The sequence below is a fragment of the Macrotis lagotis genome, chromosome 4, assembly GCF_037893015.1.
Source record: "Macrotis lagotis isolate mMagLag1 chromosome 4, bilby.v1.9.chrom.fasta, whole genome shotgun sequence".
NCBI lineage: Eukaryota > Metazoa > Chordata > Mammalia > Peramelemorphia > Peramelidae > Macrotis > Macrotis lagotis.
The window spans coordinates 20,683,102-20,827,280 of record NC_133661.1 but is presented as its reverse complement, the minus strand read 5'-3'; the positions used below and the strand labels follow the sequence as shown (position 1 = coordinate 20,827,280).

The 144,179-nt window shown below is 40.7% G+C and overlaps 1 protein-coding gene and 1 long non-coding RNA gene across 7 annotated transcripts; one reads left to right on the top strand and one right to left on the bottom strand.

Moving 5' to 3' along the window:
* Positions 1-36,248: 36,248 nt before the first annotated feature.
* On the bottom strand, positions 36,249-112,978 carry LOC141520630 (uncharacterized). 4 transcript variants are annotated; one of them, XR_012477690.1, is made up of 7 exons: positions 112,861-112,978; positions 110,813-110,980; positions 74,493-74,782; positions 73,746-73,936; positions 44,734-44,822; positions 39,255-39,394; positions 36,249-36,774 (listed from the first exon to the last, which is right to left on the bottom strand). It is a non-coding gene; the product is annotated as an uncharacterized LOC141520630 (long non-coding RNA). The 4 variants fall into 4 exon arrangements; XR_012477688.1 differs by lacking the exons at positions 36,249-36,774; positions 39,255-39,394; positions 44,734-44,822; positions 73,746-73,936; positions 74,493-74,782 and adding exons at positions 55,132-58,296; positions 59,019-59,779; positions 109,489-109,610; XR_012477689.1 differs by lacking the exons at positions 36,249-36,774; positions 39,255-39,394; positions 44,734-44,822 and adding an exon at positions 55,132-59,779.
* SLC16A9 (solute carrier family 16 member 9) lies at positions 72,414-137,523 on the top strand. 3 transcript variants are annotated; one of them, XR_012477686.1, is made up of 8 exons: positions 73,634-93,408; positions 102,441-102,584; positions 108,881-108,976; positions 114,116-115,030; positions 117,389-118,234; positions 127,621-127,692; positions 132,708-132,768; positions 133,378-137,523. XR_012477686.1 is itself a non-coding variant. In XM_074232291.1 (6 exons), the coding sequence occupies exons 2-6, from the start codon at positions 93,210-93,212 to the stop codon at positions 117,565-117,567; spliced, it is 1,533 nt and encodes a 510-aa protein (XP_074088392.1). In that variant the 5' UTR covers positions 72,414-72,496; positions 93,176-93,209; the 3' UTR covers positions 117,568-119,393. The 3 variants fall into 3 exon arrangements, 2 of the variants coding, with proteins under 2 accessions (XP_074088392.1, XP_074088393.1); XM_074232291.1 differs by lacking the exons at positions 127,621-127,692; positions 132,708-132,768; positions 133,378-137,523 and adding an exon at positions 72,414-72,496 and having other exon boundaries at positions 93,176-93,408; positions 117,389-119,393; XM_074232292.1 differs by lacking the exons at positions 127,621-127,692; positions 132,708-132,768; positions 133,378-137,523 and having other exon boundaries at positions 73,634-92,296; positions 93,176-93,408; positions 117,389-119,393.
* Positions 137,524-144,179: the final 6,656 nt, after the last annotated feature.

Genomic DNA, 144,179 nt, shown 5'->3' with positions numbered 1-144,179 from the left:
CAACAAAGAGTTGACAGTGGGTTTCTACCAAACTGAAATAGGAAAAAGAGGCTCGATTGTCCTGATCTCGCTCAGAGGTTATAGTAACTGATTAAATAAACTTTACTGACTTCATCATCACCTAAGTTTGGACTTGTTTCCTCCTAAGTAATATGAGGTGAGGCTGAGCATGAGGATTTTGTGAATTTGTCCTGGGGCAGCTAGGAGGAAGGACAGTGTGCCAAGCTTTAGGTCAGGAAGACCTGGGTTTGACTCCTGCCTCTGACATTTCCTGAGTCAGTGATCATGGACAGATAAGTCACAACCCTCTCTGAGTCTGCTTCCCCATGGGGCAGCTTCTACTTGAAGTTCCAATGTAATAAGGCTGTTGGAAATACCAATTAGGTCATGGACATAAAGTGTCTTACTTCGACATAGGGAATGGATCTGTGAATTTCTAAATATAGGGAACTGCCCCCCCCCATGTAGGTAAATAGCCTGGAATTTTGAAAAACTTAACTGAGATGAAGTGATTGACCCAGGGTCCCCAAGTCTGTTTAGGCAGGATTTGAACCCAAGACCATCTCTGTATCCCTTCTTTCCTGCTTCCTTTATGGTAATAAGACACCCAAAGAATTGTTGTCCATGATTGTCTGAAATAATATGAATCCATAGAAAATTATTTTTTGGTTAATCTTTAACAGAGCCATAACAAATACCCACAATCCAATAGGAAACCCTCTATTAGACTTTAAAACCCCTTTGTCCCATGACCCCTTCCCATCTTTCCTGTCTTTTCCCTTCAATACCTTCCACCTACCCTGCAGTTTCCTTGCTGTTTCTGCTATTAAAAAGCACCCCCTTCCTAACTTCATGCATTTTTCCATGACTGTCCCCCAACCCCGAATGCACTGCCTCTTCATTTCTACCTTTTGCCTTCCCTCAATTCCTTCTCTCTGTCAAAAATCCCACCTCCTGGGGGCAGCGAGGTGACCCAGTGGATAGAGCACCAGCCCTGGAGTAAGGAGGGCCTGAGACACTTAATAATTACCTAGCTGTGTGACCTTGGGCAAGCCACTTAACCCCACTGCCTTAAATAAATAAAATTAGAAAAAAATCCCACCTCCTAGTTAGATAGGAATTGTGAGTCCTGGAGTCAGAGTTCAAATCTGAGATATTTTCTAAGCTATGTAACTATAGACAAATCACACTACTGGCCTCAGTTTGCCCAACTGTAAAATAGGGATAATAATAGCTCCTACTTCCCAAGACTGTTGTGGGTCTCAAATGAGATATTTGAAAAAGTCTTCATGTGCTTGATATATTGTTGTTTGCTTTCTGATCCCCTTTAATTCTAGTGCCTTCCTTCTGTTAATTATTTCCAACTTCTGATATACATATATATACATATATGTATGTGCACACACATATCTTATTTGTATGTTGTCTCCCCTCTTAGAAAGTGAGTTCCTTGAAGCCAGGGTTAGTTTTTTTTGCCTTTCCATTTTGATGTACAGCAAGTGTTTAAGGGGTGACTGGCAGTGTTTAGCATGCAGTAGGTGCTTAATACATGTTTATTGATTGACTGCCTCCCTCACACTTGATCTTGTACTTTATTCACCTACAGGTTCATCTTCCCTATTTGCCCTCCCTTAAGTTTCTTTTTTTTCTTTTTTCTTTTATATTTTTTTTACAAGGCAATGGGGTTAAGTGGCTTGCCCAAGGCCACACAGCTAGGTAATTATTAAGTGTCTGAGGCCGGATTTGAACCCAGGTACTCCTGACTCCAGGGCCAGTGCTCTATCCATTGCACCACCTAGCCAACCCCTCCCCTAAGTTTCTTGAGTATAGAGACTATATCATTCTTTTTCTTTGTCTACACATAGTTGGTGCTTAATAAGTGTTTTTTGTGTTGAATTGAATTGAATTGTTGCATCCAGAGTCAACAGAGCATTTCTTCAGTGGTATTTGGTGATTGACCATTTTCTTTTGCTCAATCTTGACTCCCTTTACCCAAGGGAAGCTCCCAGATGTCCCTGGCAGGGTCTTTGGACAGGACCGAGGGAGGAGGTGATGCCATTTGCTCCCTTTAATTGTGCTTCTGGGGTCACATGACCAAGTGTGACCTGAGAGTCACTTTTCTCTTCATGCTTCATCTAGCTGCTGATGTCCTTTAGATGACTGTGGCAGGTGTGGGATGAGTTGATAACAGCTTCTCCCCAAGTCAATTTTCGTCCCTTGGACCTGAGGGAATCCAGGAGCCAGATTTGGATATGGAACCGGAATTAAATCCACCTGTACCTTCCTCCCATTCTTGTGGGACTTGGCTCTGGCTAAGAGTCCAGGTCCATTAAAGTCCATGACCAACCATTTCCTGATCTACCCAGGGGATTATTATCATTTTCCTAACAAAAAAGTGGGTGGAGTGGGGTCGAGGTGAAGTTGACTCTTTCGTGCTTATGACCTTGACTATGACTTCATGAAAATCTAGAAAGTTGAGTTTTGCTGCTTTGTTTGGTTATAAATTTAAAAGTTTAAAACTAGGGTAAGATTTGCCACCCTGGGGAAGTTCCTTAACTTTGCCTTGTTTCATCATCTATAAAATGAACTGGAGAAGGAAATGGCCAAGAAAACCCCAAAAGGGGTCATGGAGAGTCAGACATGACTGAAATGGCCTGTGTTTCAGTTAGTTAAGCCCCTTCTCTACCCCATAAAAAAAGTAAGTTCTGGGTCTGTTTTAGTGGAACTAGTGTATTGTGTGTGGAAAGAGCAATGAATCTGTACTCAGAGGAGCTGAGTTAAAATCCTGACTCTTAGCTTACTATGAGAAGCAGTGTTATACAGTAGAAATTGGGAGAGATTTCACCTCGGACACCCTATTTTCAAATCCTAGCTCCACCACTCACTAAGGGTGGGTAGTGAAGGAGTGGGACAGAACTCTATGATCCCTTTAACTCTAAATCCACTTAGTTATGGCCCTACTGATGGGATCTTGGTATAGCTGCTATAATAGATGAATGCAGTTGATGCAGATCAAGTTCTCTTCATCATGAGTGGGTGTGCATGTGTGTGTCGTGTGTGTGTGTGTGTGTGTGTGTGAGAGAGAGGGGGGGGGAATCCTTTGGCAGTCTAGTGAAACACCTGAACTCCCTCTCAGAATAATATTTTTGTAGAATTAAAGAAATGCTAAATTTCAGTTTGAGGTTAATGAAATTAAGGATATAATTTTGTTCCAATTCCAGTTCATGGTTCCCCTGGTCTGGGGATCCAAAGTTCTGCACCCCTTGGTCTAGATATTCTCTAAGGTGCCTTCTACCTATCAGTACTCTGATCCTATGAAGCGGTGGTCCATGAGGTGTGAATGATATGACCAATTTTGGGATTTCTGGGAATATCAGGTCCAAGGGCATCTGAAATTCATCAAAAGCCCCCCCAAACCTCATCCAACCTCTTAGTTTCAGCATCTCTCCTTTTTGCCACTAAGTCCAATAGGCAAATTAGAGTCTTAAGTCCTTTTATTTATCTCTTGATTTAGGAAGGAGAAATTGCACTGAATTTGTTATTTCATTGTTAGAGAGAACAACCCAAGATCACACAGCTAGTAAGTATCAAGCATCTGAGGCCAGATTTGAGCCCAATTCTGAATCCAGAACTGGTGCTGTACCAATACACCATCTATTCTTTTTTTTATTTCTTAAAGATTTTATTTATTTTGAGTTTTATAATTTTTCCCCTAATCTTACTTCCCTCCCCCACCCCCACAGAAGGCAATTTCCAGTTTTTACATTGGTTCCATGGTACACATTGATCCAAATTAAGTGTGATGAGAGAGAAATCATATCCTTAAGGAAGAAACACAAAGTATAAGAGATAGAGAGATCAGACATAAGATAGCAGTTTTTTTCTAAATTAAAGGTAATAGTCCTTGGTCTTTGTTCAAACTCCACAGTTCTTTCTCTGGATACAGATGGTATTCTCCATCACAGACAGTCCCAAATTGTCCCTGATTGTTTCACGGATGGAATGAGCAAGTCCATTAAAGTTGATCATCACCTCCATGTGGCTGTTAGGGTGTACAATGTTCTTCTGGTTCTGCTCATTTCACTCAGCATCAGTTCATGCAAATCCCTCCAGGCTTCCCTAAATTCCCATTCCTCCTGGTTTCTAATAGAACAATAGTGTTCCATGACATACATATACCACAGTGTGCTAAGCCATTCCCCAATTGAAGGACATTTACTTGATTTCCAATTCTTTGCCACCACAAACAGAGCTGCTGTGAATATTGTTGTACAAATGATGTTTTTACCCTTTTTTGTCATCTCTTCAGGGTATAGACCCAGTAGTGGTATTGCTGGGTCAAAGGGTATGCACATTTTTATTGCCCTTTGGGAGTAGCTCCAAATTGCTCTCCAGAAAGGTTGGATGAATTCACAGATCCACCAACAATGTAATAGTGTCCCACATTTCCCACAACCCTTCCAACAATGATCATTATCCTTTCTGCTCATATTGGCCAGTCTGAGAGGTGTGAGATTACACCATGTATTCTTATAGCTTACTATCTTAGGGAACTGATTAAGAAGAGAGGGGACTTTACCCAGGATCATATCACCAATTAATCAACAAACAATTATTAGGTACATATCGTATACCTGATACCTCTTCTCTCCTAGACTTTCTTTTAAAATTTTTTTTTATTTATTTAAGGCAATGAGGTTAAGTGACTTGCCCAAGGTCACACAGCTAGGCAATTATTAAGTGTCTGAGTGTGGAACTCCCACACTTTCTTTTGGAGCCTCCCAATACTGAGCTAATTCTGGCAATGAGTGTGCCAGCTTCACTGTCAATGTGTACCTCCCTAGAGAGGACACCGCCAAGGTGAGTGAACTTACCCACACAAAACTTCTCCATTTGTTGTCATCAATGATTCCCCATGTGGATGGTATGGTACTGGCCGATGGAGCACCTGTGATTTCTTGGTGTTCATTTTTAGACCAAAATGAGCACAAGCAGCAGAGAATCAATCCCTACTTTGTTGCATCTCAGCTTCAGAGGCTGCATTGAGGGTGTCATCATCTGCTAACAGAAGATCCCGTACCAACCCTCCCTTCACTTTGGTCTTGGCTTGTAACCTTTTCAAGCTGAAGAATTCACCATCAGTGCAGCATCTGATCTTGATGCCGGGTTCGTTCTTGGTGAAAGTGTCTGATAACATGGCTGAAAGCATCATGCTCAAAAGTATGAGAGCAAGGACACATCCTAGTTTTTCTGCTTTGGTGAGTGGGAAATCTCAAGAGCATTCTCCACTATCCAGGGCAAGCACACTGTCATGAGATTAATGTACAATGCTGATGAACTTCTCCAGGTAGCCAAATTTTGACATAATTTTCTATAAAGCTTCACGACTAATGGTATCAAAGGCCTTGGTCAGATCTACAAATGTTGTACACCATCCTGTGTTCTGTTCCTGGCATTTTTTTCTGGAGTTGTTGGGCAGCAGACATCATATCAACTGTTCCTCTACCCTTTCTGATGCCACACTGGTTCTCAGGGAGGTGACCATCTTCCAGGTGAAGGAACAATCTACTGAGAAGGACTGGCAAGAATCTTACCAACAATGACTAAAAGAGAAAAACCCTGGTGGTTGTCACAGGACAATTCAATCCCTTTACCTTTATAGAGATAAATGATGGAGGCAACCTTGAATTCCTGGGAGATAATCTCTTTATGTCATGTAAACTGGAAAATTTCAATCAACTTTTCCAAAAGAAACTGTGAGAGAGAAGAGGTATTAGACTGGCCACCAAACTGAAAGTCTACAGAGCCATTGTGCTGACCTCATGGCCAGTCTACCAGTACCGTATTAGGAAACTGAATTGCTTCCATTTAAATTGTCTTTGGAAGAGTCTGAAGATCACCTGGCAAGAGACAATATCAGACACTGAGGTCCTTTCTATTTTTAACTGATATTTTATTTTTCCAATTGCATATTACAAAAGTTTTTCAACATTCAACCCCATACATATGCATATTTTTAAGTTACAAAATTTCCTTCCACCCTCCTTTCCCACCCCTCTCTCCTCAGAGGCAAACAGTCAAGTAAATATACATACACATTTGTGTTGAACATGTTTACAGATTAGTCATTTTCTGTAGGAAGAATTAGGATAAGGGAAAAGAAAGAAAGAAAACCATGAGATAGGACAAAAAAATAAGAGAAATTTAAAAAAAGTGAATATAGTGCTTATTCAGATTCTGTGGGGTTTTGTTTTGTTTGTTTTTCTTCCTCTGGATGGGGATAATATAGTCCATAGCCAGTCTAATACAGTTGAACTACTAAGAGGAGTTGCAACCATCAAGATTGATCAACTCACAATATTGTTGTTAATGTGGACAATGCTCTCTTGGTTTGGCTCCCTTCCCTCAGCATCAGTTCCTATAATTCATTGCTGAGGTCCTTTCTTGAACTAAACTAGCCCAGCATTCAAATCTTACTCCAGAGAATGCAACTACAATGGCTGGCCATGTTGTTTGAATGTCCAACATACACTTACGAAAAGACTATTTTATGGAGAACTCATACAGGGCAAGGGCTCACAGTTGGGTCAGAAGAAGTGATCCAGGGACAAGGTCTCTTTGGAATTGATTGTGCATCAAGTGAGACATTAGCGTGTCTGTACCAGAGAGGCAAATTCAAAAAACAGTTCAAAGAAACGTGAGATATGTAGGTTTAGAGTAAGCATCCAGGGTGATACATGGACTATTTGTGCCTGACCGACGGTAGGGCATTCTGGGCTAGTATTGGTCTCATCAATCATGTTTGGACATGCTGTAACTCATCTCTAGCCTAGCGGTGCCATTTTGGTCTTCTTCAATAATGAAGGACAAGAACCCACCAACCAATTATACACCTAATAAATATTCCTAGCACCTAGGCAATATGCTATGTGCAAGGAATACAAAGAAAGACAAAAGACAACCAACAATTCTTACCCTCAAAGATCTCAGAGTCTGATGAGGGGATACTACATGTAAATACATAGATATAAAGGAAGGCACAGATGGAAAAAAATGGAGATAATCTCTTAGGGAAGGTACTGAGGCTAAGAAGAAGTGGGAAGAGGGGCAGCTAGGTGGCATAGTGGATAAAGCACCGACCCTGGAGTCAGGAGGGCCTGAGTTCAAATCTGGTCTCAGACACTTAATAATTACCTAGTTGTGTGGCCTTGGGCAAGCCACTTAACCCCTTTGCCTTGCAAAAAAAAACCCTAAAAAAAAGAAGGAGAATTGGGAAGGACTTCTAGGGGAAGGCAGAATTTCAGCTGGGTCTTGGAGGAAGCCAGAGAAGCCAGAAGGTGGAGATTAGGAGAAAGTTTTAGGCATATGATGCAGCCATTGAAAAATCATGGAGTTGGGAGATGGAGAGTCTTGTATAAGTCCATGTTTCTGAATTGCAGAGTATTTGGAGGGAAGATATAAGAAGATTGGAAAGGGGGGGCAGATGATGGAGAGATTTTAAATTCAAATAGAATTTTATATTTGGTCCTGGAAGTAACAGAGAGCTATATCTGTGGGGAAAGGGGGAGTTGTACTTTAAGGCAGCTGAGCTGACTCTCCAGCAGACTATTGCGATAGTCCAGCTATGCAGTGATGACAACATATTTGCAAGATGCTGTGCAGGTCGAAATGATAGTACTAGGCCTTGGCAACCAGTTAGATAAGTAAGGTGAGAGTCCTGGGAGAGAGGGTGATCAAGAAGCAAAGAAACTGACTGACTGAGGAGACCCTCGGACGCGCCTTTGTAAACAGAGCAAACAGAGGCCAAAGAAAAAGTAGCTGAACCTAAGCTAAGCGGGATCCTTGCTCTGGATCTGGATCAGGAAGACTTCCTGAGTTCAAGTTTTTTCAGACACTGACCAACTGGGTGACCCTGGGCAAGTCACTTCACCCAGTTTGCCCCAGGTTCCTCGTCTGTAAAAATGAGCTGGAGAAGGAAATAGCAAACTACTCTAATGTTTCTGCCAAGAAAATTCCAAATAATCCCAAGGAGTCAGATAACTGAACAACAAACACAGAAGTTTGAATGGCATTTGAGGGACTGAGAAAAGCTTCATATAGAAGATAGTACTTGACTTGAGGCTTGAAGGAAGGCCATCATGGGCCAAAGGAGGAATGAGCCCAGGTCACCTCCCTATGCTCTATCCTCTCTCTTTATCTTCTGTCCTCTACCCACACTGCTTCTCTTCTTTCTGCATTAATGGAGAGAGGAAAAAAGGATATCACACACACACACACACACACACACACACACACACATGTATAGACCACCCATACCATGGGGACAGGGGCTAGACATGTGAGTTATTTAGCATAGGGAACTCTCTTGTTAGGAAATTCCCTCTGCCATGGTAGGTCCACATGTTCTCTGCTACATTTTGCTTAGAAACTTGCTGGAGCATCACTCAGAGACTAGAAAATATCCTTCCTATTCCTCTATGACCATAGCGCTGTCTGGGCCCTTTCCTAACACATTAAAGCCCAGCATTTCCCCTTGGTTTCCTAATCTGTAAAATGAGGATTTCGGACCAGAGATGACCTCCAAAGACTCTTCCAGGTCTATTTTTGTAATTCAAGGCCCCCTCTGAGGATTCCTTGTGAAACCCTTCCAAAAATGGACCTGCAGCAATGACTGGGGTTGTTTATCTGTCCTTGAGTGTGTGCCCTAGCTCTGATGAATGGAGAGAGCTGGGAAAATCTGCTGGCAAGGGCTTGATAACAGTCCTTTGGTTCCAGGATGTGTCCTCTCTCCTCAATGCCAAATGCTCCTCACTGAGCAATGGGCGTCCTTGAAGGGCATAACAAGGCTTCCTGTTTGCAGTTGGATCTCCCAAACTTTACCTAATTTCAACTTTGAAAACAATGGGAAATTGCCTTGTGTCTAGCCAAGGCTACAGTTGGTGTATGTAAATATTTTTTCCCCTTGTTTTTTTCTTTAATTCTTGAGAACAGAATGGTAATTTTTTCAATCTAGCATATTCATATACTACTATTGGAAGTGATGGAGAGGGTCAGCAGGGGAATAGAGCACCAGCCCCAGAGTCAGGAGGCCCTGAGTTCAAATCTGACCTCGGACACTTAATAATTACCTAGCTGTGTGACCTTGGGCAAGCCACTTAACTCCATTGCCATACGTGGCCCAGTCCTGTCCACAATTCTCTACTATAAATTTCCAAAACGGAGACCTGCATTGGTAGAGGGAATGTCCCAAGCAGGAACTCCATACATCAAGGAAGTCATCAGTTCAGTCTCATTCCATACATTTCAGTAGAAAGTAAACTCCCTGGAAGGGAAAGATCGCCAGCTCTGGCGTCAGGAGGACTTGAGTTCAAATTCAACCTCAGACATTCCTAGCTGTGTGACCCTGGACAAGTAACTTAATCTGATTGCCTTCCATCCTCCAAATATTAAAAAATAATAATAATTAAAAAGAAAGAAAGAAAGAAAAGTAAACTCCCAAAGGGCAGAGCCTTTTTCATGTAATGGTTGTATCTTCATTCATAGCACAATTTGATCCAGAGATGCCAAAAGTGAGTTGAAATAAATATAAGGAAAGGGTAAGTAATTGTTAAAGGTTTTTGAGTGCCAGATCCTAGATGAGGGACTCACAAAGTTACTTCTTTTTTTTTAATATTTATTTATTCTCTATGAAGTCACTTCTTTCTGAGCCTCGGGTTCTTCATCTGTAGAATGGGGATAATACTTTCTTTATTGGATTATTGGGAGGGTCCAATGAAAGAGTACTATGTAAATATGATTCCTTATTACAGTAGTGATCATGGTGGGGGTTTGAGTGACTTGTTCAAGGTCAGAAAGAGAGTAGGAAGGAGAGAGGAGACTCAAGCCAGGGACCTCTGAGTCCTGAAGCGGTGACCTCTCCTCTGGACAAGGAGTTCAGGTGCCAGGATGCCAGGGAGTCTGGAAATTGACAAGTTGGCAGGGACCTCCTGACAATCCAGTGCCAGAGCATTGATCTTATGCCAGAGCTTCCTCCTGATCTCCTCATGGCCATCTGCCCTGGGGGATGCTTATTTACAGATCTGTGCTGGGCTTTGGCCATGCCCTGACTGGTCCCATCCAGTATTTGTGTTCCCCATCTGTCTCCAGTGAGGGATGCTTGGTCATATCCACATTGAATTCAGCATTTAGGGACCCACTTTTTGCCCATCTTGTGTGTGGTTTCCTTGCACCCATACCATGTGAAAGCCCGAGTCCCAGGTTTGGGCCAATATCTATTTTCAATCTGGATGGACTTTGCCCAGGGGAATTGACTCATGATTTCCTCTTATGAATTGACTCTGTTCCAGACCTTATTGTGGACACTGCCCTGCCACTTAGTACCAAGCATCTGAGAAGTGGAGGAGGGGAGGCCTGAGAGCCAGAAGGGATTGTAGACATCACTTAGCTTCACCCCATCATTGTACCTCAGGGGCAGCTAGGTGGCACTGTGGACAGAGAGCCTGAGCCTAAAGGCAGGGAGATTTAGTCCGAATGCAGCTTTACATACTAGATGTGGGACCCTGAGCAAGTCACTCAGTTGCTGTCTCAGTTTTTCCATCTGTAAAATAATGATAGCTTCCATCTTCCAGGGTGGTTGTAAAGACCAAATGAGATTTGAAAAGAGTTGTGCCAACCTTAAAGTGCTATATGTGTTCTAGTTCAGTATTATTATTAATTATTATTTACAGTTGAAAAAATTGAGATCCCAGTAGCAAAAGCTCATTACAATAATAGAATGAACTGGAAGGTTTCTCTGAGACCATCCAATGCAACCCCCCCTCATTTTACAGATTAGGAGATTGAAGCCCAGGGAGAAGGCACTTGTTCCAGTGTCACACAGTATCAGAGGCACAATTCAAACCCAGGTCTCTGACTTTGGATCCAGCACTCTCTCTCTCTCTCTCTCTCTCTCTCTCTCTCTCTCTCTCTCTCTCTCTCTCTCTCTCTCTCTCTCTTCTACAAGTCACTAAATATGATAAATATGAAGAATTTAGTGACTAAATCCAGTGATGTTAGTATAAAAATGGGCCTTTTAAAATGGTTGAACTAATTCTAGAAGGAGCTGGGATAGTGAAAAGAGTGTTGGGCCAGTCTTGGAGTCTAAAGCCATAGGGGAGTCCCAGCTCTGCCAGGGAGGGGGACTCGACCAACCTTAGAGACATCACTTAACGTCCCGGAGCCTCAACTGCATCTATTAAATAAGGAGCTCAAGCACGGTGGTTTCTAAAGCATATCCCAGGACTGAGAATCTCTGACTGCCAGCTCTCCAACACTGGGATTCTTCTATCTTTACAAATGTTGCATACGTTGGGAAGGATAAGGGAGGGAAAAGATCTAGCAATGAAGGAAGGGTCTAAGGACTTCAACACTGGACCAAATGCCATTTACCCTTATGTGGGGCAATTGATTTTTACTATCCCACACAGAGGGCGGTTCAAATTTCTCTATATCTATTAGTTTAATTTCCTTTCTTTTTCAGGCAAATCTACTTTTGGTAATAAGGAGCAATAGCAGCAGCAATATTGGAAGTAGTGAAGGTGGTGTTGGTTATAGCAATAGTAGCCGCTGTAATAGTGGTAGTGCTAGGGTGAGGTGGTAAGTAGCAAGCAGTGATGGTGGTAGTGGAAGTGTTGATGTATGCTCAGAAGCATGGGCCTAGTCTTTGCTGCTTCTGCTAATTTTGGCTGCAAATTAACACCTAGAAAACACAGATGTGCCACCAATGGCACCATACCATCCAAGGGTCGAATTGGTGATTACAGCAAATGGAGGAGGTTTGAGCTAATAAAGAGCTACTTCAGTGTTGGGAGACTCCGAAGGAAAGTGTGGAAGAAAAAAAGTATAAGACTGACTACCAAACTGAAGGTCTACAAGACTGTTGTGCTGCCTTCATTGCCCATGAAACCTGGACAGTCTTGGGGGTGGCTAGGTGGCGTAGTGGATAAAGCACTGTCCTTAGAGTCAGGAGGACCTGGGTTCAAATCTGGTCTCAGACACTTAATAATCACCTAGCCGTGTGGCCTTGGGCAAGCCACTTAACCCCATTGCTTTGCAAAAACTAAAAAACAAACAAACAAAAGCAAACCTGTACAGTCTACCAGTACCATGCCAGGAAACAGAATTGCTTCTGTTTGCATTGTCTTTGGAAGAGTCTGAACATCACCTGGCAGAAGATATCAGACCCTGTGGTCCTTTCTTGATTTGAACAAAAGAATAGTCAAACTCTACTGCAGAGATGGACAGGCCACATTGTTCAAATGCCAGTGATATGCTTGCCAAAAAAACTATTTTCTGCAAAAATCACACAGGGCAAGCACTCACAATGCTGATCAGAAAAAGAGATACAAGGACATTCTCAAGGTCTCTCTCAAGTTTTGCAACATGGGAGACACAGGACTGCCCAGGATGGTGGGCCCTCATCAGATAGGGAGCTGATTATGAGCAAGGCTAATTGGAGTAGTTGAAAAGAAACTTGAGATACCCAAATTTAGGGAACCCACCCCAAATGTTCATATAGATTATTTATGCTCCACTGGGATAGAGACTTCCAAGCTCATGTCGGTCTGATCAGCCACATCAGATGCACTTTAAGAGTCTAATGTACTGATGCTGTTTGGGTCCTCTTCAACAAAGAAGGACAACAACCAACCAACCAATCTTGTAGCAATAATTCTTTTTTAGATCGCCAACTCTAAGATTTGGTGATCCTGGGATCTTCTAAGTAAATAAATGTATGTATCTATATTTAGACACATATAGAAATATACATGATGCAAATATAGTTTTATGTGTTCCCTGATGGGTTTTTTTCTATTTTGCTTTTTAATAAATAACCTTTAGCTAGGTAAAATTCAATACTTTAGTGCATTTCTGTGATCCTCTCTCCAGTCTACTAACGTGGGCACTACTTCCAGTGGTATACTTTACAGCCTAACCACATCTTTTCCTGTGGGGACTCACCCATGCTTTCCCATACCCATCAAAAATGATCTGCTCACCCTCATTTTTACACAAGATTTCTTCATCCACAAGCAGAAAGACTACATGAAAAAAATGTGAATTATGTATTCCTGGTAGAAAAAGGGAAGCCCATAAATTGGTTTTCCCTTCCAGAACTCATTTTGTCCACCCAGGAATGTTTAACCCAATTCATTCCAATTCACTGAGTATTTCTACATCAAATGGCTAAGGATGGAAAGACAAAATGAAAAAAAGCATTCCTGTCCTCAAGGATTTTTATGTTTTACTGGAATACACAATATTCACATGGGAAAAAAAATACAATCAAATTTGAAGAGAGAGAAAAAAAATCCCATCAATAGGAGAAAAATGAGGAAAGTCTTCCTGGAGAGGTGATCCAAAAGCTAAACTTTGGTGGAAGCTAAGGATTTTTAGAAGCCAAACCAAAGGAAGGGAGGAAGGAATAGCAGATGTGAAAGACAGCTTGTACAAAGTCATGGAGCCAAGAGATAAAATTTGTTGGGTGTGACTTGGACAAGATGGCAGGCTCTAAGGTCCTTTTCATCTATGAGATTCTGAAATTCTGGAGAAATCCATGCAGTATCAGTTTCCTAGTCCAACAGTGTCAGTTGGGAAGGTAGACTAAGTTCCTGTGGTTTCTTTTGTTAGTCTGGAACATAGATAACATTCATCTGGACAAACAAATACATGGGACTTTTATTTGCAACTCTAAGTAAATTCCTCCTTGTTTTGGGTCACATAGAAGAATTCTCCCTCCTGCCTCCCCTTTTCTGGGCTATCTACATCAATCAAGTTCCAAGAGGCAGAATGTCATCAAAGAGTGCATTCCAGAAGGGAGTATGGCAAGATGACCTCTGAGCAGAGTTGTAATTATCTTGGAAAGTGAGTGGGGTTTTGTCCTAGCCAAGGGCAGGGGACTGAAGTTATGATCTCCATAGAGTCATGAGCCTAGACCAGACTTGCTCCTTTCTCTGGGTGACTCCTCCCTTCATCATTGAGGTGCTCCTCTATCCCTAGGTCTCCTTCCTCCCAGAACACCTGGGATCCCCCCTACCATTTATTGCACTTCCCTGCAACTGCATTTGCCAGAGCTGAGACTATTTCTAGTTACAGCTGTTTCAAAGGTCCCTTCACCCTCTCAATTCTACATTCTGCCATTTGACATATTATTAGTAATAATCCATTCATTCAGCCCTTCTTAGAGGGTGGTTTCACTTAATACAATTCTATGAGGGAGATTTGATGTCATTTAACAAATGTAGAAACTGAGGCAGAAGAAGGCGGTATGACTATGAAGGGTTAAACACTGATTTCATGTTTGTGATCCTCTGCCTAGTGATATCCTATGGACTTTCCATCTTCAAAGTTTATAAAAGTGTGGGGGAGGATCGTCCTCTTTCTAGTTATTAAATAATAACAGAAAAGCATCAACTCACAGGATTTCGAGCTAGCAGGAACTTTTGAAATCATCTGGTCCAACTTTCTTATTTTACAGATGAAGACATTGAAGTGGAATACCGTGGCAGAGAGGATTCAAACATAGGCCATCTGACTTCAAATCCAAAGCACTCTATTTTAGATTACTCTGTTAAAATTTTAAAAAAGCAAAAAAAAAAAAAAGATTTACTGTGTCTCTTGTAATGGCTCTTTGTAAATGCATCAGAGGGGAGATTTTAAAAATAAATAAATATATTCACACCAAGACTTCCCAGAGCCCTCCTCCAGGGATTAGAGGTGACTCTGGAAACCATCAGCAGAAGTCAATATTGGACATATCCTTTCAGGTTGACAAAGCTTTGAACATTCTACAAAAATGATAAATTGCCTTTTAGTTGGAAGTTGAAATTGAAAACTAAAAAGTAAAGGAGATAGAATGGGAGGGAAATATATTTTTATAGTAGAATTCAAAACAATCTTATGGATTTCATAAATTCCAAATGGGAGGTCATGTACCCAGTTCTGAAAATATGGAATTCCAGATGTGGTGAAGATATTGAGAGACATACCCTGTGTTTACTGACACTCTCTTAAAACAATCCTTTAACTCACATGGCATTTCTTTGGATTATTTCTTTATATGATATTTTCTGGCCCATCCTACAGCTTAAGCTAGTTTTTTTAAAATGCAATTTTTATTTTGCCAAGTTTTTTGTTCATTTTTTATCAAAGATTTTATTTATTTTGAGTTTTACAATTTTCCCCCAATCTTACTTCCCACCCTCCACCCTCACAGAAAGCAATTTGTCAGTCTTTACATTGTTTCCATGTTGTACATTGATCCAAATTGAGTTTGATGAGAGAAAAAATCCTATCCTTAAGGAAGAAACATAAAGTATAAGAGATAGCAAGATCAGACAATAAGATAGCAGTTTTTTTTTCTAAATTAAAGGTAATAGTCCTTGGTCTTTGTTCAAACTCCACAGTTCTTTCTCTGGATACAGATGGTATTCTCCATCACAGACAGCCCCAAATTGTCCCTGATTGTTGCACTGATGGAATGGGCGAGTCCATCAGGTTTGATCATTGCCTCCATGTTGCTGGTAGGGTGGACAGTGTTTTTCTGGTTCTGCTCATCTCACTCATAAGCTAGTTTTTTTTTTTAAACAAAACCAAATAAAAAAACTAACCATCTAACTAAGATCTGCTCCCAGATTTTCCCTGGATCATATAAGAAGGGAATTTTGAAATCACCAAGATTATAAACAAACAGGCCCAGTTCAGTTTGAAATTCAAATATTCTTTGATAAGGAATATCTTCAGAGATTCTCAGCCATGTTAAGAGGGAGAATATAAGCTGAGGGCTAGGACCCTCAGGACCCAAGGACATTCTGACACATTTGCAGATCTGTGTCTTGACTGAAGTCTTTTATCTGGAGAAGTTTATCTTAGGTCATAGCAAAGGAACAAATGCCTGTTTCTGGGGCACAATTTCAATAAATGAAAATATTGGCTTTTCTGTTTTTATAGATTTTTAAAATAAAACTAAGCAACACATAAATTCCTTAGAGTTGAATATTTTTTAAAGGAAGTTAGAGCTTTAGAATTGTTCAGGACTTTAGAACGTCCAATTGATTCAGAACTGTAGAGACAAATGACCACCAGCATAATTGGCTGGTTTTGGCAAGGCTCCTGCCTTCCTTAAACTATTCAGAAAAAGAAATATCAAAAGCTTAATTTCTTTTTTTTTTAAATTATGGAGGGATGGAGGTGGAGAAAGGATAAGAGTTGGGAAAAAAGGGCATCTATTTTTGAAGCCAATCCTTTATCATGAAATTACTCTTCCCTTTTCTTGTTCTGTCCTGATTTGAAAAGAACCAATTTAAAAAAGCAAATATGAGCTCTTACTTCCAGCTCATCTGACAATGCACATCCTCAACAAGGCAAGAGTTTAAAAGCATATTTATTTGATTTTTAATTTTTAGACTACTTTTGATTTATATTTGTTATTTCTCCCTCATCTAGACTTTTCCCCAGATCCCTCCTGCTCACTCTCCCTCCCAGAGAGGTGTTTTTGTTTGTGTTTTTTGCTCTTCATTCTCGAAGAAGACCATGACATCAGAGAGGTGATGCCATGACAAGCACGTGAATTGGATGTGAGTGAGGGGGGCTGTGCTAAGTCACCAGCCTCACTTTTTCCTCCAGAACCATCTGGATCCAGGGGCCAGGAATGAATCAGGAGGATTGGAGATGGCCCTAGATGCAAGGCAATCGGGGTTAATTGACTTGCCCAAGGTCACACCGCTAGTAAATGTCAGTAAATGTCAAGGTCCATGTTCTATCCACTGAGTCATCTAGCTACCCCAGAGAGATATGCTTTATGATAAAGAAGGTAAAAAAGATCAGCAAAATGGAAAACACAACCCAAAAAGCACATTTATTTTAAAGAGTTAAGCTGACATGAGTTCAAATTTCATCTCTGACACAGGCCTGTGTTAATCTAAACAAATCCCTTGTCATCCCTATGCTCTAGGCAAAGAGTTAGTACTCTTAAGTTGTAGAGAAAGCGTTAGCCTTCACTGGGGAAAGGGTTTTCCTAATCTGGGAGTGTCCTATATCACTAAAATGAGAGGTCTTGTCCTGTATTCATTTTATTATTTCTTTCCCAAATTACATGTAAAGGTAATTTTCAGCATTCATTTTTGCAAGATTTTGAGTTATCAGGAGGGATGGGATTTCAGAGAAGCCTGGAAAGACTTGCATGAGTGGATGCTGAGCGAGATGAGCAGAACCAGAAGAACACTGAAAACCCTATCAGCAACATGGGGTGATGATCAGCCTTGATGGATTTGCTCATTCCACCAGTGCAATAATCAGGGACAATTTTAAGGGATCTGTGATGGAGAATGCCATCTGTATCCAGAGAAAGAACTGCAGAGTTTAAACACCGACCAAAGACTATTGCCTTCAATTTTTTGAGAAAAAGGTTGTCTTATGTACTGCATCATTTTGCTATCTCTTGATATTTTATTTTTTTCTCAAGGAGATGATTTTCCCCCCTCTCAACACACTCAAATTTGATCAATGCAAAGTGTGGAAATAATGTAAAGATGATCAGATTGCCTTCTGTGGAGATGGGGAGGAAAGGGAGGATTGGGGGGGGAAAGTGTAAAATTCAAAACCTTATGAAAAGTGATGGGTAGAAACTACTATTATTTATAATTGGAAAACAAAATATTTATATAATTTAAAAAATTGAGTTACATATTTATCCACCTCCTCTTTCTTGCCCCCTCAACCCCAATGATCACAAGTAATCCAATATAGGTTATACATGAATAATCATGTTAAACTTGTTTCCATATCAGTCATGTTGTGAAAGAAGAATCAGAACAAAATGGAAAAAATATGAAACGCATTTTTAAAACGTGAAAACAGCAAGCTTTGGTCTGCATTCAGACTCCATAGTTCTCTCTCTGGATGGGGATGTCATTCTCCATGACAAGTCTTTTAGAATTGTCTTTGCTCATTGAACTGCTAAGAGGAGTTAAGCCCATTATAATTGATCATTACACAGTGGGACTGTTGCAATGTTATCCTGATTTTCTTCCCTTCATTCTGCATCAGTTCATGTAACTTCCAAGTTTTTCTGGAACCCGCTTGCTCATGATTTCTTACAGAGCAATAGTATTCTATCACATTCATATGCCACAATCTGTTCAGCCATCCCCCAATCAATGGGCATCCTCTAAATTTCCAATTCTTTGCCACTACAAAAAAGAATGAGTCTTTCCCCTTTTTGTAAAGATCTCTTTGGGATACAGACCTAATAGTGTTATTACTGGATAAAAGCCTTTGAGTTTCATTCTAAATTGCTCTCCAGAATGGTTGGATCAGTTCACAGCTCCACGAACAGTGCATTGTCTTCTATTTATTTTAAAGAATTATTTAGGGATCATCAAAACCAGCTTAAGATAGTCTAGAAAAAAATTAGCATCCACCTTATCCATCCTTTTATGTGACAGAAGTTGGGATTCCAAAACTTATAAAGGATCATGTTTTAAGATGCTTGTATATAAGGAAAATGTTCTCCTTGGTTTTCCCAAAATTGAGAAGAGAAAGATAGGTGTATGAAAGAAGGAATATGTAACTGAATAAGGAATTTTAAGTACATAAAGATCTCCATGATTCTCTAAACTGATTGTACTTTGTCCTAGGCTGAGCAGAGGATAAATTCTTAAATTTAACCTTTAATGACAACCTTCTTACTTTTGCCTAGGGTTATGAGAGATGAGAACTAGTCAGCACTCACCCCTTTGTCTAGGCCCAGGGTCTGCTCAGACCTGCTCCTTCCTTATCTTTCTCTCCCTGTCAGTGATGAAAGAGTTGATAGGTTTCTCCTACACTCCCTTCTCCCCATTTTCAGCAATTTGGGGTCAACAGAGATTACTGATGGAAGAGTCTGGAATCTTCCACCATAGTATGATATAGTGCAAAGAGTTCTGGGTTTAGAAGCAAGGGACATGGCTTCAAATGTATACTCTGTTGATTATTTCCAGTGAAACTTGTCTTTGGGTTTCTGGAAATATATGGTCTTCTTAAGGCCCTTGCAGGCATTTTGTTTGAGTAGAAAACATGTCAAAGGACCTTTGTCTGATTTTGGGAGCAGCCTCTTCATATCTATATGACCCTGACCAGTTCTCTTATCCTTTATGGCCCTTGATTTCTTTTCTTGTAAACCAAAGAAGTTAGATTTGACCTCTAAGGACCTTTTGGCTATAAATTTGTGAAGCTCTGAGTGAACCTTTCTTCCCAGATGAAATATAATCCAATTCCTCTTAGAATGTGGATGGAAAGAAGGTACCACAGCACCTTTAAATCGTCAGCTCTACTTTCCACCCCAAGGCCCCAAATCTTTTTATCATACACAAAGTAGAATCAAGCATGACATCAGAGAATAGACAGATCAGCTCATAGCTGAAGAGTCCCCACTACAGCCTGCCAACATGAGAGTTTTCAAACTTTGCTTCAAAAGCTTCCGTGATGAAGGAACTCAATATCTTCTTTTTTTTAGGGTTTTTTTTTTTTTGCAAGGCAAACGGGGTTAAGTGGCTTGCCCAAGGCCACACAGCTAGGTAATTATTAAGTGTCTGAGACCAGATTTGAACCCAGGTACTCCTGACTCCAAGGCCGGTACTTTATCCACTACGCCACCTAGCCACCCCCCAAGTAACTCAATATCTTCTAAGTCAGCCCATTAAACTTTTGGACAACTCTAATCATCAGGAACTGTTTGTTTTTTTTTTTAATAACATCAGGCTAAATCTGCCTTTCTGCCTTTCACCTATCATTCCTAGTACTACATTCTGCAGTCAAACAGAGAAGTGTTACTTTTCTTCTGTCTGATAGATCTTAATGTTCTTGAAGCCAGTCAACACCTCTTCCTCTCCGTGTTCAATCTCTAAATCTTTTTCTTATCTAAGTTAAATAAACTCATTTTCTCCTTTGACTCTTATATGGCACAATCTCCTTTTTCCTCACCATCCCTACCATCTACCAGGTTACCACATTTATTACTAAAAACATTACCCACAATAGAACACATTAGTTCAAGGGTAGAGCATAGTAGAAAAATCACTTCCTTCACTCTGAAAACAATTCTTATATTAATATAGTCTAAAACTAAAAAAGACCGTCTTGAGAAGTAGCAAGGAATATTTGATAACCAGCACTGAAGCCAGGAAGACCTGGGTTTAAGCCCTGCCTCGCTTCACTTCTCAGAGTTGTGGTGAAGATCAAATGGGACATCTTTTGTAAAATCCTTTATAAATCTTAGAGTACTAGATAACTGGTGAGTTCTTGCTTTTGTCCTTCCTCTTCTTTCTCCTCCTCCTGCTTCTCCTCTTTCTTTTCTTCCTTACTTCCCTCCCTTCCTCCTACTCCTCCTTCATTAGCATTATTAAAATGACGATAGTGATGATGATGACGTGAAAGCTTCCTTCATCTATATACATCCTGACTTGAGATTTCTCATCTTATGTAATTCTTGTCTATGATCTTTTATAAAACTTCCACAGAAGATCTAGGCCATGCAACCAAAGTGAAAACATGAGAGGATGATGGCTGCCTGTGGAGGTCAGTACAGTAGTAGAGGCCAAAATATTTTCTACAATTCTCATTACCTGGAGAATGTGTTCAGCTCCATTTTTTCAACATGATTTAATTGACCAATAAATAGTATAGTAACATTTTAATTAATGAATCATCTCAAAATCTATTTGATAATAATGCTGTTAATTTTTAATGGGGGAGGGAGGAACCCTCCGAACCCTCAACATAGGTTAAGATTGAGGAGGCTTGGCCAGGGAGAGACCCTGGAGGATAAATGTCCTGTAGAGAACAGCTAGGGGTTGTGTTGCTGTCCACCAGGTAGGTGCTGACAGACCTCAGCGAGTGAGAGCTGACTGAGGTTACTGGAAAGTTGCAACGATTGTTGTCTGGAAGAAACTGGACAATTCCCTCTTCCTCCTATCCCTGTCTTTTTCTCCATTCTGCCCTTCCCTCCTGTTTTTTCTCCTTTTCTCTACCTTGCTTTTTCTTTTGTTCTTTATTGATAAAAATAATTGCTATTGTTGTTACTGATACATCTTCACTAAAATATTTATTTGATATCTAAGAAAAACTGATAATAATAATATATATGCCCATAGCATATTATACACTCTAAGATTTGCAAAGAACTTCACAGATATTATATCATTTTATCCTCACATAAACCCTGGAATGTTATTACCATTTTACCAATAAGGTATCTGAGGATGAAGGTCAAATGACTTACCCAGGGTAACAGATCTAATAAATATCTGAGACTGAATTTGAATTCAGATCTTCCTGACTAAGGGCCCAGCACTCTACCTACTTTACCTAGCTGTCATGAAAGTCAGCTTGGTTTGTTCATTTACTACCAGCACCAATTCTGTTAAGTTCAAAAGGCTTTAATACAGTCCCAGTGATAGGGCAAATAGCTATTGTCTGAAGCCTAGCCTAAGTTCAGAAAGGCTTATCATCATGGTTGGCCACCATGAAGTGATATGTTTTTTTTTCCATCATAGACCCTCTGGAGGAGCAATCAGGAATTTATAGCATGATTGTGATATGCTTAAGAGGGGAGAATTAGCATCTCAGTGAAATTACAGATATTTTAAATATTATGGTGTTTTTTTATTGTTGAGAGATCATAAGAGCAAAGATTTAGAACTAGAAGGCATCTTATAGGTCAGAAGTTCAATCTCCTCATTTGTAAAATGAGGAAATTGAGGCACAGAGAGGTTAAGTGACTGGTCCAAGGTCAGATAGCCAGTAAGTGTGTAAGGTGGGATTTGAACCCAAATCTCCCCAACTCCAAGTCCAGTACCTGATTTGCTATGCCATACTAACTCTTATTTTTATTACACCTCACATTTACACTGTGCTTTTAAGTTTAGAAAGCTTTTGAAACATGGCAATTAGTTTTGAATCACATGACTTGTTCTTGATGGAGCTTCGGTGGCTATCTGTAATTTCCATTTCCCTCTCTAGATCTTCCAACCATCTCTTTAATGATCTCTTTAAAAACTTTTCTAGTAATCATTAGCCTACAGCTTACAGATTCTGTTCTCTTCCCTTTGTATGGAAATTAGGAAACATCTTTCTCCAATTTTGTGGTCCTGCTGTTCTCCTGCTGAGAGGGGCTTATCACCATATCCCCAGTTCTTTCAGATCCTAAAGGTAAATTCATCTGTGCCAGGTGACTTGAAATCATCAAGGGCTTCTAAGTGGTGATTTTTTTTTACTGGCTCCTTACTTGCCTTCTTCGCAAGGACTTTTGCTCACTCATTTCTAATTCTATTTTCTCCTTGGCAGAGAAAATAGAAGAAAATAATAATGGAACTATTCTGCCTTTTCTTCTTTATCAGTTATTCTCCTGTCTACCCCCGACAAAGGTTTCATCCTTTCTTTGAGCCTTCTTCCCCCCCCCCCCATATAGAACAGTAACTACATTGTCCTTAGCTTCAAATGGCATTCTCAGCTCCTTCTGAACTTGAGGGTTCCTGACCTGTTTCATGCTTCCAAATGCCATAAAACTCTTTTAAAGATTGAAGTTGATTGGCCAGTTCCCTGTATAGATATATCTATCTCTTCTGACAAGTTTTATGCTGCTTTCTTCCTGGAAATGTATTCAGAATTTAAATCTAGAGAATCTCCTATCTCTCCCTGAGATGACTTTCTCTATCATATTTAGTTAATAGAATTCCATCCATTTTACATCTGAATCCTTTGGTTTTACAAAAATCTAGGGTGCAGGTCTATTTCCAAACCAGGTCTGCATTTCCTCTCCCAAGTTATCATAGATGTAAAAAAGGATGATCACTTTGCCTCAGGGTTCCGATCCTTTCCATCCCCGAAACCAGCTCTTCTCTGTTAAGGAGAATCTAATCCAGAATAGAATTTCAGTGATTGATTTTTCTCATTTTTCAAGGATGAAATTATCAATAAGAGTATCAAAACTGCATTAGGTTTTGGTGATTTTGGTAAAAGAAATGTCTAAATAGTGAAAATCCCTTGTCACAATTATGTATGTTTCCTATCTTGACCGGTTTGTCCTTCCTTAGGCAACCTGGTGGCCTCCTAGACCTGTTGGTTCACCACATTGGTGCTAGCCTTAGTACAGACACATCATGGCCTTTAGCCATCACTCCTGGCTAACTAAGAATTTTTTTTGAAAAGGAAAAAAAAAGAAGAGAAAAAAATTAGACCAATCAATGCATTGAAAAAAATTCTGAGGAGATATGTGATATTCAATACTGGTGGGCAATCTCATCCACCCACCCCTGCCAACACACACACACACACACATACACACACACACACACACACACACACACACACACACAAACACACACAGAACTCTTCAAAGGAATAAAAACAGTCTTCTTCTCATGTCTCCAGTTTATTCTGGGTAATTTTGCAATCTTCAATTCATCAACATTTTGTGGACAGACTTTATGGTTATTGTTCTTGTCATTTGTATCAGTTTAGCCATTATTTTTTTCTGGTTCTGCTTGCTTTACTTTGTCTCAATTCGTGCAAATCTTTTTATGCTTCTTAATATTTATAGTATTTGTTGTTTCTTACAACATGCTAATATTTAATTTCATTCATATATTATAACTGATTTTGATCACATTTTCATTTAATCAATAAATGCTAACATTTTTGGCAACCTGAAGTGATAATTTGCACAATCTCTAGAATTTTCTTGGAAAATCTCTATCCATCCATCATTTTCAAACCTATTAAGTTGGTTGTTCTAAAACCATTCATTAAAATGGGCATTTTGAAAAGGTGTTAATTGCTTTAAGTGGGTTCCTCCTCTTGAAGACTGACCTCTACTTTCCAGGAAGTCTTGACATTCATAACTACAACTTTTACAGTTGCCAAGGGGCAACTTTACACTTGGTGCTACTTATCTGGAGAAGACTAAGTTATGCATAAGCCCTATCTTCATCCATGATTCTATTTGACCTCTGTATTGAAGGTCAAAACCTCCAGACTCTATTTTCTCTTTATATACATTAAGGATTTCATATTTAAGTTCACATAACCTTTTTATCTTAATGGAGTGAAGTTGCCCAATTAAGAAACTTTTAGGGTGTTCTTCAGTAAAGTCATGTAACTCATCATATTATGTGTACACTAAGTTACTAATAAGCTATGTTTGATATGTCTTGCTCTTTAACTTGGTAGACAAACTCAGTTCTGTTCAGGAGGGATACTAATTGCCTCAATGTTAGGACTTAAAATGGGCCCTGAGAGATGTCACATATTATATCAATTATTTTTGATATTGTGTTGGTGGCATAATTTATTTTTGTTTTGTTTTGTTTTTAATAAGGCAATGGGGTTAAGTGACTTGCCCAAGGTCACACAGCTAAGTAAGTATTTAAGTGTCTGAGGTTGAATTGGAACTCAAGTCCTCCAGACTCCAGGTCCAGTGCTCTATCCACTATGCCATGTGGCTGCTCCTTTGATGGTATATTTTAAATAGAGAAACATTTTTATGTGAAATGTTCTTGCAGTTTCATTACAGTAATACAATTATGATTATTTCCATGGCAGAGGAGTTTCTTACAACAAAGTATATCATTAGGGTACATCCTTTTCATTGATACAAATCTTTTTTTCCAGTTTCTGACATTCATGTTAGGAGAGCATTTGCAGTTGTGGACAAGTTTTGGCTCCCTATTGAAATGCTGAATTCCTATCATAGGTCATGGACTAGAGAGCTAGGAGGAACTTGGGAAATCATTTATGCCATCCTCTCTCAATTTGCAGCCAAGGAAACTAAGACAAATGAGATGACTTGGCCATGATCACATAGGAGCAGAGACAGACTTTGAATCCAGATCCTCTTATTGCAAACCCACTATTTATTTTTCTGCTTTCCAAATCCATATTCCACAGTTAAGTAAGAGAATTAAACTGCCTGGTAAGAAATTTTTATCACTCAGGAAGATGAAATAAAAAGTTCATTATCTTCATCTCTGGTATATATGCTCCGACAGATGCTACTGGCTGATTTTCCTTTTTTTTAGGTGAGAGAATATGGAAAAAAGGTAGAAAGAGACAGTTTATTGACTGGCCAAAGAAATGAAATGAGTGTCTTGAGACTATATCAAGGAGCCTAAGTGAACTTGTTTTAAAAAATCACTACATTTTGGATTCTAATATTTTCTGCTCAACTGATGGACCAGGATAAGAAATGACAAATTCTGTGACTCTTCACAGTCAATTAACCAACAAATACTAATTAATTAATGAATTAAGTTCTTACTAGGCCCTAGGCAGACATTGTGCTAAGTGATAGGGATAAAAACAGAGACAAAAGATAGTCTCTGCCCTCAAGGAGTCTGTAATATAATGGGGGAACATAAATGAAAATTTTGCTGATACAAATAATCATGCCTGAAAATGATTTTGCAGATATAAGATTATAAATGTTCTCATCACTAGTAGTATTAAAGTAAATTGATAGCTACAGTTCTGGCTATTGAAAACAACTCTGTGTGTGTTTGTGTGTGTGTGTGTGTGTGTGTGTGTGTGTGTGTGTGTGTGTGTCTGTGTCTGTGTCTGTGTGTGTGTGAGAGAGAGAGAGAGAGAGAGAGAGAGAGAGAGAGAGATCCTAGCTCAATAAATAATATTTCTATCTACAACTCTTCTTGGAGAATTTTTTCTTTAATATTTATTTTGCCTTGCACTAGTAATAATAGATTACTCCATCTTTAGGGAACTTGTTGAAACTGTTGAACATGATTTCTGGGCCCGGTTGTTGCAATTCTTATATTATATAACACAATCTCATGTTTTTCTCTTCCTTCTGTCTGGAAGAAGAAGAAAGTGATACTTTATTCTGTCTGGAATTTGAAAAAGCTCAACTATTGATTTCTTCCTCCCCACCCAAAATTTGGAAGACAAAACTCTGGGAAGACTTCTAAAAACATTGACCGTTCTCACTGAGGACAGACTGTCTGTAATCTGTGTTGTTCTAACCTCTCAGGAAATTCTGTTGTTTGGGACATTAGCTTCCCGTCTTTAATGAGGGTGTCTGTTAAATGTCAGCTGACATAAAGATTTTTATTTTAATAATGTAATGTTCTTTATCTGTCAATATGTTTAAGAGGCTTCTCATGGGGTTCCAATACAAAGCTGAATAGATACTACCAGTGCTCGACTTTCAGAGAGAACATTACAGGTTTCACAGTGCTTTCACGTACTTGCTGATGAACCCAGATTTCAACTATCAGGAAGATGAGTGCCCCATTTTACAAAGGAAAAAAAACTGCAACCCAGAAAAGAAAAGTAACTTGGCAGCATTCACACAGATAGACCATCACAGAGCTAGGATTCTGAGAGAGGTCTTTTGTTTCCAAATCCATTAATCTGGGATGAATGACTTCTCTTTTGAAGAGAGAAATTTGAGTGCATTTGCTTATTTCCTGATATTACATCCCTGTCATTTTAAATCCAAGAAACAATAATTTTTTAAAGCCCAATGATTAAATATATTTTATGGAAAACAGTATAAAAAGTTTATGGATGTGTAACATATCTTTTATTTGAGCCCCCAAAACATGGAAATATAGGACCTTGTGTATTTTTTCTTCCAAGTTGTTCAGCTTGGCATCTTTTAAAAGGCCAGAAAGCCAAATCTTTATGTGAAACACATCCAAGTGTTGTCCTCATGAATTTTCATTTACAGGTTTTTAAAAATCTCCTACGTAACTTCATGTTTTTCAACATGTACAAAAATTATAGATTGTTCATGTAATGAGAGCAAGGAATAATCAATGGAGGCCTTGCATGTTTCTTTGGTATTCACACTGTATCAAGGGATTTAGAAAAAGGATTCTAACTTATTGAAGGACTTCCTATGGAGATTTCCTGGGAGAACATGGACAAGTCCCGTAGAATCTGAAGGGTTTTGATCCTCACCCCTGGCTGGAAAGTCCATGATGATAAGCTTGCAAGTCCATCAAAGCATCAAACAAGGTATATCCTTAGGGTTTGAGACATTATTAAAAGCATGGGTTTTAAAGTTAGTCAGAGAAACATTAAAATTTTTTTAAAAATTCTGAAGAGAATTGAAGAAGACCAGGAATTTTATTACTTTATCTGAATAAGAAATTCCTGGATAAGGAAACTCCTGCCAGTGTCGATTAGTACTTTCATTGTAACTTATTGGGGCAGCTAGGTGGTGCCATACTGGACTCAGGAGGACTGTGTGATCCTGGGCTAGTCATTTAACTTTGATTGCCTCACCAAAGAGAAAAAAAAGCAAAACCATAACTTATAATATTAGAGAGAGATGGTTTATACTCTAAGAGGCAGAATGATGTGCCCAGAGTCCCATTTTAATATTTCAGAGGAGGCACTTGAACTCATGTCTTTCTGGCCAGCTCTTTCAATGAGACCATGCTGCTTGGTAGGTAGAGTATGATACCTATGATTCCAGAGAACCAGTGATGAAACAAACCTGCTATTCTCTTGCCAGAGAGATGATAAACTCAAAATGTAGAATAAGACATAGAGTTTCAGACACAGCCTGGTACAGTAAGGAAGGAAGGGAGGAAAGAAGAAAGAACAGAAGGAATTAAAAAAAAATCATCGAGGTTTTTTTTTTAATTTCAGAGAAAAGAACAAAAAGTCAGAAAGAAACAAAGCAGAATAGCTCTGAAAGCTACAGGCTAAAAAGAAAAGCAAACTCTATATAACAGATGTGTAGTTTCCTGTTTAACCCTCTTTTTCAGTTCTATTACAAATGCAGAAATAGTTGTTTTATTTTAGTCTTTAATGTAATTAAATTCAAAATTTTTAAATTGAAAAAATCATATATAATGTCTTATCAAAATCACCAATCTTCAGATCTTTCACATTCATGTTTAGGGTCTCTCAAATCCCTAGGCCTTCTCATTCCTCTGTCTTCTCAACTCCAACGACTTCCACCTTTACTCATTATTGCCCTCAAGGACCATTACCCCCTTAATCTTACCATCATCCAGGTGTTCCATTTTCATGATCAAGAATTCTGAAATTCCTTTAGCCAACCCAAACCTCACTATCATCCATTTCTTCCTATGTCTTATCCTTCCAAAACCTGTTTTTTTTGGCCACCATTGTGTTCTCTAGACTCTTCTCTGCCTTGATACTCTTTCAGATCATTCTTGGCTCTCACTTTCCAATCTTGATCCTACAGTAAAGAGGCAACTGGTTCAACCATACATTGTACTCTTCTCCCAAATCCCTTGCACCCTCATTGCTGTTCTTAAGCTTCCCTAGTCCCAACCTTGAATTACTCCCACTACCCACTTCCTCTTCTCTGACCCTTATGTTTCCCAAGGGGGGATATAAGTTCTCATGCTCTTAATGTCCATTGCAAATTTATATTCCCTAATCTCAATTGGACCCTCACTGGTGACAGACAATAATTTTATTATTCCCTAATTGATTATCTATCCTGTTCTCCATATCCACTATTCAGATCTCTCCCATACCCACCTCTCACTTCACCCCAGCAGTAGGGGACCCCACATCATAACTTGCTGAGAAAATCAAGACAAATATCTTTGCACAGACACTTCTTTTTTCACATTTGGACACAACCCCTTATCCTTTCCCTCTTTTACTCCATTCTCTGATAAGGCAGTAGCTCTTTGACCTCTCACGTTGTTTCCCTGATCTCAGCTCTTCTCACGTTTGGCAGATTGCCTCTGCAACCTTCCATTTCTCCCAATGCATTGGCTACTTCTGCTTGCCTTCAACCACATGCAGCCTTTCTTTATCCTTAAAACAAACTTTTCTCTAAATCTTACAATACCCTTAAACTATCATTAGCTTTTGATTCCTTTGTAATCCAACTTCCAAGGAAAACTGTCCTTTCCACTACCCCCATTTTCTCTTTTCTCCCTCGTTACTCATCCATTTCCGATTTTATTCCTCAACTTATCTCAGAGTTACAGATGGTATCTTATCTGTCAAATACAGGGGCCTTTTAGTATTCATTTGTTCATTCATCTTTGGCATCTCTTCAGCATTTGATCTCTTAATCTCCTTATTTATCTTTTAATTTGCCTTATTTTCACCCTTTTACCTGGCAGATACTTTTCCCTCTATTCCTCCGATTCTGTTTGAACCTCTCTGATCCCGTATTCTCCATCTCCTTTGCTGGATCATCACTGAAATTCTATCTCTGGTTGTGGGCCATGACATTGAACAGGGCCTACCCTCTTGTCTCCTCTTTTTCCCTTTCTTTCTTGGTGTCCTCATCATCTCCCATGGCTTTCATTATCTTTTCTATGCAGAAGACTCTCAGATATCTATCTCCAACCCTTCCTAGTCTTTCCCAGTTCTCTATTACTTGTTGTGAGAGGCAATGAAATATACAGAATTTTCCAAACTGAGCGCTAGGTGAATGAAACTATTGTTATTGCCATTGTCTGCAAATCCACACTCCCATTTCTGAGTTAGTTCTTCTTAGGAAGCAGTTGAAAGCTAAAGCAAATAGCAGAGAGAAAATAACATTTCCCATCTAGCCCAAAGCATAGTACCTACTGTACAGTAAGTTGTCCAGGGGCTAATTCTATCTCATTTGATTATGATGACAATCCTTCGGGAGGTAATGAGATGAGATGCAGATATATAAAGCTTTGTAAAACTTGAAAGCTATGTAGCAAAAGTGATGATGGAGAAGAGGAAGACGATGGGAGATATTGTGCTGCCAATAGAAGAATATCTGGGTTCTGGTCAGGAGAGACTGGCCAAAATTCTACCTGTGACCCATACTAGTTTTATGATTCTGGGCAAGTCATGTAACTTCTCAGAGATCTGGGTAACTCTTCAGGCCTATAAGGTATAGAGAAATTGTCCCTGGACCAATGAAATTCTATGTTTTATTTATACCTCCTTTCTATCTGAAGATAAGGATTATAGTATAAGTGCAGTGTTTTAGCCCATCAGCTTCCTTGTTTCACCTACCATTCATCTGAGTTGGCAGGCAGCAGCATTTTCCTTTCTTAAGTACGAGTGGATGTTTTTAATTTATAGAGGATAATAGCTCTATTGTCTCTCCTTCCTTCATGGGCTATTTTCACTTTTTTTTTTGCAGGCAGGGTTAAACTATAACTCCATTTCTTAAGCTGTTGAAGATCAGCAGTACCTGCCCTTTAGACTTCCTGAACTGTGCCATGGAGCCCACATGCACATTAAACTGAATCAGGATGTCTTCCATGTGATGACTGTCACCTCCCCTTCAGCCCAATCATTAATGAACATTTTCATAAGAAAGCTAAGTATCTGGGCAGGAAGTCAGTGACCTTTGAAATCCCATGTGCTTCTCCTTTGGGCCTTTCGACCATTTCAGTTAATATCATTGGCCCATTGCCATGAGCATTGCATATGCAACAATACTCAAGGGCTTTGAAGGAAAACATTCAGTCTGACCAGAGTTTTGACTCTTGTGCTATTTTACTCAGTTCTCCTATTTGCCTTCAAAAAAGGTCTTCTGGATCCTGAAGGGAAATGTGCAGACCTTTATGACTTGATCACATCCCTTTCTTCTAGGAAGTTGCCTAGGTTGACATAGACTTTCATTTCAAGTGATCAGCCTTGGAGGGAAGAAGATGAATTCCCTTTTGCATGAGTTGTTTGCAGGATGGTCAAGCCAAAGCGTCTACCAGACCATGGGGGATAAGATAACTGGATATAGAGAGAGAGTTATCAATGGCAGAAGTGAACTCCTGGGAACAGACCAGGGCAACAAGGAGAAAATATATAGAGAAGACAGATTTCAAAGGCCCAAGGAGTACCTTCCCTTTCATTTCCTTTTTATATGTTGTAGCCTTCCCCATTTAAAAGGTAAGGTTCTTGAGAGCAGGGACTCTCCTACTTGTTTCTTCTTATTATTTTGAGACTGTAAGTACTTAATAAATTCTCTCTCTCCTTTCTCTATGCATCTCTCTTTCTATCTCCCTCCTCATTTACTCCCTCTTCCTTCCACTTCCTCCTTGACCTCTCTCTCATCTCTCTCTCTCTCTTCTCTCCCTCTCCTTCCCTTGCTCCCTCTGTCTACTTCTCTCCTTCCCTTCCCCCTTCTCTCTCTCTCTCTCTCCACACTTTTTCTTTCTTTCTTTCTTTCTTTCTTTCTTTCTTTCTTTCTTTCTTTCTTTCTTTCTTTCTCTCTTTCTTTCTTTCTTTCTCTCTCTTTTGATGTCTCTTTCAAGTGGAGGTAGCAAGTGTAGATGATTCTGGTAAGTTAGTAGTGAAAGGATAAAAAGCTAAATCCTTAAGGAGCAAGGGAGTTTATTTTATTTTTTTTCCCATGGAGAGGGAAGACTTGAGCAATCAGTCAGCTTCTGGGAAAGGAGTCTAGAGGGCAAATGGAGAGAAATAACTTCTCCAAACTTTGCTAGGCTAGCCCTCAAGATGAGAGACACAAAATCTGTCATCAGACTGATACTCACAATCTTTCAAACTTGCTAAGACCTGTTAGAACTTGTCTCTGAAGGCACAGCCTTGGAGACCCAAGGTAGGTCACCTCTAACCCCAAAGGAGGTTTCAGAGGAGGAAGACAATGGAAACTGAGATATGTGTAACAAAAAGGAATTAGTGAATAGCATGCCAGACATAGAATTAGAAAGTCCTACCTTGGAGTCAGATCCACATCTAACCTCTGACATTTTAACTGACTGTATGATCATGGTGACTCTCTCTCTCTCTCTCTCTCTCTCTCTCTCTCTCTCTCTCTCTCTCTCTCTCTCTCTCTCTGTTTTTTCAAGGCAATGGGAATTCAAATTTGAATTCAGGATCTCCTGACTCCGGGGTTGGTGCTCCATCCATTCCACTTAGCTTCCCTCAACCCTATCTCTCAATAGCCACAGCAAGTCTCTAAATCTATAAGGTAGAGGGGCCTGTATTAAGGATCTCAAGTGTGTGACCTTGGGCAAGTCACTTAATCCCATTGTCTTTCAAAAAAAAGCAAAAACATAAGATCTCAAGTGAAAACCCATAAGTTTAACAATGAACTTCAATTTTGGCCATATAGACTTACGATTTTTAAACTAATTTTTTCATTAAAAATTTAACATACATCAAGGAGGGGTGGCTGGGTGGCACAGTGGATAGACCACTGTTCCTGGAGTCAGGAGTACCTGAGTTTAAGTCCAGCCTCAGACACTTAATAATTACCTAGCTGTGTGGCCTTGGGCAAGTCACTTAACCCCATTGCTTCGCAAAAACTAAAAAACAAACAAACAAACGAAAACCAATAAACCATACATCAAGGAGCATGAACATTTCATACAGACAAATAAGAGTAAAAAAATGGTACTATATGAAACTAAGAACTTCTCTAACTTTTTAAAAATGTGTTTTAATAATAGGAACAAAACTTGAACTCAGGACATCCTGGGGAATAGACCCAAATAGATTATCCTCTGTATCATCCTGCCTCTCTAACATTCAGATATACCTTAAAATGTTTTACCTATTAGAGAAGCATAACAATCCTCTTTTTTATGTTGTTTGTATGAGGAAATGCCCATATTTGTCAAACTCATAATAACAAAAAATTAACCTGGTAGAAACAGCAGTATCCTGCCTGTCTGCATTCCCATTTGGTCTTTTTTTTTTGCTTTTTTTCTGTGTATTTTTTATGTTACATTAATGTTCTTTAAAAAACAACATCTCTATCACTACTCACCAACTCCCATCTCCCCCTAAATAGATGACAAGCCCCCCTCTTGTAACTTAATAAATATAGTCAAGACAAGCAAATCAATACATTGATGTCCTATTCTGCACCTCTCTGGGTCTACTTACACAGATCTCTGTTTTTAAAAAAAATTTATTCACTTAAGGCAATGGGGGGGTAAGTGACTTGCCCAAGGTCACACAGCTAGATAATTATTAAATGTCTGAGTCGGATTTGAACTCAGGTCCTCCTGACTCCGGTGCCGATGCTCTATTAACTTCGCCTCTTAGATGTCCCCATAGATCTCTTTTTCAGATACTCAAATCCTCACATTTTACATGACCCCTGGACTTCAAGACCTTGGTGACCACAAAGGTTTCCTAACCTGCACTCCTTTCATGTATCGTTTTGTGTATAAACTTGGTCTGACTAAGAATGCTCAAGATCTCGGGTTGTCTACTTCTGGGTGGAAATCTTTGCCCTCTCTGAAAACCTGAAAAAAGTTTGTTTTCCAAAGCTACAGTCATGTCTTGTAGAGTCTAAGGAGAACAGGATGGCCAAGAACAGTGTGGGTGGGGTCTGAGGTTATGTAATATATCCTACTTGGCCCAATACTTGATATCTTGTTAGAAAATCCTGGGGTGGAGGCAGGTGGAGTTAGAGAACTTGTTGTCCATAGAGTCTGCGTAGTCAAACCTTGTATGCAACTTGTAGGTCTTCTGGATTTGTTTCCCACCTCTGTGGACTTTGAGATACATGGCTGATTCAGGAATCCTCCAGACATCTCCTGTCTGAACTCTCCTGACAGCCAGTTGGGTAGTGATGGACTGTTATTAACCAGAAACCGAAAAACATTTGTTCAGATCCCACTGGATGCTAAAGGCAGGGGCTACAGAGACAGAGATGAAATAATTACTGCCCTCACAAAGCTTACATTCGACGAATGAGACAATATGCACAGTCATAACGTTAAGGAAGTCTGTTTCGTGTGTTCCCATGTGCTCAGGTAGACAGAGACACAGAATCCGCTTTGGGAAGAGTGATATGGCATGTTGCTAAGTGGGAACAATTGCGCTACTTTTGAAGCTGCTTCTTGGCGGTCACTATTGGTGGTCAATGGTCAATGATCAGTGAAACCACTGAGAAAAGGTCAGGAAGAGGACTGTTGAAACCCATAGGGAGAGGGGCAGAGGGGCCTTTTTGGTGCACTTAATCTTCTGTATGTAGAGGGTGATCCTCCTGTCTCTAATGAGTTTCACTCTAAGTGTAGCTCAGTGGCCATCTCCTGTGGAAGTCCTTTCCCTATGCCCTCCTCATCGAGATGCCCTTTTCCTCTGGAAATTACATTGTATACAGAGGATAGAGCACTGGTTCTGGAGTCAGGAGGACCTGGGTTCAAATCCAGCCTCTGACACTTAATAATTGCCTAGCTGTGTGACCTTGGGCAAGTCACTTAATCCCATTGCCTTAAATTAATAAGATTTTTAAAAAAGGAAATTCCATAGTGTAACTCTTTCTACTTTTGTATTTCTATATTCTACTTCTCTTTATATATGTTGTTTCACATAGAAGGAAGTAAACTCTTGAATGTATTCTGAACTTTGTAATCCCATGAATTTAGTACAATGTCCTGAACATAATAGGAATGTGATACATGTTTACTAAATTGAGTTAAAATTGTGTCCTAAGCGTGGCCCCTGTTCCACAGAGACTACTTTTAGAATGTTTATAGTGAGATTATTTTTGTTTAGACCTTTCTAACAGTGCCCTAGTAACTGACTCAGTGGTCAGTGGGCCTGGTGCCATTCAGGCCAAGCTGAGGCTCGGATGAGCAGAAGACTTATTTATAAACTCATTGCAAAGGGTTGTGATGAAAACATACTGCAATTTGATCTCTTCCCTAGCAAATGGAGATGAGCCCTGGAACATCTGAAGAATCCGGTTATCAAATAGCCCTCCCTCCTCTTTCTCACTTGGTAGGACCCCTAGTTTCCTTCCTCCTTCAAACTTTGCTCTGATACCACCTCCTCCAGAAAGCTTCTTTTTCATCCCCTCCACCCTTTTCCAAATAATAGCTATTAACTGGCTGAATAGCATTTATGTATCATTTTAATATTTTCAAAGTATGCCATAGATATGTATGTATGTGTGTATATATATATATATATATATATATATATATATATATATATGTATGTATGTATGTTTATCCTTAGATTCTTACACTCCTCTAAGGTATTTATGCCCATTTGACAGATGGGAAACTAAAGGAGATAAAGACTAAATGATATGCTGAGAGTCACACTACTATGGGTATCTGAGGCAGGATTTGAACTCAGATCTTCTGAACTTCTGGTCCTCCCCTTTACTATCTCACCTTATATTTACTCATCCATTTACATATTTTCTCCACCCTTATTGGAATACAAAGCCTTTTTGTATTATTTTTGCATTTGCCTTTGTATCCAGAAGTCCTAGAATGGTTCTAGGCACTTAGTAAATGCCTGTTGGATTGGGTTCATGTCTGAGTAAGAACCATAAGAGCTCTGATTTTAGTCCTGGAAGGATCATGCAAAGGTCATTCAGTGGTTGGGCACTAGACTTGGAGTCAGGAAAAGCTTGGGTTCAAATCCTGCCTCACATACTAACCCAATTAGAATTTCTAATATTATGAAGTGAGAAAAGCATCTGGATTTCCTTGCTCTCTGCATCAATACCCATCGTCCCCCTTTTCAATTAAATGGTGAATTCTCTTCCTAGAAGGAGGCCAATGTCACTGAAGCATAGAATGTGGAGAGGGCAATGATGTGTCTTTCAGAGAAAACTGGAAAGTTATGAAAGGACCAGATTGAGAAGGGCTTTAGATGTTAAGCGAAGTAATGTGGCAGACATTGGAGGGTGTTGAGCATGGAGATGACTATACTAGATCTATAGTTTAAAAAGATTTCTTTGGCAGCTAAGTGGAGAGGGATTGACGGAGGGACACTGAGGAAGGAAAACCAGCTAGAAGCTGTATCAATGGTCTAGATGAGAGTAAACAAGGGCCGATGAATAGGAAAGGATTTATATGAGAAATGTTACAAAGGGTGAAGAAATAAGACTTGAGACTAAGTAGAACATGGGAAATGAATGAGAGGGAGGAACCAAGGATGACAACAACGATGGAGAGTTGAGCTACTGGGGGGATGATGGTTCAGAAGAGAAGGGGATTTGTGGGGGAAGGACAAAGAATTCAGTTTGGGGTACTTGAGAGATATCTTGTCCAAAAGATAGATGCACATTCAGAACTGAAACTCAGAACTGAAACTTTGGTAGATTCAATAGCTCAGCAAATTCTCTGGCTAGAGAGAATAATTGAGTCTATGGGAACTGATGAGGTAGGTAAAAAAGAGAAGAGGGCCCAGAGGCCGTACCCACACAGTGAGGTGGCCTCAAGATCCAAGGAGACAGAAGTGCAGGAGACAAGAGACAGTCTAGGAGAGAGCAAGGTCACCCACACCAGGAGAAAGTGAGCAGTGTCACAGGTCAAGAAACAGCAGGACTGTAGAAAAACTCTATTGGATGTGACCAGCTCAGTGTGGCAGCTTCTCAACAAATAAATAAATAACCTTTTTTAAGCTTTTAAAATATATATTGGATTTCTTTATGAGCTAAATAAAAGCATTCCCTCTTCCCTCTCCAATTCTGACAATCTCCTTTTAAAATGTGAGCTCCCTGAGGGCAGGGACAATATTTTTTTCCCCTTTCTTTATATCCTCAGTTAATTATCACAATTGCTAGTTGACTAACCAGAAAAGTGAATTGCAATCTCAATGTGGGTCAGTAATAAGATAAAGGCAATCCCTCCCCCACCAAAGTTGGTCTACATTAAGAAAGAAAAAGGGTCTGAAATGAGAGGAGTCATTATCTCATTGAACTTTGCCTTCTCTCCGGAGGCTGGTGCTTAGTCCTGTGTATCATGTTATGGGGAAGATGGTGACAGTTGAGAATATCTGGAGGAGAAGTCGGATGGTGATGGATCTTGAGATCATTCACTAGAGAACGGAAAACAGAAAGTACAAATGTTTAGTTCAGAGAGAAGACTAGGACCAGGGTTAGGGAAGAGCTAATACGGCTGCCACGTAAAAGGGTTAGGGTAATTCTGTTTGACCTCAAAGGACAGAACTCAGAGCTATGGGTAGAAATGCAAAGAAGCAAGCTTGTTATCTACATAACAATAAACTTCTTAAAACTCAGAGCTGTTAAATAGGAATAAGCTAATTTGGAATGGAAGGATTTCCTCATAAATGAAGGTTGTCAAAGGGAGACTGAATGACTCTTTGCTGGACATAGACTAGAGAGAGGAGTGGATGGAGAATGGGTCCAGTCCCTTTCAACTTTGAAAAGTAGAATTATAAAGTGCTCCATGTTCTGAAACTTTTTGTTACGATAGTCTCACAAATTCCCAATTTTTGTCACTTGGGAATTATTGCTTCATAGTTTTCATCCTCCTCCTCCTCCTCTTTTCCTTTAAAAAATGAATTACATAAGAAATTCCTCACACTTGCCCAAAGCAACATGGGAGAGTTAATGGCCAGCTAAGTAAAACATATTTCAGAGGGAAACAAAACTCAGGAGAGCACTGACTGGAAGAGATCCTTTTATTGATGTATCTTTTCCTATGAGATTTATGTTATTAATTAAACATCAGGGGCTGAATGTGTGTGCAAGCACAAGTAACAAGAATTCATCAATGTTCCCAGCCCATAAGATAGTGCTTTGCCCGTAGTAAATATTTAATAAATTAAAAAACTCGCTTGTTATTCATTTGACATGATGAAGACTGAATATCTATTTGAATCTGAGCAAGCCACTTGACCTCTCTTGGCCTTAGTTTCCCCATGTGTAAAATGAGGTCTCGGCTACAGGATCCCCATGCTTTATTCTGACTCAATCTATGAATTAATGCTTCTGCTTAGGACATAGAGGAATTATAATAGTGTATTTATCAAGATTCTTTATCACAGGTCTTGGTGCACTCCTTAACCTTAGATCAGAAGATAGTCTTTCCTTTTTCAAAGCATGCAAAAGGTCATCGACCTCATTCAGACCCTGGACATCATTAGGACACCAGTTCTATCAAGTTCTTTCTCCTTCGCTGGGTCTTGCCAGATCCTCCAACTATGCATGTTTCATAACTCACCAGGTGGTAATTTGTACTACTAATGGCTGACCTACTGCAAAATAGCTTTCAGCCAGCCAAAGAAAAGCTGAATAAGCAACCATTCCCAGAACCTGGATCACCCTCCAGTGATTCAAGAGTTTTAATTAAAAACAATTGAGAGTCATCTGTCCTCCAGCCTTTGGAGGCCTGCCTGTCACCCCAAGTCTATCTCAACCATCATTAAGGTATTGAAGATCATCAAGATGCTTTCCAGGGCAGGGAATTTCATTTTTCTGTTTATTTGGCTTGGAGAGAGGGTCCTGGTACTTCATAGTGGATATCCGAGTCAGAGGCTTTCACGGGTGTTGTTAAATGCAATGGGACTTTGAAAAGTGCATCTTATCCTCACCGAGGGAAGGCATGAGACTTGATTTGAGACATTCAGAGTGGCACAATTATGAAGGGATGGGGCAAAGGGGACACTGTGAGCTCCGTGACGATCAAGATAGGGTCACAACTAAATTACTTGGCCTTGGGCATGATGATGCTCTTTGGAGGGAAAGCATGAGAAGAGAAGGCGTTGTTTAGTCTCTGAGAACTGGCAACTAGGTTAGGCCAAGTTTTCATCCCTCCTGGTTCCCCATGGGGTACCTGGTTTCTGTCCTTCACATTTCAAGGCTGATCAGGGGCACAGATGAAAACCAGGAGTTTTCCTAAAGGAGTCTGCTTTTCTGTCTTGGAGTTCCTAAGTGAGCAGGGTCTAGGAATTGGTTGCTGAGGCCCCCTGAGTGCATCTTGAGGCTAGAAGTTTCCAACATGAAAGATTCCATAAATGAGAGGCAGTATCACCTAGTGGTCAGAGTGGTTGGCTTGTTTAGAGTCAGACTTGCAATCATGGTCAAATCTTCCTTCTCTGACCCTCCATTTCCTAATCTAGAAATTGGGGAGAATAATGTTTGTAATGTCTACCTCAAAGGAAATAATGTATGTAAGAGATGAGGCTAAAACTTGACCTGGGATTTTCTAGGTCTTGGTAATGCTCAGAGGGTAAAGCTTCCTCTCTCAGTGCAGTTTGGGACCTTCTGTACAACCTAAAATCTTAGAGAGTTCCCTAGAGTACTAAGAGACTAGGTGATTAGCTCAGGATCGGTGTGTTTGGTAAACCTTAAAGGGTTATATAGATGCCAGCTTTTATTGTTTTATGGAGAGTTCCAGAGAAGGGGGTAGGGTCAAATTTCTGGGCAAGAAGAAGCGGCATGTCTATAGTGGATAGAGCCTGTGCCAGGAAGACTTCTGTATTTCAAAGATGGCATGCAATTAAGAAGGCTTCTTGGCTATCAAAGGGAAGCCGCATGGGTATAAAAAGCTTACCTGGGTTGTAGAGGAGAAGGTGTGTGCTGCCAGTCTAGGTGTGTCCACAGGTCTTCACAGGCTAACTAATACAATCACAGGCAGCACTGATAGAGCTCTCTGGAATCTTGCCCATTCTTCTCCAGGGGAGAATGTCACCCCTATATTGAAGAGAATAGGGGAAATGCTACAAGGTTGGACTCTCTTTCCTCCAGTCTCTGAGTGGGTACTATATAGAATTGTATTTATCTACCCCCCCTAAGGATTCAAAATCTAGGGGAATGATTTTTATTTACATTAACAAACTTCTTTCCTTGGTCACTGCTAAGCTTACACTGACAAATTGAATTCCTTGTTAGCAAATGCTAGCTACACAAAAGATGCACACAAAAAGTGAATAGCACAAAGCCTTATTTATCTGAACAAATAGCAAACTAAAATCAAAGAAGTAAGCCCTAATAGAATATGCTATAAAATACACAGAGTGAGTGGCCTCTTTTCTGGGAGGGCAATAAGATTCTAGCTCAAACCATGAGAGAGGTCTCAAACTACCCCAAGGAAAAGGTCCCCAGAGTCTTTGGGAAAGTAAGTTGAAAATTCAGTATGTGTTTAGGGATCGACTTTCCCCTGCATATCTGCTGCTCCCAAAGTCTTCCTCTTCACTCCAAAGCTTATACTAATTTTGGCCTCAACATTCTCACCCCTGAGCAGCAGCAAGCAAAATACTTAGACTCGAGAGGTACTTTAGGGGCCATTTCACATGATTTCTTCATTTTCCACCTAAGGAAACTGAGTCCCAATTGAGTGACTTGCCCAAGGTCACAAAGATAGTAAGACAGCAGACATTTGATCTCTTTTCCTAAGTCATTCAGAACTAAGGGCTGGGGATACATAGAAAGAGAAAAAAAAATCCCATTCAACTTGCCCTTAAGGAGTTTAGTATTCTAATGAGACAATATACAAATAAATCAGCAGGTGAGATACATGTGAAGAAAATGGAAGGTAACCTCAGAGGAGAAAGCACTAGTAGCAGGAGACACTGACAAAGGCTTCCTGCAGAATTAGACATTTGATCTAAGCCTGAGGAGAGCCAGGGATTCCAAAAGGCTGAGGCGAGATGGGAGGACATGTACACAACTCAGCACCACAAAGGTAGAGATGGAAGTAGGTATCCTGAGCATGAACATCAACAAATAGAGCAACATGATGGGTTCCAATCCTGGAGGACAGCAGAGCATGAGGAAACTGCAAGGATAGGAAGGGAACAGGCTATGGAGAGCCTGGAATGCCTCCCCTCTCTCTCCCCCCCTTCAAAAAAATTTAATTTTGATCGAGAAGAAAATGGGGAAGCACTGCAGTTGATGGAGTAAGGTGTGTTTTGTGTATGTGTGTAGAGTCTGGCGTGTGTGTGTGTGTGTGTGTGTGTGTGTGATATAGTCCTTTCTGTGTCATTCTTGAAATATATTCCAGTGGTGTGCAAGCCCTGGCAGGTCCAATCCAGCTGAAGAAGCTCCAGGCGTGGGCCCAGTGATGGACTGTAGGCTTGTTATTCAACAACCAACTAAGATAAGTTCAGGGAGGTTCATTCCCCTTAACTTGGCCAATGAATGTTTTTTTTTTCTTGATTTTGGCTTTTGGTTAGAGCAACTCCTCATGGAAAATTTGAATTCTCTATCCTTGGGCAGCCTATCTATGGAATTAATTGCAAATCTTTGGGATCACCAAAGGAGATATTAACAAATACAAATACTATGAAATATTAAAAGATCCAGAGGAAAACCCCCTAAACATTAGGTCAGTCCTCTAACATGGATTTCCAGGATGAAGTGCAGAGTCCACATTGTGAAGGGATTTTCTAGAGATGAAGAAGTCCTCCAGAGGTTCTTGGCTGTTGATGAAATTGTGTTTATTGCTTCAAGATCCAGGAAGAAATGAGAACTTCCTAAAGGAAAACTAGAATCACACGAAAGAGTTTGGTACAACCACACGCGCCAAAAAAGCAAGTAAATGCAAACTGGCTGCTCCATAGATGATTCTACAGAGCTCATTTATTAGAGCTAGATAGGTAGATAGTAGATGGAAAGGCAGATAGAGAGAAAGACAGATCTTAGATTAACACTGCAAATGCTCAGTGATCTGGCTCCTTGAGAATTGAAGAGGAGAGCAGTTTTGGAATGCCTTTGGAAAAAGACTCAACTATTTTAGAGCTAGTGTTCATCTGATGTGGTTGTTTGGCTATGCATAACGTAGTAAGGGTACAATAGGAAACATGGTCAGAGAGCAGCACATAGCAAGGGATTATGAAACAGAAACCAGGCAGTGAGTCAGCATCACTTATTAAGTATGCGTCAGATCCAACATTGAGCATTAGGAACATAAATATAAATAGAAAGACAATCCCTACCCTCAGGGAGCTTACATTCTAATTGGGAAGAAAAAATACTTAAAGGGTAGATGAAAACTGGAGGATGGGAAGGAAGCCACCTGTTGATGGCATGGTGATGAGGTCCAAAAAGTTTGAGGCAAAACTGGGAGGGGCAAATGAGAGTGAGGAGAGGGGTGAGACATCTGTAAACTCCTGATGTTATAAGGAAAGGAAGTTCTTTCTAGGATGTGGGATGGATCTGCTGTGGCATTCGTAGGGGAGTCCATGGATCAGGATCATCTAGGAGGGGCAAGGATGGATAGCTTGTGTTTTGCTACTGTTGGTGGGAAGGCCCACCTTGATAAGATCTAGTGGAATATTTATGTATGTGAATAAGAATGATGTAAATGGTTCACACTCATTTAATGTTTTATAATTTGCTAAACTTTCTAAATATAGGAAGGACTTTGCAAACATTAAAGCATTATAATTTATTTGACTCTCCCAATGCATTCAAAGTGATACTATTATATCCATTTTACACATAAGGAAAATGAGGCAAACAGAGATTAAGTGACTCTCAGATTCACTATGCCATATACTGGTCAGGACCCAACCAATCTGCAATAATGGAAGTACTCACTTGGATGAGCTCTTAGCTCCACTGAAGTGTCCAATTAATATTTTGAATAAGAATTATAGTTCATTTAATGGCTTATTATTTGAATCTGCAGGCTCTGAGTGACCCAAAGCAGCAGACATTGGAACAGTCCTTTGGTCTGCTTCACCTGTGTCTAGAGGATAGTGATCTGCTCTAAGAACCATCATTTCTTCCAAGGACTTTGATCATTTGGAGAATATTTGGTGAAAGACAACCAGGATAGTGGAGGGTTGTGACTCTATGGCACATGATGAGTGACTGAAGGAACTGGGCATATGTAGTCTGGGAACCTGGGCTGGGCATGAAAGCTTTCCTTAAGTATCTGAACGAGCATCACATGGAAGGGAGGTCTGCCATGTTCTGTTTGTTCCAGGACAGAACCAGGACCAAGAGACAGGCTACACAGAAGGCCACTTCGCTTTGATGTCATTAAAAATAACAACTCGATCTATTCAGATATGCAATGGGAAGCATAAATGGATCAATAGCCGTCACTGGGTATCAGCAAGTAAATGCCGATTGGCCACCTCTTGGGGACATTCCGGTATGGATTCTTTTTCAGTCATGGATTGGGGGAGAGCCTCAGATTTCCTTCCCATTCTAAAATCCTGTGATTCTGAAAATTTCTGAATCTGAAAAGCAATTCAAAAAGCAAAATTCCCTCTGGATTTGTGTACAAGACAGAAGTCTTAAAACCCCCTATCCAATGTCAAACAAGTAACAGATGGCAAACCAAGTTCCCTGGCTCCATATTCTGTGTTTTCTCCAATGAATCACAATGAAGTCACTCCCCCGCTCCAAAGCATTCAGCACTCCCTATTACCTTCTTGCTGTATAGATTTTATACTTGGGTGGGGTTACAGGGATGACTCTGAGCATGAACCTTATATAGCTAAATTCAAATTATGGTTCCCAGCCATCAATCTGGGAAGGATCTCAAACTCAACCATGAGGTTTGGCTGGTGCTGGATTCCCTTGGGGTAAGCAGGCAAGCTTGCCCTTACCTAAACCACAGCGTTCTGGTGTTGAGTCCAACATGTTGTTTCTTGCTCCAGGTTCCAAGAGAAGCCCAGGGAACAAATTTCTTTTTTCTTAATCTCTTTTTAAACCTATTAATGATCTTCCTTGAATTCTAGCTGATTGAAGCAGTACCTTCTTCGTTTGGGAATCCTTTCTTTGCTTTTTGGCTTTCAAATTGCTCCATTAGCCTGACACCTAAAAATTCCTCCAGACTTCTTCTGTCTGAGGAGCTGTGAATGTTGCCTATGAGAAAGCACTACCCCATTGCCCCCTCCACCTCTCCCACCGTACAAACCTTTTAACATGTCTGTTATGTTTCCTTGAAAGAATATATTGATAGTGCACTTCAGGGAGAAAATATGCCTATTTAAAAAATTAAAATACAAATAAGTGGGAAATGCTACAGTTGGAGAGAGAGGAACGTATGTGCATGTGTATGGAGAGAGGTAGAGAGAGAGAGAGAGAGAGAGAGTGAGAGAGAGAGAGAGAGAGAGAGAGAGAGAGAGAGAAGCAATCAAAAAGATTTTTTTTAAATCTATAGAAGAAAAGATATCCAGAAAGACATAAACAGTGTTATTTTGTAGTCTTATTAAATTTAATGCATTCTCTTAAAAGTCTCTATAATTAACAGTAATTCATAGTATCCCATACAGTCATACAATCCTTGATTCTATGGATATTATCAAAATATTGTGTTTGTTGAACTGTTAAGTTCTTGATAAAAAGAAAATTTAAATAAAAAATCAAAGATTAGTTCTAGATTCATGTGTTACTTTTTTTAGTTTATGTTATAAATTGCCAGGGGGCTGATAGAATGTAGCTGGGTATCTATGTAATGATAGAGAACATTTGAACATTGTTGCTTGCACTTTACTCATTCCTTCCTCCCTTCCTCCCTCCCTCCCTCCTCCTTCCTTCCTCCCTTCCTTCCTTCCTTCCTTCCTTCCTTCCTTCCTTCCTTCCTTCCTTCCCTCCTCCCTCCCTTCCTTCCTTCCTCCCTCCTTCCCTCCTTCCTTCCTTCCTTCCTTCCTCCTTCCCTCCCTCCCTCCCTTTCCTCCCTCCTTCCCTCCTTCCTTCTTTCTTTCATGCCCTTACGAACAGATAATTTGCAAATTATTGGTCCATCTTCTTGTACAATTAGCTCTGGATTGTATTCTGGAGAAAGTACCAACCATAAGTAAATCATGGTCCCTACCCTCAGGCAACTCAGGGTCTAGTCTCAAATTGTTACAATATACAATTCACAATGACACACAATTGGAAGTTGTTGTAAAATCACAGTTTGAAGGATAAGTGATAGAAAATTGCCTTATAGGAGACATCTTTGGGCTGCAGAGCTTTTAAAAAATATGGCACAATTTCATTAAAAATAGCTTCAGCTGAAATGACTTGTGTTTTCTGAAATAATAATCATGCTGCCGACCAATATTTTCATTAAAAGGTACTTGGCTCACCATGGAATTTGAGTTGGACTCCTCTGAGTTGGAGGCGATCCTTCTATAGCAGCATCTGAGGTTGGATTCCAGATGTTTTCAGGGAATGTCTATAGAATAATAAAATAAATATTACATTAAAATATTTTTAAAATAACTTGTAGATGTATAGCATGTTATAGGTTATGAAGGATTTTTATATCTATCCAATTGTCCCAAGGGCCCCATAAAGTATATACAGGGAGGCATGTTACAGATTGAAGCAAGAAGATCATAGGGTTACAGGATCATGGATTCCAAGCTGGGGGAGTGATTTTTAGAGGTCATTAAGTTTAACAGCTCTCCTTAATCAGATGGGGAAATGGGACTCAGAAAGACTAAATAATTTACTGAAGGTCAGAAAGGTAGTAAGTGGCAAAGTTAAGATCTAAATTTCTGAGTTTCTGTGATTTCAAAACCAGTATTCTTTCTGATTTACTCAAGTCATTACTTAGGTTTACAGGTAAGACTGTCTAGAGCCCAGGTTTTTGGACTCCAACTCCAGGGTTCTTTCTATTCGTCCCAGGTGCTTCTCAAGAATCCTCTCGTATGCCTAGACCATTTTTAGCAACACTTTGAAAACATTATCAGATATGATTCTCATTGTACTTCTCTGAGCTTAGATGTACAACTGAAATTCCTCCAGTCTGAAGGAAGGAGGAATCTGGACTCCAAAACATTCAAACTTCATTCATTTCTATTTTAATTTTTTAATAATTTCTTTTATTTTACAAGTAATAACTATTTTGAGTTAATTTCCAACACCCATCATTGAGTAAGTTTGTTTTTAAAAAGACAAAGAACACAAAAACTGGTTGAAGATAATAAAACCCTAAAAATTAGAATTGAACAAATGAACACTAATTATTCTATGAGACACTAAGATTCCATCAAAAAAAAAAAGACAGGGGAAAAAATAGAAGAATATATAAAGTACCTTTCAAGATAAATGACCAATCTGGAAAATAGATCCAGAACAGATAATTTGCAAATTATTGGTCTATCTGAATGTCACAATCAGAAAAAGAACCCAGACAATATCTTTCAGAAAATTATCATTGAAAAAATTCCCTAATATCCTAGGACAAGATGATAAAATAGTCCTGAAAAAAATTCATTAATCTCCCCAGAAAAATAATCTCCCATGGATAAAAATAAATATTCCCCAAATGAAAGCCTCAGGGAATGTTGTAGCCAAATTCAGAATTCTTGGATAAAAGGAGAAAATACTGCAAGAAGTCAAAAAGAAGCAATTTAAATATCAGGGAGCCACAGTCAGGATTATGCAGGACTTATTAGTTTCAACATTAAAGGATCAAAGGGCCTGCAATATTATATTCTGGAGGGCAAAGAAGCTTGGATACCAACCAAGAATCCACTGCCCTGCAAAATTCAGCATGTTCTTTCAGGGAAAAGATGAATTTTCAGTGACAGAGAAGACTTTTCAATTTTCCTGATAAAAAACCAGAACTTAACAAAAAACTTTATTTTTAAATACAAGACTCAAGTGATGTGTAAAAAGGTAAAAGGAAAGGGAAAAGATGTTAGTCATTAAGACTAAATTGTCTACATGCCCACACAGAAAGACAATACTTGTAAAACTCTTGGGAATTGCATTTCTTTTAAGATAGTTGAAAGAAGTAGGCTGTAGGTAGAAACTGACTGTGATGTGAGCAGACTTTTAACTCTGGAGGGTTGTATTTCTAATGTGTCATTTGGGAAGAGAGTATTTGGACAGATGGTGTTGTATGAAGTGATAATGATGTAATGAAGCTTATAAATCAATCAGTCAATCAGTCCCTGAAAATTGTACTTTTGTCAGGACAGATAAAAGGATTATAAATTGTCAGAGGATGTGGGTATGAGACAGGTATAAAACAATTAAGACTTGAAACAATTGATTATATTGAGAAAAGAAGCATTAGAGGATAAATAACACCCTATGATGAGGCACAAAGGGCCTATTATAATTAAAGGAAAGAAGGGAGGATGTGAGTACTGAGTAAATATTACTCTCAATAGATTTGATTCAAAGAGGGAACAACATACATTCTCATTTGGCTTTAGAAATTTAACCTAACCTACAGGAAAGAAGGGGAAAGGGGAAACAAAGGGAAAGGTGAGATGAATAAAAGGAAAGGGGAAAGTAAAAGTAAAGTTAAAGTTAAAGTAAAAATTACAAAAAACAGTAAGGTAAAAGGGAATGTAAAAGGTGAAAAGGAGAATAAAGGGAAGAAAGTTGATAGAAGGGAGGGAAGATTGAAAGAGGCAACAGTTGCTCTGTTTGTGGTGGCAAAGAAAGGGAATGGCCATCATTTGGGGAATGGCTTAACAAACTGTGGTATATGTTATGTGATAGAACACTATTGTTCTATTAGAAACCAGGAAGGATGGGAATTCGGGGAAGCTTGGAAGGATTTGCATGAACTGATGCTGAGTGAGATGAGCAGAACCAAAAAAACATTGTACACCCTAACATGGGGGTGATGGTCAACCTTGATGGACTTGCTCATACCAACTGGGCAACAATTAGGCACAATGTCGGGGTATCTGCAAGGGAGAATGCCATATGTATCCTGAGAAAGAATTGAGGAGTTTGAACAAAGACCCCTGGACTATTACCTTTATTTAAAAAAAAGTTATCTTATTATGTAATTCTGCTATATCTCATACTATATATTTCTTCCTTAAGGGTATGATTTCTCTCTCATCACATTCAACTTAGATCAATGCATACTATGGGAATGATGTAAAGACTAGCAAACTGCCTTCTGTGGGGGGGTGGGGGTGGGGGGAGGGAAGCAAGATGGGGGGAAAATTGTAAACTTAAAATAAATTAATTTCTAAAATTTCTAAAAGAAAAACGGAAAAACATTGGTGAGGAGAGATAAGGGGAAAGGAGAGAGAAAAGTACAAAAACAAGGAAGATAGGATGGAGAGAAATATAGAATTAGTCATCTTAACTGTAAATGTGGATAGGATAAACTCTCCCATAAAACAGAAGTGGATAGCAGAGTCAATGACAAAACCAGGATCCTACAATGTATGGATTACATTAAACATATTTGAAGCACAGAGATACATACAGAGTGAAGATAAAAAAGACTAGAGCAGGACATATTTATGCTTCAGCTGAAGTAAAGGAAAAAAAGCAGGGGTAGCAATCCTGATCTCAGACAAAGCAAAAGCAAAAAATAGATCTAATTAAAAAGAATAAGGAAGGAGAAAGACACTGTAAGGTTAAGGCTAACTAATAGATATATTTGTGAAATCTGGTGAAATCCTCCTTATAATGCCCATCAATCAGGGAATGGTCAAGCAAAATATGGTATAGGAATTAGTTGGTAGTACTGTTGTTCTTAAGAAATCACGAGCAGCCTGACCACCGAAAAGCATGGAAAGAATTACATGAACTGATGCTAAGTGGAGTGAGTAAAACCAAAGAACATTGTACACATTAACAGCAATATTGTGAGATGATCAGTAATGATGGAAACAACTTTTCTTAGAAGTTCAGTGATCAAGGGCAATTCTGAGAGACCTTAAGGAAAGTGGCATTCACATCCAGAGAAGAAACTGTGGATTCTGAATACCTAACAAAACACACACTTTTAAGAAAACAAAGCATGCTTAACAAAATGTAAACTTTGAAAAACTTCTTTTTTGGTCCTTTCCTTCTTTCTTATGACATCCCCCCCCCAATTCTGATTATTTCACAACATAATTAACATGGAAATACGTTCAACACAAACTATATCAAATTGTTAGCTGTTATGGGGAGAAGGAAGGGAAGGGGGAATGGTAGAAAAATGTGGAACTCAGAAGCTTGCAAAAGGATGAATGTTGAAATTTATCTTTACATGTAATTGGAACATAATTAATTTTAAAAAATCTCCCCCCCCCAAAAGAAAGGAAATTTTTTAATAAAAAAATATATATATAATACCACAAAAACAAAGTCTTATATTAGCTATGTTGTAAAAAACCTATTTCTGCTTTTTAAGTTCTGTTAGGATGTGAGTCCTATGTTTCAGCATCATTCTTTTGAACTCATGATTTATCATTATGTTGGCTAGAGTTCTATTGCCTTTCAGAGGTTTTTTCCCCCTCTGTAATGTTATTAATCTATGTACAAATTATTTTGGTTTTGTTCATTTTACCCAAGTAAGTTCATAAATATCTTTCCAATTTTCATTGAAACTGTCCACTTCATCATTTCTTTTAGCCCATCATATTTTAATTCCCTCATATTCTATATTTTGTCTAGTCATTGTCCAAAAGGGAGACACTCCTTTAGTTTCCAACTTTAGCTACCATGAAAAGAGCTGCTATAAATATTTTTTACTCAGATCCTTTCCCCCATTCTTTGATTTCTCTGAGGATAGTGATAAAACTGGGTTTTACCGAGATTTGAAAGAAGTCATGGGAGGAGAAAGAAGAGTATTCCAAGCATGGGGAAGAACCAGAAAAATTGCCTGAAGTCAAGAGATAAAAGTGTTGCATTCAAGGATCAGCAAGGAGACCACTGTCATTGGATGACGGTCTATAGGGAGTGGGGGGAGGATAGAGCAAGGTGTAAGAAAACTGGAAAAGTAAGAGATGGGAAGACTGGGAAGGGCTTTTAGTGCCAAATAGAGGATTTCAGATTTAGTCCTGAAGAGGATATAGAGCTACTGGAGATAGTTAAATAGGAGAATGTGCCTGGAGAAAATGGAGGGTAGTCACTGGAGAGCTCTTCCTTGATCCTCCACCTTCTAAGGAGGGATCTTAGAGAATTCACCTAATGATTTCCCACCTTTAACAACTTTCCTAGATTTCATAACCTCCAGAAACTCATATTTCAGACCTAAGAGTAGTAAGTGATGTAAGATTAATAAAATGATTTAATATCTCATTTTATTCTCACAGTAACCATGGGAGCTAGGTCCTCTTATTTGGCAGATGGGCAAACTAAGGCAAAAGTGATTTATCCAAGGTCACACAACTCATAAATGCCTAAGTAGGATTTAATTTCAAGTTCAATGCTCTATCTGCTGTGCCATCTAGTTGTCTCACTTTGGCTGCCCGTCTCACCTTTGGTTAGTACAATTAGGTAATTTTTCTTCCCATTAAGCTTAAATATTCCTGATTCTGCTTTCTGGAACAAATGGAACAAATTTAATTCATCTGCTACACACCAAATACTAAAGCTTCAATACCTGAACATAGCTATAGTGCCATATATTAATCTTCTCTTCTCTAGGTTCCTTCACTCAAAACCATGTAAATGAGGTCTTTCACTATTCTGGTTGTCTTCTCTAGGCATTTTCCAGTTTATCAATGCTTTTCCTAAACTCTGGAGTCCAGATATGAACACAATACTGAAGATGGGATCTGATCAGAGTAGGGAACACAGAGTTTATCATCACCTTATTCCTAGAAGCTATTTCATTGACTTTTTGGGCCACATCACACTGTGAACTCATATTGAATTTCTGGTGCACAAATCCTCATTTCCTTTTTTTTTTTTAGAACCATGATAACTTTCTTTTTAACCTTTCCTTGGCAATCAAACTTTCTCAGAGCTATTCTGATGAAATTGATTTTTTTGGACCCTATTGGAAAATTTTTACATTTATCCCTGTTGAACTCTTTGGTATTTGATTCAGACTAATGCTCTCACCTCCCAGAAGCCTTTTGGATCTTGACTCCCTCCCAGATTTATGTTATCTGTTAATCTGATGTAGGTGATCAATGATTTAATCCAAATCATTGATAAGAATGTTAAGCAGGACAAGGCTAAGTACACATTCTCTCTATCTCCTCTAAAAGAATAACATGAGATAATTACAAAAGGCTTTGCTATTAATTCAAAAAGCTATATCTATTGCTTTCCTCGCATCCTCCAGTTTAATAAGCTAGGCTAAAAAGGAAAAACCCAGGGCTCAAATCTAGCCTCATATCTGTATGACCATGGACAAATCCTTCTGAGCCTGAATTTCCTCATCTGCAAAATGGAGATAAAAACAACACAACTCTCTGGATTATTGCAAAACTCAGGAGAAAATAAAGTAGAAGAATAAAGTATAGAAATGAAGGCTTTCCATGCCTTAAATAAAGTATACGTGTGAGTCATCGCTTTTAATACCTTTATTATTATTATTCTGACTGGCAGAATACTACACTTCCCGTCTTCCTTTTTCCATCTTCCCACTCATCCAGACTTGAAACCCCAGCACTCTAGGCTCCCTCTTTTCTTCACATCTTTTCCTCACTCATTTGCCAGGATGTGCTCAGGTTATGTCTATAACTGTTCTCATATGGGTCTTCTCTTCTCTACTTCCCTCTCCCAAGAGCACTAGAATAATTCTGGCTCTTATTAACAAATAACTAATCATTTATTAAGTACTTACTTTCTACTAACACTACACCAAGTACTGGGGACACAAATGAAAGCCAAAAGAGGATCTGCCTTCAATGAGCTTACATTCTAATAATTCCCTCAGGAGAAGGAAAGTTAGAAAAAAGGAGAAGCCACTAACTTTTTCCTTATTGCTGATTCATTCAAAAATTTGTCTTTGATTAGGAGCAGACTTTATCATATAAAAAATAGCAGGAGCAGTAATCATGTTCTCAGATAAAACTAAAATAGATTTAATCAAGAAAAAAATTGGGAAACTATACTATGTCAACAATATTAATCAATATTGCTGTAGACTATTTAAAATAACTAGTACAAGATAGAAATATTGCTGTGGTAAAGAAAAGGATGCTCTGGTGGATTTAGAAAAATATGGAGAGACTTGGATGTATGAAAGAAGATGCTATCCAACCCTCAGGGAAATAGAGACTAAGTAGAAATAAATATAGAACAGTCATACATATATGTCTATGAAGATAGCTATGATTATGTATGTTTATATATATAATGTGTGTGTTTGTATATAAATGTATGGGCATATATGTTTGTATGTGTATATGCATTTGGGTATGTATATATATATATATATTACACACTTATATATTATATTATATGTATGTGTTATTATATGTTATAACATATTATACATATATACATTATATATTATATTTATATATTATAATATATAATACAGTATATATCATATTACACACATATACATTATATATTATAATATATTAAAATATAATATAACATATATTACATTATATATTATATTACACAAATATATAATATACATTATATATTTATATATTGTAATATATAACATTATATTATGCATATATACATTATATATTATATTATATTATATTATATTATATTATATTATATTATATTATATTATATTATATTATACACACACACACATATATATATTATACATATATACACCTAATCTTTCTGATGCATTTGTCTGACCAGTTACTCTTCTCCTCCTTAATACCTGCAGATCAAAATGCAAACTTTTTTCCTTAGCTTTGGGCTCCCTCTACAATTTGACCCCAACTTATGATCCCATTCCATTCTTCTTGCATATTCCTTTCCAATGAATACTCTCCATTCTGGATAAACTGGAATGGTAGCTATTCCTTTGAATAGAACAATATCCACAGGGCTTATTCCACAGGACAATTAGATGAAGGATTTGAGCATGTTTAACTTAGAGAAGGTTCAGAGACTCCTTTCTCAGCTGAGTTGGACTATGGCTGTAAAGGTCCTTTCCAAGTCTCAACTTCTATGATTCCATTATCCCTTCCCTCCCTCAGCTTCATCCCTAATTCTGGGAAGCAATTCTCCACCTACTAAGACCCTTTTCTTCCCACAAGATCTATTTCTAATGCAATCTCATGCAAGCAGTCTTCCTTATTACTCCAGGTAAACACATCTAGGCAAAGGGGTGCATAAAAGACAGTTGAATTTTAGAGACAGAAATCTAAAGTTCAAATTCAGCCCCTCTTCTTGCTACTTGTGACTTTGGACAAATCATTTGACCTCAGTCGGCCTTGTTTATCCTTCCCGTAAAATGAGGAAACTGAACTCAATGACTCCTGAGGTACTTTATAGCTCTGGGATTCTTACACCCTCTCTTTGCTTTCATCCTCTGCTGATCACACCATCTATCCCCTCTATAAATATACACTCCCAAAGGATAGAACCTGTTTTGTTTTTATTCTTGTATTCCCAGAGCCTAACACAAATGGTTTTTGCACATAGTAGGCATTTTGTATTGCATCTCATGTCCACAAGTAGTCAACATAGTTTGATCTAGTGCCTGCCCAGAGTATGGCACACATAGAATATTTAGAGTTCCAATCTCCTTTTAGATTTATTTTTTTTTCAAATGCACAAAAGTCAGAGTGCTCCATCACCACAGGCTTCCATGCCCAGTGAGGACCATTCTCTGCTCCTCTGAGGATCATAGCATTACAGTTCAAAGGACCTGAGAGATCGTTTAGTCCCATTTAGTAAATAAATTGAGACACAGAAATGTTAGGGTTGAACTTTCCCAAGGTCTCATAGGTAGAGGGTAGATTTGAATCCAGGCCTTCTGATTCTCAAAAAGATGTTCTTTCCACTGGACTACATCCATGGGAGCTCCTGAGGAAACAACTTTTGCACAGGTAAGATTTTACCCCAATTATATGGCTACCAACATTACTTTGAAGCTTCTGAACAAGATGAGCAGACATAGACCTATATCTTGGGATATTCAATCCTTCTTTTTCCTATAAGGTCAGCTTAGATTCTATTTGTTCCCTTGAGTTCTCCCTATTATCTGTCCTCCCCCCCATCACTGATGTTCTTTCCTGCCTCAAATTGCCTTGTATTTCTATAACTAGGTGGTCCAGGTGCCAGAGTGAAGAAGACTTGAGTGTTCACCCTGCCTTGGACCCTTGCTAACTTGTGACTCTGACTAAATCATTAAAAAGAGTGTCCTTTCAATCTCTTGTTTAGCCACACTCCTGCCTGCCCTGTCTCACCTTGTAGCGCTCCATTATGCTGGGCAGCCTTCCATCTCATCCCTTCCCCCCCTCCTCTCTCCACCAAATTTTGGAACAGCTGATGATTGCCTCAGACTGGCAGCAAGCTATATCTGGGTGACCAGCACATCCTGCATCAGCATTTCCTAATCCACAACTGTTTACAGCAGCCCTCAGAAAATCCCCTTCCCTCCTTTCCATTCCTTCCTCTCTGAGGAAGAAGAGGAACCCAAACAGGTAATACACAGAATGCACAATGGAAGAAGATGTGGGTCAGAGTCATCGTGATAGTTACTTGTGTTACCTTGGAGAGGTCATTTCCTCTGAGTCTCAGTGTCTTCATTAGTAAAAAAGGGACTTGGGTTGAGTTTAGAAAAACTTGGAAAGACTTTTATGAAATGATGAAAAGTGAAATAAGCTCTATCAAGTGAACGTTGTATAATAGAAATTTCATCCTAAGAACAATTTTGAGTAACTAATTCATTTTGGGTATCATCCATACTCATACCAATTATAAAAGATTTATGAAGGAAGGTGCCATCCACCTTCAGAGAAAGGATTGATAAATATAAATATGCCTACATATATATTTGTGTTTCCTTGTAGCCTTCTCTAGGGCTGAGGGAGGGAAGAAGAAAAAATAAAAGTGCACCACTTAGAAGGAAGTACAGAAAAGTCGGACAGTTTTGAAAGCAATGTGTAGTACTTTCTATATTTTTTAAGAAGTGAGCAGACTGAAATGTAAATTCATGGCTATTTACTGAATTCTCTCTTATAATGTGCTATGTACATGGAAATGTTCTTTTTTGTCTTTTTTGTATTTATGTTCAAAATGAATTTTTTAAAAAAGTGGATGTAATACTTTGGGCCTGAAAGAAAAAGGATTGGGAAACTGGCTTGTGTCACGTCTATCTCCTCAGGGGTTATTCAAGGCAGAGGTCCAGGCTAGTGGCTCTCATAGAGGTCCAAAGAGGAAGAAGATGCAGTTTGTAGTCTAACCTTGGGAACCTGAGCCCTAGTAAAGGGAGATGGGTCAGAAAGTAATAGAAAAAATTCTGGAAACTCAGAAAATCTGTTTTAATAAAAGTTCCACTACCACAGATAAACTTATAAAAGGATACTAGAAATGAAAAGGAAAAATAAAGGTAAAATCAAATTGTGCTTCCCAAATAATATATAATATAAAAGAAAATGTTCTAAAGGTATCAAATAAAAGACAGAATCCTGATGACTCCCCAGAAATCATGGAACAACAAAGACACTATAGAATGGTTTGAAAAAGAAATAAAATTAAAAGAAGAAGAAATTAAGGGGTGAACTTAAATAAAAAATTTTATCTTTCATATTCAAATAGAATTCAATGCTGAATGTAAAATAAAAATTGCATTTAGAAAAACATCCATAATGGAGAATCTCTAAAGAAAAAGAAGTATGAGGAGATTAACAGATTTGGAACTCAAAAAAAAGTTTCAAAAAAATGACAAAAGACAACAAACAAAACAATTAAAAGGGAAATTTCTTGAGGGCAAAAAAAAAATTGAAAAAGGACTTAGTCATTAGCTGATCTCTAAAATATCTTACAGATCAGAATTCTAGAACTATGATCCAGGCAGTTATGCATTAGTCTTTGATGTTAAAAGTTGAGATGCCCATAAGCTCATCCCTTCATTTACTCAAAAAATATTTATTGAAGACCTAAGTGATGCAGTATATCTTGGAGTCAGGAAAATCTGTATTCAAATCTGGTCTCAGACACTTACTAATGGTATGACCCTCAGCAATCCTGTTTGCCTCTGTTTTCTTATCTGTAAAATGAATTGAAGAAGGAAATGACAAACCAGTCTGGTATTGTTGTCAAGAAAACCTTAAATGGGAACATGAAGAACCAGGTACCATTGAACAATCTTGGGTTCTTAGCACCAGAAAAGGTTCCTGAGAGAGACCAAGGCAATGCTGTAACAAAGTTAACGATCATAACTTTGAGGGTAGGGTTTGTTTTTTCTTTTATCTTTGGATGACCAGCTTATTATATAATATACTAAGTGTTGGTGCTTTGGTGATGCAGACAAGTGAAAAATGAAAAACTGCCTTCAGGATGCTTATATTCTATCAGAAACTGAAGTAACGAACAGAAGAGATTCTTGAGTTGTGGAGTGGTTCTGTAGACAGAGCCAGTAATTCTTTTTATTTTTTTTTTAGGTTTTTTGCAAGACATTGGGATTAAGTGGCTTGGGGTTAAGTCACACAGCTAGGTAATTATTAAGTGTCTGAGGTCAGATTTGAATTCAGGTCCTCCTGACTCCAGGGTCTGTGCTCTATCCACTGTGCCACCTAGCCACCCTGAGAGTCAGTAATTCTTGTCTCCAACACTTATTGGATGTGACCCTGGGCAAATTGCAAAGCTTGTCAGTGGGTTGAGGAAGTTCTTTAAGCCCCTAAGTTATAGAATGGATGCCAATTTGTATTGGCACATAGGGTTTTCTCACTGCACCTTCCTTTTCCAATTCATTTGGGGCAACCAGGTGGTACAGTGATTAAGAGACCTGGGCCTGGAGTCAGGAAGACCCGAGTTCAAATCCAGCCTCAAACACAAGTTTTGTGCAACCTTAAGTCACTTTACTTCTGTTTGCCTCTATGTACTCATCTCTAAATTGGGGATAATAATAATCTCTATCTCCCAGGATTGTTGTAAGGATCCAATGACATAATATTTGTAAAGTACTTGGTGCAGTACCCAGAGCATACTAAGGATTATAAAAATATATTTTAAAAACTCCAAAACTGAAGTGTCTGGTTGCACATCCTCACCCCAAATGCTTTCTGGATTAGACTGGTTTCCCCCAGGATCTCCCACCATGGCAAACCACTCAAGTCCACCCTTCCAAACCTGGTGATAACCAGTGCTTACCCTCCAGGGCCATGGGGTTCTCTCCTTTGTTACTTGGGCCTCATTACTGTTCCTCCCTTGGGGGCGGAGAGAGCAGAGAGTCTCAATTTTCAAATAGGAATGTGTCAGCTCAAAGAAAGGAATTTGTAATCACAGAATCATAGATCTTTGGATTTGGAATGGACCTTGGGCAATAACTGATCCAACACACAAATCTCCTCTAGATTCTTCCAAAAAATTTTTTGCCTAAAACCCTTGAAGGAGGGAATTCCACCGTGTTCCACGTTGCTAGGGTTCTAATGTCTAGGAAGTTTCTTCTGTGGCTTCTCCAACTTCTGGGTGTCTACATATGTGTAAAACATATTCCTTCCATAACTCAACTTATTTAAGCTTTGCTTCTCCTTTAAGGTCCAGCTCAGGTTCTGTTAGATTTGTCTTCCTGAGGTCAAATCTAGCATCAGACAATCGTTGTGTGACCTTGGGTAAGTCACTTTACCCTGTTTGCTACAATTTTGTCATCTATACTGGAGAATGGCAAACCATTCCAATATCTTTTCCAAGAAACCCCCAAGTGGGCTCCCAGAGAGTCGGACATTACTGAAATGACTAGACAACAATAGCACCACTTCCTCCTTCGGGTTCTCCCAGATTCTCTTTCCTCATCCTCCACCCTCCAAAGGTATTTGTTGAATTGAATGAATGCATAGCCCAGAAATAGATTTGGATTCCTCATTGTGAATAATTGTCTAATTTTGTACCCAGGATTATCTGGGACTTGGTCTTCTTCCCCTAGCTGCTTATGTGCAGCATAAGCTTTGAGTTCAAAGAATTTGATCTGTCATTACTAGTGAGACCTTGGGTCAGATTTTTCACCTAAGGGTGGAATTTTCTCCTTTATAAAATGAGGGGAATAGGTTTGATTATTGCCAAGCTCCCTTTTCTTTTCTTTTATTATTAAATATATTTGTTTTTCCAACTATATGCAAAGATAGTTTTCTTTTTTAGTTTTTTGGGAGTTTGTTTTTTGGGCAAGGCAATGGGGTTAAGTGAGTTGCCCAAGGTCACACAGCTAGGTAATTAATAAATGTCTAAGGTTGGACTTGAACTCAGAATCTCCTGACTTCAGGGTTAGTACTCTATCCACTGTTCCACCTAGCTGCCCCTCAAAGATAGTTTTCAACAATAATCTTTGTAGGGTTTTGAATTTCACATTTTTCCCTCTCTCCTTTCCTTCCTCCTTCCCTGTGACAGGAAGCAATTTAATATAGGTTATATGTGTATAATTGTTAAATCTATATATCCATATTAATCATATTGTGAAAGAAGACTCTAAACAAAAAGAAGAAAAAACATTAGAGGAAGAAAAAAGTACAAAATATGACAACTTTTTAAAAATTAAAGATAGCAAGCTTTGATCTTCATTTAAACACCATAATTCCTTCTCTGGATATGGACAGTATTTTCCATCACAAGACTTTTAGATGAACAAATCCACCACAGTTGATTATCACACAGTGTTGTTACTAGTGTGTCCTATCTTCTTCTGGTCCTGCTCACTTCACTCAGCATCAGTTCGCACAAGTCTTCCCAGGCTTTTCTGAAGTTCTCTCCCTCATGATTTCTTATAGAGCAACAATGTTCCATCCCATTCATATGTCACGATTTGTTCAGTCATTTTCCAGTTGATGGACATTCCCTTAATTTCCAATTCTTTGCCACTACAAAAAGAGTTGCTATAAATATTTTTGTACATGTGGGTTTTTTACCCTTTTCTGGTGATCTCTTTGGGTTATAAAATTTAAGTTCCCTCTTCTGCTCTAAATCTATAATTATCTGAATTCAAACCTACAAATCAACATGAAATGTATTTTCTTCTTAGGCCAAACTGACTTTAAACTTTTTCCTTATTTTTTTTCTCTCTCTTTTTGACTCTTTCCCTTTTTCTTCCCACTCTTTATACCTGAGACCCCTTGCTCTTAATTCTGAGCTGGCTCTCACAAACCTTTAAACCTGGAGATCCACCCGATCCTCAGAGAAGGATTAATAAATTGAGAGAAGTGTCTGGGTCTCAGGGTCTATTCATCACATGACCAAAACAAGAAACTCTGATGATGAGTCAAAAAGCCATAAAATACACTTGAGTCATGGATATGATGGGAATATAGCAACGACTTCAGATCACAAGGTCCTATTATGGCAGAACTTTTTGAACTGCTTACTAAGAAATTACTATTGGGGACCTACTACTAGGTACCTAGGAACTGTTATTTGGAGAGAGGGGAGAAATGAGATAGATCCAGGGGGTGTGACTTTAGGGGATGCGGCATAGGAGAAGAAGTTAGATTTCTATTTTATGTATGGAGTTTTCAGGAAAAACTTACTGAACTTTTTTCAAGGCTGTTCATCCAGTTCTGATATCTCCTTGTCACCTAATTCTTACCTGTGGTTTCAAGAAGTTCGAGCATACATGGTGGTCACACCCCAGGAAAACTGTGTTGGCAGATGGGTTATACCAGGTTGAGATTAATCAATGCACCTCAAACCCATCAGTGAGTTAGGGAATATCCATTCCAAGTATGTGAAGGCTTCCTCTGGCAGAAGGGGCAGATGAAAACAATTTGCTCCACTGGCCATGAAGATGGCTGAAGGAGGGGCTGTGCCACACACTTAGAGCTTGGTCAAACATTCATCAGTCATCTTGACTGTTTTCTTAGCCCTAGACTTCCATGCTTCTGGAAGAGAGAGCTAGGCTGATGACTTTATTTAACTCTGTGATTCTTTAATCCACTTACCCACAAGCCAAAGCTACCACCCACAATGCCATTGGTCCTCTTCAAAAACAAAAGAGAACCACCACCAACAACAGCTTTAATCAAGTGTCTATGCTTCCTAGGTACTTAGTTCATTATGATTACATTTTGGGTGTGAAGACCTAGATTTCATCATCATTCTCACTATGATTCCCATCATCATCATCATCACCATTATCATCAACATCATCAACACCACCACCATAACAATCACTATTACTACTACTACTACTACTACCACTACTACTACCACTACTACTACTACTACTACTACCTGTCCTTTAAAGTCTGTGATACTTTTGCAATTGTTACCCCACTCCAGCTTTAGGTTTCATTGGTTGTGTTATCTTGAGCAAGCTGCTGAACCAGTTGTCAGTCTCAGTTTTCCAATCTGCAAAAATAGAGATTACAGTATTTGCACTTATTCCTTCTCAGAGTTGTCACAAGGAAAAATGATTTGCAAACCTTAAAGTTTCAGATAAAGATGAGTTATTCTTTTTTTTTTATTTTAGGGTTTTGCAAGGCAATGGGGTTCAGTGGCTTGCCCAAGGCCTCACAGCTAGGTCATTAGTAAGTGTCTGAGGCCGGATTTGAAGTCAGGTCCTCCTGACTCCAGGACTGGTGCACTATCCACTGCAAAGATGAGTTATTCTTACAGGAGATGTTCCACATTCAGATACAAGGTGGTTCATGAAGGCAACAGATGAGATTGCACCAAGGGTTGTTGATAAGTGAGTTTGGTAAAGCAGAGTGACCCTGAGCCTGGGTTACAATGGAAGCTCAGGATTCAACAGCAGGGGGGGAGGAAGGATCTGGGATTCTCTCCATTTGAGACACTCCCAGAGTGGGACTTATCTTTCCTGCTGCAGATCACAGCCCATCATTGATTTAACAGAGAAGTCTGAGTAGGGGCTTGAGGCACAGAGACATTAAAGAAACGTGATCAGGACCATACAGTCAGAGTAAGAGGTAAAATTTGAACCCAGCTCTTCCTGAAAACAAAGCTAACACACCAGGCTGCCTCTTCTTTGATGACAAAATTCTGAATTTCATATCTTCTGATACAGGAGCATTTCTTTACAAAGAGTTCTGTGTTGGAGGGGTGTGCGGGAGCAAGTTACAACAGTTCAGGAGAACTGATTGTTAAATTTTCCAGTGTGAGCATTTGCACCTTAGATATCAGCAAAGGTTACAAAGGGATTAATTGAATATTTTTCTGGCTGTCTTATACAAGTGATGGAGAAAATTTTGATAGTGCAGACTAAACATAAAAGTCTGATGCGGGTACACTTCCCCCCAGAAAGGCAACCTCACAATTGGATTCAATTTGATAAATATTGCCTAAGAATTTTCTTGTTTCAGTGTTGTGTACTGCGGTAAGAAAAATGAAAACATTTCCTGCCCTCATTGGGGGATAGGGATTAAAGATAGCTAGAAAGAGGGACTAGATTCAACTATCCAGAAATGGACAATTCTGTGGGGAAGGATGAGACAATAGAAGCAGACAGCTGGACCTGGAGTCATAAAGTCCTGAGTTCAAATCCAGTCTTAGACTCAAGTCAAGTGACCCTGGGGGGAGTCAGTAAGCCTCTGTCTATCTCAGTTTCTTCAGCCGTATAAGGATAATAGCACCTACTTCCCAGGTTTTTATGAGATGACTGTAAAACACTTATTAGTGTCTGGCACATAGTAGGCCCTTAATAAATGTTTGTTTTCTTCTTTCCCAAATTCCCTTCCTTTAGGATTTGCAGATTATTCTAATGCCTTCCAGCAACATAAATGGAAAGAGAAGATGATTTCCTCAAGCATTTCATTTCTCCCTTTTAGCCCGAAAGGGGGAGACCAGTAGATTTAAAGTCAGAAGTCTTGGATTCAAATCCAGAACCTAACAGTGTCTATGTGATTTTATACATATAACTCGATCTCTCTCAGACCTTTGTTCCCTCATCTGTAAAATGGGGGGGGGGGGGATTGGGTGACCCTCCCCCCAAGGTCCCTTCTGCCTTTAAATCTATGTTTCTAAGAGAAGGGATAAAAGACAATGTAGTAATAGGAATAGAGATAGCTGACCTTGTGGACAGAAGGGAGCTGGATTCAAATCCTCCTCCTAAACTAGGGCGCTTATCTAGTGCAACTCCTTTATTTCACAGAAGAGGAAAAACAAGTCCCAGAGAGCTTTACACAGCTCCTACAGATAGTGACAGAGCTAGAATCTGGACCTGGAGCCATTAGCTGTAGGGCCATGGGCAGGCCACTTCATCTCCTTCAACTTCAGTCTCTCCAATTATAAAAATGAAGACAATAGTACTTGTACTGAGCCAGGAAAACCTTAGAAATCTGACGCCCACTGACTGGGCAACCCCACTTTTTAGGGCCCCAGGATATTCCTAAAGATTAAGTTAAAAGGGGCTCCCAATGTTCTGCCCCAGAGGGAGTTTTCCCATTGTCAACTCTTATGAGCCATTGAAATCACAAGTGTAATGGGGCGGCTAGATGGCACAGTGGATAGAGCACCGGCCCTGGAGTCAGGAGGACCTGAGTTCAAATCCGACCTCAGACACTTCATAATGACCTAGCTGTGTGGCCTTGGGCAAGCCACTTAACCCCATTGCCTTGTAAAAACCTTAAAACAAAGAAATCACAAGTGTAGACTCCCCATATTCCTTAAAAAAGGGAGGGTCAGGGGGATGGTTTGAGATTCTCTGGATCAGCCACAAGGGAGATTTAAAGCCCTGGTCCCTTTAAGTTGGCATTTATCACCAAAGGAAGAACAACGTGCCCAAAAGGGAAGACATACATGGAGAGAATAATAAGCTAGGGCTGAAAAGTTGGGGTCAGCAGAAGAAGCAATGGACCTGAACCCGAATGGCAGGGTGACAGCCTGTCCCTCTGTCCCTGAGTCTCTGCAGTTTGGCCTCCCAGAGACAAATAGGCCATTGGGGCTTGCAAGATACTTAGAGAGAGCACTGTCCTTTCAAAGAACTGGAGGACAATGATCAAACATGAAAAAGGAACCATTCTGCACAAACTGAGTCTCCCCTAGATTCATGACCCCCATTTGGCAAAGATACGTGAGCACTTTGACATTTCCTTCTCTAACTCATTTTTACCAATGAAGAAACTGAGGCAAAAAGGGTGAAGTGACTTACCTAGGATCCCAGCGGGTATGGATCTGAGGTCAGATATGAACTCGGGTCTTTCTGACTCCAGGCCTGCCACTAGTATTGTCTAGCTGCCAGATTAACTCCCCTTTAACAGAGGTTCCTGTTTACTCAATTTTTTGAAGGAAGGAAGCAGTGTAAGATGGAAAGAGTTCTGGGTTTGGAGGGGGCTTGCTCTGTTCTCCAGTCCAACCCAACCCACTCATTTTGTAAATAAGGAAACTGCACTATTCTTGAAGCATGAACCTTCACTATCACGTTCCCTGGCCAATGGAAGGAGCAATGACTTGGCTGAGGGCCTGCGTTCAAGTCCCACCTCTGGGGATTTCTAACACTTGTGTGATCTTGTTCCAGTCACTGACCTCACTGGGACTCAGTTTCCCAAATGTAAAATGAAACCAGATAACCTCTGAGGTCCCTTCCATCTCTAACACTCAGTCTATGATCTTATCCAGGTCATTAAAAGCAATTTCCTTGGGCCTCATTTTGCTCATCAGAGAAGCTAGGCTGTTAGACTGATGAATTATAAGGTGGAGCATTTGGAATTGAGAAGTCCTGAGTTCCAGCATAACCTTTGACCCCAACTGTGTGATCAAAGATGAGGCCCTTCACCTCCCTGATTCTTGATTTCCCCATTTATAAAAAAGGGGATGGTGGTGCCTCCATTTACACAGGAGCTCTTGGGAGGCTCAATAGGATGAAGTTTGCAAAGTTAGAGATTGCTGGGACAGTCTGACTCAGATGACCTGATTTTGAATTCTATCTCCATTTAGAAATCTATATTCCCAAATACTTTGCATGTATTAGACGCATAACTAAATTTCTGTTATTATTATGATGGGGGGGGTAGATCCCTTCTTTGTCTGAGACTCAGTTCCTTTATATGTAGGATGAGCTGATCCCTAAGTCCTTTGGTGAAGTGGTCCCCACCATACTGGGATTTATACCCCAGTAAGGACATAGTAATAACTCATACCCATGCAGTCCATCTGAAAGTTTTCAAACTCATACATGAACTCTTTGAGCCTGTAAGACGGATACTAATGGTGTCAATCTCCCTATTTCACAGAAAAGACACCTGAGGGACAGAGAAGATGAGGGGCTTAGAACATCAGATCTGGAAATAGTGGGTCTGGGTTTGACATTGGTATCCAGGATTGTGCTGGAGGTGGTTTGAGAACCACTTGCTAAACGTTCAGTCTGAACAGTTATACCTCAGAAATCCACAAACAAGGCAAATCACAGTGCGGTTTATTATCTTTGGGTTGTTTCGATTTGAGAAGAGGAAACAGAAAATGCTCCTCATGCAGTGGCCTGACTTGTTATTATTATTATTATCTTAGGCCTGGCAGTTAAACATTTACTAGCGCTCCCCTCCTTGCTTCTCTTATTTCTGGGTATGAGTTGGGTTCACCACTTACCTGTTTGGGATTCCGTTTGCTCACCTGCCAAATGAGAGAAAAGGGATAGACAAAGCTCACTGGAATTTATAGATTCCCAGAAGTAACAGAGGGCTTGGGAACAGCCTGTGTAAAGATATGGATGGAGTTGGAAAAGACAAGGATGAATTTCAGCCAGTCAATCACAACATCTAAATGTTGAATGTGCTAAGTCAACAGCTCCACTTTCTTCTCCAGAGCCACCTGGGTCCAATGGTCAGATATGAATCAGGATGCTGCCCTGGATACGAGGCAATCAGACGTAAGTGATGGAGATGTAGTTCAATTCCCTTATTTTACAGATGAGGCAAGGGAGACTTTGAGAGGTCCAGTTTCTTGTCCTGGGGCACAGTGGGAGGCACAGGAAGCATCAGCTCCAGAATTAGAATTCCCATCCTCCAACCGCACTCCTAGGACTCATTGAGACTCTCTCTTGAAAACCAGCTTCTCAGCAGGGGATTTCAACAGGTATTTATCCAAGCAATAAGCTTTCTCTTGATAATCATCTCTGATTTCCGAACCACAGAATTAAGTATCAAGGGAACCATAGAGACAGAGGCTGGTCAATTCACTGACTGTTTCTCAATGTGGAATCATGAACACCTATGGAGGTGAAAGGCACCTGGACAGAGCCTAGACGGAAAATCCAGGGGGATGAATCTAAGCAGTAATTCCATTGTTGCCATTGGCAACGTCTCCCTTAAAGCCTTCTCCCTGACGTCATATTGCTATTTGCTTGCCAGTAATCAGTCCGATTCCTTCATATTTCATTCATTCAATCGTTCATTTGTTCATTCATTGAGTAACAAGATGGCCCAGTGGATTGAGCACTGGTCTTGGGCTCTGTAGAACTGGAGTTCAAAGCCAACCTCAGATACTTACTAGCTGTGTGACCTTGGGCAAGTCGCTTAACTCTGATTGCCCCGTATCCAGGGCATCATCCTGATTCATATCTGACCATTGGATCCGGATGGCTCTGGAGAAGAAAGTGGGGCTGTTGATTTAGCACAGCCCTGCCCCTCAAATCTAATTCATGTCCTTGTCGTGGCATCACCTCCCTGATCTCATGGCCTTCTTCAGTAATGAAGGACAAACATCACATCATCATTTACTGTGTACTGTATGCGAAGCACTGTGCTATTAGCTGAGGAAAATGCAAAGGTCAGATGAAGCACGGTACCTGCCAGGCTGGTGTTTACAGTCTAGAAGGGAGATAATTATAACTCACACAAATGCGGCCATAAAGTTTGCAAAGTACTTTCCTTACATGATCTCATCTGACCCTGTGAGGTGAGGACTACTGGTGTAAACCTGGCTTATTATACAGGTCAGGAACCTGAGGCTCAGAGAAGGAAAAGAGGAATGATTGCTCCGAGTCTTAGATAACCAGAAAGAGGCCGGAGCCAGAAATAAAACCCAGGTGTCCCTGACTATTAATAAGACATAATAATATGTGATGAGTGAATGAGTGAAGGGTAATTTGGATCAGAGACAGAGACCAAAAGAATCAGGGACTATTTCTTGGGATAGATGGCCTTTGAATTGGACTTTACAGGAGAAGTAGGAATTCAACCATTGGAGAGGGAGTGAAATGATTTTTATGGATTGCCCTTCATTCTCAAAGATGACCATAACATCAGGAAAGGTGTTGCTATGACATACATGTGGATTGACTTAAGTGAGGGAGGGCTGTGCAAGGTCACCCACCTCGCTTTTTCCTCCAGAACCATCTGGGTCCAGTGGTCAGATATGAATCAGGATGACTGGAGATGAGCCTGGATGCAGTGGGGATGTGGGCCTTTTTAAGTCAAGGTCTTTAGTAGGTCTCAGACTACTTTGAGCAAAGCCTTGTAGGTGGCACAGCACAACATCTTCAGGGGCAGAGAAAAGACTCTAATCCTCTGGGAACACTGCACCGTGCACAGAAGGGAGTAATATGAAAGAAGTCTGAAAAAGTAGGCTAAGCCTTGAATGCCAGACAAAGATCATTTGGGAGACAAGAGAGATAACAGATTCCATGGAAAGAAAATTGTTCTAGCAGTTGGATGAGGGTAGCAAATAACAAAAAGAGAACACAGAGTTTACAGATTTACAGAGTACATTCCAGCATTATTTCATTTGATCCTTATAATAACCCCATGATCTAGATGCTATGATCATCTCTATTTTACAATTGAGGATACCGAGGCCAACAGAGGTTAATAGCTTGCCCAGGATTATACAACTAATAGGCATTTGAAGTAGAATTCAAATTCAGCTTCTTCTGACTTAGCCCTGAACCTTATCCAAAGCACCATCCAGTTCATCAGAGAGATTAGGAAAGATAGGAGGCTGTTGGAATAATCTGGGTTGAGTAACACTGAGAGTCTGCTTAGGGTGGTGGCAGTGAAGCAGAGGATCAGCTGCCAAAGATATCACAGAGGTGGAATTGCCAAGCCTTGGTAACTGTTTGGACATGCTGGGCAAAGGCAAGAGAAGCCCAAAATAACCCAAACTTCAAAACCTCCAAATAATTACAAACATGGGAGACCAGGTGAAAGGCAGGGCTATGGAGAGATAAAAGTAAGTTAGGACATTATGAGTGCACATCCTTTAGCTAGGTTTCCTCTCGTGAATGAAACAATCTATGGAGCTTTCCCCTTCTCTAAGAGGGCATGGAACTCTAATACTACTTCACCAAAATGAAACCCTGGTGGGAGAAAGAAAATTGAAGTGGGATGAAGGAAGAGGAAACGGCTTAAACAGGAGGGGCAATACTCATCTCCCTTGTTGGTAATGCAACCAAGACTTATTCAGAGAGAATTTTGCCGTTATAAAAACCCTTTCACGTGTATTATTATTTCTTTCTTTCTTTCTTTCTTTCTTTCTTTCTTTCTTTCTTTCTTTCTTTCTTTCTTTCTTTCTTTCTTTCTTTCTTTCTTTCTTTCTTTCTTTCTTTCTTTCTTTCTTTCTAGGTTTTTGCAAGGCAATGGGGTTAAGTAACTTGCCCAAGGCCACACAGCTGGGTCATTATTAAGTGTCTGAGACCAAATTTGAACCCAGGTACTCCTGACTCCAGGGCCGGTGCTCTATCCACTGCGCCACCTAGCCGCCCCCAATGTATTAATATTTCTTTTCATGATTACAGCAACTATTTGAGGTAGTGAGGGAAAGGACTGTCCTCATTTTACAGATAAAGAAATAGAGGCTTAGGAAGTTGTGACTTTTGTTCAAGATCATACCAGACTAGTGTTATTTCTGCAATAGTCCATTGTGCATCCCTAATCTGGGGTTGTGGGCTCTATCTAACATGCTCACCTTCCACAACTTCCCCATTTTAAGAAAGAGACTAATTAGTTGGACAGTGCTCAGAGGATAGCAATTACATTATACAAAGTCTGGTTGAAGGAACCAGAGATTGGAAAAGGCTTGGAGAAGGTTTGGGAGGAACAGGATCTCTTACCTAACTAATCATATGGTAGGAAGATGAGATGTATTCTTCATGGTCACAGAAGAAAGAACCAGGAGGAATATTGCAGACTGAGCTTTGATATTAGGAAACCCTCCCAACCATCAGTTACACGAAAGCAGAATGGATTCTCCATCACTAGAATCTTTGACCATCCCATTGCTTGGGTCCATTGGAAAGGGGATTCTGGGGCAGATATGGACTCAATGGTCTTCTGAGATTTCTTCTAAGATCCTCTCATTCATTATATTCAATTATTGATTTAATTGATTATATGTATATATATATGTATGTAATGTGAGTATTTGATTAAGCTTGGTTCCATTTAAACTCTTATTTGATGGGGCGGCTGGGTGGCACAATGGATAGAGCACCGGCCCTGGAGTCAGGAGGACCTGAGTTCAAATCTGGTCTCAGACACTTAATAATGACCCAGCTGTGTGGCCTTGGGCAAGCCACTTAACCCCGTTTGCCTTGCAAAAACCTAAAAAAAAATAAACTCTTATTAGCTTCCTCTCCTGTCTTCAATGCTTTATAGGTTATATGATTTAAAGATTGAAGCAACCAAAGATACCATCTGTTCTAATCTCCTCTTAGAGATGGAAAAACTGAGTCCTAGAGTGGGGAAGTGGGGAGAATCAGCACAGCACCATGACTTAGTGAGAAAGCAGAGCAGGCTGGAGCACAAAGCTAGACTCCTTGGCTTTATCTGTTGTAAAGCAGAATCTTTTCCTTTTTTTTTTTTAGGTTTTTTTGCAAGGCAATTGGGTTAAGTGACTTGCCCAAGGTCACACAGCTGGGTCATTATTAAGTGTCTGAGAACAGATTTGAACTCAGGGGACTCCTGACTCCAGGGCCACCTAGCCACTCAGATTCTTGAATGTGGTGTATGCTAAACAAGATGGCCCCTGAGATCCCTTCAATTCTGAGATTCATACTCATCCATTAGAGGTCAATCAAAATGCCTTCTCCGATTCCCCTGCCTCTACTCAGAAATGATCATCCCTCTCACTTCTCTACTAGCACAGAGGGAGAAGACAAATTGATCCCACTCCCTCATTTTCAGATGAGGAAACTAAGGCCCAAGGAGTTAAGGTACTTGCTCAAGGTCACACAGATTATAAATTTCAGGGCAGGTTTTGGACTCATCTACTCTGTCCTGTAGAGCCAGTGTTCCTTCCATTGAACCTCACTGCTTATTTTTGTACCTCTAATACATTAAAATGTTGTATATGATATTAATATGATATACATGTTAATATTGTTGCATATCATGGCTGGGGTGGTGCTTAATTCCCCCCCCCCCCCATTAAATGACTGCCAACGTCTCCTTATCTGTCACTATCAGCCTATTATCCCTCTCTTTGAAGGCCGGGACCTGCTCTCCTCTGGACTTCATCTCACCCAGGACTTGCCCTTTTCCATTACCCCATTGGTAAGAACATCTGCTCCCCTTTAAATGAACCCCTGGTAGAATACTGTGTCGCCCAAATGTCTGGGTTAGACCGAGCTCTGCAGTCCATTGTCTGCTCCAAGATCTTGCCTTAGCTACACCGTATCTCTTTTAGTCACCAGCGTGGTGCTTGGCAGACACAAGGTGCTCAATAAATGGGTACTGTAACTTAAGGTTATTGTATCTTCTGTGTATAAATGCTGCCTCCCCTTTAAAAGATACTTTCTAGCAGAATTCTCCTAAAAGCAGCCAGGACATCAGAAGGCTATCCAGTACAAATCCCTCCTTTGAGAGACTTGTCCATGTTTGTGTGGGTTTGACATTGGAATTCAGGTCTTTTTTCTTAACCCTACCTAGATGATATAGAAGATAGAGCACCAGCCCTGAAGTCAGGAGGACCTGAGTACAAATTCAGCCTCCAATTGACGATTACTAGCTGTGGGACCTTGACTGAGTCACTTAACCCTGATTGCTATTAAGACAACAATGAGCTATCATCTCACATCTATTAGATTAGCCAAGATGAGAAAAAAAGGAAGATGATCAGTGTTGGAGAGGTTGTGGGAGGGTTGGGACATGGATGCATTGCTGGTGGAGTTGTGACTGGATCCAACCTTTCTGGAGAGCAATATGGAACGATGCCCAATGAGCAATAAAACTATTCATACCCTTTGACTCAGAAATTCCAATTCTTGGACTATATCCGGAAGAAATTGTAAAACATGGCAAAAGTCCCACACGTTCCAAAATATTCATAGCAGCTCTTTTTGTAGTGGCAACGAATTAGAAATTGAGGGCATGCCCATCCATTGGGGAATGGCTAAACAAAGTTATGGCACGTGAATACTATGGGATATTATCGTTCTATAAGAAATCATGAACGGTCGGACTCTAGAGAAGCATGAATTGACTTTTGGGATCTGATGCTGAGCAAAGGGGGTAGAGCCAAGAGAACAATGTCCACATCAACAACATTGGGAGATGAACAGCCTTGATGGCAGCAGCAACTCTCAGCAGTTCAGGGAGCTAAGACAACTGGATTTGACTGACTATGGACTATATTATCCCCAACCAGAGGAAGAAAAACAAAACAAAACAGAACACATAGGAAAAAACCACCCCTTCCGAATCTGTTGAACGCTTTATAAAAATTGTCTCTTATGTATCTCTTTCCCATAGTCCTAATGCCTCGTGCCCAGAAAGGTTAATTTGTAAATATGTTTAACAAAATATGTATGTAAAATGCTAACTGTTCCCTGCTGAGGTGAGGGGGATGGGAAGGGAGGGTGGAGGGAGATGTTCTAACTTGGAAATATGCATGTGCGTATGGATGAAAATACATAAATTAATTAAAAAATAGAACAAACCCTGCTTGCTTCACATCCAGGGCCATCTCTAGTCATCCTGATTCCTGTCTGGTCACTGGACCCAGATGCCTCCTAGCACAGCCCCCTCACTCTAATGCAATCCATTCATGTATCTTGGCATCAACTCTCTGATGCCATGGTCTTCTTGGAGAACAAAGGATGAGAATACATCATCATCATCATCATCATCACCGCCACCACCACCATCATCATCTACTAAGCTGCTTTGCAAGGTAACCATCAAAATCAAAATCTTTGACAAGATTAGCATCTGCCCACATGTAGCAATTTTTGCCCCTTTCCTTGCAAAACATCTTGGGTTTGTTCACTGTGGTCCACTCTGGATTTAGAGAGAGGACCTAGTTCAAATTCATGTCTTCGGACAAGATCCTTTCCCTCTCAGGGCCTCAGTTTCCCCTTCTGTAAAAATCATAGGGAGACAAAGTGACCTACTAGAGGTCCCTATCAGCCTTGAATCTATGAATAAATAAACTTTCTTCCATAGTCTCTCTCTCTCTCACTTCCCTTCCTCCTCAGTCTTGGCTTCTTCCAATTTGTACAGCCTTCAGAGCTGCTGTGCCCACAAAAGAAAAACCTTCTTCTCTCCTGCCTCTTTGCCTTCCTTGCCAGTGCCTTACTAAAGCCCTGACTTCCATTTGGGCATAAACTCTTTGTTCCTGGCTCCCTAGGGGACTCTAAGATCTCAGTTTCCCAGCCTGTAAAATAAGAGGACTGAGCCAGATGATGGCTGGAGGTTCTTTCCAGGTCTGGGTCCCTAAAACTTAGGGATGGGGCAGGTCACACAAAGGCAGCTCCCTGGCCTCTGGGGGCCGGACAGGCAGGGAGAGTCGGGGGGATGGGAGGGTACTTGTGAGCAGAAGGAGCCCAGAGGGGCCTTGGCTCCCTCTTCTGCAAGCCCACTGTCCCTTAGGGTCCTTCCACGGCTCCCGAGCTTTATTCTGCCCTAAGGCCTCAGCCCTCCCCTCCATCCCAGGTCGAGCCCCCCTCAGTGAGCTGTGAGCCATCCGTCTCCGGGATCAGAGGCTGGGGCCGTGCCAAAGTCTCCAGCCCTTTGCTCCCCAGTTTCCTCCTCGCAGAAAGGAAGCGCCCGCTTCTCCGTACTGTTTGCAGGGGATTCTTCGGGATCCCCCCCCCCCCCAGGATCTCGGAGACGACTTCGAACCCCTTCATTTTACGGCAATGTAAAGTGTGGCCCGGCAGGGCAATGACTCGCTCAGGTCTCACTGTCACTCCAAAGCTACGGAGCTCTGTGGGCCAGAAGCCAATAGGAGAGACAAGCTGTGCTCTGAATGTGCTCGGAATCTCACGTTCTGGACTTAGTTTCCTCTAGAGACCTTCCTTTTCCAGTCTAGGCAATGGGGGCAATGGGGGGATCGGGTCCCGAACCCGAAGGCGCTCTGCGGGCGGGAGCTAAGCTGGGGATCCGCGAGCCGGCGCGCTTCGGGAAGGCGGTGGGGGGCTGATGTGGGGCCCGAGGGGCTTCCCTGGGGATTTCTCGGGCCTGGGGACCTGGCGGTGGGAGCCCGGGTGCCGGGTGTGGCTCTCTGGGTCTCCTCGGCCTTAGCAGGCTCTTCCGCACTTGCTGGGGACCTGCTTAGGCCAAGGCGGCCGGACTTGCCCGGACACAGAGAGGGTGGCATGCCCCCGGGGTCGCCCAGCCCGCCCCGGCCGCTGGACGGCGCTTGGTCACAAACCGCATTCGGGGTGCCTCGGGCCGGCCGCATTGGGGAAACTGAGGCTCGCCGGAGGACAGACTGGCCAGCGTGAGCCCGCGGCGGCCCGTGGGGAGCTGCCCCGCACAGAGCCGGCTCCGGAGAGCCGGAGGTGCAGAGAGGGCGCGAGCGCGAGTGCCAGCGAGCCAGCGCCCCCGCCCCGCCCCCCGACGCCCCCCTCCCCGCCGCCGCCGCTCGCGCAGCCACAACCGGTTCAGACTGGCCTCGGTGCCCGGCTAAGGAGGGGGAGAACTTGGCCGCGGCGGCCGGGGGAGGGGCGAGGCGGGGGAGGGGCGAGGGCGGCCCCCTCCCCCGGGCTGCGCGGCGCCCCCGCGGGCCGGGGCTGCGCGGCTCCAGCCGCCTCCTGGCCCGATCCCCCCGCGGCGGCGATAAATAGCAGCGCGCAGGGCCGCGGGGCCGGCAGCGGGGAGCGGAGCGCGGCGGGGCCGACTGCCGGGCGGCCGCGCCCCCTCCGGGAGCAGCACCCCGGGCCCTGAGCGTCGCCAGGTAAGCAGGGCTGCGGAGCTCGGCCGCCCCGGCCCCGCCGCGCCAGCCCGGGGGCCCGGCCAGGGCTGCAGCTTGGGACTGGGGCCCCCGCTCGGCCCCCGGGCGCTTCTGGGGCGCCTTCGGGGGGCGCCGGCGCGCGGCCGTGCGGCCGCCACTAGTTGCGTCGGGGCTCCCCGCCGGCCCTTCCCGGGGGCGGCCTCGAGACTGCGAGAAGCCCCCGGCTTCGGGGCGCCGGTGGCCGGAGAGGCCGGCCCCCCCTCCCCGCCCGGGGGGCTGCGGGAAGGGCTCGCGGGGGGCCGGGAGCCGGGAGGGAGCCGGGGCGCGCGGGCCGGGGGGCTGCGGGCTGGGGCCAGGCCTGAGCGGGCGGCCAGCGCGGCGGGGTGAGGCCGGCACCACCTGACTGCACCCGGGCTCGCCCCAAGCGCCGGCTCGCCGGGGACACTTGGCCTTTCTCGATGCGAGCTGGAGCGAGCGGCGGGCGCGATCTCCCGAGTCCGGCAAAGGGAGCCCGCAGGCCCCCAGGGGACGTGGGGGAGGGCGGCTTCGTGGGCCTGAAGAAAGCTCTTCGCGGTCGCCCCGGCCCAGAACTTGGGGGGGCAAAGTGATGCGCGGAGACTTAGCCTCTGCGGAAACTGAGGCAGCGCCGCTCCTGCCCCTCCGCCTGCAGTGGCACCAAAAGCTAGGCTAGGGCGAGGGGGAGATGGGGGTAAGGAAAGGGGCACCGGGGCCTTACTTATCCAGGAGGAATGGATGAGGCTTACACGGGACGCCTGAGCATGTGGGGATACAGAGGCAAAAGCTCAGTCCCTAGAGACATGCACACTTACACATATGAAGCCATAGCTATAACTGCATGCGATATAATCTATAAAACACTCCAACTGTATAAGACACAAAACCATAAATCTAACTGTATACAATCATATATGCAACAATAAATCTAACTCTATATAATATACAAAACAGTAAATCTCTCTCTCTCTCTCTCTCTCTCTCTCTCTCTCTCTCTATATATATATATATATATATATATATATATATATATATATACACACATATGAACTCTAGAGGGTAAAGGGGAGATTTATCAGGGAGAAGGCCCAGGAGCCGGCGGGAGGGACTGGGGAAGGGGCTGAAGAGAGTGGGGTCTGAGCTGCCTTAATCCGAATGAGGCAAACCCAGAGGGTGAGCTGAGGAGGGGGCACTTGCTGGGTTTAGGAAGCAGTCAGTTCACAGGGGACGTTCTTACTTGAGGAAGAGCAGGGAGGACTGGGTCACTGTGTCGTAGAGTTGCTGACGACCCTTCAGGTCTCCAGGAAGACGGAGATCCGGGAGGTGATGCTGGGGAAGCGGGTTTAGGTGAGGGAGGACTCCGCAAAGTCACCAGCTTCACTTTGCTCCTCCGAGTCATCTGAGTTCAGTGCCTAGATATGGATCAGACTGGGCAAGGTGCAAGAAGACAAAAAGGAAAAAGTGTGTTTGTGGGTGTGCTCTTGTGTGGTGGTGGTGTGGGAACAACAGCTTACGAAGGACTTGGAATGACGGAGGATTTTATATGTGACACTGGGCAAGATAGGGAGCCACTGGAGTCTATAGAGTAGGCAATGATATGGTCAGTCCAGGACTCCGGCAAGATCCCTTTGGTGGCTGAACGGAGCGGGGAGAGACGTGAGGGAGAGAGAAATTAGCCAATTAGCAGGTGAGAGGTGATCAGAACCTGCACCAGCAAGGCCTCATGGCACCTTTGTGAAACTAGAAAGCACAAGGCTTGGCAGCAGCTCGGATCCGTAGTGTAAGGGTGAGTGAGGAGTCCAGAATGACAATAAGGTTTAGAACCTGGGTGATTAGGGGCTCCAGGGTGCCCGCTAAGAAAGATAATTCCATTTGAGACATGTTGAATTTAACATGCCCGTGTGACATCTTTTTCCAAATGTCTTTTGGTCCCTTGGAGATGGGGACTCGGCTCAAATTTAAAATTTCTAAAAGAAATACAAACCAACAAAGGGGAAGAGATGATTTGTTCTGAGAAGCCTCTCCATCTCTCCTTTCAGTCTATCTGGAAATTGTCTGATTATTGTTGCTGCTGGTGGTGGTGCCCTTTCTTCAAAGATGTGAAAATCAGGAATTACATTCCTAACTTTTGGGGATCAGTTGATCATCACTTGGTTGTGGCTGTGTCCTTGGAAAGGGGAAGACTAAGTCCAAGTGTTGCCTCTGACTCCTTCTTAGTTGCTTGACAATGGACATGTCATTTTACTTCCTACTGCAAAAACCCCGGGTTTACACCTTAAAGAAAAAAAAGAGGAACTGGATCAGCCAGTTCACATTTATTGGGCATAGCTTGTCTATTCCATTCAAACTGGTGAGCATTTGGGAAGCCTGCACTGTGTTCAAGGGACTGGGCTGGAAACCTGAGTATGCAAAAACAAAATGAAATGTGGCCCCTATCCTCAAGGAGCTCACATTTTGGGGGGGAGAAAGCTTTTAGAAAAGAAAAAGAAAAGACTATTGGCCTTCACCCACAGACGGTTTAGCATTTCAGATAGGTAGGACAAACTGCAAGCAGGGAAGAGAACTGAAAGACCTGGGCTAAAGCACCCCACCCCCCCAGGCTGGGCCTCCTCTTCATCTCTTAGTGCTCTCTGGTTAAGTCTCTAAAACAAATTGCAGAGAAGTTGCTAACCTCCATTGGTGCAGATCATTTGCTCATTTGGAAGTTCGCTCTGTCATCATAGGTCTAGTACCTATTTCTGTCCCTGTTTTGGAAATCCCAACACTCATCTTCCCTTTGATAGATATCCTTGTGACTTTTGCAAACTGAAAACTCCTCATCCCTTGACCAACCTGTTGCAGTTTCTCCATATTTAGCTAAGCTGGGCAATGGTTGGCAGACACATACTCCATTTCTGCCCCCTTACTTGGATCAGCACTGTCTCATATATTCAAGTGCTAAGTAGCTTAGTGTTGGAAATATGATCTCAATATGTGGTCATGACTTGTGATTTTTTTGCATCTAAAGCCATGGCACAAACATGAGCCGAAGGGGGAGAGTGGCCCCAGAAACCGTGAGAGACCTCTGTTTGGGTTGGTCACTGCAGATAGCAAGAGTGTAGCTGCTGGGAAAAGCTCACCCAAGTGTGTCTGTTGAGAAGACGAAGCCACTGGAGCTTCCAATTTTAATTATTTATGCTAAATAGGTGATATCTTCAGTTGTTTCTCCAGAACAGGACTTCTGGTCAAGTCTGCACCCTCTCAATAGTCTTACCCTGAGGAAAAGCCTGGCCATCCCATCCCAATTAGTTCTCAGAGTACATGGAGTTAGAGAAGAGAAGTTCCAGTAAACTGGAAAGAGTGGGGACTTTGTTTACAAAGAAGGTAGACCTTCAAGGGTGGTTAGGATAAAGATAAGTATGAATGAAAGCCTGGAAATAGTGGGGAACATTGTGTCCCTAGAAAACAGCCAGGAGAACTTCCTGATGGGTCCATTTCCTGTCCTATGAACAATATCTAACTCTGGCGCAGTCTCTAGCTCCTCACTGTGCTATGATGTTCTGGACAGAGTCCTTTCAAGCCAGGACATCTTTATTAAGCAATAGTTTTGTGTGCTAAATACTCCATGAGGTCCTGAGGATAAAAAAATAAAAAGGAAGTCCCTGCCCTCCATGAGCTTGCATCCTTTGGGCAGGATACAACCAGACTCAGATAATAGAGACAAAGGAAAAGATAGATGGTTTGGAGGGGCGAGCAACAGCAACTTGGTTCTGGGGAAAGCCACAGGACTTATAGGAGGAAGCACTTGAGCTGAGCCTTTGGGTAGGAGTTAAGGATTCCCGAAGGTAGAGAAGGAGATGAACACTGGACATGAGGAAGGGGTGGGGGGTTGCAGGGCTGTAGTCTTCACAAAAGCAGGGAAATGACAAGCAGGTCAGATTGATTTGAAAAGGGAAAGCTTCATTTTTTTCAGGGTCTAATAAAGAAGGCAGGGCAGGGACACTGGACAAGAGGGTAGTCGGGAGACCTGGGTTCTAGTCCTGGTTCTGCTAGTGAATCACTGTTGAATCTTAATCTTAACTGAGCCTCAGTTTCCTCATCTTTAAAGTGACAGGTTGGAGTGCATGTTCCCTTTCAGCTCAGAAATTGTTTTGAACTCCAGATCCTCCAACCCAATTCTTCTTTCTCCTTCAGCATATTCTGTGACTATAGCCACTCTCCCAATAGAAAATTCTTGGATAAATAAATTATGCTGGGGCAACTAGGTGACTCAGGGGACAGAGCCCTGGTCCTGAGGTTAGGAGGACCTGAATTCAAATCAGACCTCAGATACTTAATACTTACTTAACAAGTCACTTAACCCCATTATCTTACAAAAATCCTAAAGAAAGAAAGAAATGAATGAATGAATGAATGAATGCTGCAGAGAGAATATCTCTGAGGTCAAGGGATAGATTTATTTTTTGCTCATTTTGTGTTGCTGATGTAGATTAGGGCAGAGGGTCAAACTGATATTGTGGCATATATTTGTGGGAAGGATTGGAGTGCCTGGAATCTGAGTAAGGATCAGCACCCTTAAGTGACTTCCCCTCTTGTCATCTGTCTATCGCTTTCATTTCTTTTCACCAAAAAAAGTTGGAAAATAAGCTCCTGGTGAACAAAGGGAAGCAGAGCTGGGAGTCTGTCTCAATTTCTGCCCCAAGGAAAGGAAGCAACACGCCTAGGGTCAACCAGGGACAGCTGGTCCCTCACGAAATCATCTAAAGCATTAGCCGTGTTAATTGGCCACCAGGTACACTTGCAATTGCTTTCCCTCTGAAGACTTCGGCTATTAGTGCTGTGGCATATTTAGAAATGGACCTGGCCTCTGCCCGATGAGACCCCACTGGAGCACTGGCTTTTATTCTGGCTCACATGCTTTAGGAAGCCCATCACCATGTTGTAGAGTACTGGGAGGAGGGGAGCCTCGATGGTGAAGGCCCCTGACCTTGGTTCATGTGATGATCAGATGAAGGAATCAGGGATGTTGGAGAAGAGAACACTGGTAGGGAACAGAGAAATACTGAGTAGAATGTTTAGTATAGCTTGACATAAATTGGAACTTAATAAATTTTGATTCTTTTCCCTTCTATTTGAAGGGCTATCCCCTAGAAGGGACCTTAGTGGTCACTGAGCTCAATTCATGGATTTTGTTTTTTTACAGGTGAGGAGACTGAGGGGTTAAGTGACTACCCAAGTTCCCAGAGGTCATGAGGCAGTACTTGGATTTGAACCTAGGTCCCTTTTTCCAAACTCCAGGGCTGTTTTCATTCTGCTTGGCCCCAGAGAGCAAAACCACAGGTAGGAAGAGGTAGGCTTCTTCCAAGGAGAACTGAAAATTTAGAGGCAGGAGGCCCTTCTGAGGCTATCTAGGCTGCTCCAGTTTTACACATAAGGTAGGAGAGCTTAAGTAATTTTCCCAGGTCACACAGCTGTAGATTCTGTGACTCTAAGGCCCATCTTCTATAATACTATGTGCTCTTGGTTGGTTTGGCATCTCTATGTTTCTCTGATCTAACCAGGACTTTCTTAATCTTATTTTGTCTCCTGGCCCCCTTGGGCCCATGAAATCCCTCTCAGAATATATTTTCGTGTTTAGATTCATAATAGAAGGGAATGCAACATTTCAATTAGAGGTCAGGAAAGATGGAGAAGTATTTTTTCTTTTCACCCAATTCACGAACCCCCTGAAATATTTTCATGGGACCCCTTGGAGGGGTTCACAAACCATAGGATAAGAATCCCTATTTTAAAAGAATTCTGGTAAAACATAATCATCCTGAGCTCAGAGGCTGTGTCCTTTTTTTTCTTTCCGTTCCCCAGCATTTAGCAGTTACCTAATAAATATCTTTTTAACTGAAGAGAGGACTCATTCAGCCATGGTTGTGGAATGATATCTAGAAATGATTGTGATGCAGAAACAAAGGACACATTGCATCTTTTTTATAAAATGGAGGACCAGGTGCCTCGGGAAACAGAAGTTACTTCCTCACTATAGCTTTCAAGAAAAGGTCGGGGTTATTATCTAAGGGGCTTCGCTTCACATAGCGCCTCAAAGGTTCTGTGATCTTGACAAACTGACCCTGAAATTTTGTCCTTGTTCTTCAACAAAAGAATTAAAAACTTTGAAAGAACCTTGAATTTCAGTTGGATTAATGAGTTGAAGGATTTTTGGCTTATAGGCCCCTCTAATAAAAAAAAAAAGTAGAGATAAAACTAACCAGGTACAAATAAAATGTTCACAAGTATAACTCTAGCCTAACAAAAAGCATGTTGATTTTGCTTACCAGCCTAATCTGCAGTTTACCTACTTGCAATCTGGCAGATGTAGTTAGTAGCTAGAGAAGTCCCCTTGAGGCTTTGGGACACACTCATGGATAGATTGTTGAACCTGGAGCAGGAAGGCTGTTTGAATCTTTATCCTATTGCCTCTCCTATCATACTTACTAGTTATAAGATTATGGGCAAGTCTCTTAATCTCTCTGAGGCTCCATTTCCTCAAATGTAAAATTGTTTTTGTTGGTTGAATCAGATGCCACAGAATCTGCCCTTAGCCTTACGTCAGTGTGGTTTCTTGCAAGCAAATCTGCCTGATCAGTTTTGGCTGGGATACCAAGAATGGAAGTGGCTGGGAGGAAGGAAGCAATGGCCTAACTAAATAGACAAGTATATTTTCAGAGGGAGAAGAAAAAAGATAATACAAATCTTATTGTGATGAACAGCAAAACAAAACTGGACAGGAGAGGTCAGCAGACCCTGAAAACAATGTTGAGTCCAGAATGCCAAAAGTGTGTGGGAAAGATCTCTGGTTTTTGTCAAGAATTGGGCAGTCTTGTATTGCGAATGGAGCTGTGGACTGATTGCCAAGAAGACCTGACTTCATATGCATTCTAACTGGGTGATCTTGGACATGAGGTCGGATCTGTATTGAATCAGATGATCTTTAGTTAGTCATGGTGATGTCTTTGCTTATCCCCTTCATTTCAAATGCCTTTCTCAAAGGACAGGAGAATTATTTCCTGATACCTCTGTCTCTTCTTCAGTTTCTTTATCTGTGAAATGAGGGAGTTTAGTGTTAGATTCCTAATCCTATGATCCCATTACCCAATAGGACTATAAATTGCTATGTTTAATAGGGTCCTTTCAGGTCTAAATTTCATGGACTTGATGACAGCATAGAGATCTATGGAAAGAATATTGATTCTTAGAGCTGGGGACCATGAGTTCCCATCCTGCCCTGTTGAGTAACATTTGTGTGAACTTGGGCAAGTCACTTAACCCCCTGGGTGGGTGGGGGGCAATTTCCTTATTTGAAAAATGAGGGGGGTTGGATTGTCATTGAGGACCTCTCATCCATGACCTTAAGTTCTGATAATCTAATGATATAAAATCATTACTACGGTGTAGGTATAGTGGGAAATGTCATAAATTTGAAGCTAGAAGAACTAGGTTTGATTATTGGTTCAGATTGGCGATATGTGATCATGAGAAAGTTTTAAGACATTTCTTAACTTCAAGTTCCCCATGATAAAAAAAAGCCAGGGATATGAATAATTTGCACTGCCCAACTTCACAGTTGAAATATGTTTTGAAATCCTTAAATTGCTTAAGAAATAGGAAATATTTTATCATTCAGCTCTCTCTTTAAAACAGTGATTTAAGTGCCCACATTTTTGAGGAATAAAATTTAATTTTTAGTGTAAATTTTCTTTTTGCTTTTCTATAACTTTAATGAAAACAATAGTCTTCTTCAGATAGCTACCCTTCATAGGAGATTGACAAGTTGTCATATCAGTGGTGAAATTTGAGGAAGAACAACAAATCATTCTGTGTTCCCTGCTAATTACCCTCTTATCAATCTTTCAAAGACACATTTTCCTACCTATGAAACTTCTAGTCATTGAAAAGATGACCTGGATCCTGGAATTCTAATCAAGCCAGAGATCTGTTAGTCATCATTCATTTATTCAGTACCTACTCTCTGCCTCTAATTGTGCTAAGAACGGAATATAGAGAAAGGCAAAAGCAGTCTCTGCTCTCATAGAGCTCACAGTCTAAGGGATAGAGGACATGCGAAGTGATTAGATTCTCAAAACAGTTAGCTTTTCTTTTCATGGTCCTACCAAAAGGTTTTAGTGCTAGATCTTGGATCTGACTCTTCCTGCTATTTGTTCTTAGAAACCAGGCCTCAAAGCCAGCCTCCTCCTTCTTATCCCAATGGGGGTCATCTTCCAGGCCCACTCATTTTCTCCAATTTCATGATTTTTGTTTGTTCAACACAATTTGTTCTTTGGTCAAGATAATACTTGCAAGACCTGACTTTGTTCAAGGCTCTGAAGAGAGAGATTCAATGATCACATCCCCACACTCACAAACCCATGCTGTATTTTTTTACTTAAACAATCTAGTCTGTGAGACTGGTGGGGTCATAGGAACAACAAAAAAAAGCTTGAATGAATGAGTAACTATGGGAGTCTAGCTAAAAAAGGAGGATAGATTTCAAGGCAAAGAAAGGTCCTAAGTAAGATGCATAATACTGGACAATTAATCAGTCCCTAAGATTCCTAAAATGTTCAAAATTTCTTCTGACTATTTTTTACCTGGTTTGGTATTTTCTAGGAATACAAGTCAATGATGATGTGAAGAAGTATTCTCATTTCTAGAATAATTCATTAAAATACTTTTAAAAATAGGGGTACTGTTATGGTATAATAGCTGTTCTTACAGTTAGGAAGTCCTGTGTTCAAATTCGACCTCTGATTCTGGGAGCCTGGACAAATCACACGGTTTTGACCTCAGTCTACTTTCTAAGATGGCTAACCTGGTGCTAATCTGCATTGGTAGAAAGGCATTTCCTCACCTGGGATCTGCCAATTCTAGTGATATCATAGGTTCAGCTCTATCCTTATGTTAAAAAAAAGAGAGAAGAAAATAGTTTCCCTAAGGATGACAGGAGGACAGGGACACGTGGTGAGTTTACGTAAGGGAGCTGGTGTTCGAGTGTTTACTGATTCAGAATCTTTGAGTTTGAAGGTACCTCCAAAGCTAGTTGGTCAAATACATGTCTGAACAGTTCATCGGATCTGTCATCTTGCCTCCGAGTGACCCTCCTGGATCCCTCCAGTGAAGGGGCCTTCACAGCCTACACTGGCAGCCCATTTCCTTTTGAGGGAATGCTCTCATTGTTGGAACATTTTCCCTCATTTTATGCCAAAATCTTCCCCTATCAACTTCCTTTCTTGTCACCCTCTGTTCTTCTCTCTGGGGTCAAGTTAACCCAGTCTAATATCTTTTCTATGGGACAGCTCATAATTCACTTGTAAAGGGTTATCCTGCCCCATCATGTCTTCTCTCCATTTCTCAACTAATTGTGGGTTGCATTTGTATTTGACCAATCCTCCTTCATTTCATTTGCTTCCTTATCATTTGTGTTACACCCCTGACTGTAGCTGTACACTAAGTGTCAGACCTCTTTGTACTCTTGCACTTGGCAATCAGTTCCCATGGGCTTAATTATTATCTCTATGTTGATGATTCTTAGATCTACATATAGAACCAGTTTCTCTCTGGAGCTCTGGTTTCTCATTACCGATGGTTCTTGTGGACACTTTGAAATAGATTTGTCATTGTCATCTTTAAACTCAAAATGGCCCAAACATCTTTTCATCTTTTCTTCCAGACTCCTCTTGTTTCCAGACTTGCTGTTTACTTCCAAGGGTATCAATAGATTTTTTTAGTCACCCAGTTTTTCAACCTTAGATTCATTCCCAACTCCTCCCTCTCATTCACCACTATATCCGATCCAAGTCTTCTTTCCATTTCCACATCTGACCCTTTTTCTCCATTCACAAAGCTGCCATCTTAGTCAGGCCCTCAATGCTCATCCCCAAATCATTGCAATTGAATTCTCATTGACCTTCCTGTCACAGGTATCTCCCCACTCCTTTCCATTCTTCACACAGTTGCTGAAGTCATTTCCCTAATACACAAGTCTGGCCACACCATCTTTTTATTCAGTGGAGGGCAGCTGTAGTGGATAGATCACTGGCCTTGGAATCAGGAAGCCAGGAGTTCAAATCCAGCCTTGACCTTGGACAAGTCACTTAACCCTGATTGCCTGACATCTAGGGCCATCTCCAATTGTCTTCATATCTGGCCACTGGACCCAGAAGACTCTGGAGGAAAAAATGAGGCTGATGACTTGGCACAGCAGCCTCTCACTCAAATCCGATTCATGTGCTTGTCATGGTATCCTAATGTCATGGTCTTCCTTGAGAACAGAGGATAAACATCATCATCAGCATTTACTCAATGGAGTCCTGTGACTATTTCCTCTAGGATCACCTATGAAGTTTTTTGTTTGTGGTCCCATTTGAGATTTTCTTGGCAAAGATGCATATAGAATTAGCAAGTAAACATGTATTAAATGCTTCCATGTGCCAGACACTGTGCTGAGTCCTCATCCTCTGGCTTTTGAAATTCTTTACAGCTTGGTCCTTTCTTACCTTCCCAGTGATCAGAAACTTTATTATCAGCCTTCTTTCTGCTCATCACACATAATGCTCCATCTCCCATCTCCATCTCTTTATGTGTCTGGAATGTCCTCCCTCCCTCCTGGTTTCCTTCAAGAATCAACTCAAACATTTCTTTCTGCAGGATGCTGCTTCTGGTCTCTTCAGATTCTAATGCTTTTTCCTCTAAGATTACCTTGTATCAAAATTGTCTGCGTCCTGTGGATAACTCTGAATGTATATATTGTCTCATAATGTAAACTTCTTCAGGGGAGGGGCTGTTTTTGCTTCTTTTTCTCCCTGGTTCATTGCATAAAGATTGGGGAATAACAAGCTTCTAATAAATACTTGCTGATTGGTTGATTGCCAGAGCTTGGGAATACAACAACAAAAATGAAAAGAAAGAAAACAATGGAGTTCCTAAAATAGCCTATTTTATTTTAAATTCCGACAGAATTGAAAAGCGTGTCCATATTTCAGTAAACTGGATGAATGAGCTGGGTCCTTTATTATAGTTAGGATTACACAGGGGTGGTGGGTTCTTCCTCTCCAAAGGGCCTCTTATTGGGGTGAGAGCTCAGGCTAAGCAGGGGTGGGGTGAGCCAGCTGGCTGCCTTTGGCCAGGGCAGCTCACAGCCCTGAGGATTCTGGCTCTTTGGGACTGTTCCCATTGAAATCCCAGAGAGGGAGACACAGAGACGCTTCTCTGCACTCTGTCTTGGGATTGAAGTTTTCACCCTCTGGAGCCCCAAGAGAAGAAATAAACTTGTTATTTTCTAGCTAGGGAATGATGGGGCAGCTTTTTGGGGATCTGCCACATCTAATAGTGGCATTCATGTGACCCTTCTCTGCAGGAACACAGGGGAAATGCCCCATGGGAGAAGGGACATAGCGACAACAAGCCTCTGGTTACCATCCCAGCCCTTGGCCCTTTCCCTCTAGACCATAGTTGGCTTAAAAAAAAAGTCACCAGCAGAGAGATTTCAACTAATTTCTTCTGATCTTTGGAGCATTCTGATGTTGCTTTTCTCTGGAGAAAATTCAAATCTTGGGAGTTCAGATATGGGCATAAATAGGGATGTTTTAATGGCTCCATTTGTAAGTGCCCTTTAATGGACCTGTTTTTCCCACCCGGTTCCTTCCCCAATATATCTTCACATTCCAAATTTTCAAAGAAACCCAGAGCAAGCATGTCAGTTTCCCAGTTGGTCCCTCAGTTTTTCTTCATCCTTATTTTTGTATATTTTAGAGCATAGGACCATACAGGGTTAATAAATGTTTATGGATAATTGTCTGATAGGTTGTCCCAAAATTCTTAGTTCACTTCTGGACTTCCACCCCAGTAGATTTATAGCTGGAAAAGAACTATACCCAAGAGAGGTCAAACTTACATGAGATTACCTAGAAAGTGGGGCAGAGTTGAGATGGGAATTCAGTTCCTCTGCCCTCAAGCCTCTCTCCCATCTTTAACTCTCATCTTTTGGATTCTTTCCACCTGGGATACATCGGGACAATGATTTGCATCACACCTTTCATCTTTGTTGGGAGTTAACTTTTGCTAAAAATTAACTGCTTGGTCATTCTTCCCTGGAACCAAAAGACTAAGTCCCAAACTTGAAATATAAAGGAAATCCTGGTGGCAAACTTCACCTGATTCTTCTCTATTACAAAAGCTAAGCACTGAAAGGAACATCCAACTAGGTGGCTCAGTGGCCTTGGAGTCAGGACAGGAATTCAATTCTGGCCTCAGACACTTGACTCTAATCAATTGTGTGACCTTGGGCAAGTCACTTAACCCTGATTGCCTCACATCCAGAGCTATCTCCAGTCATCCTGACTCAAATGACTCTGGAGGAGAAAGTGAGGCTGGTGACTAAGCACAGCCCCACCCCCCTCACTTCAATTCAAGGGCTTGTCATGGCATCACCCCTCTGATGTTGTGCTCTTTGAAAAACGAAGGACAAAACATTGAGAGTTTTAAATAACTTTCAAATATAGGTTTACATGATTTTATCTGTGACTTTTGAAGTTCTTCCTTGAGAATTAATGAAATTGTGGAACAGCTAGTCATTGACTGGTCAAAGGTTGGCCAAATCCCTTATGGCCTTTTAGAAAGCAGGATGTATTCTTTAGGGATCAATCTAGAGTCAAGACAGGACACCCAAAAGAGGGAAAAAGGCATCAGGACTCTGGCGCTGGGGTATGACTAGCCTCGACCACATGTTTTACTCAAGTGTGTGCCTCTCTATCATTGTCTACATAGGTGTGCCTCCTTTTTCCACTGAGGCATGTATGGTTATATGAGAGTGTTATTATTGTTCGGATAATTTCGTTTCCGTAAATGCCCTCCCTTTGAATTATGTCTCATGCTTGACCATTGTAGGCAATCTTACTGATGGGGGATTATGAGCTATAGATTTACACATGCAGATCTACGGAGTATCTTGAACTTCGGGGAAGCCACACACTCATACTCTGGAAACAGTCTATGAGTGCAAGTTGGAGGAGGGGTAGTTTCCAGAGGAGGCTTATACACTTTTAACTAAAAATATAATGCTAAATATTTAGACTCATTTTAACTCAAAGCACTTCAGGGGCACAGGCCAGAAGAAAATGATGGAATACAACAGTTATAAGATAAGTAAAATAGATGCATCGAGGATAACTACCTAAAGAAATGATAACATTAACATTAGAAGGCTAAGCGATGATTATTATAAGTGATGAAAATAAATAATGGCTGATGCTTACATAGACTTTTAAAGTTGCAAAACTTTGCATATATTATCTGTTTTGTAAGTAATAGCAGTAATTCTATATTCATTGATTTCTTTTGATGACTTCCCAGAAAAGCTGATATTTTCATCTAGAGTTTTAATTTCAATTATACAAGCCTTTTTGTTCCTTTAAAATATTATTTCCGAATTAAAACAAACAGCAAGAACTGAATTAGCATTTTTATAATTTTTGAGGGTTGCAACTTTCCCCTTCAAAAGATTGAAAAGAATGAAGAATCTGTTTCAGCAATCTTAAATTTAGAAGTGGAACACTGGGGCCGCTAGGTGACAAAGTGGATAGAGCACTGGCCCTGGAGTCAGGAGGACCTGAGTTCAAATCCAGCCTCAGACACTTAATAATGGCCTAGCTGTGTGGCCTTGGGCAAGCCACTTAACCCCATTGCCTTGCAAAAAAAAAATTAAAAAAAAAAGAAGTGGAACACTGACTGTATTTTGTTAGTGATCTGGGTTTTCTCCAGTATTTTCCTTCCCTCCTTATACTTCATTGTTGTCTTCAATTTACCTGTCTGAAGATAAAGAAGCAGCAAGGGTTTGGGAATCACTTTAGAGGGCTCAGGTGAGAAATTTGGGCTCCTTCTCCTAGGTCCCGCCCAGCAGGAGCAGGGGTGTCTGGGGAGGGAGGAAGGAAGTAGTAGGGAAGTTATATCAAGTCTAAAGTTGAGTGAGTTGTCTTGAGAGGTTAGGTAACATTGGAAGTCTTTGAGCAGAGAGTAGATGACCCCTTGTCAAGAATGGGTTAGATAGAATTTCTGGGTAGGTATGGAATGGTCCAGATGATCTTCAAGGTTTCTTCCAGCTCAGTCTATTTTCCTCCTCTTGTTTAGGAATAGTATATCAGAAAAGACATTTTTGTTTTACTTTTTAAAAAAGCGATCTGTAATTTCAACATTAAAAAAAGAAACTTTTACCAATGCAGAGAAGCATCTGCTCTCTGTGGCAGTAGCCCAGCTCTGCCTTAGTCAGAGGCCAGAACTCTATCCCGTGTCTGTGCTAGACTGTTTCTTAGGACTAAAGTGTGATGAAATTGCAAAAGAACTGTTTTCAAATAACTAAGGTTCTTTTCGAGAGGCAATGGGACATAGTTGATAGAATGATGAACTCAGAGTCAGACACACTTGGACTCTAGTTCCATCCCTAACACACACCCTTTGCAAATTATGGTAACTTCAAGGCCTTGGATAGCTCCCTAAGACTATCTGTTCAATGTAGATGATAAAGATCTCCTTAGTCATATCTAGGCAGTATTCTGTTATGACTACGCTTAGTAGGAAGGTTGTGATGTCAACCAGGGCAAAATCCCTTTTGAACTAGGATCTACCCAGTGCCCCTCCACTTTTTAATTAGCCATGGGGAAATTCCTTCTTTGCACAATTTGGAGTTGGTTTCTACTGTTCTTTCTAGTCCTAGATCCTTATAAAATCCTGGTGCAATTTGAAGACAAATTCCCCCAGAATTCTGTAGATTGGGTTAACCCATTATTGGCACTTTGAACAAAGAGCATAGATGTGTCTGGAATGAAAACAAAAATGAAAAAAGATTTTGGGGCAATAAATCAAATTAGGAATTCTTCCTGAAACCTCACTGGCTGTGAGTATATCATCAGAAAGTTTTCTTTTCATATCTGGGGGTCTTAGTATCCTGGAGGTTCCTCATGAAGTATCATCTTCTTTCCTAGGCATCACATTTTAGGAGGGCTAATTGTCAGCTGGAGAATGTTCAAGGGTCCGGAAAGCCATCTAGTCCAAGGGTTTTCCCTATTGGTTGACGGAATTGAGGTTGTTCAGCCTAAAGGAAAGAAGATTGTAATGGGGAGGAGCTGTTCTTGGTAGCTATTTGCAGATATATAAAAGGCCATCCAGTGGAGGAGGCCACAACCATTTATTAAATGCTGCTTCTATGTGAAGGACAAAGCAAAAGCACAGCCCTTGGCCTCTTGGAACTTACAATCGAAAGAAGGAAGACCCAAGAAAAGGGAGCTGGAAAAGGGAGGGGGTGAGGTTACCAAGCCGATGGAACCAGGAACAATAATTCCTGCTTGCAAAGAGGCAAATTAAAGTTGAGGTAGGGAAAAACTTCCATGCCATGAGTGAGAGCTTTCCCCAACAGAATGGGTTCCCTGGGGATGTAGGGGTGGACTCCCTCTATTGAGAAGTCTTCTCTTAGAGGCAGGGGACCATGTGCCGAATAGGCTGCTTGGGGAGGTGGGGGTGAGCTCCCCCTACTGGGCACTCTTCACTCCGAGGCCAGAGGACCTGAATGCAGCTACTGGTGCAGGCAGATTGGATGCCTTGGGAGCTTCCTTCCCCTCTGACATTGCTAACGCTTCCCATGTCCTGAGGTTCATCATACAAGGCTGTCATAAATAACTTAGCCAAAGTGAGCCTGGGGAGACAGCCCAGTAAATGGGTGACTTTTTCTCATGATTGGTCATGGATATTCCCTCAGTTCTCATTTCAGTTCAATTTAAGATCAAAGTCAACATTTATCACTGTGCTAAACTGTGGCTACAAAGTAAAATGTGGAACAGTGCCTGCCCTCAGGATGCTTCTCCTCTATTTGTAGGAATGCAGACTGGACCCAGAGGAGTAAATGCTGAGTAACTGAGGAAGAAGAGAGTGCCATAGCTGAAGTCAGATCAGGATAGCCCCAGTGTAGCAGGTTGAATCTGAGGTTTGGAATAAACTACAGCATTCAGAAGCCACAAGGGTGGAGGGCGAAGGATTAAGTAAATTTGCCTGAAGAAAAACCTCCACTGACTGATATGCCATTTGTTCTTGGCTATTTACTCTAGAAACCAAACTGAGGATTTGAAGGTGAAAATGAGACAGGTCTTGCCCTCAGCTAAGAAGTTTAAGAGGCTGAGTCTGATTGGTCAGTTTTATGCCCATCAAATCTCAATGTAGCTCTCTGCAAATTGCCAGGGTCATACAGTCTAGGTTTGAATTCAGGACTTCTTGACTTTGGATAAGATTATAAAATATCCCTCCCATTCCCCTCTCCTGCCTGGAACTAGCCCTCTTGCCTGCCTCCATTCACCCCCTCCTGCCTCTACTTTTCAAATCAGCCAGGACAATCTCAGGTGGGATCTTAGGCAGCTAAGCTGGGTGTGGCGTCGAAAAGAAGAGGTGAGTTCCTTCCCCTACCCCTCTTCCCCTCATCCTAGGACAGACCTGACCCCTCAGTATGGCAGCATTTGACTCATCTCTTCATTCTCCTCTTTCTCCAGGCAGAGTTTAGAGCTATTCACTGCCCCCAGATACTTCAATCCTGCCTCAGTGATAAAGGGATTGGGGTGGGAGGGCATTCTCATTCCTTTGAAAGGCAGACAGACATTGCTTCAGATCTTAGCTCTGGCTGGAAAGTTTCCTGACTTCCAGGTGAGGAAAAATAAAAACAGAAGTTGGTTTTTTAGAAACTTCTGAATTCTTGGCAATGGAAAGGGAAGTGGGTGAGTCAGTCCTGGGACTAGGAAAGAAAGAAAGGGAGTGACAGGAGATCCAGTTCAACATTCCTGGAAACCCCCATCCTCTGGCCTCACATCTTGCCTGGTGAAGGATAGAAATAAAGAGAAAACTTGTTTTGGAGTCAGGAGTCCAGGCTCTGTCACTAACTCTTTGAACCTGGATAAGTCATCTAACATCTCTGAGATTCAGTCTCCCCATCTGTAAAAGGGGGACAATCATAGAGGTCTTCCTCCCAACTTGGTGGGGAGAAAAGTCCTTCAAAGGTCTATAGAAATGTAGGCTCTCCAGTCCATAAAACCTTTAATGGTCACCTACTATAGGGATGATAATGTGCATTAGGGACAGCTAAGTTTATAGACATAATCATCTGAAAAGTGAGGGAGCACTCATCATTGGGGTGGAGGGGGGTGGAGCAGGAGGTGGCCAGTGACCCCCTGAACTTTGGAGAAAGCTCCAGATTCTTAAGAGCCAGATGCTAGGAGGGAGTACATGGAGGCTAGCCTTTGGCAAGGCTTTTGCCAAGGTAGGGCCTGGAATGCCAAATACAAAGCATAATGAGAGACCTCTGGCTAGAATGCAGAGTGTGTAAAGGGAAGTAAGCAATAGGTAATATAGCGTGGGAAGGTAAGCAGGAAGCAGAGTGGGAAGGCCTTTAAATGCCATCTGAAGGGTGGCTATTTTATTCCAGAGTCAACACCATACATGTGAAGATTCTTGACCCAGAGAGTGATGTGGTCAGATTTGTGTTTTATAAAGATTATTCTGGAATCTGCTTGCCGGATGAATTGGAAAGGAAACATAGGACCTCGGGTTTAAAACTAGGAGGTGGCACACTGTTATTTATGTTGGCAAAGGATCAAAAACTAGGCTGCTTCTCCCTACACGAAGGAGTATATTAAAACGTGTCTGATGTGGGATTCTGACATCTTATACCAGTAGACTCAGTAGGGGGTGAAAGGTTGGAAAAAGCAACAACCAACAATTGGCATGTTTCCAATCAGAATTGGAACTCAGCTGGGGCCTTAAGCTGGAAACCTTCCACTTGAGGGTCTATTCATTCATTCATTTGGCTTCTTTGCTCCTCACCCTAAGCCTGCCCACCCTGTATCTTTCTTCTCTCCTCTTTCATAATACAAATGATTGTTCTAGAACAGTGACAGAGAGAAAAGAATTGAATTTGGACTAAATGGGTGAAAAATGACCATGCAGACTATGGCCTGTGATCTGATGGATGGCACATCCAGGTGGGACTGTCAATGCAGATGGATGGGGGTTGGGTCCCCAACTAGATAGGAGGAAGAAAGTGGATTCTATTTCCTTTTGGAACTCAGGCAAGAATTCTAACAATGGCAAAATGTTACCTAGTATGAAGCCCCAATCATTTTAATGACAAAATTCTTCAGTCAGTGCTGGACAACAATGAATCTGGAATTTTCCAAGACAAACACATGGAAAGCATGAAAAAAATTATAACATGATTTCAGTGGCATCTATGAAAAATTAAGGATATCTGTCATGGAAATATGTGACTGGCCAAGGAAGTGACCAGTCATGTAGGGAGGGAGAGAGAGATAATAGACAACCAGAGGGGATCTGCACGACCATATGGGATGGCACGTCTTCTTCAGGAGACTGCTGGAAAAACATTTGAGAAGGTATGGATAGGGGAGAGTGTGCACCATTGGTGAGATAACCCATGCCAATGAGAGCATAGCTCTGGAAATATTGTTGGCACAATCAATTATTAACTGTTTGTACTTTATGTTTGTACTTCACCATCTGAGTAAGACTTGGGTCCCGGCAAAAGAACCCAGGAGTTCTATTTCTTCACAGTTTGAGAAGAGATGCTATTGTTGGATCGCACCTGTGGGAGTTTTTCCATTCCCACAAAAGGGGGGATCAAGGAGGGGGTCAAGGAGGAGAGAGTTAAGAAATATCGAGAAGTAGAGAGTAAGGAATAGACTGAAAAAGAGTGGGTGCTTCAAGAAGTGGGCTGAACGGAATGAGCAGCACAGAGGCACAGACAAAAGGAGAAGGAAAACTAAGGCTGGGCTGCCACTGACTCTAAGGACATCTCAGAGTTGAAGACATGACCTGAAACTACTGTTTGTATCCAAAAGTTCTCCCAAATAATCTACTCTTTCCATAATTCCTCTTTCCCGAGACTGTCCCTTAATACACTAGCTAATATTTATTAATTAATATTTATTATCTATATGCTAGACACTGACTTTATAATTCTTATTTCATTTGACCCTCATAACAACACTGGTGCTATTGTTTTGTCCATTTTGCACTTGAGGAAGAAGTTAAGTGACTTGTTCAGGATCACATGACTAGTATGTGTCCAAGGACACTTTAAAATTCAGATCACTCTCTCCACTGCTTTACCCAGCACCCCATAAGATACCATTATTTATTCTCATTAATTCTTTACCTGAAAATTTCTGGTAGTCTGAATCCTTGTCTCAACCACAAAGAGGGCAAGGATTAGCTAAAGGTGAATATAAATTGAAATTGAGACAAGCCTTTGCCTAAATATTGGGAATTTTCTTAACTGGAAGCTCAGAGTGATGATGATGGAACTTCTTACTTTTCATTTAATACCAATTCTAAGAAACAGTAGAGAAGGGATCATGTAGGATTGAGGAGTGTACTAAAGCATGACAAATTGTACTAACAGGGTATGGAAGAGATAAAGAGGACCTTCTGGTCCCTATTCAGTGATTTAGGGGTTATTAGATTCTTAGACGACTCTCTCCCTCTGTTAACCTTCTAGCACTGATCTATGACAGAAAGGTGGTGCAGTGGATAGAGTATTGGCTTTGGAGTCAAGTGGACAGGAGTTTGAATCCAGCCTCAGACACCTGACTCTTACTAACTGTGTGGTCTTATGCAAGTCACTTGGCCCTGATTGCCTCGCATCCAGGGCCATCTCCAGGCATCCTGATTCCTATCTGGTCACTGGACCCAGATGACTCTGGAAGAGAAAGTGAGGTTGGTGACTTAGCACAGCCCCCCTCATTCAAATCCAATTCATGTGCCTGTCGTGGCATCACCTCCCTGATGTCGTGGTCTTCTTCAAAAATGAAGGACAAACAAACATTATTACTGATCTACAATCCTGTGAATTTCTATTCCTGGTCTTTCCTGATCCCCCTTCTTGGTTAGCTATGGGTTACCTTCCTCTCCAAGGCTCTCTTTGCTTTCTCCGTGTTTTGTATATTGCTTAGATATGTTCTATCCATGTGGTCTCCCAATTAGAATGGAAGCTTCTTGAGGTTTTTGCCTTTGCATCCCTCAGAGCCTTGGAAATTCACTATAAATGCTTTTTGATTGGTTCAGCCTTTGAACCTCCAGGATTCCTTCCTGTTCTAAATCTTTCATCTTTAATATTGCCAGCAGGAAGGAAATAGCCTTTTTTGGTGGAATCTATAGTGTGTGCATTTGGCTTGTGGCCAAAGGACTTAGGTTCAAGTCTTGTCCAAAGTTGCCAGGGGATGAGGGATTGATTGCATCAAGAAAACTATGAAGAGGAAGATCCCAGTTAAGTTTAGTTTCTCAAAGTATCATGCCTTGGAATGAAGAGCTCAAAGATTCCCATGTTGTCATCCCTGCCATATGTCTTTTATATAAGTAGAAGAGAGGAAATGTTCTTAATTTACACTGGCCTATATTCTACCTGCCTAAATTATATTTATTTGTTTCCCTCCAGGAAAGTGTAGGTTCCTTGAGGGCAGGCTCAGGCTCTTTTTCATTTTGTCTTTGTATATCTGGTGTTGAATGAATGAATGAATGCATTGGCAGCTCAATGTGAACATAACCCACACCAAGTTCTAAATGTCCCTTTTGTTTTGTGCTTTCATTTTTGCTTAGGACCTGCTGCTGAGCCACCTCCTGTTTTCACTCAATGATGGAATTACGAAAGCCACCCGATGGAGGATGGGGCTGGGTGATTGTTCTGGCCTCCTTTTTTACTCAGTTTCTGTCCTATGGATCCCCACTGGCTGTTGGAGTCTTATACATCCAGTGGCTGGATCTTTTCCATGAAGGAAAAGGAACGACAGCCTGGGTTGGATCCCTCGCCAATGGAGTTGGCTTGATTTTAAGTAAGTAGCTCTAAATAAATTACTTATCTTAAAAAGGGAATTGAAGAATCTGGGATTAAGATGTATTAGCGACCTGGAGACTGAGGATCTGAATTCAAATCTTGGCTTTTTCATGTTCTATCCAAGTGACTTTGGGCAAGTCATCCTTCCTTTCTGGGACTTCTTTCCTCTCCTCTGTAGAAGAGGGTATTGGACATAATAATCTCATTCCACATCTGTGATCTCTTGATTCTAGGATCATCTCATAGAGGCACCTTTGTTCAAACCACGTAGGGTAAGGCATAGGGCATCTTTCTGTGTTCAAATCTGGTCTCAGACTCTTACCAGCTTTGTGATCCTGGACAAGTCACTTTATGCTGTTTGCCTCAGTTTCCTCATTTGTAAAATGAATTAGAGAAGACCATGAGGTGGAAGTAGAAAGTGTGGAGTCTGTACTGCCATTCATGTGTAGGGGTCGTTTGTGCTTCTGGTGCTTGTATATCTACCCCAAGATCCAGTGATTTGGAAACAATACATTGAGTTCAACTCACCAAGCATTTATTAAACCTTTGCTACTCTTTGCCAGACACTGTGTTAACTGGAGATACAGAGGCAAGGAAAAAAAAAAAAAAAACAGTTCTTGCCCTCAAGGATCTTCCATTCTACCAAATTGCATTTGGTGTGGATTCATCCAAACCATCCAAACCATTACCATGAGTGGTCATCTTTATCTATAATTTATCTCTATCTCTATCTCTATCTCTATACTCTTTTTATTTATCTATCTATTTATTTACATATCACAATACCCAGAATAAAACAATAATTTGATGAAGGTACAAGATGACACTAAATTTAAAGTTCAAACTCCCCAGTTCTGCTATCTATTACTCATGTAAGAAGTCCTATCACCTCTTTGGGGCACTGTGGAATGGAAGGTTCGGGCGTGATGTATTGTTCCTTCCCCTTCTGCTCCCCCTGAATGCATTTCCACAATTGTCTAACATTTTGATTCAACCTAATAAGGTTGTAGGGTCTTATTTTTTTTAAATGATCAATTTTAAATTATCTAGTCACTGGATATTTAAGATTCCAAAAGCCAATGGAGATGCACAGGACAGAAATTAAAGAAGGAGGCCAGCACAATCCCCTAGCCCCATCCATTGTTGGATGCCTTTTTTAATTCTAGTAATCCACAATCAATCCTTTCCATACTGAGTCTTGCCTTTCAAAATTATGCTGAAATATTTCAGGCATATACTGATCCTCCGTCATGCTTCCTCTGAAGCAATTCATTCTTCCAAGTTCTCCAGTTTCCTGAAGTTGCCACCATATTTATAGTGTTTTTATGTTTGCCAGGCCCTTTATGGACATGATCTCATTTTAGCATGGCGTCAACCTTGGGAAATAGGGACTTCAATCATTATTGTGAGAAAATTGAGCTGAAGGCACTTCTATTTAGTCACACAACCAGGAAGTACCCAGAGACTCTTCTTCCTCTGGATCTAACTCTCTAGCTCCTCTGCCAAGATGCTTTGGGGAGGAAACCATTCTTTTGCAAGGCCATGGGGTTAAGTGACTTGCCCAAGGCCACACGGCTAGGTCATTATTAAGTGTCTCAGGCCGGATTTGAACTCAGGTACTCCTGACTCCAAGGCCGGTGCTCTGTCCACTGTGCCACCTAGAGAGGAAACCATTCTTGAAAAATCACTAAGAGTTTTAGATTTTTGCTGAAAAGTGAATCCCAAGTCAATCTGGTTTAGAAATTGTGGAATTTCCCCTTAGTCATCAAATCTGACATTTCCATACATCCACCTAGCTCTAACCCACACCCTTGAAGCTTTGTCTATATCATTCATTCACAGAAGGCTTAGCGGGTAGTTTGGACCATGGCCTAACATTGGCATCATCAGTCCTGGCGTATGGATCAGACAAAGCAGTCACTGCAGCTCAGTGGGAGGAGACTCCCAGGCTGTTTTTACTTCTTACTAGTCGTCCTATGACTTTGGGAAAGTCTTCCTTCCTCTGTCCCTCATCTTCTTCATCTACATAAAAAAAGGGACTGGGGGAGATATGTAAGGCATGGGGACCAGTGGGGCCATGCAAAAGACTCAGGAAAACCACTTCACTTCTTCCCACCTTTCAGACACAGCCCATTTGACCCACCCTACTTTCCTGATCTGCATCAGGAGAGAGATCAAGTTTCTCATCTGCCCCTGGTTGCACAAGCTTGCTGTGTTTTGTAGATTTTATCGCAGCCTTATGGCTGGCTTATGGCGAGCTTGCTGTTTTCCTCACTGTTTTGCTGTTTAGCCTGTGAGGTTTTGCAGAGTGTAAATGGTCCCTAGAAATAGCCATTGGACTGAATGATCATGAGGAGGCTCTGCAACTCACCACAGATCCCAAAAGTGCATCCATGTGTTATGGTCCTCCAATTAATCACAAAAAAATTTAGATGGGCAGTTTTTTTTTACCAAATCAAAGGCTTGGGAAAGAGTATGCTAATAACACTCTATTCCTAGGGCTTATACCCTTCAGTAAGAGTAGCAGATTGCCATGTGAACAGGGCGGCAGTTTTAAAATCCGTTGACATTTGGCCACATTCTTCTTTCTAGATGGTTATTTTTCACTTCTTTCTATTTTCATCATTTCCAAAGAATTTCTTTCAGTCCCCTCAAGTTTTTGTTTTTTGATCTAGACCTTTAGTTGATCACGCACCTATTAAGCCTTATTCTTTGCCAAGAAGTAGGCACTGGGGCAGCTAGGTGGCGCAGTGGACAGAGCACCGGCCTTGGAGTCAGGAGCGCCTGGGTTCAAATCCAGCCTCAGACACTTACTAATTACCTAGCCGTGTGGCCTTGGGCAAGCCACTTAACCCCATTGCCTTGTAAAAAAATCTAAAAAAAAAAAAAAAAGAAATAGGCACTGAATGAGAGCTCACATCCTAATCGGGAGACAGCATGTAAATAACTAGGTACATACAAGACATATTTACAGGTCCACAGGAAGATAATCTCAGAGGGAAGGTGGGATTTGAGCTGTCTGGGAAAGCGAGTCAGGAGACAGGAGTGAGTAGGAACAAGGAGCAAGTGGCTGGTGAAAAGACATGGACTCGGAAGATGGACTCTTCTGTCTGAGGAATAGCAAGTATATCTGATTTAGAAAGTATTTGGAGGAGGAGGAGAGTATGAGAAGACTGGAAAAGTAGGAAGGAACTGGGTGGTGAAGGGCTTTAAAAGTCAGAGAGGTTTTCCTCTATTCCTCAAATAGGGAGCCACTGGGATTTATTGTGAAAGGGGATCTCATGGTCAGACCTGCTCTTAGGAACATCTCTGTGGCAACAAATGGATTCCAGTGGGGAATCCAGTGAGGCGTAGAGGTGTAAGAGCTCCTTGGAAAGCTTCTGGGAGGAAAAAATCCAACTGATCTTGGGATAGGCCATCCACAAGCACTAGAAGCACAAACGAGCCCTACACATGTCTCTGGACTTCTCCATTGAGCTTTTCCATCACTAGAGTAATGTTATTTCAATGTCCTAATGGCTCCTGGTTCATGTTGAACAAATACTTGTTAAATTTATAAATACTAATTAGACTAGGGAATTTCTAGTATGGAAATTCCCTCTGTCATGCAGATTGGCAGTTGCTCCTTAATTTGGTCCACAACACTGAGTCACACATATGGACTAACAAATGATATATTGACTAATAATTTCTTCATAATATAATTGAAAATTATCAGATTGGCTGATCAGACATCCTTCTAATCTGGCTCTAAATCTGCGATTTCATCACCTTCCACTAAGTTCTCTTGAGCATTAATTGCCATTTAGAAAGGCACCCCAAAGGTGTGCCTAAAGGTGTCCATCCCTGGGTTGTGACTAGAGTACCATGTTCCCAATCGTAAATCTGACTCATTTTATAAAAGACTTCAATCACATGGAGAGAATCAAAAAGCCTGGTGAAGGATCTCAGGACCAAATGAGGGGAGGACTGGTTTAAGGGAATGCAGTATTTAAATTGGAGAAGAAAAGACTTGGTTGGAGGAAGGGCAGGGAGAGATCATGATTAGGCAACCATCTTCAAATTTTGGGAAGAGGGACTAGAATTGTTTTATTTGCTCCTTGAAAGCAGAAGGAGGAATCAGTTTGGGACAGGCAAATTTAGGCTGAATGTCAGGAAAACCTTTCATGATTAGAACTCTTCAAAATGGTGTTTTAGCATATAGGAGATTCCCTCCTCATTTGAAATTTTTAAGCAATCTGGATGGTTGCTTTAGGAAGAGTATTCTAGTTAGAATGTGAGGTCCCTTTGAATCTTGAGACTGAGCTTTGGTGATCTAATGCTCCTTCAATGAATGAAAGGAAAATGGATGAATAAAACCAACATTTATGAAGTCCCTACTATGTGCTAAGAGCTGAGGATATAAAATAGAAGCAGTCCTCAAATAGTTTATGATCTAATATAGGGAAATAGCATTGTAAACATAAGTATTTGAAAGCTATCTTGATATGCTTAGTATTTACGTAGTGGTTTATAAATTTTATTGATTTCCCATTTGTTAGGAGCAAGATTTGTACTTCTCCATTGAGCTTTTCCATCACTAGAGTGATGTTATTTCAATGTCCTAATGGCTCCTAGCTCATGTTGAAGAATAAATGCTCTTTATACTCATTAGATTTATAAATACTTGCCTGAAATGATGACAGAAGTTTGGAAGTTTGCAGATAAAATTGGGAATCCATGAAATCAGAAGAAGAAATAAAAAGTGAACCTCTTAATGGAATTTTGTTGGATGTTACTTTATGTTGGCAGGACTATTTAATGGCCTGCTCTTCATTGGGTAGCTGGCTTTTAAGTCAATCCAGGAAATAATTTTTTTCCTTGTCTATGTCACCAAAATATGTGAGATACACAAAAGTCCCCCTCCTGTCTATCCATCTGTTCTCTCTGTCTCTGTCTCCCTCCTTTTCTCCTTCCCTTCCTTCTTTTCTCTCCCCTCCCTCTCATCAGCCAATCAATAATTAGGGTTTCAAATGCTAGGCACAAGCTGTGGTGGGTTCTGCCAAGATAGAAAGGCTTTAGATATGGGCCAGGCAAGGGATGACATTGTTTTTGTTCATGAAGGATCAGTTTATGTAAGCACAAAGTGTTCATTTCAAGCTTATCTCTTGAATGATGAATTCAGTGGCATCAAATCACAACACTTTGTCAGGAACTCTTAATCTGTGGTCTGTGAACTACCACCGTCTTGGAGGAGAGGTTGTGGATAGATTTTGAGGACTCTGTAGACTTGGATGGAAAAGATTACATTTTTTTTTTTACTAATAGATAACTTTAACATTTCTTTCAGTTATGATTTTGAAAAGCTTTACTCTAAGAAAGGGCCATAAGTTTCCCTAGCCTAATAAAGAAATCCAAAACACAAAAGGTTAAGAATTCCTAGAATAAAACATTGTGGTTCATTCTACCCTGATGGAAGGAAGATTGTGGAATAAAGTTGCAGCTCTTTATGATGTGAAGTATTTTATGAAAATGTCAGGTTATTCTTTGGTTAAGTATTGGTTCAGACAGGGCCTAGATATCTCAGGATTTGCACATCATCCAGAGAGATGTGAATCTCAGTATGTGCTTTTTGTCTCCGTCTCAATCTGAACCCCTTTATTTCATGGAAATTACATTCCTGTAATAAATGCTCAATCTCTGTTTCTATATATCCATCTGTTCTCTGTTTCTCCCTTCTCTCTCTCTCTCTCTCTCTCTCTCTCTCTCTCTCTCCCTCTTTCTGTCTATCTCTGTCTCTGTCTCACCATCAGCCAATCAACGAATATTTATTAAGCACCTACTATGATGGTTGTTTTTGTCTTTCATTATCAAAAAAGACAAAAACATCACTTTGTTAGAGACAAGTTACAGTGGCTGTAACTGTGGCTGATCAGACCAATACAAACTTGAAATGCTCTACCACAGGTCGGGCACAAATATTCTATGTGAACACTTGGAGTGGTTACTCTAAACTTATGCATCTTATGTTTCCTTTGAGCAGCTTCAATTCTACCTTGCTCACAGAACCCAGCCCACTCTCTGATGGGGGCACACCAAGCCGGGTGTCCTGCGCCAGTGTCTCCCATTCCAAAGCTTTTAAGAGACACTTTGAGAGTGTTCTTGTATCTCTTTTGTTTCTGATCAGTATGAGAACACTTGCCCTGGATGAGCTCTTCATAAAATGGGTTTTTTTTGGCATTCTAACAACATGTCCAGTCCATCATAGCTGCACTCTTTGTAATAATGTTGGCATGCTAGGCAGTTTAGCCCAAGAAAGGACCTCAATGTCTGGTATCTTCTCCTGCTGAATGACCTTTAGATTCTTTCTAAGACAATTTAAATGTAAGTGGCTCAGTTTCCTGACATGGTGCTGGTAGACTGTCCAGGTTTCACAGGCATATATAGTCATGAGGCCAGCACAATGGCTCTGTGGACCTTCAGTTTGGTAGTCAGTCTAATACCTCTTCTCTCCCACACTTTCTTTTGGAGCCTCCCAAATACTGGGCCATCTCTGGTAATGCAAGTGTCAACCTCATTGTCAATGTGACCCTCCCTGGAAAGCATAATGCCAAGGGAAGTGAACTTGTCCACAATCCTCAAAACTCCCATTTGCTGTAATCGATGGTTCCCCATATGGATGGTGTGTTACCAGCTGGTAGAGCACCCAGGTTTTCTTGGTGGTCATTGTTAGACCAAAATGGGCATGAGCAGCAGAGAATCAATTCATGCTCTGTTGCATCTCATCTTCAGAGGCTGCACTGAGTGCACCATCATCTGCAAACAGAAGACCACGCATCAACACTCCCTCCACTTTGGTCTTGGCTTGTAACCTTTACATGTTGAAGAATTTGCCATCAGTGCAGTAGCGGAGGCCATGTCCATCCTCAGGGAAGGTGTTTGATAACATGGCTGAAAACATCATGCTAAAACATATGGGAGCAAGAGCACAGCCTTGTTTTACTCCATTGGTAAATGGGAAATCTTGAGAGCACTGTCTTATTCAGAACCAGGTCAAGCACACCATCATGGAACTGGAAGACAATACTGATGAACTTCTCCAGGCAGCCACATTTTGATGTAATTTTCCATAAACTCCATGACTGATGGTATCATCAAAGACTTTGGTCAGATCTATAAACATTGTATGTCAGGAACTAAGGATACAAAGGCAGGCTAAAAAACGCCCCAAAACAAACCAAACCTTGCCCTCAGGGAGCTTACAGTTTAATGGTGGGAGACAACATGTGGATAACCATGTACTAATTAGTTCTAGATGGAATGAATTATCCCCAGTTCAAAAGAGTGAAGACAATGGCATCAGAGGGATATGAGGAGAGGCCCCTCGGAGAAGGTAGGGTTTTGGCTGGGAAATGAAGGAAGGCAGAGAAACCTGAAGGTGGAGATGAGGAAGGAGAGAGCTTCAGATACAAGGGAAGGTCAATGAAAATGAGCAGAGATGACTTTGGCTAGGTCCTAACCCTCCTTGGAATTAACTTATGATGAAAGCATGCAAGCAAACTTTTAAAAGCTCAATAAATGTGAGGTAATTTCTCTGATTTTTATTATTGGCATTCTTTCTGCCTGACTTGGTGGGGAGGGTGTCCCTTTCATCCATAGGTTGGCTATAGATGCCCAATTCCTAACTTTTAGGAGCAGGTGTGAAAATCTGGGTGACATCCTAGGATGACAGAATCCTAAAATCATAACTGGAAAAAATTGAGACATTAAGTTCAATCCTGTCATTTAAGAGATAAGGAAACTGAGGCAGAGAGAGGGGTTAAGTGAACTAAGGATCAGTTAACAAGCAAATGTATGGGATAGCATTTGAACTCAGGTTTATGTTGATGCCAAGTCCTAAGCTTTATCTAATGTACCACCTACCTACCTCTAAGGTAGAAATGCTGGAGAAATTCTCTCAGTTTTAAGTCACAGAATCCAACATTGGTCGGGTACCCCAAGAGGAGAAGCAATTAACTTTTGGAGTCTGAATTCGAATCCCAGCTCTGTAACTAACCACCCCCTGGTGACCTTCACTCCCTTTGCCTCTGTGGTCCAGTTTTCTCAGCCTCAAATTGTGAGAGCTGGCCAAGATGATTCCGTAGGTCACTTAACTTGCCTGCCTGGGCAGCTTGGTGGCCAGCGGACAGAATGGTGGCCTTGGAGTCAGGAGGACGAGAGGTTGAATCTGGCCTCAGACACTTGACACTGATTAGCTGTGTGACCTTGGGCAGGTCACTTATCCCTGATTGCCTCATGGCCAGGGCATCTCCAGTCATTCTCATATCTGGCCACTTGGACCCAGATGGTTCTGGAGGAGAAAGGGAGGCTGGTGACTTAGCACAGGCCCCCTCACTCAAATCCAATTTATAAGCTTATCATGACACCACCTCCCTGACATCGTGATCTTGTTCAAGAATGAAGGACAAATATTATTATGAGCGCGGCTGCCTAGAAATCGCCACAAAAGCATCTCTGTCTGATTGAAGCTCCAGGAATAAGTCTAATAAAGACCCAGCACCTCCCATTCTGGAACTTGAAGGAAGTTTTTCTTGATACCAATCCTCAGTTTACCTCTTTGTGACTTAGACCCATAGCTCTTGTTTGGTCCTCCAGAGCCTAGCACAATGAGACCAAATCTCTCTTTCCCTTGATTTCCTTATTATAGGGAACATTTTGGCAATGTAGGTTGGCACCTTCTCTGCAGCTGATCAATTAGAGCTAATAATCAGCCTAGAGCCCTGAGAGATGAAGTGACGTGACTTATCCCTCCAAAATAACCCAGAATTTAGTGAGCACCAACTGTTTATCTCCCATAGGGAGCAGAAGTGGCTCAGTGTGGGAATCAAGAGGTACCCAAAATGGAGATGGTCTTGCAGGGAAAAAACTGCACCTCACAGATTAGCTTAAGATCCCATAGGATTTATTTCCTAAATTATATATTTTTTTCAGGTTGGGGAGGGGAAGTCAAATTCTTGTGGAGCTGACTGTTGTGTTTTGCTTTACTTTTAGGTCCCCTTTGTAGTCTCTGCGTTTCATCCTTTGGTGCGAGGCCGGTCTCAATCTTCAGTGGTTTCATGGTGGCAGGGGGCCTCATGATCAGCAGCTTGGCCCCAAACATCTACTTCCTGTTTTTTTCCTATGGAACTGTTGTTGGTAAGAGAACTTGTCCCCACCCAGAGGCTTCAAACACATACAGAACAAAGCCAATTTCTCTCTCTCTCTCTCTCTCTCTCTCTCTGAATTAGAAAATAGATATGGATATTATCATTTTTATATCATTTTCATTTCTTTTTTTTCTTTTTTCTTTTTTTTTTGGCTTTTGAAAGGCAGTGTAGTTAAGTGACTTGCCCGAGATCACACAACTAGGTACTAAGTATCTGAGGTCAAATTTGAACTCAGATGCTCCTGACTCCAGGGCCAGTGCTTTATCCACTATGCCACTTAACTGCCCCATCTTTATTTCTAATATATCCTTCTTCTCTTCCTTCCACAGAGAGCCATGCATTATAAAATAATAACATAATAATAATAATAATTTATAAGAGCTAATGTCTAGGTAGTTAAGTAGTTCAGTGGATGAAGTGTTCAACTTTAAAAAGGCCTGTATTCAAATGCTGCTTCAGACATTCACTAGTTATGTGACCCTGGCCAGGTCACCTCTCTGCTGTCTGCCTCAGTTTTCTCAATATGTAAAAATGAGAATAGCAATAATGGTACCTTTATCTTCCACAGTTGGAATGAGAGTTAAATGAAAAAGTTCTGAAAAGAACTTTGTACGATGTCTGGCCGATAGTAGGTGATTTGTAAATGTTAGTTTTTCCTATTATTAAATATGTATTTAATATAAATATGGCATAACTAAATAAACAAATATATTATTATTCAAAATCTTTACAATCTATTGAGTCTACGCTGTTAGCATCAAATGAGATATTTGCGAAGCTCAGAGATACTAACTGCCGTGTTTATCACTGTTGTTACTGTGGTTGTGGCTGTGGTTGTTTGCTATTGCCAGTCTGGTAGACCACTGGCCTAGCCCACTGAGAATTCTGGCTCCCCTCCTCACCCTGTCCAGACACAAGGGGAAGAGTAAGACCTCCTGATGTCCTGGCCTCTACCTGGTCTCCAAGAGGCACTGGGGCAGGGGGTTGTATTCTAGTTGGGGGTGTTTAACCGGGGCAAATGCAGCAAGGAAAGGAATGGCATCGCCATCACGTAGGAAATGGCAAGTGGGCCACTCTAGTGTTTGTTGGAAGAGGGGAGAGGGCGTTGAGCAATGCAATCTCTGACAGCTGGCCGAGCCGTGGTGAAAATGTATTTTCTTCATATCCATTTCTTGCTTTATGGACAGATGCCACTCTCCCTTCTGCAATCTTTCTTCAGTATCTTTTCCCCCTTTTCTCTGATTTTTGCAAGGCAGTGGGATTAAATGACTTGCCCAAGGTCACACAGTTAAGTAACGATTAAGTATGTCAGTTCAGCTTTGAACTCAGATCCTCCTGACTCCCCAAACTGGTGCTCTAAAATCCACTGCACCACCTCGTTGCCCCCTCTGTGGTATCTGCACAGTCATTTGAGATTGGAGAGGACACATGCTTTCCCACCTCAATCCTCCTCCCTTAACTACACAGAGAAAAATCGACTTCACTTTTATTCTTCTTAACAGAAGTGAAAGTTTTTATTGGCCTCTTCATGGGAATGTCATAAAAGATGGTCTTTTGTTCACTTTTGACCTGTAGTTACCCGAAAGTATTTTTCTGTGACTTCCTGGTAAGTCAGCATTTGTGGGAACACTCTCCTAAAAGAGAACAAGAGCTAGTCATCTAGATAGTGGGTCTATATCTGGCATTCTTTACCTTTGATTGGGGCCATGGACCCCCTGGGCAGCTTGGGAGGGCTATGGCCCCTTTCTCAACATCATGTTTTTACATGTATAAAATGTCCTTTAGACAAAGAAGACTAATTATATGGAAATATAGACTGCAGTTTGCTGGTAAATATTCACAGCCAGCTCTGGGCAGCTGTATCTACATGGCAAAGTTTAATCTGTATTATTTGCTGGCAATGTACCAAACCCTGATTTACGGGGTCTGATTTTCTAGGTGAACATCTTCACATTGGCAGTTTAATTATTGGGACTTTTGGACTTGTGCTAGTTGGCTCCAACATGTCCCTGGGAAAAAAAACCTACATATGTCCATGACTTATATATGTATGTACATGTAAAAAACAGGTGTGTATGTATATTATTTCCTCCCCCTTTCAAGTTCAGATTAAGAATCTCTAGTCTACACCATGGAAAACCTCTGCATATTTGGAATCATACCTGGTGACATATTATCAGCAAATGTTCTTCTTTCCTTTAGCGTCTCATCATAAAATGGGAGGAGGGATGGAGTGCATGTTCCTTAGGGCCCATTTTAACTCTAAATCTCTGATTATAAATCTAAATATGTGAGTAACTCACTATTACTCCAGAATTTCCTGTCCATGAATACTTTTATGATTTCTCCTCCCAAAATATAGACCTTCTCTATGGAAGAAACTCAAAATGACAATCCCTTTAAATTTAATACTAGATGATATCTTCAAAGGTTCAAGGTGGTGTCATTTGTAGACTACTTTTTCTCTTTCCTAATATCAAGGGAACCCCTAGTTCTCATTTTTTTGTGGAGGAGGGAACCATTAAAATGATTAAATGATGGGGTAGCTAGGTGGTACAGTGGATGCCTGGAATCAGGAAGCCCTAAGTTCAGATCTGACTTCAGACTCTTTCCAGCTGTTTGATCTTGGGCAAATCACTTAGTCTCTGCCTGCCTCCGTTTCCTCATTTGTAAAATGAGCTTAACCTCAGAGTTAGTGGGAGGATCTAATGAGAAAATATTTGCAAATTTGCGAAGTGTACATAGTAGATGCTATAAAATGGTAGCTATTATTACTTTTTTAAATGTACAACCATTAGCTGCCCTAAGTGCTTAGGACTCAAAGACAAAAACCAAAGTGAGTCTTGCTCTCAAGAAATTGCTAAAGTGGATATAACAGACAAACAGAAGAATGAATCCATGATAACCAGACGAGGAAGGGGGAAGGAGAACTAAAAACATTAGAAAAGATTTCTCATAGGCAGTGGTCCAGGGGTTGAAACTGAAAAGTTAGCTAAGGCTTCTAGGAAAAGGTGAGTGGAGTCCAAAGCATGGTGAGGAGGGAAGCGGAAGGAGGTTGGCAATCATGGAGGACCATGTTTGGCGAATCCAATACAAAGAGTCTCTAATGTGGACTTGCTTGGCAGATGTGGACTGGTAGATGGACCACCCCACTCAGATCTCATGTTCTTTGTTCGTGCCTCAGAAGGAGCAGGTGAAGGAACTGGGAATGTTTGTAACCTGGAGAATAATTGACAGGAAGGGTGTGATAGTGGTCTTCAGGGATTTAAAGGGTGATTTTCTGAAAGAGAAAGCAACCTTACCCTGTTTGGTCTTAGGGAGTGGAACTAGGAACAAAGAAGGAAGGTCACAGAAACTCAATCTTGATTTCTAGATGACAGTTCTTAGCAACTAACTGGTTAACCCAAACTGCAATGGGTCACCTCGAGACTTGGTAGATTACTGTTCATCCGAGGTTCTTGAGGCAGAGGTTGGATGATCTCTTTTTAGTAAGAATCATGTATGAGTTCTATGGGATCCCTTCTAACTCTCAAGATCCATGAGTACAAGAGAGATGGATATGAAGACTAGAAATCCTGAAGTCAGAATGGGAAAATTTTAAGGACTACCCTGAGGACCCAGAGAAAATAGAGAGTCACTGCTATTCCTTGAGTGGGGGCAAGGGGTAATATGTTCAGACCTGTGCTTTAAGACCATGAATTTTGCACTTCTATGGAGGTTGAATTCAACAGAGAAGAGGATGGCTGCAGGGCTAGGAGGCTGTGGTGATAGATAAATAATTTTCTTTTCTTTCTTCCTTATTTTCTTTTCTTCCTCCTTTCCTTCCTTCCTTCCTTCCTTCCTTCCTTCCTTCCTTCCTTCCTTCCTTCCTTCCTTCCTTCCTTCCTCCCTCTTATTTTCTTTCTCTTCATTTGTTTCAGCTCACATTTTGGGCAAGAAAAACAGAAGGCAAGTTTCAAAATTAGGGATCAAGTCTGAAAGCTTTTCAGACTAAAATGAAGCTATAGGAAAGCTCAGGTTGACTTGACCAGGGTAGATCTTGGGTTTAACCAGACAATTGAGGTTGATGGATAAAACAAGCTTCAAAGGAGTTGTGATTTCACTGATGCAGATCTTGGGGGCCCTCACACTATTATTGAAGGTTTTATGAGTTGTTGTGGCCCCAAATAATCACCACCTGGTAGCGCATCCATGGTATATGAGTGTCTCTGATCTTTAGGCTAAGATTCATAGTCTGCTGCTGGACTTGTCCTTGAAGTTTTTCCAGATTAGTAGGACCTGTCAGAATCACCACCTGAGTTGTGTAGCTTTTGATCCAAGTTACCCTCACGTTAAAATGAGGTATCAGAGTTGGATTTTATTGGAAAGCTTAACTGCTCTCCACTAAAACCCTGGCAGAGATGAGGAATAAAAAAATAGGAAACAAGCCAGTAGCAGTTAAAGGGAAAAAATGGTCACCTCCTAGGTTACATGTAAGTGTAGCCATCCCTACAATAGGCTGTTGTTCAATATTGAATAGAACAAAAGAATTTCAGATTTGGAAGGGTCCCGGGAGGTATTTAATCCAACATATATTTGAAGAGGCTTCCCCTCATCTCCAATACAATATTGTGGAAAAGCTATCACTCATTATTAGATGAAGCTGTCCAATGACCTTCCAAAGTCCACTTTGGGCTAGATCTCCTTGCTATGAACCCTTTCCTTCCATTAAACCTAAATATACCTATTTGAAATTCCTTCCCTTTTACTCTTGTTCTGCTTACTGGAAAACAGAACTAGTCAAATTCTTCTTCCCTTGAGTGAAAGATGATGAGCTACATGAAGAACATTCCCATGTCTTCTCTGAGTCTGCTCTTCTCCAGACTAAATGTCCCAGGTTCCTTCACCTGATTCTCACATGGTGTGAGACCCTTCATCAGTTTTATTACACTCCTTGGATTACTTTTCAGATGGTCCTTCCCCAAAACAAGATATCTAGATCACACATCAGATTTCAGTGTGAACACAGGCAAACAGGAAAAAATTCAGCTCTGATGGCCTGGAAAAGGTCAAGAAAAATAGGATGATGTCAGTTGGTAGTCTGAGGAAGAAACTTTTAGGGTTTTCTCTTTTTTTTAATCAGAAAAAGCAAGGTTTTATTGCTCAAACAGTCAATATATATTAAGCAATTACTTTGTTCAAGGCAGAGTGTTCAATAGTGAGCTGAAAAAGACAGAAAAGACCCTCAAGGATTTTGCATTCTAATGGCGGAGACAATATTAAAATAACTAAAAGTATACAATTATATATGTTTATATATATTATGTATATGGTCATGGGAAGGTAATCTTAGAGGAAAAGGCATTGGCAGCTAGTGGAAGCAGCAGGAAAGGTCTCAATTTGAAGGAAGACAGGAAGACAGGATGCCAAAATTTTTGATAGAGGTGAGAAGGAAGAACATTCAATGTATTGGGGCAACCTGTGCAAAAACAAGGAGATGATAGATGGAGTCTCTTGGGAGGAACAGCCAGCTAGCCTACCAAGGTGCTGGATCATAAAGTTCATGCAGGGACATAAAGTAGAAAGAAACCCAAGAAGAAGGAAGGGGAGTAGGGATGATAGGAAGACAGATTTCCTGAATGACTTAGGGAAGGGAAAACATAGATGTAACTATTAACATTGAGCCTTGTGTTAACCAGGAGAATGTTGTACACAGCATGTTGTAACAGCAATATTGTCTGTTGAAGAATTTTTAAATGACTTAGCTATTCTCGGCAATACAATGATCCAAGACAATCCCAAAGGACTCATGATGAAGCAAGCTATGCACCTCCAGAGAAAGAAGTGATATTATTTGAAAGAAGATTGAAATGTGCCGTCTTTGTTTTCTTTCCTTCCTTCCCTTTCATTCTTTTTCGAAAATTCACATCTTCTTGTACAAATTACTAATATGGAAATGTTTATATAATTGTATGTGTATAATCTACATCAGAATGCTTACCATCTCAGAGAGGGGGCAGTGGAGAGACAGAAGGAGGGTGAAATAGAATTTGGAACTCATAACTTAAAAGAATGCTGAAAACATTATTTTAACATGTAATTGGGAAAAGTATTATTAAAAAAAGATTAAACCCTCTGCTAATGGTCTCCAGGGTAGATGTGAAGAAATTCATGTGCTAGAAAACTATGTTAAAAATTTGACAGAGGTGCTAATCGATTGAGATCATTGGATGAATTCATGTTTTGACTTTGCACAAAAGTCCTTTGGTTTATCTGATATATGTTATTTCTTTGTTTTTCTTTTAGGCCTTGGATGTGGTTTAATATACACTGCAGCAGTGACTATCACATGCCAGTATTTTGATAAGCGTCGAGGTCTTGCACTTGGTCTGATTTCAACAGGTACGCTCTCTAATTCTATGGGGGGGTTTGCAACCTTCAAAACACATCCAGGAAATAGGATCCACAGTGAAATTTATTCAAGTCATTTTTCCCCAGGGAAATCTTTCTGCAGGGTAGAAATATTGGTACTTGATGTTCTGTGTTCTTTACCCAAGAGAAGTTTCACTCATCCTGGTATATGTTTAGTCAGCTAACACTTAAAATGAACCATCTTCTCATCAAATGCTGGTGTATGTTTTGTTTCTCCCCAATTAGATCTTGGAGAGCAGAGAATGTCTCATTTTTTTTTTGTTTGTTTCTTCTATGTAGACTTGGGACTTCTGAGGCCTTTATCATTGTTTATTCATTCATTCATTTATTCATATTCCCTCCATCAGTACAGATTGTAGCCTAGCCACACCAACCTTCTTCCTTTTATAAGTTTTCTATAAAGATCCTAATGCCTTGAGGGTCTTCTTTCCCTTCTAAGGGTCCACCTGTCCCCACTCACCCTTGCCATAGGACTGACCTACCTTTTTCCCTGCCATATTCATCTTGGATGAAGCTTTTCATGGTACTCCTTCCATTTATGCCCCTGCTGTCAGCATCCCATAGCCTGATTACATTTAAAGACTCCTCACTGTCCTTTGGTGACCTATGAAATTGCAATGTAGTTGAGCTTCTAACCAAAATCGAAATGGAAGATGGGTCAATGTAGAGGCAATAATCTTAATATGGTGAGATTGTGTCTCAGATCTTAGGCTAGGATGCACTGCAAAGGTGCTCGGAGCCACCTTTACATTTCTATCTTTTTCCCCTCTCCCAGTTTTATGTAAGTAATTTAGACAAGGATGTCTATTTTTTTAAAATTCTTTTTTCTTGAGATTGTGAACATGTTTTTCTTGAGGGTGATAAAATAAAATTCTACTGAGTTATTTTATTTCTAAGAAGCTAATGTCATAATTTCAAAAAGTTGTACCAAGACATAGACCATTTATTAATGGGTCTTATTTGCTTCAGAATTAGAAAAAAGCATCAAATATTCTCCACCAAATAAAAATGACAGCTCGATTGTTTATAGTGATTATGGTCTACAAAGCACTTTCTTTATAACTCTATGAAAGAGATAATGCGAATATTTTCATCCTCATTTGGCAGATATGGAAATTGAAATTTAAGAAGGTTAATTGGCTTTCTCATGGCAACTCATGTAGGAAACATGGAATTTGAACTTATATTTTGAGTCTAAGGCCAGTCAGTGCTCTATCTGCTGTAATTATTATTAACAATAAAAACAGTACTTTGAGCTTTATAAAATAATTCCAAGAGGGAGGTAGTGTAAATATCATTACCTCCATTTTAAAAATGGATAAATTCATCAGAAGCAGAGAGAAGCCACTTACCCATTATTAGAAAACAAATGGCCAAACTAGAGGTTGAGATTTTTCTGGTTCTTTGACAGTGATTTTATTATTAATAACAACAGAATCACATTTTGCTGCTACCTGCTTAGAAGGTCTTGAAAATATTGTAGCAGGGACAGCTAAGTGGCACAGTGAATAGAGTACCAACCTTGGAATCAGGAAGACCTGAGTTCAAATATAGCTTTAGAAACGTACTAGCTATGTGACCCTGGGCAAGTCACTTAACCCTCATAGTAGGAAAGAAAGGAAGGAAAGAAAGAAGAAGAGTTCATGGAAATTTGATGCGGAAAAGAGACAGCATGGAAAGGGGTTGGGGAGATGGTTCAATTCCAGCCTGTGGACACTTAACAGTTGTGTGACCCTGAGCAAGTCAGATCACCTCTTAGTGCCCCAGCCTCTTCATTAGTAAAATGGGAATAATAATTGTACTTACCTCATCTGTCTGTTCCTTCTTCTCCAAGGGTTCTCCCGCCCATGACTCCTTCACTTCCCATAGGGAGGCCACCCATATGCTGGAGATTTATGTAGATGGAGATTTTTCTAGAATGATAGTTCTTCACTTTTTTTTCATATACTGGCCATCTGGTAATGCTTATGGAGCCTTTTCAGAATAATATTTTAATACAAAGAATAAACGGGATAGGATTACAAAGTCAACCAATGAAATTGAAATAGAATTATCAAAATATTGTTTTATAAAACAAGGTCATGGACTGAGGGTTAAGAACCTTTGTTCTAGAGCTCTGGGTACTGTGGAGATGCCCACATACTGTATAGGTTATAAATCTGGCACCATTTCCTTTTCACACCTATATGTTTTAAATGATATCTTTAGAGAGTATACGTGTTCATAAATGTAGCTTTTATTTCTTTCCTCTCTGCATCTTGTGACTTTATACAGCATACTTTAATTTGGCAGATATAAACATCTGGTAAATGCTGGGAATGATGACTGTTTTTCTCCACGAGGCATAAACAAAAATCTTTAAGACCGTCAGAGGAGCGTAGTGGCTTAAGGTCTCAGAACTTTAGAATAGAATAGTGATTTACCCTAAATAGAAAAACTGCTAATGGACTTTTAAAAGTACAAAAGGTCAGGTGGGTTTTTGGAACATTTCCAAGTATTGTTGAGAAACCTTCAGAGAATGTATCTCTTTATGGAGATAAGTTCATGTTTCAATTTTGCCCAAAGCACATTGGGAAAGTTCAGTTTGGGGTTCGATTTTATACAAAGGGCATTAATAAATTGAGAGTGATCCAAAGAAGGCAACCAGAAAAGTAGGGGGAGGTCTTGAGTTCATGCCATTGGAGGATCAGTTGAAAACACTGGGGTATTTAGACTAAAGAAGTGAAGACTTAGGGAGGCATGATGGTGATTACAAGTATTGGAAAGACTGTCACATATAGTAGAGGAATTGGATTCATTTTATTTGGCCCCAAAGGACAGAACTAAGGACAATAAATAGAAAGTTAGGATTGATGTAAGGAATAAAATATTATACTGAACTTCCTTAAAAGGTATGGAGAGTATTCCCTAATCATTAGAGAATATCATATAATGGCTGGATTCCCCCCCACCCCCAACTCTGTACTTTATCAGGTGTGATTCTTGGGCAAATAAGCCTTAAACTAGTTACATGGCCAACTTGGGTACTGTGATTCTCTGAACTTACTATTAAGAACCTTCTAAAAATATTCACATTTCTGCCAATCTCAGGAAACAAGTCATTCATTCATTCAGTTGATCAATAATCAATAAAAATTCAGTAAGTACCTACAATATGCCAACTCTTCAATATGCTAAGTGATGGGGACCCAAGAAGAGACAAAAAAGAATCCTTGCCCTTAAGGAGCTCATAATTATTTTCTATATTTCTTGAGTACCTACCATGTGCCAGACACTGTCTTAGGTGCCATAGAGAGAGAAAGATAAATGCAAAAAACAAATGGTCCCTGTCCTCAAAAAGCTTAGATCCTACTGATTTCTCATTTCTTTTTAACTCTTGGTGAAGGGTTTGAGAGTATTTAACTAAAAAAATTTTGGAAGAGGGACCTGCAATCCCAAAGGGACATGTCTTTAGCCAGCACATTGCATGCCCACCAGACACTTGGCCTGTTCCTGGGCATCTGGGACTGACAAATAGGTGTGATGGGGAATCCTTGGTGAAAAATGTCTTCCAGACGGCAGCAAATTCTTCTATCACTTTTTTGTCTGCCTCCTTCCTCTTGCTGTGAATCAAATTAGTGGATGATCATTTTTGTTGAAAAAAGTATGTTTTTATAAGAATAACATTTTCTCCCTGTTGTTTCATAGGGGTATATTTCATGCAATTCAAATTCAAGGTTAAATTCAGATTTAAAAACACTAGTTTTCGCATTCAAGCAAGACATAAAATGGATCAGGCTTCTTAACTTCTTTGGACATGGGCACTGTAAACCCTGGCTTGGAGTCCCAATGATGCCATCAAATGGTTTTGTTACCTTGGACCTTCCTTTGCAGGGTCTCGATTTCCTTCCCTACAAAATGGTGTCTCCAAGTTCCTTTAAACTGATATTCTATGATTCTCTGGGCCACACTATGTATGTGTGGATTGGTAGTACTTACTCATTCAAAGTGTCACAGAATTGGTGACTCTTCTGATATGACTCAACAGTAGTGGGGAGGTCCCTTGGGGGGGAGGCACAAAGTTCCTTTCCCTGTCCTTGTTTATTCCCAGTGGCGTTATCACTCCAGCTTGCCCACTTCAAGGTCTCGGTCCCAGACCCTAAAGGAATCAGACTTCCAAGGGAACCCCTTTGGGTCCAGTTGAACACATAGGGCTCTTTGGAAACTCCTGGAAAGACTACATTGGAAGCATTAAATGAGGCACAGTGGGTACAGAGGCTGCCAGTGTGACCAGAAGGACACTGGAAAGGGAGAGGACCACAGAGTCATTTAGGGAACTGAATCAGATAAGAGCACATGGGGAGAATGAAACTGAAGTAGGTGGAGGAGGACAGGAGGGAAGGGTTGGGGAGCCATTTTATAAACTTTTGGGGGATGCACCAGTTCTATCCATCTCATTTTAGTACATTCATCAATTTCTTCTCAGAGCAATCAAAAGTCACCTTAGGGATGCCAAATTTACATTTTGCTTCTTTTACTGCAGAATGTCAAATACTTATCTGCAATGTGAGGGCAATTAATGGGGCCTAGCTGGCTTCCCCTCATTTAGCACATAATCTCGGGATGTGGTCTCAATTAATTTATGAGATGGTTTGGCAAGTGACTTCTTTGACATTCTTACTTCCCTTTATTTCTAACTCATACTGACTTCTTACTAAACTAAATGGAGAAGGGGAACAGTCAGGGGGACCAGAATAAGATACAATTTTATCATTATAACTATATAGGATTCTTTTGGAGAGGGAAGAAATTGGTAAGAGAAATCAACTTGAATCATATTTATCTACTTATTAAATAGAGATATTATTTAATAGAATGTAGGCTCTTTGAGGGCAGGAACTATTTATTTTTTGTCTTTTAATTCTTAGTCTGATATATATGTATAGTAGATGTTTAATAAATAACAATTAAATGAATGAATGAAAATATACTTTTCTGCATTAAAAAAAAAAATCAAAACACTTAGAATTTTCAAAAAATTAGCAGCCAAACTTGTTATGCAAACCGTGAGATTTTCTCTTAATGTGAATCATTTTGATAAAGACTGATTGGTCCTCTTTTCCTTTTCAGGCTCTAGTGTTGGACTTTTTATATATGCTGCGCTTCAAAGAGAACTTCTTGAACTGTATGGTTTAGATGGATGTCTGCTCATTGTGGGTGCCTTGGCACTAAATATATTACCCTGTGGCAGTTTGATGAGACCCCTGGTATTCTCTAACTGCCCTCCACCAGAAAAAGTCCCAGTTGAAAGTGTTTCTGCCCAATACTCCATTTACAATGAGAAAGAAAAGGCCCTGGAGGAGAATGTTAGCATTCTTGAAAAGGGCTACAGTGAAGAAAAATTTGGGAGACCTTTGACCACTAGCGATTCCAAACAGGAAAGTCCATTCCACGAGAAGGAGTCTGCCACAGTGCAGACAAAGGAAACCGATGTTTACAAAAAGAAAGTCGTGGAGCAGAAGTATTTTTGCAAACAGCTGGCCAAGCGAAAATGGCAGCTGTGCCAGAACTATTGGACAGAGACAGTCACCTTGTTCAAGAATAGAGTCTTTTCTGCACTCTTCATCGCCATCTTGCTTTTTGACATCGGGGGCTTCCCACCTTTGCTGCTAATGGAAGATGTGGCCAGAAGTGCAAACGTGAAGGAGGAAGACTTTGTCGTGCCCCTTGTTTCAATCATAGGCATTATGACAGCTGTCGGGAAGATTATCTTAGGAGTGCTGGCTGATTTCAAGTTTATCAACACTTTATATCTCTACGCGGCTACCTTGATATTGACCAGCGTGACTTTAGGTGCTATTCCTTTTGCCAAAAGCTATCTCTCATTGGCAATACTTTCTGGATTATTAGGGTTTTTCACTGGCAACTGGTCCATCTTCCCATATGTGACTACCAAGACTGTGGGAATTGAGAAATTGACCCATGCCTTTGGGATTTTAATGTTCTTTGCAGGACTTGGAAATAGCCTGGGACCACCCATTGTTGGTAAGATTTGGGGGGTTTTGATCATTATGAAAATCTATTTTCTATGGTTACTTATCAAACAGTCAACCAATAAGACAACAGTCAGATACAAAAACTGCCCTCATGGAGCATAAACTAGTAAATATGAACTCAATAGAAAGAGATTAGAGATGGGGTGGTACTGTGAAGATGCTAACATGAAAAAAAGTGATAATCCTTACCTTCAGGCAATTTATATCCTCCTGAAGGAAACTGGCCCATCTTGGTAATAAATGTCTACATTTGTAGACATTGAATCAAGTTGAAATGGAAGTGATAGGTCACTTTTATTTAGTGCTTAAAGCAGATTTGTAACTAGGGTGAAATGATAAGGCTTTTTACCTAGGGGAGCAAATTCTGATCAGGTTGAGAACACAAAGAAAAGGAATTAATTCAAAGAGTAGGCCACTTGATGACCCATCTCCTCGGAACCATGATGTCCTGGGGGGATTCCTCTTTTCACCTGGCTACTTGTTTCTACTTTACCCATCAGCTCTGGTTCTCTGTGTATGTATCTAAGCTCAAAGGGTTGATTTGGGGGTTCATTTTGTGCTTCTTGTTTCAGGGGGACTTTCTGCCCACCCCAGACTCAGAACTTGCTCATGACAACTTTGGCTTTCAGATGTACAAGATGTACTTCCTCAAACCACCCAGGAGTAGCAGTAGCAAAACAATACCATTATTCCCATTTTTATGGCTGAGTAAAGAGACTCCAAGGGGTTAAGTAATTTTCTAGGGACCAGATGAGGTTAGAACTCTTATTTGAATTCAAGTCCTGAAGCTTTATCTTTCCACCTGGCTACTTTCTGACTGGTTTAGAATACAGAATTAAGAAATCAGGACATTCATTATATCTAAGGTTTTACATTGCCTTTGGGGTAAAGAAGTCATCTATGGAGCCAACATGCCATTATCTCCCACTGGCACTTGAGAAAAAGCTTATCTTTTCAAGGTTATAAAAGCTGCTTCCATGGGCACAGAGAAGAGGAACTGAAGTGTGGTGTCTAGGACATACAGGAGAGAGGAGTCAGTTGGGTTGGATTGTAGCTAGCCATAAGGGGGGTGAATTATCATGAGTTTAGGAAGATAGAACCGTGTTGTCAAGGTCTTTAAGCTAAAAAGGGCAGTTGAAACAACAGGGCGCACTAGAGTTTATCGAGTTTGCCTCCCTTCAAGGGACTTCCATTCTATCAAATTGGGCAACATGGTTATATCCCATTGAATAAATAAAAAATAAGTACAAAGTAGTTTGGGAGGGAGGACACTTCCAGGGCAAAAGAGGAGGGAACTTGAGGTATCAGGAAGGACTTCATGCAGAAAGTGAAGGTTGATCTTTATAGGGTTAACATTAAATATGGAGCCACAAACAACGGATCAGATGATTTAAAGTTTGCCAGGTCCTTTACTTTCAGTATCTCCTTTGTTCTTCACAACAAGCCTAGCTGTTAGTACCATCACAAATACTACCACCATCACCACTTTCACCACCATCGACATCATCATCATCATCATCAACATTCACACTTTACAGAAAGGCAGTAATTTACCCAGGGTCCTGCAAGTATGACTTGAACCCAGGTCTTCCTACCTCTCGGAGCAGCACTCATTCTGTTCTACTATGTTTCTTTGAGGTTAATGAGAAGCTGATTTAGAATTCTAATCTAGATCTTCTGACTTCAGTCACTGCTCCTGTACCACAATGCCTAGTTGAATACTGTCTCAATTTTGCCTCTCAATTCATTTAAACAAACATTTCTTAATTACTTAACATGTGTCAGCTTGGCACAGTGAATATAAGGCCAGAATGACCATAGACAAGTCATTAAATTTCATGTCTCCCAACCTCAGTTTCCCCCATATGTAAAGTGTCAGTATTAATCTCTACAGTGAGAATCACACTGTGGTTTAGTAAAGGGAGTCTGTGAATTTAAACTCAGATCTTCCTGGCTCCAAACCTGGTGTTCTATTTATATTCCCCTCTTTAAGGCATCTGTCTACCTTGAGGCATGTAATCCATAGAAAGGTAAGTATATATTGAGGATATTTAGGTAGAAGAGCCATGATTTCACTGCATAGAACGTTCTTGGTGTGGAGTTCATTAAGTCAACTCAGCTCATGACTAGTCAATGACTGAGTAAATAAACACACAACTAATAAATGTCTTAGGTGGGATTGGATCTCAAATCTTGCCCAGCTAGCCACTCAATACTCTAACCAGTACACCATCTACAAAATACAGCACCACTTCTAATGGGAGAGGGTGCTGATGGTATTACACAAGATATTAGCTTTGGGGAATCTGAGGAAAATGATCCATCCATCCATGGTTCTTTTTGGCAGGTTCTTTTTACGACTGGACACAGAGCTACGACATCGCGTTCTACTTTAGCGGAGCTTGTGTTCTGATCGGCGGCTTGGTTCTACTGCTTGCTGCCTTACCTTGGGAGAAAATGTGTCACAGAGACAGGACCAAGTCAGACCCAAAGCGTTATGTGTACCAAGTTGCATCTCAAGCATAAGGGACCACTGGGATGTCTCTTCTTGCCATTTTTATGTGCTCTCTCTGTCAAAGTCCTCAAGAGATTTTGCAAATGGGTTAAGCAGTCAAGATCCTTTTCCTCTTAAACCAATTCCCTGGTGGCTGGTTCTTAGCAGTCATTACCACCACTCTTTGCCAGTCCCATTCGGCAGTACTTCTTTGTTACCCATGAAGTGGGGTCTCTTTTGCTACACTGTCATACCCAAGGACTTGAAATGGTAGCAAAAAAAATGGATGGCATGAGGAGATGCCTCTCTGCATCAAGGAATGATATTTCCCTGCCCACTTTGCCAGTCCCATAATGAGATACCCTGAAGGGAAGTCTTCTGCATTTCAAACTGTGAAGCAACCAGTCTAATGAGAAGCACACAGATTCCACTGGGGCCTTGGTAACATTATCTGATTACCCACTTGAAGTTTTGTTTTAAAAACTGATCAAGAGAAATGCCCCAAATTCACCAGGGAATGAATTTTTTTTTTCTGGAAAGAGGCATTCAAAATGGCAGCTGAGCCAGATGACAGTCCTTGTTGGAATACCATGATATTGTCTTACTTTTTGTTTTCTAAAAATCTCGAGTTCATTCAGTGTCATACTGAATACAAACGCAGCACAGTTCCCTTGCCTCAAGGAGTTTGCAGAGGGGCAGGTGAGCTTCTACCATGCTGCTGTCCCTGGGACCTGGTCTACACTGTTTGTTAAACAATATACAACCCACTCTCGTTAAGTGGCACCCACTAAACAGATGTTCTGCCAAGGAAGGGGCCAGATGGGAGGGTGGATTTTCTATCACTATGTTTCCAAATTGGAAACCCTAATTTTGATCATTCCATTAGTGCAAATGGGAACCTTCCATTAGCTTTGAACACAACCCAGTTGCATAGTTGCACATCTGCCAGATGAAGCAATTGCTGCTATAGATGTGACCATTCTTCCATGCTACCTGTTTACAATGTTTTCTACAAATTTGAGGGGAGTCATGTGTGTTGAGGGTTAGGGCATTGATTGGGTGAGGAGGGGGAATGAGAAATTGGTGCTTTAATCCAATGAGGCTTGGGAAACCCATCTTAGAAAGAAGCAAGTCCACATTGCGCTAAGGTATGTCTCGTGGGGAAAGAGTAATTCTCTTAATGTTCAAAAAAGAGAAGTAAAACACTGAGACATTGAGAAGGTTTCAAAGAGCCACAGATGGCTTTTCAAGCAGGGTTTACCCTTTCCCTAGTGCCAAAATTCATTTCTAATTTTCTTTTGACAGTATAGGATATGAAATTTTATTTTGTATTTCTCTGTTGTCTTCCTTCTGAGGCATCTGAAGCACTTTACAATCAGTCACGCATTGCCTCACAATGTCCCGGGGAAAGAAGCTGACACTTTTGTAGATGGGGAAACTGAGAATTGGGGAGAGCCAAGCATTTGCTTGAGGTCACTCTACAGGGTAGTGATGACTCTGGATAGAACTTTAGGACTTCCCTCCCATAGCCTCCAGGAAGTTTTGTACCTCGAGCCATGGTACCACAAAGTGTTGGCTGATAACAATTAATAAATTAAGAAAGAAACAAAAACTCACCAGTGGGTTTTGTGTTGAAAGCATCTTTTTTTTCCCCAGTGTGAGCTCAGGATGCTTATCTCTATAATCACCATAAATGACCAGTTTTTAAAAAATCTTATATGATATGGACATATTTGATGTGAGAGGATTGCCAGAGTGTTTTTTTTGCCATATGTGTCTCTTAATTTTGTTCTGTTCTTATTTTTCCCACTGTCTAGGAAATGAATTTTAAGTGACAATAAAATATCTATTATTTCAATTTAGGTGACTTTTCCTGAGTGGTCCCTTTTATTATCCCATTATTTCCAGCATACAAACCAGAGTGCTCAAAATAGGAAGTTGTAAATTCCATCTTTCCTGTAGCTGTAGCTGGAAGATCCAAGTTAAAATCGTGTCTCATATACTTATTAAATGTGTGACCCTGGGCAAATCATTAACCTCTGGTTGCCTCAGTTTCCTCAACTATAAAATGGGGATCCCAATATCTACCTCCCAAATTTGTGAGGGTCAAATGAGATAATAATTGAACTACTTACCCAAGTAGGTACTATATTAACGCTTGTTTCCTTCCTCCCTCTCATCTTAGTATCTCACTTACATGATATTTAACAATTCAGTTCCTTTCAATTCAGAAAATATTTTCCCTGACAGAAAAGAAATGGTCCCTGCCTTCTGGAACTGAGGCAACAAAGCATGTCTATGCATAGGTCTAAGACAAGGGAAGTTGATCACATGGGTGATCAAAGGAGGAGGGGAGGAGCCCTGAAAGAAATATTCTGAGGGTTGGTGATGAGGAGGTAGCCCATGCCGAATGCAATGCATGGAGATAGAATGTCCAGTCTGGCTGGAATGTACATAGCAGGAAGCCAGTCAATAGGAAAGAAGGCAAGGATGACAGAAGGAAGCCGGATTGCATAAGGCCTTAGAAGCCAGACTGAGGAGTGTACAGGCTATCTTAGGGCCAAGAACACATTGAAGGCTTCCCAGTAGAGGATGACTAGTTAAACTCATACATGAGAGATGTTCATTTGTCACTTATGAGGAAAATGGAGTGAAAAGGACAGGGACCAGGAGCTGGGAGACAAAGTAGGAAGTTTTGATAATAGAAGAAGAGGGGATAAGAGTCTGAAATAGGATAGGAGAGTAGAGGGAATGCATGCATGTGAAAGTAAAAATGACCCCACTTCCTAAGCATGACGGTGGAGCAAGAGACCTTGAGTGGGTGGTGACGCTTCCTTACAGGGAGGACTGAAGAAGTGAAAGGTGGATGACCACTAGTTGAATGTGCTGTAGTTGGAGAATGGTGGACTAGAGGTCTGGTGAGGTCCTTTCTCACCCCAGGGTTGGGATCCAGATTTGGCAGTAGTTACTCAGAAAGTCAGACCAATGACTTGGCAAGGAGTTAGCCTGCACCTATATGGAATTCTCTCAAGATACATTAGGGGAGCAAAGATCTTGTTCTTCCTGTCTCTTATCTTAATTTATATTATCATATAATTATACCAATATATTATCTCCTCTCCTGTCCCACCAAAATAGAAGCATTTAGAACTGTCCAAAAGTGGACTGGTTCTCTCTCTAGGCTCACCCTTTTCTATTTTTTCCCCAACTTCCTCTCCACCTATACTAGCAACCATGACTAGAGGATCTTCTACCCTAAAGCCCTAGTTTCTTGATTAGAATTTCTTTCTTGGGATGCCATTTCAAGAAAACCCCAGTCCCACTTTCACTTCCAGCCATCTCCTTGTTCAACTGCCTGATTGACCACACCAGAATCCACATTGCCTCCCCTCCCCTTCCTCATGCTTCTGGAAACATTATAAAACATGAAAAATTTGAGCGTAGCACTATTACTGAAAGGAGTAGACTGACTTACCTGTCTATGTCCCCTCCCCTCATCTGTAACTTTTAAAACCAAACTGCCACTTGAAGTGCAATTTGCAAAACTATGAATGCTAGCAGTGAACTCCACTTCTGCATGCATTGTTTCTTCTAATAGAATGCAAACTCATTGAGGAATAGCTATACCTTTGTTTTCGTCCTGATATCCTCAGTGGTTGTATTGTACTGTACTGACCATATTAAGTCCTTAATTACTTCTCATCCATCCATCCATTCATCCATCCATCCATCCATCCATTCATCCATCTTTCTATCCATCTGTTTATCCATTTATTAATTTATTTTTTCATGGCATAACCCAGTATATCCTTCTCCTAAATTTCTTCTAAAACAAAAGATAACTCTCAAGCCCAGGGTTCTTTTGTCCCATAGAAGGTTAGGTTTTGTGTTGCTCAATGTCTTAGAAACTTATCTAATCTCAGGTTATTATACCTGAATAACTCCAAATGGGTTCCCCTAACTTCCAGGGCATTTCTAAAAAAATACAGAACATTGTATTTCTGGAAGAAATTTTAATATGATACCTAAAATTGTGCCTCTCTGTTTTGATGTTAAATGCTCTCTGAGCATGGAAGACCTAGAGGACACACGCTTGAAAGTCTTTGCCCCTAGATAATAAAAATGACTGCCACTTAGAGTGATTTGTAGTTTATAAAATACCATATATCCATAATTTCCTTTGATTTTTTGCAGTCATTACAATGACATAGCCATTATTATCTTGGTCTTCTAGTTGAGGAAACTGAGGCCCAGAGACATCAAGTGACTTGCTTAGGCTTGGCTAGTGAAATCTAAGGAAAGCCTCAATGTTTCCAATTTTAAGCCCAGCACTCCACTCATTCATTACATTACAGGGTTTCAAAGGTGCCTCAAGAAACTCTTTCCCTTTTAGAGAGAAGACTCATGCTGCTGCCTCTCAGACAACAATAGCAATTACTATTTTTCCTAGATATGGCAGTGAATAGAACACTGGATCTCAAAAACTGGGTTCAAATCTGCCTTCAGAGACTTACTGGCTGTGTGTGACCTTGGGCAAGTCACTTAACCCCTTTTGTCTTTGTTTTCTCAACTATAAAAAATTTAGGATAATAGTACCTCCCTCCAAAACTTGTTGGAAGGATGAAATGAGATGCTGTTTGTGAAATGCTTAGCACAGCGCCTGATAGTTAAGAGGTGGTTACTGAATGGTTCTTTCCTTTTCTACAGTAATAACTTCTAAACCATCAATCTTTTAATAATCCATCTTTTGTCTCTTTAATTTGAAGTTCCTAGAATCCTGAAGATTATTATTTTTTTGACCCTGAAGGGACATAAATGTCACCTTGTCTTGCCTCTTGCTTCTTACTTTTCAAAGGGAGAAACAGGTATAGGGAACAGAAGAATAGGTATAAAATGATGTGGATGGGATTCTAACTGGGATCCTCTGACTCCAGATCCACTGGTCTTTCCAATTTCTGATTTCAACCAGTCTTCAGCCATAGTTTCCGAAAAGATCACAGATCTGTGTTTGAGGGGTGACGCAGGAATGTGATTTCATAAATATTTTTTCAGGAATCATGTTGATGGTTATTTGTTTGAGGTATATAAAGTGTGTATAAGTGTGAGGTCGAGACAAGAATTTATTAATATTTACTTACTATATTCTGGAAATACTAAAGAGGGCAAAAATATTGACCATTCTCAAGGGGTTCACATTCTTCCAATCTTCCAATCATTAGGTACATTCAAGATGTAGATAGAGTAGATGGATGTTGTTCTGAAAGGGGAAGGTACTGATGTGCATGAAGGTGTCTTTGCCCACATATGACCATGTTCTTAGTAAATATTTGAATTGCCATGAATCATTATGGGAAAGCAAACCAGGACTCTCATTGTCCCAACTAAGGCAGTTTGTGCAGCTCCTTCCCAAGGGAGTTCCTTTATGAAGTTTTAAGTCCTTAAATCTATTCAGCACATTTTTTCCCTTGAATTAGTAAAGTCATCAAAAAGCCCTTTGCCAAGGCCCCTTGCTCTAATGCCTCCTCTGAGCCCAAGATCTGGGTCATGGGATGCTAGGAATCTGGTTTAAAGTGAATTAAGGCGTTTTCTTGTGGCTTCATTCTGGTTGGTTCGGAATATATCCAGAGACCTGGTGGTGAGGTGAACTGGGGCTCCTTCCGGATCCAGTTTCTTGGATGAACAGGGGGGATGCCATTGCTAGGGATCTACCCATCACCCCTCCTCAAGGTTTGAGCTCCAGAGCTCCAAAGAAGGGCAGAGCATAGAACTGGGAGTGAATTTCAAAGTCACCTAGTCCAATCAATTTAACAAATGAGGAAACTAAGGAAGAAGAGATGCACTGACTTGCCCCAGCTCAGGGAGTAAGATGGAGAGCTGAAATTTTAACTAAGGAAGTTTAAACACTCCAAATCTAGACTTCTTTCTACTGTCCTTTGGTGCCTCTTGGTCTCTCCTGCATCAACATTTCTCAGAGAATTTAGACCTCTTCTTTGCCTTTTGCTTTTTTTATCTCATTTTTAACTCTTCTGTGTGTTTCTCTATTCTTCCCACCCTCCTTTCCATCACTGGTGGACTGGTAGCTCCCTGAGGGCAGGGCTTGCCTCATTTGCATATAGGATAGATGATTAATTGACTGAATTTTGTTGGATTATGGGGAGGTTACTCTGAGTCAAATTTGGGACCTCATCTGCAACAAGTTATACAGTTCCGGGGCCTAATCATTATTACTATTTTCTACTAGTTCTGCAGAATGCTGTTCTGGATGCAGTAGCTGTTCTGTGAACAATATTGAAGGTGTGGTGTGATGTGGTGGACCTAGAATGTTCAAATCCCAGTTCCAGTAGTAACTGGTAGCAAATCATCCCCTCTCCTATGAACCTCAGTTTCCTCATCTGTCAAATGAGGGGTCTAGATAACCTCTAAGGTCTCTTTCAACTCTAAATCTATAATTCTATCACCACACCATCAGTTGTAGAGAATTCCGACCTGGATAAAATCACACCATATGAGATAACTCTTAACAAAAGTCAGTTACTCATGGACATGCCCCATCATGGACTTAGTAGACTCCAAGGTGTCTAAATCAACCTACCTGACTGCTAAGCCAAGGATATACACAGGCCCGCCTTTGACTTGGCCTCTCTGTACCTCAGTTTTCCCACCTGTACTGATAGGGGAGACCCTTCCCCTATCCTCTCTCTCTCTCTTTGCTTGCTCTCAATGGAGAGTGGATCCCAATTAGGATGTGGGGCCAGATTCCTAGAACCCAGGAAGGCCTGATCTCCTTGGTGGCCTCTGTGTTGCTTGGAACCCAATGCTGATTTAGTTGTTGAAGGGACTAAATTTGATGGTTCAACCCCTCCATGCTGACAAAATCTCTTCCCCCATTGGATGGCAGGCTTGGTCAATGATAATTGACCTTCCTTGGCAATGTTTTGAAGAAAGATCAAAGGGAAAAATGGCTTCGTTCACTTTTTTTAAAATTCTTTTTTTATTTATTTGAGGCAATGGGGTTAAGTGACTTGCCCAAGGTCACACAGCTAGGCAATTATTAAGTCTCTGAGGTCAGATTTGAACTCAGGTCCTCCTGACTCCTCTGTCCACTGTGCCACCTAGCTGCCCCACTTCATTCCCTTTTGATGCAGGATGCTGAGAAGTCCAGCAAAGGGACCCCACAAGACAGAGAGGAGAAAGTTTTTCTCTGTCCCCAAGTCAAGTAGCTGCTGGACCTGGAGTCAAGAAAAACTGAATTTAAATCCTATTCTAAATCTTTACTTGCTGTGTGATGCTGAGAAAATCATTTAACTACTGACTGCCTCAGTTTCCTCATCTGTTAAATGGAAATAATAATAACACTTGCCTCACAAGATTATTGTGAGGATTTAATAAGAGAACAATTGTAAGGCATTTTGCAAACCTTAAAATGCCATTTAAAATGTTAACTATTATTTCTAATAAGAGCATGTTGGGGTTAGAAGTTGCCATACAGGTCATTCATCCTCTTCCCCTCACCTATTTTTTTCAGATGTCCAGAGGAGGGCAGTGACTTGACTATGGTCACCTAAGCAGTCAGCAACAGATCTGAATCCTTTTACTTCTTAGATGAGTGTTCCTTCCAGGGTCACTTAAGTCTTACTTGAGCTCCCAGGGCCTCAAGAATACAGGTTCTCCTGATTGCAGGACCAGTGCTCCAACCTCTGTACCACCTAACTGCTCCTAGGGAATTGGGTGGCTTGGGAGAGAGGTCCTTCTTCACCAAAGATATTTTCTTTTCTTTTTTGGAATTTTGAAAGGCAATGAGGTTAAGTGACTTGCCCAAGGTCATTCAGCTAAGTAAGCATTGTGTCTGAGATTGGATTTGAACTCAGATCCTCCTGACTCCAGGGTTGGTGCCCTATCCACTGTGCCACCTAGCTACCCCTTCACCTTCACCTTCTTCTAAATGACTTTGTCAGGACAGTCAGGTTGGGTGGAAGCAGAGTCACCCTGAATATCAAGTCGATACCCCTTCCTTGCTCATCTAGCCTACAGTGGGAAAGAAACAAGCTTCCCATTTGGGGGGTATGGGGAGGGGGATTGGCAAAGAGCTCTGGTCAAGCGAAAATGTTTCTACCATAAATTGTCTGAGTGAACTCTATTTTTCCAGAGGTCAATAAAGTCATTGAGCCTCAATGGGAGGGAATTTCTGATTTGACTCAAGGATCTGGTGTTGCCCAGAGCTGTGATGTAAAAACTAGTCTGGCATCTGTCAGAGGATGTGGAGGAGATGAAGGATGAAGTGGGAGAAAGAACAATGAGTGTTAGGAAATGAGGGTTTGAATGCCAGCTCTGCTATAGTTTACCTGTGTGACCTTGGGTAAGTCACTTGCTGTAACTTCTCTGGGCAGTCATTTCCTTAACTCTCAAGGGATGAGGCAGGCCTCGATTGTGCCTCATAATCCTATGCCTATCCAGCAGTCAGAAACAGAGGTTTTATGAGAATAATTCATTAAGGACACCACAGTAAGAAGACTCAATTTATACAATTTCATAGTTAGAAGCTGCCTAATGTCACCCATGCTTGGTGGACATCTTCGTCCTTTCCCCAGAAGGTGGTCATCCAACCTTTGCTTCATCATCTCCAATGGAAAGGAAATGAGAAAAACAGCAATGAAGCAGTCTTAGCATTACAGGGTTCAACTACAGTCTGAAGTACTAACAGAAATCTCTCTGGGGCAGAGCCAGACAGACACACACACACACACACACACACACACACACACACACACACAGACAGAGAGAGAGAGAGAGAGAGAGAGAGAGAGAGAGAGAGAGAGAGAGAGAGAGACAGAGAGAGAGACAGAGAGACAGAGAGACAGAGAGAGAGACACAGAGAGAGAAACAGAGAGACAGAGAGAGAAACAGAGAGAGACAGAGAGAGAGAGAAACAGAAGAAAAAGAGTCAGAGAGATAGAGACAGAGAATAGAGAGAGAGAGAGAGAGAGAGAGAGAGAGAGAGAGAGAGAGAGAGAGAGAGAGAGATAAAAGACAGACAGACAGGGGGAGAGGAGGACTCATTCTAAGCATATTTGATATGAGGGGAATTTCTCTACTCTAGTTTAGGCTGCAGAATCGACATCAGCCATTCACATAGCAAAGGACACAGTTTTTTCCACACTTGTTTAGTCTTTTCAGCGTGTGTTCCAAAGGGGTTCTCTATGCTTCTGTTAATTATTTTCTCTTAGTTGAATGTTCTAAATTTTCAATGTGTGTTTCTTGTCTGTTCTTTTGTCCTGGTGTGACGTAAGTTCCGATGACCTTGGAAGGCCTGTGTGGAGCTAGGGTAAAGGTTCAAGTCAAACCAAGTGCCCTCATCTCCCACCATGCTATGAATCAATCCAGTAATCTGAGTGGAGCCAGGGTGGATGCATGTGTGGATGACCTTCTCCAGGGAGGCCCTTGTTGGCCAGGCTTTGGGGCTTTTCCTTGGAGAGCTCTTTTCTAGACTGTTAGTGAGGGTGGGGTCAGGGAAGATAACTGTTTTTCTCCACCAACTTCAGTCCTAAAATCAACCTAAAAACTTGGAGATTCTGAGACCCCAGGCACAATGAGCAATCTTAGGGAGGATTCGATGTGATATTACCCGAGATCCCTTCCAGAATCCAGTCTTTTATCCTCTGAGTTAGCTCTGTTGGCTTCACTCTATGTTCCAATAGAGAGAATAGATTTGGAGGTGAAAGAGACCTTAGACACCATCAAATAAGAGCTCTGGAATGGGAAAGGATCCCAGAACTTGTCTAGTTTGACCCTTTCTCTCTCTTTTTGCTTTTTTTAAATTTAATTTTCCCCAGTTACATGCAAAAACAAATTAGAGCCTCTCTTTTCACAGAGGAGAATCCTGATCCCCACAGAAGGGAAGGGAGCTGCCTATGGCCATCCAGGGAGCTAATGGCAGAGCTGATGTTTGAACTCTGGTCCTTTGGATTCCAATTCAGGGTCCTTTCTACCCCACCACTATTAGCTAAGGATTATTATAACCAGTTTTATTATGAATTGAAACTAAAATTCAGATCAATTCTTTCTCTTCTCCCCTCAAATAACTTTAGCCATGGCACAATGGAAGTGGAAGCCCTAGTTTCTAGTCTTGCCTTTGAGCCATACTCGCTGTGATCCTGCAGGTAAGTAACTCTTCTAAGACTGTTTCAGAAAAGATTTTGGCATGCATTGAGGGTCAGACCTCCTCTTCTGGGTGTTCCCAATATCAGTGAAATTACAGGTCTAGCCCCTCTTCCCTCCCACCCACTGTCTTGGCTGCTCTCAGAACAAAGTTCATGCCTACCTATTTTTAGTTTGTCTTGACTTCTTTGTTGCCTGATAGACCCTTGTGGTTGGAAAAGTACAAAAAAAAAGATTTGGGTTACAGAATTTGTTCTGCATTTGTTCTCCATCCATCTTCCTAATTCAACTTCCCTCCCCCCACTTCTCCCAAGTCTCAGAAAAACTTCTGGGGCCATGACAGTGCCACAGTTATCCATTACAGTCTCAGAACAGGCCATGGTGTTGACATGGTGCTGGTGGATTCCTTGTCAGACATCCAGGAACCTGGGGTTCAAATGCAGCATTCAGAGAAGGCCAGTCTAGGAGCACAGACAACTGGAGGGAAAAACAACCATTATCAACCAGTGACCAAAAATCAAGTCTGCAACATGGCCTGGACTCCAAACCCTTCTGGGTTTTTGGTTGTTTGTGTTTGCAATAGTGGATGATGGGAAGGATGCATATTTGGGTCTGCTTCCTGACAACCAGAATTTTTAAAAACACAATCAACTACTCCAGAGGTGACTGCTTCTTCATCATCGAAGGATGATGGAATGTTTGGGTCTACAGATTGGGCTCAAGAATCAATCCCCGGTTCTGTGATTCTGAAAGAACTAGTTACCTGGCCTCCACTGGCTTTCAAGAAGTCAGAACCATGATTAGGATAGGAATAACTGGAAGCAACCTTGGAAGTTATTGTAAGAGGGAATGGCAGGATGGACCTGATTGGATCAAGCCCATGGTTGATGCTCACTCACTGGACTCTTAAGACTGGAGGAATCTTTGAGGCCCACCTAGCTATATTCCCCACATTGGACACATTTTATAGGAAACTGAAGACCACACAGAAGGTAAACCCATCCCATAAAACTCTTCAAAATCTTTTTGTTGTATCAAAAGTTACGCCTACAAATCTGACCCTCCAAATAGAATATAAGTTACTCGAGGGCAGCGACGATCTGGGTTTTGTCTTCCGATCCCTAGCATTAGCAGAATGCTTTTCACATAGTGAATGTTTACTGAATTAAATTGAACCCTGTGAATCAAGACCCATGGCTGAAAGAACTTTCAATCTTCCCATTAGGGATATAAATACAAGCCCAGATCAGTTGATAACAATACCTATACTGGGAGCCAAAAACAGATGGGTCATGGCCATTGGTGGCAAAGGCCAGAGCTAGGATTTGGAGCCAATTTCTCTGCCTCCAAATCCAGTCATTAGAATTCTAGACTGTGAGTGAAGAAATCCTGGTTTCAAATCCGGAAGTAGACACTAACTTGACTTTTTAGGACCTCAGTTTCCTCATTTGTAAAATGGCCACTCTCCCCCAGATTCTCTATGAACTTGTAGGTGAGTGTGTTACAGACTTTGGGAGAATGGTTTATACCAATTATATGGACGGTATCACCTTAGAAAATACCCCTTTCTAAAAGCTATTTAAGGCTGACTAAATCAATTTCTAACTCATAATATTGGATTGAAAAGTAGACTGGTAGGGGTTCAAGCCAAAGATATCAGTGAACCACCCTTCAGTTACTCAGAGGGACCCCAGGATCCTAAAGGGAGATGGAGCCTTTCTCAGGAACCCATATATTTATAGGACCACCACTCTTCCATTAAATATGAAGAGATATGTTCCTTGTGCCAATTATAACCATTCAGTACTTTAGAGGGTATCTAGTTCAACCCCCTTACTTTTCACAGAAGGATGCTGAGACCAAAAGAGGATGTGACTTAGGTCATACTTAGATCATGTAGGTAGTGTCATAGACTTTCTGCAGATGGAAATCACTCAAGCAATTTCTAAATCTCAAGGCTGTATTGTGACTTATTTAATCTTGAATTTAATTGGTAATCATCTTATTTATTGCTTGGCATGGTAGGGGAATATTATTGGATTTTCTGGATTTTTCACAAATGCTCTCATGATAGGATTATATAGCCATGTACCTATCGTTCCTGCCTCTCCACTGAAGTGTAGGGGAGAAATGTTTCCCCCATTCTTCACCAGGAGCAAATGAAGAATTGGTTGTGTAGAGTGCACATAGATGAGCAGCTTTGACTTGTTGTGCTTTTTAATTTTTTGTTCAGCTAGGGAAATTGGGTTTTCTTGTTACCTTTCAAATCAAGGCAGCTGGCCAACACCAGGGGGCAGTGGCTCTATGAGGCTGAAGAGGCATTTCCAGGGCTGCATCACCACCTGGTGGCTAAATGTCCAAGTTAAGAAATTCCATCCTTCCATTTTGTTCTCATTTTGTATAGTAGTTGGTGTTTGCCTTTCATTTTAGGATTTTGCAAGGCAAATGGGGTTAAGTGGCTTGCCCAAGGTCACACAGCTAGGTCATTATCAAGTGTCTGAGAATGGATTTGAACCCAGGTACTCCTGACTCCAGGCTGGTGCCTTTCATTTTCAGACGGGACCAATGACATCACAGGATGTGATGTCTTGACTTGCAAGTGATTTGGACATAAGACAGGCAGATTTGCACAAAATTAGCAGTCTTACTCTCTCTTCCAGAGTCACCAAAGTCCAGTGCCAAGATAAAAATCAAGAGCACTGTCAATGGCCCAGGATGCAGTGGCTGATCTTGGTATCTTCCATATCTGATCAAACTCTAAGCACTTCCCAGCCCTGCTTCAGCCTCCTTCTTGACTATGGAAACAAACTGCTCTCTGTCCATTCAGCTGGGGTCGGCTTCACATGCTTGGGGCAGACAGCCCCCAAATCCACCAATGGATGGAGACCTGTTGGCTGCCCTCAAAATGGTTTAATCTGTTTACCAAGATAATTTTACTGGGACACAGCTGCTGCAATATTATAGCTTCTTGGAGCCAAAGGTGAGGGTTGAAGTCAATTGGGTAAGCATGGAAGTGAATGAGCAGCTCTGACCAGGACTTGGCAGCCCTCATACCAGAGGTGCTATTCCTCCTGAATACCCCACATGCCACTGCATATGATTAATGAGAGTCTGAAGGGTCCTCTAGGCTTTTCATTCTTCTTCAGCCTAAATGAAAATCAGATTTGACCCTAACTCCCTCCTGCCTTCTAAATTGCGTGCTGTGGAATTAGGCCAGTTAGCCAGTCAAATTCTGATGACTGGCAGCTGAGTCAATAATGTTACTGTGGCTGCTATTGATGTTACCTACATTCAGTTATGGGTTTCCACAGACAGTTTTGTCCTAATAATGGACCTGAAGGGCAGCTAGGTGGTGCAGTGGACTGAGTACTGGCCTTGGAGTCAGGACGGCAGGAGATCGACTCCAGCCTCAGACACTTGACTCTTACTAGCTGTTTGACCTTGGGCAGGTCATTTAACTCTGATCACCTTGCATCCAGAGCCATCTCTAGTTGCCCTGATTCATATTTGACCATTGGACGCAGATGACTCTGGAGAGAAAGTGAGGCTGGTGACAGCACAGTCCCCTTCTCATTCAAATCCATTTCATCTGCTTGTCATGGCATCAACTCCCTGATGTTATGGTCTTTGAATGAAAGACAGGGACAGTTAGGTGGTGAAGTGGACAAACCCTGAAGCCAGGAGGACCTGAGTTCAGATCCGACCTCAGACACTTAATAATTACCTAGCTGTGTGACCTTGGGCAAGTCATTTAACCCCCTTGCCTTGCAAAACAAACAAACAAACAAAGAAAATGAAAGACCCAGAATTGTTATAATAGTGGACATGACTTTTTGCCATTTATTGTGGGGGCTGAGCTAGCATTCTCATCTGGTCACTTTTAAAAAGGAGAGACTTTTGGCAGCTCCATTTTAAAGTGATTGCTGGGGTCCTGGTGGTTGGGAAACGTTAAACCACTTCAAAACCCATCCTTTCCCAGATGGGGGAATTGAGTCTGGGTTATCCCCTATTTAAATACAGATACTGAATGGAGAACATATGCACTTAGCCTCTCCCAGAGATGTTAGACTCATAAGGTTTCTTATATCATCCTTACAGTTCTGGGTGTTTAATGTAAGGGGAAGGGACTTTGATCTTTTCTGCTTCTTAGGGAGACCTAGGTGTCTAACCTAGGTGTCTAACCCAGATCTTATTTGCCCTCCAACAGCAAAACGAGAGGCAGGGCTGTGAGTAGGTGTGTTGACCAGCACGCTGACTATAAATCCAAGAAGTTCAGTCTTTTGTCATATCTGACTCTTTATGACCTCACTTGGAGTTGAGAGTTCAGATTCTACCTCTGACAATGATGACATGAGTTATTGAGAGTGAATAACTTAATTCAATATTCCTCCAGGATTCTAAGTAGTAGATGGGACTGGAGCTGACATATTGACATAGACCTGGATTAGGATCTTTGCCAGAGAGAAATTGTGAAGAAATAATGAGGAATGATGTCTGGGGATGATAAAGAGCTCATAAATAGTCTCAACAGTCATAGGAGCTAATCCAATCATTTTTTTTAAAATGAGAAACATGTCTGAAATGACATCACTTTTCTTTGACCTGAGAATATAGTATGAAGTCTAAAACCTCCCAAGGGAAGTCCAAATCCTCTAACTGCTCCCCCCCCCCACCACCTTTTAAAAAAGATCTACATCTTAGACTTTAATTATTTATTCTATCAGGAGCAAAGTTTCTGAAAATTTGTTCCCAGAAATGATCATTGTAATCATCAAGGGCATGTGGATTAGGTAATTTTCTCTTAAGGTTAATGATTTCTCAAATCTCAGCTTCTCTCATCAACCATGATTGGGGAGAAATGTTAAAATCTGAAATACTCTTCATACGTCAGAACTTTCATTACCTGCTTTGTACAATTATTGGACTCTGTGTTTGTATTAGAATAGCCTGAGGTTCTTGCTTATTATGGATCCTCCCCTTTTCATATTTCCTAACATCTCATTTCCTCCTATCTCAGGTTTTTTGACACAAAAGGATATGCCTATTGCTTCCTACAAGGCTCATGAGGAATCATTCAGGTAAGAAAAGGGCAGTGATATAACTAAGGTGGGGGCAAACAGAGCTCTGTTTGAGGTTGCTACAATTCAGAATGAATTTGCAGTCTTTGTATGCCTTTAGGAGGTAAGTACCACAAAGAGCAAAAGTGTACCTGAAAGGTCAAAGGTCTCTTCTCCAATTCCATCATTTTGAGCCCCCATTTTCAAGTGTTTTCCTCCTTTGTTTTTTTGCAAGGCAATAGGGTTAAGTGACTTGCCCAAGGTCACACAAGCTAGGTAATTTTTAAGTGTCTGAGGTCAGATTTGAACTCAGGTCCTCCTGACTTCAGGGCGGTGCTTTATCCACTGCACCACCTAGCTGCCCCTTACAAGTGTCTTCCTCTTGTCGTTATTGACTGTTTCGGTTCCATTTGACCAATTAAACGGTATTAAAATTTACTTAAAAGATAGAGGAGGAAAACTGTTAAAAAAATTTCTCCCAACACATTAAGGGTCACACTCTCCCCATGTTGCTGTTTGTACTTCATTTTCCAAGAGAACCACTGACATTAAGAGTTGTTGTGTTGACTAAGCATGAATTGGATTTAAATGAGACCGTTACACAATGTTATCAGTCTCACTCTCTTTCAGAGTCAACAAAGTCCAGTGGCAAGACAAAAGTCAAGACAACTGGTAATGGCCCAGGATGCAGTGGATGACCTTGGCATCTCTGATATCTGATCAAGCTCTAAGTTCTCCACAGCATTTGCTTCAACTTTTGTGACTTTTGGAACAAATTGTTCTTAATTGCACATGCTGCTGGGAATGTTTTCTCATGTTTGGGGTAGACACCCCACCCAAATCACTGATGAAATTTTGGTCTATGGGTAACCTTCAATCTAGTTTATCCGTTTTGGTGAAAAATTTTCCCAGGCTGTGGCCATGCTCCTTCTTGGAGCCACAATGAGAGTTGAGTTCCACATAGACACCCAAAGTGGAGGAGCAACAAGGCCTCACATCAGAGAGCTAGTGTTCTCCTCATATCCTTTAATCTCTGAGATTTAGCACAGTTTTTATTGAGCATTGTTTTCACTAAAGTAATGTCCAAATGAAGCACTGATGCCGCATGAACCTTGTCCTCAGCTGCTGCTAGATTGGGTCTCTAAGATCTCTCCTCATTTTTCTAGACCTCAACACTAAAACAGCTTACTCCAAATATAGCCTGTGACTCTACTTTCTCACTTGATGGCCTGGCCCCCTCTCCTTAAACTCTTAAGATTATTGCCTTCAATCTCATTTACCCCAAAACTAAAGAACAAATGTCAAGACCAAGAACCAAGGTTCTTATTTGAAGGTCACCTGTTGGGTTCTGGCTAGCAGGACCTGAGTCTGCTGCCCTTACAGTATTGTCTTTCTTCTCTCACCAGAACATCTCCAGGCAGTAAGAAGTTTCTTCTGGTCAATTAATGCCTTTTGAATGACTCCCCACCCCCACCAGGGGCAGCTAGGTAGCCCCAACAATAAGCTTCCTATTCACATGGCCTAGCAGGCTGGTACCAGATATGGAATGTCTGCACATGCTCCAAAGTTCGTGTGGGCATTGCATTAACCACATCGGGCTCATTGGCCAGTCCCCTTCTGTTATGGATTACAATGAGCCATAATTTGGTAGTATTCTCTCCATTTGCATTCTAGGCAGATAGATTTGGAGCTGGAAAGCAACTCAGAGGCCAGCTAGTCTAATCCCCTCATTTTATAAATGAAGAAACTGAAAATCAGAGGCTAATTAATAGACTTGCCCTTGATTCTACAGGGCATTCTGTGTATATTATCCTTCTGGTTCTTAATTCACTCTCCATTCGTTCATGAAAGTCTTCCAAGTTTCTCTGAATCCCTCTTATTCATCAGTGTTTTTCCATCTTAACAATATTAAATTACATTCACAAACCATAATTTGTCCTGTTATTTTCCAGTCAATGACTGACTTTGTTTCCTGATTTTTGTTACAGGAAAAAAGGTTGCAATGCATATTTTAGTTTCTAGATATAATACATAAAATCTATGTATATACCTATGTAAATAAACAAATATACTTTTGTATCTATCTATCTATCCATCTAGCTAGCTAGCTAGCTATGCCAAGATATTTATGGCAGAAAAGAAAGAGAAAGGGGACAGGGTGGCCATATATGATAGATATATACATATGTGTGAATATTCGTGTATGTGTTTTCTTTTTTTTTTATTTTGGTTTTTTTTTCAAGGCAAATGGGGATAAGTGGCTTGCCCAAGGCCACACAGCTAGGTAATTACTAAGTGTCTGAGACCAGATTTGAACCCAGGTGCTCCTGACTCCAAGGCCGGTGCTTTATCCACTACACCACCTAGCTGCTCCCGTGTATGTGCTTTCATGTATACACACATGTATATATAATCTCTCTAATACATATAGAGAAACACTAATAAGAAAATTTCTACAGTAGTCCAGACATGAGGTGATACGGGTCTGAGTCAAGATGACTTAGTGGAGAAAAGAAGACATATACAAGAAATGTCATAAAAGTAGAAAACACAAGACTTGATAAAAATGTGGATTTGTGGACTCAGTGAAGGCAGCACTAAAGTTATGAAAGGATAGTAGAAGTCTCCACAGTCATTGGGAAGTTGGAAAGAAAGCTTGGGGGAAGGGAAGAAGCTGTTGTGTTCTATTTTAGACTTGTTAGCTTTGAGATGCTTACGGGATGTCCAGTTTCCAGGTCCAAAAAAGTAATTGGAAATGTAAGCCTGGAGCTCAGGAGAGATATGATAGCTGGGTGTCTAGGTTCCAGTTCTGAAATTCTGTAATTCTCTGGAGCTCAGGATAGGCTTCTGGGGACCTGGATCATCAAAGAGAGACTTGAGAAAGTTCACTGTCCCTGTCTTGCATTTCCTCTGGAAGTAAGTAGAGGAAAGGGGGCTGATAGATTTCAGGAAGATTTTTCAATAAAAGTTGAAAAGGAAAGTTTTCTGATTAATCAGAGGACTGGATTTCCTAGACTATTCTAGGTAAGCCAGATTTTCCTATATGTGTATAATGTACTCATTCTTTGTAATAAACTTATAATTTCTTTGTTGTCGGGTCCCTTGATGAGGCTATAGATTTAGATTTAGATTTAGAGTCATTGAGAGCAGTTTGAGGCACTAAAAAGTGAAATGATTGGCTGTATGTATGCCATAGCAGTATGTATGAGAGACAGAAGGTGAACCCAGATCTTTCTAGTTCAAGGACAGTCTCCACCCCCGCCCCCCCACACACTATGAGCTTCTTCCTTACAAACACAGAGCAAAATATGATTTTTTAAAAAGTGATGTATATAGTTAGCACAAAGACATAAATTGGGTGGAAGGAGGAATTGGCTTTTGAGTCAGGTTTTGTTTTTTTCTTTTGTTTTTTTTTCTTCATAGCCTTAGCACTTGGCAAAGGTCATGTGCACTGTGAGATCTTGATAAATTTTTGTCAAACTGAATTTGGATGGGGATGGATAGGAATGGGGAGAAAAGGGGACCACTTTTCCAAATTACCAACTCAAACACTAGCCTCTTCAAATTCCTGAATCCAAACGGGACCATCCCAACCATCCTGTGCCATTCTTTTATATGCAGATTAAAAATCACATACATCTTAGCCTCATTTTTGTAGGAAGCTACATTTCTTTTTGTAGAGAATTCTGATCTGTTGCATGTTTGCTTTCCCAGCAGTTCTGAACCAGTAAAAAATGCCAGTCTTAACAGTAGATGAGAATATACTGGGGTAAACTACTCCTTCCCCTTCTCAGTCCTCATTACCTGGCTTACTCATCCTCTCCATTTCTCTCCAATTCAACTCCAATGAAGGGTAGTGCAAAGTCTGGCAGATGTAGAAAAGATTTCTAAAGTTTTTCAGTGTTAATTTTTACTATGTTTCTACACTAGGAGTTATTATTAATGACATCAAGCCCTTTCTAGGGTTTACAACAAGTGAAATCAAAGAGGAAGTAGGTTATGAGATTAGTTACATCAAAGTCCTGGACTTGTGTGGCTACAAGATTTTCTTCATTTGTGAAAGGCATGCCCCTTGCCTTGATGGACCTCCTTGCCTCTGCAAAGGAAGCAGAGAAAGTATCCTATAATGTTTCTTGGAAGACAAACTATGCTTTATAATTTCCCAGCTTTGAGTTTTGATTGTTTTACTATTATTATTCTTTCCATTTGCATTGCTACAGTCCTGAAATATGTTGTTTTTCTGACTCTGCTGACTTCAATTTGCATCAGTTCAGGTGAATCTTCCCATGCTTCTCTGTATTCATCACATTTGGCAAAGATGACAAAAATTGATAGTCATCAACATAATTGAACAGTGCTATCAAATTCTTCTGGTCAATTAATGCCTTTTGAATGACTCCCCGCCCCCAATGACTTGTATTCTTATAAATTTACATTTCTTTTTTGCCATTCCTTAATTGATGGACATCTACCTTATTTCCACTTCTTTACTATCATAAAAATGCTTCTATAAATATTTTTATATTTGTGGTCTTTCTTTTTTGTCAATGACCTCTTTGTACTATATGTCTACAAGTGGAATCTCTGGATTTTTCTGGGTAAAAAGTACAGCTATTTTAACCACTTTATTTGTATAAATTTCCAAATTGCATTCTAGTATGAATATACCACTTCAGAGTTGTGCCAACAAGGCATTAATGGACTTCCCCCTCCCATCCCCTCCAACACTGATAAGCACCATCTTTTGTCATCTCTGCCAATTTGCAGTTTGCCAAACTTCAGGTTTGTACTGATTTTCATTTATCTTATTTTTAACTTTTCAAATTTTTTCCAATTACAGTGGAAATAATTTTTAATATTCATTTAAAAAACTTTAAATCCAGTTTTCTCCTTCTGTCCTTCCTCATTAAGAAGGCAAGTAATTTGATTAGGTTAAACATGTGCATTCATGGAAAACTTGTTTCCCCAAGTCATGTTGCCAAAAAATACTCAGACTTCTCTATCCTCTCTCCCCCCAAAAAGAAAAAATAAAATTATAAAAAAAATGTACTTCAACCTGTACTTCGACTATCAATTCTTTCTCTTGTGTGGATAGCATTTTTTCATGACATGTCCTTTGGAATTGTCTCAGATTATTGCATTTATGAGAATAGCTAAGTCATTCACATTTGATTATCATGCAATATTGCTGTTACTGTATACAATGTTCTCCTAACTTTGCTCACTTCACTTTACATCAGTTCATGGAAGTTCAGATTTTTCTGAAAGCATCCTGCTCATCATTTCTTGTAACACAATAGAATTTCATCACATTCATTTGCCATAGCTTGTTCAGCTATTCACCAATTTCCAATTCTTTGCTACCACAAAAAATAATTTTGTACATATAAGTCCTTTTCTTTTTTAAAATTTCTTTGGGATACAGACTTAGTAATGGTATTGCTGAATCAAAGAGTATGCAAAGTTTTATAGCCCTTTTGACATAGCTCCAAATTATTCTCTAAAGTGGTTGGATCAGTCCACAACTCCACCAACAGTGCATTATTTTTCCAATTTTCCAACATCCTCTCCAATATTTCTCATTTTTCCTTTATGTCATATTAACCAATCTCATAAGTGTGAGTATTGTTTTAAATTGCACATATCTAATCAATAGTGATTTAGAACACTTTTTCATATTTCTTTAGCATGATTTTGATTTCTTTGTCTGAAAACTGCTGGGTTTTGTCTTTGGTCATTTATCAATTAGAGAATGACTTGTATTCTTATAAATTTGACTTAGTTCTCTATATATTTGAGAAATGAGGTCCTCATCAGAGACAAACGTTGTCAAATTCCCCACTCCCCACAATTTTCTGCTTTCTTTCTAATCTTGGTGGCATTTATTTTGTTTGGTTAAAACCTTTTTAAATTTAATGTAATGAAAATAATCCATTTTACATCTTGCAATGCTCTTTAGCTCTTGTTTGTCATAAATTCTTCCCTTCTCTATAGAACTGACAGGTAAAATATCTCATGCTCCCCTAATTTGTTTATGGCATCACCCCTTATGTCTAAATCCTATACCCATTTTGACCTTAGATGATATAAGATGTTGGTCTATACCTAGCTTGTGCTATTCCACTTTCCAGTTTTCTCAGCAGTTTTTGCCGAATAATGAGTTCTTGTTCCGAAAGTCTGGATTTGGGGGTTTTTATCAAATACTAAAATATTATGATCATTTGCTATAGCATATTGTATGCCTAATCTATTCCACTGCTTCCTCCCTTTATTTCTTCATCAGGACCAGACTGTTTTGCTGATTACTACTTTTTAAATCATTTATGCTCTGATATGATTAAGCTACCCTCCTTTACATTTCGTTTCATTAAATCCCTTGATATTCTTGACTTTTATTCTTCTAGTTGAATTCCATTATTTTTTTCTAGCTCTATAAAAGAGTTTTGGGTAGCTTGTACATTAATTTAGATAGAATTGTTATTTGATTAGTTTGGTTCAGCCTGACTATGAACAATTAATATATTTTTAAAAATTATTTTATTTTTAATTTAAAGAATAAAACAAGCACTTTCATTTCATAGTATAATAAAAAGACGAACGAACATAAAACTGCAACTAGATTGTGTATAACTCGATATTCCTTTTAAATAGACAACAGTCAGATAATTTTTTTCCATTTTTTTCCTTCCCCTGCCCTAGAGAAGGCCACCATTAGATATAAATAAGAATAATACATTTATATTTGTATGACTATGTGGGTATATATATATATATAATATATATATAAATATTCTAAACATACTTCTGTTTATCAGTTCTTTCTCTTAATATAGAGAGTATTTTTCTTCATATGCCCTTTATAGTTAATTTAGAATTATTCTTATTTTTCTCATTGCTTCAATCTGACTTTATTTGTTTTAAAAGTGTTTTGCCATTGTATTCATATCATTCCTGGATTTGTCTTGGCGGGGTAGTTAGTTAAAATGAAATCTTTCTCTCTATCTCTTGTTGCCAGACTTTATTGGCGATATATAGAAATGCTGATGACTTATTAGAGTTTATTTTATATCCTGTATTAAGTCATTTCAACTTGATGCAATACTCAAAATTTCCTCATTTGAAGAAGAAATTATAATCTCAAGATGAGGCCTCTAAATACTGCAGATGGATATACAAACAGTATAGGACAAACATAGGTAAGATCAATATTGCTGTAAATAACTTTGGGTCCAGATAAACTATAGCTCGGGATACTTAGTAAATGTAACTGGGGAGCTATTGTTGGTAATCTTTGATGATATAAGAGATCTGCAGATGAGCAGAGAAGTTGGTCTGAAATTCAAATAGGTAGAGTTAGGAACTATAGATGTGTGAACAAGATCTGAAAAACCTGTGTCTGTGTCTGTCTGTGTGTGTGTGTGTGTGCTTGTGTGTGTGTGTGTGTGCTTGTGTGTGTATGTGTGTGTGAGAGAGAGAGAGAGACAGAGACAGACAGAGACAGAGACAGAGAGACAGAGAGAGACAGAGACAGAGAAAACACCCACTTGGATATAAACTCCTGAGGGCAAGGACCATCTTCATGTCTTCCTATATATTTATATTTCTAGCACTTAGCACATTATCTGGAATCTTTGCAGTTGATACTTTGTCATTTTCAGTCACGTTTGACTCTTCCTGAGTTGGGGATTTTCTTGGTAAAGATAGTAGAGTGGTTTGCCATTTTCTTCTCCAGATCTATCCTGGATGTGGTCTTTCCATGGCTGATTTTTAACCTCAAGTGCACAGGTAGATGAGCTTAGGAAAGTTACCTATTCATTCTTCAACACCTGGGCTCCCATAGCAAGTACCATGAAAGGCCTGCCTAGAAAAGATCCAGGATTACAGGAGTGTAATGTCCTAATCATTGCTTCATTTCCTAGCTCATTAGAATGATCATGGTGGGGCAGCTAGGTGGCACAGTGGATAGAGCACCAGCCCTGGAGTCAGGAGGACCTGACTTCAAATCTGGTCTCCGACAATAATTACCTAGCTGTGTGACTTTGGGCAAGTCACTTAACCCCATTGCCTTGCAAAACCATAAAAAAAAAAGAATGATCATGGTGATTGACTTGGATTTAGGAGGACTTGGGAAATGGGAAAAGCCTGCCCCCAAGAATATCTGGGGCAGGCTCCTGGGCTAATATGTTTGACCATGTTTTGGAGAGCTCGAACTAGGGCCAGAAATACCCTCTGGGACTCTAATAAACAGGTCTTTTCTTGGGAACTCTTTGAAGTCATTAGGAACAAATAAATGCCTGAGGGTTTAAGACTACAGATGGTCTTAGGGAAGGAGGACCCCATTAATCCCCTGCAGTGATCTCTGTCAGATTAATGGCTGTGCACTAATGAGTTTAAACCTTTTGATGTGTATGAGGATTCTTTGTTTCATTTCATGAAATATTTCATGACTTTTTCTAATTGATATTAGTTGTATTTTTAATTTCCACCAATTGAAGAAATATGTAACACAATGATTATGAAGTAGATAATTCATAAATGAATCTGTATTGAATTAGCAAGTTAATTTAAGATGAATTTGACAATCACGTGGCAAAGGCAGGAGAGAGACAGTGTGCTGGGTGACAGAATCAGGATACAAAATTATCTAAAAATCTCAAACAGTTAAAAGGACAGACAAAAAATAGGATGAAATAACATTTCAATAGATCTGTAACAACATACTTCATTGACATGAGGTTTATTATTGCTATATAAAGCATTTATATTTATTTGAAAAGGTCTATCATATATATATATATATATGAAACCATTTCTATATCTTTTTATGAGATATTATCAGTTTTCATGGGATATATGATACTTTCCACACAGATGACTCCCAAATTCATCTGTGTAGATGATGCTTTGATGAACAGAAAACTGGCTCACAAGTAAGACAGAATAATGATATTTATTTATTTTTTGTAAGGCAATGGGGTTAAGTGACTTGCCCAAGGTCACACAGCTAGGTAATCAGAAAGTGTCTGAGGTCACATTTGAATTCAGGTCCTCTTGACTCCAGGGCTAGTGCTCTAACCACTGTGCCACCTAGCTGCCCCTAATAATACTATTTATATAGTGCTTTACTATCTCATTTGAATCTCACAACAACTCTGGAAGATAGGTATAATTATTCCCATTTTACAGATAAGAAAACAGAGGCTGATAACAAACCCTTACCTGGGTCACAACAATAACAAATGTCTGAGGAAGACAAAATTTGAGTCTTGCTGACTGCAAGGTCATAACTCTATGCATACACTTCCTTTGTGTCTCAAGGGCAAAGACCTGAATTGAGTTCTACCTCTGACACATCCTGGCTGTGTGTGTGATTCTGGACAGTTCCCAGGTGAATCTATTTGACTATAAGCCACAGAACAGGGGCCACTAAGCCTTAATGGAATGAACTATCTCACTACTGACTGTTCATTACACCAAGATAACAATCAGTCATCCATCACTAAACATTTATTAAGTATTTATTACATTCCAGTCACAGTGCTAAGTGCTGGGGCCACAGAAAGAGGCAAAAGGCAGTCCTTCCCTTAAAGAAGCTTCCAGTCTAAATTCCAAATTCAATCTGAAAAAGCTACCAGATCACCCACAGCAGCTGTCTCACATTCAGATTGTCCAAAATAGAACTCATTATCTTTTCCTCTAAACTTGAGCCTCTTCCACATTATTGCCATGGAAGGTTCCAGTATCATTCCAGTAACCTGGATTCAAAAATTGACACCTAATCTTTCCTTTTCCACCCTTCCCTTCTCACTTTCATTCAGTTACCGAGTCTGGTTGAGACTGAGAGAGTTTGGGTAGGTCACTCAGGGTCACATAGCTAGTGAGAGCATGAAGAAAAAATTGCACTCAGGTTTTCTTTTGATCCTAGATTCAATATTGTAACATGTCCACAATAAGGTATCTATGAGAAGGGAATGCTTCCAAGGCAAGGGGAACAGATGGAGATGGGAGATGGATACTGGGGAAGTCACTATATTATACATTTCCTTTGATCCCATGATCCCATTAATTTTATATTCCAAAGAGGAGCAGGGGGAAAAGATCCAGATATACACACAAAAAAAATTTATAACATTTTTTATAATGGCAAAGAACTGAAAACTAAGGAGGTAGCTACCAATTAAGGAACAGCAAATTATGGAACAAGGAGGGAATGGGCCTACTATGCCATAGGAACTGATGAAAGGGTTGGTTTCAGAAAAACCTTCAGAGGAACATTTCTATCAACTGATCCAGAGTGAAGGGAACAGAACCAGGAAGCTATCTTAAATAGCAATATTATGAAGAAAACTATGAAATTTCAGAAATCTGATCATCAATCTTGATTCCTGAGGATGGATGATAAAGCATTCTGTCCAGCCCCTGGCAAAGAGAGGATGGCTCAGGGTACAGAATGAGTCATATGCTTTTGGATATGACCAGCATGGGAACTGTTATGCTTGGTCATGCATCTAACAAGGCTTTGTTTTTCTTTTTTATAATGGGAAGGGGTCAGAGGGAGAGAAAATGAAACCTTGTTATTGAAATATTCAATTTTTAAAAAAAGAAAAATTATTAGATCATTTTTGAGGGATCAGGGAATATAAGAGTATGTAAAAGGGAAAATCTGAAATAAGTCTACAATGGTAGATTGGGACAAGATTATGAAGAATTTTAAATGCCAGGAAAAAGAGATACAACTGAAGGCAAGCTAATGATGACACCAGCTAGCAAGATCTGGCAAGAGAAAGAGGCAATACTCAAGAATGACTACCGGGCTGTGACCTTGGTGACAAGAATAATGGTATCCTCAATCTATACTCCAATTTCTCTCTCTCTCTCTCTCTCTCTCTCTCTCTCTCTCTCTCTCTCTCTCTCTCTCTCTCTCTCCCTTCCTCCCTCCCTCCCTCTGCTTCTCACTCTCCCTTTCCTTTTTCTCTTTCCCCCTCCTCTCTTTCCCCCTTATTCTTGCCCTCTCCCTCTCTTTCTCTCCTTCTCCCTATCTCTCCCTCTCCCTCCCCTCTCCCTCTCCCTCTCCCTCTCCCTCTCCCTCTCCCTCTCCCTCTCCCTCTCCCTCTCCCTCTCCCACATCTTGTCTCTCTTCCTCTCCCTCTCCATTTCTCTCACCATCCCATCTCTTTAATAACATCTTCCTCTGAGACATTGTTCTGGTCTGGAGGTATCACTGGGTTCTTAAAGCCTAAGGCAGGCAAGTCTTATCATGTCAGAGAAGCTCTGAATCAGGATTAGTGACCTAAGAATCAGTGTAGCCTCATCACTTTATTGGTCCTGAGGTGATGAATTTTTTTGACCACAGCAACTTGCAGAGCCTGTCTACTAAATTATAGAGGGTTATGACATTAATCTGTAGATGAACTACCTACACTCACATTCAC

Coding starts and splice junctions, on each gene's coding strand:
- SLC16A9 (XM_074232291.1), top strand. CDS start 93,210: ATGATGGAATTACGAAAGCCACCCGATGGAGGATGGGGCTGGGTGATT. Junction 93,409..102,440: donor TGGAGTTGGCTTGATTTTAA/GTAAGTAGCTCT, acceptor CTTTACTTTTAG/GTCCCCTTTGTAGTCTCTGC. Junction 102,585..108,880: donor TTCCTATGGAACTGTTGTTG/GTAAGAGAACTT, acceptor TTTTTCTTTTAG/GCCTTGGATGTGGTTTAATA.